Raw genomic sequence first — 135,340 nt, forward strand, 5'->3', positions numbered from 1 at the left:
ACCTGGTCTTGAAGCACAGCCTAAACCCTTTCCTGAGGGAATAGCCAATTGGGAGCCACAGAGTGCTGTGACGTCACTTGGTGCTAAGCAGAATTCGATTCCACCCAACAGCTGGGTACCTACAGGCCAGAGGGATGGGGTTAAAAAGGCAGGAAGCTTCAGTACTACGGAATGGAAGGCCATCAGGGCCTATGATCTTCCTTGTCACCCTGGCCTCTGCCCCCACAATCAACAAAAAAATTTCAAATTTGGGTGACCTTGGTAGGAGAGAAAGTGAGCTAGTACTTTGAAGGAGTCTCAGATAAAGTGATATGACTTAAGGTCCACTGGGGCCTAGACAGCAACCTATTCTTTCCCTGAGAGAAAAGCAGGCCTCTTAGCCAGTGGGGGGTCAGGCTGGGCCATGATGTCATTGGGTGCTGGGCAGAGAGAACAGACCCTCCCGCCAATGTTCTGGGTATGCTCCTGAGGAGACTAAGAAAGGCAGGAAATAGCCTTCAGGAGGTGACTGTTTGACCCCCAAGCTACCAATACTATCCTATATATGGGGAGGCTTGCCTTTGGCTTCCAACTGGGTCCTGGGTTCAGGCATATCTGAAGCAGGAGTTAGGAGTCTTTAAGGGGTTTTCTAAGAAGAGTTCTGGGTTTCAGAAAAGTTCTAGATTCCTTATCTTGCTCTTTCCATCCTTTCTCAAAATTAGTTCAATCGGGCACTTACCCCACTACTTCACCCTCACATCTACTTACAACTTTAATAATATATTGGCCAGGGACTTCCCTGGTGGTGCAGTGGTTGAGAATCTGCCTGCAGATGCAGGGGACACGGGTTCGAGCCCTGGTCCGGGAAGATCCCACATGCCGCAGAGCCCGTGTGCCACAACTACTGAGCCCTCGTGCCACAACTACTGAAGCCCACGCGTGCCTAGAGCCTGTGCTCTGCAACAAGAGAAGCCACCGCAATGAGAAGCACATGCACCGCAACGAAGGCTCCCTCTCGCTGCAACTAGAGAAAGCCTGCACACAATGAAGACCCAACGCTGCCAAAAATAAATAATTAAAATAAATAAATTTATTTAAAAAACTATATTGGCCAGCTATTTTACCAACAAAACTGAGCTTATTAGGGACTAGCAGAGAAATCACAATCAGCGATATGCAAAGATGGGTGACCGTAAGCAAATACAGAGAACAAGCAAGGGGAACATGCTTTTATAGGGAAAAGAGGAGATTCGGGTGGGGCTGTAATAACCAGAGAGTCCATTGGAGGAAACTGGGAGTCCCAAGTATGGAGGCTTCGCATTGGTTGGCCTGCTACAGTCTGACTGGCCGAGCTGCCCTGGATGGAGAGAAGTTTTCTTCTTTCTTCTGATAGTAACCTAGAGGGACCTTCCTATCACAGATGTAGGTTTACTTCTCTTCTGTTAATTGAGGTCTCCTGGCGGGATCTGAGGGCTCCCCCTACAGGCCTGTCCCAACTCCGACTCTACCTGAGGTTTCTTCAGTTACACATACTAAATATGTTCATAATTCAGCCATTTTTATTTATTTATTTATTTTACCATTTCCACTGCTACCACCTTGACCCAAGCCATCACCACTCTTTGCCTGGACTACAGGTGGTCTGCATACTGGTCTCCCCACTACCCTCTTAGAGTCTTCTTGACACAGAAGCGAGGATAATGATTTAAAACCTAAGTCAGACCGTGCTGTTACTATGCTCAGACCTCTTGATTGTCTTCCCATCTTTCTCAGAATAAGATCCAAAGTCCTTGCCCTGCCCTACAAAGCCTTACTTGATCCACTCCCACCCCATACCTGACCTCACCTCTTACAACTCTCCCTCGTTCACCCCTCTGCAGCTACCCTGGTCTCCTTCCTGTTCCTTTCAAAACCAAGAACACTCTGCTTCAGGGCCTTTGCACTTGCCCTTCTCTCTTCCTGGGACGCCCCGCCTTGTACAGCAGCAAGCTAGTTCCCGTACTTCATTAAGGACTTCCATTAGTCAGGTTAGGCTAGCCCTGCTGGCTTGACACAATGAGAGTTGATTTCTTTCTCATGTACCTGTCCCATGCAAGTCAGCAAGGGGCGATTTTCCACACAATCACTGAAGCACCCAGGCGGAGAGGCATTCACCGTCTCGTCACTGCACCAGCTGCAACCCATGGTATCCTTGATCACGGGGGAGCGGAGAGAGAGAGACAGACAGACAGACAGACAGAGGGTATTGAATGGTCCCAAACAAGAAACAGATGCTTTTGGGCTTCCCTGGTAGCGCAGCGGTTGAGAGTCCGCCTGCCAATGCAGGGGACACGGGTTCGAGCCCTGGTCTGGGAAGATCCCACATGCCGCGGAGCAACTGGGCCCGTGAGCCACAATTACTGAGCCTGCGCGTCTGGAGCCTGTGCTCCGCAACAAGACAGGATGCGACAGTGAGAGGCCCGCGCACCGCGATGAAGAGTGGCCCCCGCTCGCCGCAGCTAGAGAAAGCCCTCGCACGGAAACGAAGACCCAACACAGCCATAAATTAAGTAAGTAATTAATTAATTAATTTAAAAAAAAAAGAAATAGATGCTTTGGCCCAGGAACGACTCTAGCCCTCCCACTCACAGCTCATTAGTCAGGATTACAGTTGCACAAAGGCAGGAAAGCAGAATTCTCCTATGTACCCAGAAAGAGAGAAGAACAAGTGTATTAGTTTTCTATTGCTGCCATAACAAAGTAACACAAATTCAGCTGCTAAAACAACACAGATTTATTCTCTGACAATTCTAGAGGTCCAAAGCCCAACATGGATTTTACTGGGCTGAAATCAAGGTGTCAGCAAAGCTGCATTCCTTCTGGAACCTCTAGGGAAGAATGTTTCCTTTCCACTCCCTGCTCCTAGAGGCCATTTGCATTCCTTGGCTCATGGCCCCTTCCTCTATCTTCAAAGCCAATAATGGTAAGTCGAGTCCCTTTCACACTTCAAATTTCTCCTGCCTCTTCTTCTGTCCTCACATCTTTTTCTCCTCACAGCCTGGAAAGTTTCTCTGCTTTTAAAGGCCAATGTGATTAGATGGAGCCCACCCAGATAATCTAGAATGATCTCTCCATCTCAGGGACCTTAACCTTAATCATATCTGTGAAGTACATTTTGGCATTTTGGTAAAAGAGTCACTGGTTCCAAGGATTAGAGTGTGGATATCTTTGGAGGCCATTATTCCGCCTACTACAACTAGATATGGGTGAGTACTAGAACTTTCCACCACAAGGCTCTGCTCAAATTTCAGAGCATCAGAGAAAACTTCCCTGACGACCCAAACTAAATAGAAGCTTCCTCCTATCATTCTCATTCTTTTGTCCTGCTTTATTTCTCTTTTTAGCATGTATCTTTTTAGCATCTGATATATTAAATGTTCATCTATTGTTTACTACCTCTCTATTTCTTCCACTAGAACGTGAGCTCCATGGGAGCAGGGATTTTGTATCCCCTGCATCTAGAAAGGTGTATGACATGTAGTATATGCTCAATAAATACTTGTTGAAAGACTGGTCAATGAACGGTCTAACTTGCAGCCCAACTGAACCTGATCAAGCATCTGTATTATTAGGAGCCATAGTAAACCCCAAATAACAGTGGCTTAAACAGAATAGAAATTTATTTCTCTCTTGCACAAAAGAGGTCTGAAAATGGTCACACCACTAGGAACCCTGTTGCTTTCCTCTCCACCATCCTTAGAAGGGTCCTTGTCTTCATGATCCAAAGTGGCAGCTAGTGCTACAGCCAGCACATCTAGATCCACGCAGCAAGATGGAGGCAGGCAAAGAGAAAAGACCAAAAGCTCCATGCAGCTGACTTACCATGTTTTCCAAAAGCTGCTACACAATCCCTCTGTTCTCGTCTCATTGGCCAGAATTTAGTCACATGACCACACATAGCTGCAAGAGAGTGTGGAAATATAGCCTTTAATGCTGGGCTGTCTCAGACACAACTAAATAGGATGTTTTGATGTCATGGAAAGAGAAGAGAAAGGATATTTCGGGAAATTAATGGGCCTGGCTTAATGCCAGGCCCTCAGCCAACCAGAACACAGAGTATAAAATGATGTCATGAGGTGTTAGGCTGAGCAGTATTTTGACATTTCTAGAAAAAGAGAAGCTGAGATTGGAAGTAGATGATGTATGGCCATGACCTTTCATCCTATGTCCTGCTGCCCTCACCTTGGATTTGTGGCTGTTTCGTTTGATGCTCTAACCCAAGCCCCTAGGACACAGTAAGTACTCAACAAATATTTGTTGAATAAATGGGCAGGTCCTATTATTATACCCATTATACAGATGAAGCAATTGAGGCTCCCAGGGGGACTTCACTTTGAGATGGGAGCAGGGATTAAAACACACATGTGTTTGGGTTTGGCTAGAATCCTTAACCACCTCTTCGATAGAGAAACTGAACGAGAGGGACTTCCCTGGTGGTCCAGTGATTAAGAATCCGCCTTCCAATGCAGGGGACATGGGTTTGATCCCTGGTCAGGGAACTAAGATCCCACTTGCTGTGGGGCAAGTGAGCCTAGCACGCCGCAACTACTGAGCCCGTGCACCGCAATGAAAGACCCCACGTGCTGCAACAAAAGATCCCACATGCTGCAACTAAGACCTGACTCGGCCAAATAAATAAATAAATACAAATCTAAATCTTAAAAAAAAAAAAAAAAGAAAGAAAGAAGCAATAATAGAGGCAAGGAGACTTAGCATCCATCACACAAGTAGCTGGCAAGTAGCCGGCATTCAAACTTAGTTCTCCAGAGCTGAGCTATCCAATCAGTAGGCACTGCCACATCGGTGGTGGGTGGATAACATATCCGACAGAGCAGATAAAGAACATTTCCATCATCACAGAGACTTCTATTGGACGGCACTGCTCTAGAGACGATTTTCATGAAGTGCATGGATTCTGGAGCCAGACTGCCTGGGTTCAAATCCCTCTCCGTCCCTCAGTTTTCTCATTTGTGAAACGGGGGTGGTGATGATAATAGGTAGTAACCCACAGGGCATATTATAAGGATTCAATGAATTAACATGTGTAGGTAATGGGCTTAGAACAGTGTCTGGCACAGAGTAAGAGCCATTGGAGTTTGTTTTTATTATTTAAACACTGGTGGCCACACATCCCCCAGGAGAGGCGAACCCAGAAGGTGAGAACACAGATCGGGAGGATTTTTCCCAGGCTCCCCCAGGGAGTTAAGAGCAGGGAAGGAGGGGCGAGGAGGCCAAGAGGGGCTGTGGGAACCACCTGGGCCTGGAGAGTCCTGGCCCTGCTGCCTCCTACGCAGGGGTTGGGGACGTAGGAGACAAAAGCGAGGAGTGGGGGCGAGCCGCATATGTTCTTTTTGACCTAAACTTTGTTCCCAGTGCCTGAGACAAATAGGCGTGAAATTCACATCTGGGACCCACCTCCGGCCTGGCCATTCCCTCCCGCCTCTGGGCATTGAGCCCAGTCTGTCTTGCTGCTATAATGGAAGTAGCACAGGTGGCTTCCAGAACTCAGAAGAGGCCCCTGCCCTCCACAGCATCACTGATGGCTTCCTGGAAGAGCAGACTCCTGAAATGCATATGAGCTGAGCACGAATTTGCCCAGCAGAGGAGGTAGAAAGAAAGGCCAAGTTAGAAGTTACAGTTTGTGCAAAGGTCCGGAGGCCAGAGGGCCCGGTGTGGTAAGAGAGGAGAAATGAGGCTAGGGATAGGGAGTAGCCGGGGCATGTGGGGACTCTCTCTATTTTTTTTTTTTTTCCTGTGGTACGCGGGCCTCTCACTGTTGTGGCCTCTCCCATTGTGGAGCACAGGCTCCGGACGCGCAGGCGCAGCGGCCATGGCTCACGGGCCCAGCCGCTTCGCGGCATGTGGGATCTTCCCGGACCGGGGCACGAACCCGCGACCCCTGCATTGGCAGGCGGACCCTCAACCACTGCGCCACCAGGGAAGCCCTCTCCATCCTTCTTTGCTTCCTTCTTGTATAACTCTGGGCAAGCCCTTTGAGACTTGGCTTGCTCATCTGTAAAATGGGATAATAACATCTTCTCTTTCAGAGAGGCTGTGATGATTACATGAGTCAGTTCACAGAAAGTGCTCAGAACTTTGCCTGGTATGTAGTAGGTGCTTTATGTGCTGGCTGCTATTACTGTAATTATTATTATTACTACTACTGTTTTGGTTTCCTTTGTCTTGACTCTTTTCCCTGTCTCCGCAGCTCCCTCTGTCTTCAAGAGTCTCTCTTGACACATTCCTGCCTTTGTGAATAAGTGTCTCACCAACCTCTAAGCCTCACGGGGCCTTTAAGAGTCTGTCTCTCTCCATTCCTCTCTCTCTTCCTCTCCCCACCTGTGATGGTTTTAAAATAAGCCCACACAGGCTTCCCTGGTGGCACAGTGGTTAAGAATCCGCCTAGCAATGCAGGGGACATGGGTTCGAGCCCTGATCAGGAAGATCCCACATGCCATGGAGCAATGAAGCCCGTGCACCATAACTACTGAGCCCATGCTCTAGAGCCCATGAGCCACAACTACTGAAGCCCGTGTGCCTAGAGCCCGTGATCCCCAACAAGAGAAGCCACAGCAATGAGGAGCCCACGCACCACAACAAAGAGTAGCCCCCGCTCGCCTCAACTAGAGAAAGCCCGTGCACAACAATGAAGACCCAACGCAGCCAAAAATAAATAAATAGGGCTTCTCTGGTGGCGCAGTGGTTGAGAGTCCGCCTGCCAATGCAGGGAACACGGGTTCGTGCCCCGGTCTGGGAAGATCCCACATGCCGCGGAGCGGCTGGAGCCGGTGCTCCGCAACAGGAGAGGCCACAACAGTGAGAGGCCCGCGTATCACCAAAAAAATAAATAAATAAAATAAATGTATTTTTAAAATAATAATAAAATAAAATAAGCCCACATTCTTTGATACCCCTCTGTTCAAGAGGAGGAGCTTAATCTCTTTCCCTTTGAATGTGGGCTAGACTTAGTGATTCACCTCCAATGAATAGAATAAAGAAGTGATGGTGTCAGGAATTCCCTGGCGGTTCAGTGGTTAGGACTCGGCGCTTTCTGCTGGGGCCTGGGTTCAAGCCCTGGTCAGGGAACTGGGATCCTGCAGGCTAGGCAATGCAGCCAAAAAAAAAAAAAAAAAAAAAGGGATGGTGTGTGACTTTTGACACATAGGTCATATAAGACACTGCTCTCGCGCGCTCTCTCTCTCTCTCTCTTTCCCTCTCTCTCTCTCTCCAATCACTCGCTCTGAGGGGGAAGCCAGCGGCCATGTTGTGAGGACACTCAAGCAGCCTTATGGAGGGGCTCACCTGGTCAGCAGCTGAGGCCTCTTGCCAAGCACCATGTAGGTGAGCTTGGAAGTAATCTTCCAGCCCCAGTCAAGCCTTCAGATGACTGCAGCCCTGGCCAATAGCTTACTGCACCTTCATGAGAGACTCTGAGTTCTCTGTTGTTATCTGAGCCAGAGCCACCCAACTAAACTGCTCCAAAATTCCTACCCCTCAGAAACCACGAGATAATAAACATTTGTAGCTTTAAGCCACTGAGTTTTAAGATAATTTGTTATGTGACAAAGGATAATGAATATACCTTTCTTTCTCGTGTTTTCTCTGTCTCTCTCCATTTCTGACTCTCCTGCGTGTCTCCACCTCCCTCCGTCACAGGTCCTTGAATGTTCATCTCCAATTCTCTATCCCTGAATGCCTTGGTGTTTCTGAATCCTCTTTAGTCTCATCCTTCATGTCAGCTGACCTGTTTCTGGGACTCTCTCCCCCTATCTGGGCCTCTCTGTCTTTGTCCATCTGTTGGTCTCTGTACCTCTTCCTCTGCATGAGTGCCTCTCTTTATAGATGTGCACGTGTGTCTGCCTCGTTCTCTGTCTCCTCCTCTCTCTGCCCCTTGCTCTGGGTGTGTGTTTCTCTATCGCTCTGTCTTTAGATCTCTTTCTCTGTTTCTGTCTCTCCCCACACACCTCCTGCCTGGCATCTTGCTCTTCCATCTTTAACCTGATATGTGGGACTCTCTGTCTCTCTCTCTCTCTCTCTCTAGGTCTCTCTGCTTCTGTCTCCAAGTTTGTGTGTCTACATCTGTCTCTCTGTGGGTCTCTGTATCTCTTTCTCTGCCTCCATCTGCATCTGTCTCCTTTTGTACTTTTTCCCTGTCATTCTGGGGGGGTCTCCCTCCCTCTGTATCTCTCGCTCTTCTCGGTGTGTATTTGTTTCTGTATCTCTTTCATTCAATGTATGGAAGTCTCTCTGCCTCTCTCTCTCCTGCCGCCGCCACCTCCCCCAGCAAACCCCCAACCACCCCAGCCTGCCCTCTCATCTCTACCCTGCATCTCCCTCCACCACGGCTCTCCGTACCCATCTCAGCTCCCCTTCCCTTCTCAAGCCTCCACTGTTCCCTGACCTCACCTCTGCTCTCTCTTCTCTGCCTTCCCGGCTCCTCCAGCCTCCCTCTCTCTCCCTCTCCAAGTCTCTGCCTCCCCCTCCTGGTCAGCCGCCCACATCGCGAGCCAGTCTCCCAGGGGATCCCCCAGGCGGGTTAAGGGAGCCCCTGGCAGAGGCCCGAGTGATGCATTGGGCGGGGGGCTGCAGGCACTGACGCAGGTTCCAACCTGGGTCCCCGCGAGCTGGGAGAAGCCGGATCCTCCGGGGCCAGCGGCCCGGAGCGGGAAGACATCGGAAGACTCTCCCAGCTCCACCTTAAGCGCCCCCCTTCCCCCTTCTGCGGAGGATGGGAACTGCCAGCTCTTGGGCCCCAGGTGTCCGGGCCACCCCCGCCCCCATGGACCCAGAGCGGCTGGGAGCTGGGGACCATCCCCCCAACGACCCCTCCATCCTGCCCCTGGGGCACCCCCCACACACACACCCACGCCAGCCCGAGGAGGAGGGTTCTCTGCTGTGAGAGCTCCCCCCACCCCCAAACAACGAGAGAAAAATTAAATAACAGCAAGAGAGAGAAGAGGTGGGGGGGAGGGAGGAAGGGAGGAGAGAGAAGAGAGAGACGGAGAAACTGAAGAGGCAGGAGAGGAGGAGGAGGGGAGAGGGAGAGGGAGAGTGGGGGAGGAGGAGAAGGGGAGAAGCGAGAAGCGAGAAGCGAGAGGCAGGAGCAGAGAAGGGAGAGAGGCGGGAGGAGGAGGAGGTGAGAGAAGCAGGATGGAGGTATGGAGTTAGGTGGCTTGGGAGAGCGTAATGAAAAGAGAACGAACAGGGGGGTGTGGATAAGAAACCCAGAGGGAACCCGAGGGAGAAACAGAAGGCAGAGAGAGGAGTAGGAAGATCGCGAGGTAGAGGGAGAAGGAGGGCTCGGGAAAAGAGGAGAGGAAGCGGAGGCATAGACAGGGAGGAGAGGAGAGCGGAGTAGGGGCGTGGGGGCGTCTCAGTCCCCGGCTGCCTCAGTAACTGGGGAACTGGGACTCCCTGTGGGTAGGAGAGGAAGGCTGGAAGTCCGGGGGGGTCGGGGTTCCACAAAGAGAGGAAGAAGCTGAGAGAGGGCGGACCAGGGCATTGGGAAGGGGTCGCCCCGAGGCCTCCCGGGGATGGGGGGTGCAGCTCGTCTGAACGCCCCTCGAGCGCTGCTACTCTGGGCCGCACTGGGGGCGGCAGGTAAGGCCTGGGAGTTGGGGCAGGAGCCCCTGACTGGGGTGGGGGAGGGGTGCCAAGGAGAGGGGTTCAGGCTGCTCTCTCTCCAGCTCACATCGGACCCGCACCTGACCCCGAGGACTGGTGGAGCTACAAGGATAATCTCCAGGGAAACTTCGTGCCAGGTGCAGCCAGGGCGGGGACCCAGGAGTCTGGGCTGCCGGGCGCTTTCTTCCTGAGACCCAGGAGTTCTCTCCTTCCCGCCCCCGCACCCCCCAGGACGCAGGAGTTCCATCCCCTTCCTCCCTCCCTCAGGAGGCCCAGCTTCTGAACCTGAGGAGCTCAGCATGGGACATTATACATGCGCATTTCAAGTAGTGAGTGGGAGGGAGTGGAAGGTAAGGGAGTGTGGGGCTGGAAAAGTGTGTGTGTGTTTCCTGGGAAAGAGGCAGGTAGGTCCTGGCTCCTTCTGAGAACCAGAGGATCAGTGGATCCGTTGCCCACCTCGTCCAGCCCTCTCTTGCAATTCCTTCTCCCCACTACATTCATTATCCGGCTGTGGGACAAGGGAGACCAAAAGAACTACAATTCCCATGGGCTCTGGGGCAGGCAGGCCCTGGATGGGTAGGCTGGCAGTCTCAGGGCCTGCTGGGAGTTGTAGTTCCTTCCCCAATGACAATTTAAGATAGGTTTGATCAAAGAGACTTGGAGGTGTTGGGGGGGGGGCGGGGCGGTCCTTAGGAAACTCCTCCAAGATTCTTCTAGGACCCAGGATTCTGGATCCCAGCCCCCTCCTCCCTCAAAGCCAGGAGTCTAGATACCCAGCCCTTTGTCTCCTGGGATCCAAGGAGTCCAGACCACAGCCTTCCCAGCAGATCCCAGCCTAGGGATCCAGTCCATATTTCTGACTCCCTTTCCTCCCTGCCCCACCCCTGCTCCCAGGGCCTCCCTTCTGGGGCCTGGTGAACGCAGCCTGGAGTCTGTGTGCTGTGGGGAAGCGACAGAGCCCCGTGGATGTGGAGCTGAAGAGGGTCCTTTATGACCCCTTTCTGCCCCCGCTGAGACTCAGCACAGGGGGAGAGAAGGTAAGGGGTCTGGGGGGCGGGGTTACCGAATCCACTGGGGCTGGGCCTGAGTGGAGGTGGGGGGTAGGGCTTTGAGTTGGGAGGCTAGCCTTGGGGAAGGAGGCCTACCACACTGTGGGTGGAGAGGAGGCTACTTACACTCCACAGTGGATCACCAATTGTTCCCTCCTCAAACATGGCTCCTAGTCTTCCCATCTCTTAGAATCAGTGCTAAAACAGACTCAGTGTGCCAGGCACTGTTTTCAAACTTGATAAATCCTCTAATGTTCACAACAACCCCATGAAATAGGTACAATTATTATCCTTATTTTATGGATGCAGAAACTGAGGCACAGAGAGGTTAAGTTAATTACCTGAGGTCAAACAGCTAGAGAGTGCCATGGCTGGGAATCAAACCTAGGCAGAATCCATGCTCTTGCCCGCTTTGCAATACCATTTCTTTTTTTTTTTTTTTTGGCTGCACCCCGTGGCATATGGGTTCTTGCTTCCCCGACCAGGGATCGAACCTGCACCCCCTGCACTGGAAGTGCAGGGTCTTAACCACTGGACCACCAGGGAAGTCCCGCGATACCATTTCTTATAAGAGGTGGCACTACCTTTCACTCAGCCAAAAGTCTCAGAGCTATTCCCCATCCCATTTCCTCCCTCAATGTCCTTTCTAGTCTCCTTGCTAAACAGCATTTCACTTCTTGTCCCTCCACTGCTCCCACCATCATCTTGCACCTGGACTGGTGCCATAGCTTCCTTGCTGGCCTGCTTCTCTGCCTCCTGCAATCCATTCTCCATCCCACAGCTAGAGAGATGTTTAAAAACACAAACCAGATCATACCATTCTCTCCTACTCAAAATCCTTCTATTAGGACAAGTCATAACAGCACACGCTTACACAGTACTTAGCATGGGCCTGGCACTGTGCCAAGTGTGTTATATACATTCAGTTATTTAAATAAAAATACAAAATACCCCATCATTGCCCACAAGGCTGCGCACCATCTGGCTCCCATCACCACTCTCTCCTTTGCTCACTGGGCTCTGGTCCCACTGGCTTCTTCACTGTCACTAAAATAGGCCATCTCAGGGCTTTGCACTGACTGTTCTCCCTTCTGGAATGCCCTTCTCCCTGCTCCTTGCAACGAACCCCTCCTCATCCTTCAGGTCTCCATTCAAATGTCACTTCCTCATGGAAGCCTTTCTTGACACCCCACCCCCATCCCAATCTATGGGTGCCCCCCGTGTTTTGTGGCTGTGCTGCTTGCAGGATCTCAGTTCCCTGAGCAGGGATTGAACCCAAACCCTGACAGTGAAAGCGCAGAGTCCTAACCACTAGACTGCCAAGGAATTCCCTGGGTTTCCTATTATACTTTATCAGAACTCCCAGTTCTCCCCAGCGTGAGCACAGGATGTAATTAACTAAGCATTTACTTATATGATTCAGAATTTATTGTCTGTCTCTCCTCCACTGGAGCAGAAGCTCCATGAGGCCCAGAATTTTTGTCTACTTGCTGATTGCTCTCTTCTCGGCATCCATGGCACATAGTAGCAGCTCAATAAATATTTGTTAATTAAATTCACCACTATTGAGCACCTACCATGGACCAGCCCAGAGTCTGGAAAGACATTAGTGTTCAGACTATGCTGAATGATTAAATGTTTGTTGGCAGAGGGAAATGTACGAATGGAAAACAGTAGGGAAAAAGGTCTTCTCTCTGCATCCCTATGAAGGCCTCCACCTTTCCCACAGCTCCGGGGAACCCTGTACAACACCGGTCGCCATGTCTCCTTCCTGCCTGCGCCCCGGCCTGTGGTCAATGTGTCTGGGGGGCCCCTCCTTTATAGCCACCGACTCAGTGAACTGCGGCTGCTATTTGGAGCACGTGATGGAGCTGGCTCTGAACACCAGATCAACCACCAGGGTTTCTCTGCTGAGGTGATGCCTGCTACCCTCTGACCCTCGACCTTCACCCTGAGTCGACCCAATTCCTCCCACCTCACCCTCCTCTTAATGCCTCATCCCATCCTCCTCCACAGAACTAGCCCCCCAACCCTGAACGCTAATCCTTAACCTGACTTGGGACCCCAAAGGCCCAGAGCTGCACCCATTGCCCATTCTGTCCCCCCTGTCTGCCAGGGGACCCCACTCTCTGTGCTCCCCTCGCAGGTGCAGCTCATCCACTTCAACCAAGAACTCTACGGGAACCTCAGCACCGCCTCCCGGGGCCCCAATGGCCTGGCCATTCTCAGCCTCTTTGTCAATGTGAGCCCAGACAAGATTCCGAGGGAGGGAGGGGTTGGAACCTGGGGTCTGAGAAGAGGGATGATGCTGGAAGGCCCAGACTCCAGGGTCCTAGGGGAGGAAGGGGTTGGGGGCTTGGACTTCTGGGTTCCTATCTCCTCACCTCATACCTCCACACAGGTGGCTGGTAGCTCAAACCCATTCCTTAGCCGCCTCCTTAACCGTGACACCATCACCCGCATCTCCTACAAGAGTAAGTCCCTGGGCATTGGAGGGTGGAGAGGGTGGAGGTGGGGTGTGCACATAGGGGAGTTCAGCAGGGGCACCCCTCTTCACTCTGACCTGACATTCCCACAGATGATGCCTACTTTCTTCAAGACCTGAGCCTGGAGCTCCTGTTCCCTGAATCCTTTGGCTTCATCACCTATCAGGGCTCTCTCAGCACCCCACCCTGCTCGGAGACTGTCACCTGGATCCTCATTGACCGGGCCCTAAATATCACCTCCCTCCAGGTGACCCTGGCAGCCCACTGCCCCCTCGCTGCCACCCCCAACCCGTTCCTTGGCCTGGGTGTCCCCTTGCCTCACCTACCCTCCTACCCCCGGTTGACAGGGAACTGGAGGGGATTCGAGAGTCTGACAACCCTGGAGCGTCTGGTGGGGGCTGAGCAAGACCTCGCCCACCCGCCCCAGGGGGCGGGGCTTCCTGCGTGACGTCACGAGAGCCATTCATTATTCACTCCCAGTTTCCCACCCCCCTTCCACGGCAGATGCACTCCCTGAGACTCCTGAGCCAGAATCCTCCGTCCCAGATCTTCCAGAGCCTCAGCGGTAACGGCCGGCCCCTGCAGCCCTTGGCCCACAGGGCCTTGAGGGGCAACAGGGACCCCCGGCACCCCGAGAGGCGCTGCCGCGGCCCCAACTACCGCCTGCATGGTATGATCCAGTCTGCACCCCCTCCACGTCTTGGTCTAACCCGCCTATGTGTCTCCCCTTGGTGTCTCAATATGATACAGTCCTACCCCCCTCTGCTACTCCGTATGATCCAGCCTCTTGAGCTCTCGCTCGCTCTTTCTCCCTTCCCCCTTTGTGTCAAAGTGGTACAGCCCTCCTCCCGGTCAGAGACCATTGCTGGTCCATGATTTGTCTTCTTCGCTGCTTGCAACTTGGTGTATAACCCGAGCCCCCTGGTTTCCTTATGGTACGATCAAGTACTGGTCCGTGGTGCCTATCACTATGGCTTTCCGAAATGGTACAGCCCGAATCCTTTTCCCTGTTTTCATGTGGTACAACCCACCTCCCTTACTGAGAAACAGCATGGTACAGTCCCCTTCCCCCCCACTGCCTCCTCGTGGTTCAGCCCAGTGATCTAACGTCTACCTCTCTGGCTTCTCAACATGGTACAGCCCATACCCGCCCCCCCCCATGAATACCTTCACGTAGTTCCACCTAATGCTGAAACCGGATGTCCCTATTCCACCCTCCTGCTGCCTCCCTATGGTTCAGCCCAGTGCAGTATAACTGACCATTTTCCCCAGCTTCTCAACCTGGTACATTCCGGTTCCCCCTTCGCAGCCCTCCCTGTGGTAGAGCCCCCGGCGGCCCACCCCCCCATCCCGCCCTCTGCATGCTCCCTTCAGGGTCCATCCTATCGTGCCTTAAACTAACGTCCCCCACCCGTGTCATCTTACAGTGGATGGTACCCCCCATGGTCGCTGAGACTCCCCGTCGAGGATTGCGCCTGCCTTTCCCAAGCCTCCCCGCAAGGGGAGGGGAGTCACCCCCAAAACAAAGCTATTAAAGGGACAGAATTCTTCCTGTATCTCAGTGGTCTGATTCTAGGGGCGGCGGGGAAATATTTGGGTATTAAAGAATAGCAGCCTTCTTCTAGAAACCAATCTCCCTCTTCCTAAACCCCAATACTCGGTTTTTTGGCTTCCTGTTTCCCCAGTCATTTGGATTCGCGGCTCCTTTAAGCGGCTCTTCTCCCCTCCCACCCCTTTACCCACCCTCCCCGTCAGGCAGCACGCGCAAAGCCATGTGCTTCCCCCTCCCGTCTGCCTCATTGGCCCAAACTGGGTCACGGTCCCGCCCCCAGTGCCGTCTCCCATTGGGTGAATGTAGGTCAGGGTCCCGCCTCCCTCCAAAAGGCAAGGTAACTTCACGCACTGAGACCCTCTCTCGCACTCCCAGCACTTGGCGGATCGAGGGGTCCCATTGGCTGTGCGTCTCGAGGGGTCAAGACGCCATTGGCCCGCGCTTTCAGCCGGAGGGAGGCACGCGGCTGGGGTGCAAGGCCGGAGTCGGGCGGGGGACGAGAGGAGGGGTGCGCTCTGTGGCGTCGGGTGTTTTGGTTTGGCTTTTTTTTTTTTTTTCCGCGAAAGAAGTTTGCTTTGGCCACGCCTCAAGGCAGCCGCCTCCTCCTGCCCTCTCCCCGGCCCTCAGCGCACACCTCTTGGTGCAGATTGCAAAGCTCCTTCCTTGGAGAGGGCTGCAGATTTTGCAAGAGCCAGGCTCGCCCACCTTGTAGAAGGAGCGCCGTGTGTCCCCTTGAACCCTCGGTTGCAAAGAGCCGGCCGCCTGATTTGATCAGCCCCTCACGCAGACTGTATGGTCTCCTGGGACCCTCTTGAGTTGCACGTTTCTGCACCGAGGACTGCAAATCCCCGTCGCTCCTAGGATTTGCAGTGTTCTGGATACTGGAGGCTTGCAAGCTACGCTCGCCCGCCCCTGGGCAGACACTCGCCCGAACCACAGGAGTGTGCTGCTGACTGGCAAGCCAGCTGTTCGCCTCTCCATGAACCCGTGAGCCTGCGGGCAGGTGCCGGGCGATGGCGCGGCCCGTGAGCGACAGGACTCCGGCCCCCCTGCTGCTGGGCAGCCCGACCGGGGCCCCCCCTGGCGGGGGAGCGCTGCTTGGGCTGCGGAGCCTTCTGCAGGGGACCAGCAAGCCCAAAGAGCCAGCCAGCTGTGAGTTCTAGCCCCCATCTCGCCCAACTCAGACACCCTACTCCCTTAGTGCCGGGAGGGTCCACAGCTACCTCCTACGTTCCAAGAGTCCATCCTCCCAACCTTTATCTACCCAAATATTGTACTTAGGTGTTTAGGCCCCTAGATCCCTCAGCACCCAGGACCCAAAAGTACCGGTTCTCATTGCCTGTCCACTCCCAGGACTCAAGACTCTAGGCCCCAGCCCCCTCTTCCTTTTGGTTCCGAGAGTCTGGACCCCTGGGGTCCAGGGAGAAGGGAGGGGGGTGTGTCGGATGCTCACACGGTTGTTACACGGGCTTGGGCGGGGCCTCCTGGGGTCACATGGAGTCTAGGGATGAGGAATGTGCCCCAGGAATAGAGGCCCTTCCTGCCCCTTAGAGTGTGGGGGCAGGGAGGAGGGGGTACAGTGCGCAGAGAGTAGGGGGGGGGTTGTAGATTACAGAGGAATTAACAGAGCTGTCATTTTTTAAATCTCTCTTGCCCAACCCTCCACCTACCTCTGTCTGAACTTCCATCCCCCTTCTGTGTCTCTATCCCTTCCTGGGTCTCTGTCCTCATCTCTCTTTTTGCGTTCCTGTCCTCCCCTCTTTCTGAGTCTCTCTTCCTCTCTTTATCCCTTTCTCGGTCCGCCGCCCCCGTCTCTGTCTTTTCTCTCTGGGTCTCTCTCCCTCTCTGAGCCTCTGTCCCCATCTCTCTCTGGGTCTTTGCCCTCCCTCCCGGGTCTCTCCCCCACTTCCCTTCTGTCCCCCCTCTCTCTGGATCTCTGCGGTGTGGGGCTCCATCCCCTCGTTCCTCGTGTCTCTCTCCTCTCGGAGTCACTTCTTCATCTCCGTCTTCCTCCTCCTCCCCACCCTGCCCGCTCTTTCCCTGGCCCGCAGGTCTGCTGAAGGAAAAGGAACGCAAGGCGGCCCCGCCGGCAGCCACGGTCCCCGGGCCGGGCCTGGAGCCAGCGGGACCGGCGGATGCCTCAGCTGGGGCGGTAGTGGGCGGCGGGTCCCCACGGGGACGCCCGGGGGCTGCGCCCGGCCCGGGTCTCTTGGCGCCGCTACTGTGGGAGCGGACGCTGCCGTTCGGCGACGTGGAGTACGTGGACCTGGACGCCTTCCTGCTGGAGCATGGGCTCCCTCCCAGCCCGCCGCCCCCCGGTGGCCCGTCGCCAGCGCCCTCGCCCGTGCGCACACCTGCACCCTCCCCAGGGCCCGGCTCCTGTGGCTCGGCTTCCCCTCGCTCCTCGCCCGGGCACGCCCCCGCCCGGGCTGCCCTCGGGGCCGCCGGCGGCCACCGCGCAGGTGCGACGGCTGGGGCGGGGCAGGGCCCTGGCTGGGCGGGGCTTGGACTCAGAGGGCGGGGCTGTGAAAACCTGGGGGTCAGGACGGTGGGACTGGGGCTGCATGCCCGAATTCCGGGTCCCCTAATCGGGAGATGTCGGGAGAGAAGTCCGGATTCTGTGTCCCCTAATGGATCAGGGACTGCGTATCGTGGATCTATAGATGAGGGACTTGGGACCCCAAGTTGCAGGAAGCCTGCCCAGTGGTGAGGTCGTGTGAATTTTTACGTGGGACGTGAGGACAAAGGCTCTGGATACTCGAGGAGTAGGGATTGGGATCCCAGAACACTGGAGTTATTTACTGGGGAGTGGACTGCCCCCAGAATCTGGACCCGGAAGCGGTGGAACTGGGGTAGGACCGGAAATCCTAGGCCCTCAACGAGGGAGGAAGACGAGGGCCGGGCACAGACTTCTGTTTTCCCAGGACAAAAGGGACTGGCAGCCCTGCCTCCTCGGCACCCCCCCACCCCCAGTGGAGAGGGGCTGGCACCCCGGGTCCTGGAGTCCTTCAGAAGGGACCTTCATCCTGGATCTTCCACTGGGGCAAGGACCGAGCTTTCTATATTCCTGGGGGAGGGGCCTGGGGTCCCAGAATCGTGTATATCCTAGTGGCGAGGACGTTTGGGGCCTGAGAATATCAAGGGGGTCGGTTCTCGAGTGTTCCCTAGAGAGCAGAGGGGTCTGGATCCTTGGCGGTTGAGAGGTTCAAGCTGGGAGACCCCAGGGAGCAAGAAGAAAGGTGTGCTCCCTCGGGTACCTTGGGGTAGCCAGGGGCGGACTGCAGGTCTGGGATTCCTGGACACACCTGCTCCTGGTCCGACCTCCGGGCAGGACCAGGGCCCTCCCCTTCCCAGTCGCACATTCCCGCGCCACGTGAGTCCTCTCCTCCCTCCTCAGTGCTTCGTGCTTCGCGCACGCGCGGTCACGCGGGAGGGGGCGGGACTGGGGAACATGAGGGTGCCCGTGGCGGCAGGGGGGCGGGGCGGGAAAGCAGGCGCCAGCACGTGACTCGGCCCTGAACCTGTGTCCTCAGTTGGCCCCAGCTGGCTCTCTCTTAAAGGTACAGGCCGCTCTTACTCTTGAACCAACCTGGAACCTCAGAGCCCTTTATGCTTCTCGTCCCTAACTCTATGGACTTAGTAGCTCTTAAGGAGCTAACGAGGTCTTTTAGGTGCATTAAATAGCCGGGGGTCTAGGCTTTGGTTGGGGATTCAGTTAAGAAGGGTAGGGCTATAGGGAAGGAAGCTAACACTGTAACTCTGAAGTCCTGAGGTTTTAGAAGCAATAATTCAGGTTCCTGTGCTACTTAGAGCAAGTCACGTATGATTGGGCCTCAGTTTTCCTGTGTGTAAAAGTGGAGCTGGTTTCATGATTTCTAAGCATCTTTGTGGCTTAAGGAACCTTCATAATTTATATTAGGGAGGTTGATCCCTGGCGGGCTTTATGTTAAACCCCATAAGGCCCTTCCTTGTGCTGGATATGATACCTGAGCAGGGGGTAGCCTCTGGGAACCCCCTCCCCAAAATAAATACACACTCAGGCGGCACATTCTATTTCCCCAAGGCCTGACCTCTCGCGACACACCCAGCCCAGTGGACCCAGACACGGTGGAGGTGCTGATGACCTTTGAACCTGACCCAGCTGATTTAGCCCTGTCAAGCATTCCCGGCCATGAGACCTTTGACCCTCGGAGACATCGCTTCTCAGAGGAGGAACTTAAGCCCCAGCCAATCATGAAGAAGGCGCGGAAGATCCAGGTGCCAGAGGAGCAGAAGGTGAGCATTGCTGGGTGTAGGACACAGGCTTCGTGGGTGCTGGCTCCACAGCCAGGGATGGCCCTCTCTTTAGTCAGACCTGGGTTTCTCACTTGGGATTAGCTCTCACATTCTCCTAACCTACAGCCAAGGACCAGTCCTTCTTGGCCAGGGGCTGCACAGGGACAGAGGTTTGGGCTTGAGATTTGTGAAAACCGTATCATTGTGGGATTCAGACTCAGCCAGCACTGCTGGGAGCAGTTTTACAGGCTTGGAGCGTCTATCGGTTGGACCCAACACCCTCCTTGGGGCAGGCTTCAGGCTCTACCAGGCCCAGATGCTAAGGGTAGCATCCTTTAGGAATGTGATATCAGCTTGTTTCTTCTGAGCAGCCAACTAGGCAGGGGTTGGTCCTTTAATCTCTGATCTGGGGCATCCTTCAGGGCAACTGCATCTGCCTAGGATGAAGATTTTGCCAGCCCCTCTAGGCCTTGTTTTCTGGACTCACTGTTAAGAGGCCTCAGGTTCTCATTAGCGGCCAGGGCCACATTCTGATTTGGGGTGCTTTGGGTAGTGACTGCATCTCTCTAGCATTCTGTCTTTGTCAGTCCTGGGTTCTTCCTAACAAGAAGTACCTGGGCTTGTCTCACAAGTCTCCGGCATGTTCTTGTGTAAGACACAACTACTTGAAGCAGTGAGTACTGGCCTGTAAACCAAATCTAGACCAGTGGTTTCTCTTGCCGTGAGGCCCTGTTGCTAGGGAGTGGGTTTACCGTAGCAAGCAGGGACTAGGCTTTAATGACATGGGGGTGGAGGGGCATCTTTCAGAGCTCTGGGTGGTCCTTGTACTAAGGAGTGGTCCTCCTCCACAGCCAAATTCCAGGACTGGAGAACTCTAAACATGATGGTGTGGGGAGGTCCCAGGCTAGACCCCTTTGCAACCAGGGACTGTTGGGGAGGAGGCAGCTCCCTGGCCTCTATTCAAAGCCAGTGGGTCAGAGACTGGCTGTGGTCATTGGGACCACTTACACCTCACTTTTGTTTGCTGAGGAGGGGCCTTGGCAGCAAGGTCAAAAGGGCCCAGCTCTGAGAGGATTTTATGGGACACCAAACCCCATCACTAGGGAACCTAGGCTTTCCTTAGCAACCAGGATCTGGAAAGGTGATGTATAGGGCAGTGCTTTTTAATGGGAGAAGTCTTCAGACCCTGAAGGTCTTGTTGCTAGGGAACAAGAATCCTTAGCAAACCAGGAGCTAACTGCAGGCCTTTTGGCAAGTGAGAAGAGCTTGGGCCTGCTCTGCACAGTGGAGACTTGAAGCTCAGTTGCTTGGGGTGGGAGGCTATCTCATGCCTTAGCTGTTGCTAGGGGCCTGCTGTCCATAGCAACCGGGGCCCTAGAAGTCCAGACCCTTGGGTGCCCTTTCAGGGGAGATCGGCTATCCTTTAGGCCCCACTCCTGGGTGAGAAGCAGCCCACCCCCGGGGGGGGCGGTTTCTTAGGTGCACTCTGGTCCTTGAAGTCAGAAGCAAAGCTGTTCCTCCCTTCTCTCGCTGGGCCGGGGCCCCTCTGGACCTCAGTGCTTTCCCACCCATCCAGGACGAGAAGTATTGGAGCCGGCGGTACAAGAATAACGAGGCAGCCAAGCGGTCCCGCGACGCCCGGAGGCTCAAGGAGAACCAGATATCGGTGCGGGCGGCCTTCCTGGAGAAGGAGAACGCCCTGCTACGGCAGGAGGTGGTGGCCGTGCGCCAGGAGCTGTCCCACTACCGCGCCGTGCTGTCCCGCTACCAGGCCCAGCACGGAGCCCTGTGAGGCCGCCCCCTCCCCAACAGGCGGAGCTCTCCTCCGCCTCGCTCAGACTTGCGCCCTGACGCCCTCTTCCCTCCCCGCCCTGTGGCCCACGGGCGGCCAGCTGGGTGCCCCAGGGATGTGATGATGCAGATAAATACATTTATATTTTTAAGAAAAAGTGAGCCTCCCCGCTCCCTCGCGGGGGCGGGGAAGGTCCTCAGTGTGTGCCCCCCGGCACGTCGGGGACCCCATCCTCCCACCGCCTCCGTTAACACGATCCTGAATAAATCTTGAGAACCCCAGAGCCAGCTGTCGTGGGGGAGGAGGCAGCTCCCTGGCCCCAGTTCAAGGCCAGCGGGTCACGCTGGCCGCAGTCCATGGGCAGGTCTGGGCTTCGGTCCATAAAAGGCAGGAGCTGCTGGAAGTGCCTAGAGTCTGTTCCCTCCCACGGGCTGCTGGATGGAGGAAGGGGCGAGGCCCTGAGAGGAATGAAGCCACTACCTTTATTGCATAGACCTTTTAAATTGCTTTGAAGATTGGGGCTGGGGGACGCACAGAAGACAGAGGAAACGAACTTCCCCGTCCCCACCCACGGGGGGAGGGACATTAGTGCAAATCGGAGCGCCGCCCGGGGAACTTGCCCCTCCTGGGCTGATTGGCCAGCTTGGTGGAGGCACCGGAGTAGACGGGGCCGGTTATCTAAGGCCTCCCCAGCCCATACGTTCCAGGTCACGTCACTGGACTACACGTTAAGACAGGCTCCGCCCTCAGCCGACCTGGCTTTCTGCGAGCCGTTCTCGAGGGTCTGGAGTGAACCCGTCCTCGTTGATCAGGCACTACCCTTGGGGCGAGCCCATTTCTCCATGACGGTCAAGACCCCAACCCCCGGAATTCGGGACATCGTCCGGCATCACCTCTGGTCCCCTAGGGTAGGGCGCAATCCTGAGACCGGGCGGGACCACTGTAGCCTCCGCCCTGACTCTAGCAGCCACCACGCCCCCTAGCTCAGGCTCCGCCCCCTCAGGAATGTAAGCCCCGCTCCGGGCGAGCTCCAAGCTTGGTTGGAGTTAAGGCTCCCGCCCAGGGCAGCCGGAAGGACCCGTGAGCAGAGTTCCGAGGCCGGGATGCACCTGCGCCTGCAACGGCCCATACTCCACCTGCTCCCCGTCCACCGTGAGCACGCCGCGGGGCGTGAGCGGCTCAAGGCGGAAGGCACGGGCCGCAGCGTAGCCCAGCTGCGGACAGCCCAGGCTGAAGTGGCTCCCGCGCTCCATGGCCAGAAACAGGCGCAGGAGTGCCGCCCGTGAGATGCCACCGCGCACCCAGCACAGGTGCACGAGGCCGTCGTCAAAGCGCGCGTGGGGCGCTGCCACTAGGTCAGCCCCCAGGTGACTGGGTGAGATGGCCAAAATAAGCACAAAGTCCCCCTCCATTGTCACCCAGCCTGGGGGTAGTGGAGTGCCCAGAGGAGGGAGCAGGTGGTCAGGTGGGCCCCCAGCAGAGATGGTTACCCGGGTATCAGGGGTGGGAGCCGGGAGCCCAGAGGATGCTGGCATTTCTGAGGCCCCCTCGGTGATGGGTGAGAGTTGAGCTGCCTTGGGGGAGCCAGGGGGCGAGGGCAGCAGTGGGTCTGGGGACAGTGGAGCATCCCCGGCCCCACCCCAGTCCCCGGCCAGCTCTGGGCCCCCACCGTTGAGAGACAGTATGGGCAGGGGTTCAGGTGAGCCAGGGGAGGTCAGGGCAGGCTGAGGCAGGGGCAGGGGCAGGTCAGACACCGAGCGGTGCAGGGGTGAGTGGGCCACGGGTGGGGCCGGGCCGGGGGCTAGGGTCAGCTCTGACTTGGCCCGTGGCAGGCCACGGGCAGGGGCGGGTGAGGCGGGCTCCACCGTGGCAGGGAGGTAGGAGAGGCGGCCGCGGTAGGTGTGCAGTGTGGCGAGGCCCAGGACCGTGCCCAGCGTGAAGCGAGCACTGCCCAGGGCCCTGAAGCGCTCGCTCTGGATGTCCACATCTGACACAAAGCCCCAGGCCACAGAGAGGAAGGAGAAACAGCGGGAGCCGGAGGCCAGAGTGACGGAGAGCAGGTCCAGCGGGTGGCTGCCACCCCGGCAGAGCAGCAAGGAGCAGTTGAGCAGCAGGTCAATGCCCAGGGCCGGCTCAAACCTTCACAGCCAGACAGGGACGGATACAGTGGGAAAGAGCAAAGAGGCCGGGTGAGATACACAGTGCCAGGCGGGCAGGAGAAACACACGGACGGGTGGCGCAGCAGACAATGGGGAGAGGAGGCCGGGCATGTCCTGGGGCCCGCCCGCAGCCATTTGGCCACCTCCAGACAGACTCTTCTGACTGAGCCAGGTTCCCTGTCAGTTCTTTCATTCCAGAAGCATTCACTGAGTGCCTCCTGTGTGCCAGGCACCGTTCTAGGCACTAGGGAGACAGCTAGGAACAAGACAGGCAAAAATGTCTAGGGGGGTGTGGGGAGCATCTGATCTGGCTGAGGGCAAGATGTGGCGCAGATGTGCCAGTTCCCTGTTATCCCAGGAGAGCTCCTCCCACCTACCCCCCATGCTGGTTCACGGCTCCTGCCAGCGCGTTGCCCGAGCCACAGGGGAGGATGCCCACGGGGGTCTTCACGGCCTCTTCCCAGTCGGGGCGTTCTAGGAGTCCATTCAGCACCTGGAGGGTAGGAGACCAGACACCCGCGTGTTGGTCCTGTCCTCCGCAGTCCCCCAGGGCTCAGGCTTGGGGAAGGGTGGTCCTGCCCTACCTCATACAGCAGCCCATCTCCGGAGACGGTGACGATGCCATCCCACTCGCTCAGGCTCAACCCCTGGACCAGCTCCCGGGCGTGGTTATGTCGTTCTAAGGTGGGGAACCAGGAAGCGAGGCAGGCTGTTCCACCCCTGACTCACCACCACTCCCCAGGACTCAGAAGTCCTAGCCCCCAGCTTCCGCCTCCATCCCGGCACTGCCCTTACCTGTCTGGATGAGGTTGAAGGACAGCCCCGCTTCAGAGATCATGGGCAGCACGTGGTTCTTACACCACTGCCAGGCCAGGCCCCGCCCCCCAAAGGGATTGACCAATAGGAGCAATCGGGGAGGCCTTGGCAGAAGGTCGGGGGTGATTTCTGCAGAGAGAGGAGAAGGAGTCTACAGAGGTCAGGGCACCAAGCCCCTCACCTCAGAAACAGTAACTGCAAAGAGCCTCCAGTGGAGGTGGTGGAGGGCTGGCATCAAGACCTGCTGGGAGTTGAAAGTTTTTTTCTCCGCGGCCTCACCAGCTCAGGCCAGGTGTACAGCCCGTCCCCCCCCCCCCCAGGTGCTGAGACAAAGGCAGGGATTCGGTGTCTAATCCCAGTGCCCTTTGGACTCACGGGTGGGAGGAGAGCTGTGGTTTCCACCTTCCACACCCCCAAACAACTGGAACCCAGCAACAGATCACTCCACTGTGTGGGCCTCAGCCCCAGCCAGCCAGGACCAAGGAAGGCCCACCAGCTGGGGACCCTGGAACCTCTACCTTCCTGCGCCAACTGAGTGCCCTAGGTGGGGGCCTCTGCCTGAAAGCCTCCTCTGAATCCCCGCAGCTCGATTCGATGCTATCTCTGGGCTCCTGAGACGCCCCAGGGGACCTCTGCGAGTGCCTGCCATCCAGGGTGGTGACTGAGCATGTCTCACTTGGCTGCTCTCAACAGCCCGGGAGCCTCTGACTCATCTGTGGTCAGGACCCATGGAATGGGGGAGGGGACAGAGACAGAAACCTCATGAGAGCAGCAGACACAAATCCTTCTCTGCCTGGGACTTTGCCTTCTGTGCCCATCCCTGTCTGCGTATCACTCTTTCAGTATGAACCCAGAGAGACACATCACACAGACAGACACACAGAAAAGTAGAGACAGCGATGCCCACAGAGGGAGGTCTGAGGAGACACCAAGGTGGCCTTAGGACAGAGAGGCCGCCCGGTGCCTCACCCCCGTCCCCGGGCAGTGGCAGTCCGCGGAGCAGACACGTGAGGGCAGTGGCCCAGCGCTGGGCCTCAGCACGGTTCTCCTCGTAGGCGGCCGCCCCGTCGGCCCGGAAGGTGCGTGCAGCTCTGCGCCGGCCCCCACGCCGGCCCCTCGGGTAGGTGTAGATGCAGAAGTAGGCTGCAGAGTCCGAGGGGCTTCGGCTCCGCAGGGTGCAGCAGCCTGAGACCTCAGCCAGCAGGACCAGGCCACCCCGGGGCCGGGCTTCAGGCTTTGGCCGCAGCCGTTGTATGTGCAGGGCTTGTGGTGTGAGAGTGAGGGCGAAGCGTGGGCCTCGGGCTGGGTAGGAGCCAAACTCGCCATGCAGGAGTGGGGTGCTGGGGGTCAGTGGCGGTGGCGGTGGGGGGGCCATGGCCTTGACCCTGTCCAGGGCGCTCCTAGGCCTGCGGCCCCAGCTCCAGGTCAGCTCCTGTTCTGGCCTCTGTGGGGAGGAAGGAGGGTAGGAGTCAGAGTCCGGGGCCCCCACGGTGGGCAGAGAGAAGCTGCGGCAGGGCCTGTGGGTAAGAGGAGGCGATGAGGGGTGCTGACAGGCAAGATGGGAGCGCCAGAGACAGGCCCGCAGAAAGTATGGGAAGACTGAGGACACAGGACAGAGGTCAGCTGGACAGGAAGGCCAGCATCCTGGAGGGTCCACACCCAGGCATGCAAATATTCATTCCTTTATTCCCCAAATAATTATTCAGTACTATGTGCCAATCATGGTGCCAGGCCCAGCAAACACAGCAGGGAGTAAAACAGACAAAAATCCCTGCCTTCGTGGAGTTTATATTCTAATCGGAAGACAGGAAAACAAGATAGACATAAAATACATATCGTGTTGGATGACGATTAAGGACTCTGTAGAAAAATAATGCAAAGGAGAGAGATCAGGATGGTGGAGACATATAAATAGACATGCAAAGATAGAGAAAAACACAACACACACACACACACACACACACACACACACAGAGTCAACTCCAGATGGAGAAAGTAACAAGGGAGAGGCACTCAGACACAAAAAGGTCTGAAAGCCAGAGAAACACTGAGAGGAGACAAACAGCTTCAGTGAGATGAAACCTAGTATAATGAAAGATACTTAGAGAACAGAGTGAGAGTTTAGGGGCTCCAAAGGCCCTCTGAGAGTCAGACAACAGAGTTAGGAGAGAAAGAGCAGACAGGAGAGGCAAGAGGTAGGGGATGTAGTAGCTGGAGAAACTGAGAAAGGGGTGTGACATGGAGCAACTAAGGGGTCAGAGAGGTAGAGGAGCCACATGCAGGCACCTGCAAGGGACAGGAGCCAAGAGCTGGACCTCAAGCACTGACCTGGTGTCTGGCCGCCTGCTCTCCCGGGAGAGAGTGGGAGCTGGGCCTGAGGTCCCCTCCCCCTGCCCTCTGCCCAGTTTTTGCCTCCTCCTTCCAGCTCACCTTTGTTCCCCACTGCCCCGCCCACCCAGTCACCTATCAGTCCTGCCCCTCACCTTCCCCAGGTGCAGAACTGCCCCAGACACACCCCCATCTGTGGACTCACTCTCAGGAGCCACCTCTGCCCCCTACCCTGGGCAGCTCTTCAAGCCCCACCCCTAAACTTGCATTGACTCCCCCACCCGCCCACTTAGAGCCCTAGATCTCCCCCAGTCCTGGAGCCTGCGCCTCGGTCCCTAGGTCTCCATTCTCTCCACCCTCCATGTGCCCCAGACCAGGCCTTGGGTCTCCATCCATAGGTCCCCCCAATCCATAAGCCTGAGTCTCTGTCTCCGGTTCCCCGGGTCCCGGCCCTCCATCCCCACCCCATTTCCAGAACCCAGTTCCAGACCTGGATTTTCATTCCTGGATCCCTCAGTCCTGGTTCTGGTTCTCCACCTCCATCCCACACCCCTAGTACCCAAGTCCCGGGCCTGCGTATCTGTTCCTCTTGCTCCCTCAGTCGTCCTGACTCGGGTCTCTGTCCCGACACCCCAGACCCTCCTCACACGCCGGATCCTCCTCCAGGCGGCCACTCAAGTCAGCATCAACTGCCCCCATCAGACCCAGGGGTGGGGGGAGGGTGTGCATCCGCTCAGCCAATGGCCGCGCGGCCGGCCTAAGTTGCACCAATAAGAGCGTGAGGGGGCGGGGCCAGCAGACTCGCGAGCTTGGCGCAGGGGCCTGCCGCGGGAGAGCGGGAGAACTGGGCGGGGTATCGCGCTTCGCGAGATCAGCCGCCATTGTCGGTGAGGGCACACGCGCAGCAGAAACGGCTTCACGGAAACAAGGCCAGAGCCCCTGTCGCCATCTTTGTTGAGGGCAAGTGGGCCTCCCCCATCCTTTGACTTTATAAAAGAGAAGGGGCAAGGGGGAGAAGGTCTTTAACTGCAGATAGAGAATGACCCTAACACAGATAACAAAGACCCAGAGATATGCAAAAACAGTAAAAGGGAACAGTGAACCAGAGTCAGAGGCAATAAGAGACTTGAAGAGAGAGTGTTGTCTCTTTTTCAGACAGTTACAGAGATTCAGAGAGATATGCATAAAGAAAAGCAGAGATATAAACAAAGACAATGGAATTAAGAATGTTTAAGGTGGGCTTCCCTGGTGGCGCAGTGGTTAAGAATCCCCCTGCCAATGCAGGGGACATGGGTTCGAGCCCCAGTCCGGGAAGATTCCACATGCCTCTCGGCAACTAGAGAAAGCCCATGCAACGAAGACCCAACGCAGCCAAAAGTAATAAATAAATAAAATAAATAATAGATTTTTAAAATATGTGCAAGGTAAGGACATAAGAAAACCCAGAAAATTATGGACACAGTGAGACTTGGGGACAGACACTTTCAGAATGAAAACCAGGGAGGAGAGGCTCATTAATTCACAAACGATTTACCTTGGGCACAAGCTAGCGTGCGGGCAGCATGACATAAATATCTGCCCAGTGAATGACCCAGTTACATGGTAAGACAGAGACTCAGGAGAGAGACTGGGAGTATCTGAGAGAGACCTCTAGGTCAGGGGTGAGGGATAGAGAGAATGTTAGAGGCTGAGAGGAACTGAGGCCAAGAGACAGAAAGCAAAGATGTTGACAGAGAGATACAGAGAGGCAAAGACACGATGAAACTGAAAGAAATCAAGGCAAGAATAATATCAGGTGACCTAGAAACAGAATTATTGAGACAAAGACACATGCTGAAGGAGATAGGGACTGAGCTCGCTAGAAAAAGATAAATGGAGAGTGAAGTTCATTTATTGCCAATCAATGTACCTACCTAGTGTTCAACTGAGAACAGCAACAGCACCAGATAACATGTGCCAGAAAATAACCCAGAGAGAGAGAGAGGGACAGAAACCCAGAAAGATGGAGAGACAGGAAAACACAGTGCATGTGCTTAGGGCTCCAGGGGAAAGAAAGACAGATACAGTAATCAAAGAGGCTGGGACTCAAAGACCAAGGAACAGGGACAAGGAGGAGAGAAGGAAACTGTGTTCCATCGTATGGTGAGCTGGTGATCTGGACTTTCAGATGGACACTTACCTGGTCCTGCTGCTCCTCTGCTTCAAGGTGTCCATTCATCTGCAGGCCCTCTGTTGTGTTATCACATCAGTAAGACCCTGGCCCTGGGTCGGAGGCCATGGGAAGGTGGTATGGGCAAGGAGTCAGGCCTCATTGTGCAGGCCTGGCCTGTGGCTCTGTGGAGGAGAGGTAAGTAGGAGCGTGAAGGGCAGAGGAAAGGAGGCCAAGCTGGAAGTGCTGCAGGGCTTCCACGAAAACAAGTGGACAAGTCAGCTTCATCGCTGCCCCAACCAGTCCATCTGGTTCCATCCAGCAAAGGCTAATAACAGCAAGAGATGCCCCTTTTTGCAGATAAGGAAAGTAAGGAACAGAGAAGTTACACGACTTGCCCCAAATCACGGACAGCTTGCCCAAGGTCACACCATTAGTAAGTAGCAAAGCCAAGAATTGAATTCGGTTACAGATGGTAACACCATCTTTCTGTCTCTTCTCCTCCTTAGATCTCCACCTTCCCTCTCTTTCTAGGTCTTCTAACTCCCCGGGTCACCATTTCGCCACCCTTGGTCTCTCTCCACTCCCCTTCTGGGTCTCCATTCCTCCTCCTCTTGGAATCTCTGTCTCCCTCTCTCTGAGTCTCTCCTCCCCTCTCTTTCAGGAGTTTTTTACTCATCCCTCTCTCCACCCCATCCCCCAAGCCCCGGGGGCCTCAGCTTGCCTCCTCCGTGCTCCAGTACCTTGCACATCCCTCAAACCGAACCCGCTGGGCCACTTGAATCCCTAGGCTGGGAAAAGCAGCCTCCAGGTGGCAGGGGCTGAGTAGGGTTCAGGGAAGGGCCATCTGGGGACAGAGGGAGAAGCTGAACCTAAAAGGTGGAAATACAGGATGCCATAGACTGGGCTGCAGCAAGAAGATCTCGGGTTAGACCTCAAGTAAGACTTCCCGAGCTGCGGCCGCACCTCGGAAGCGCAGCACGGGATAAGGCAGATGTGAGCCTGATAAGGAAACGCCCAAAGCCTGAGGTCAGAGGTTTCCCCGAGGTCCCGACTAACCCCGCCAGCCCCGCCTCCTCACCTCCAATACTCGGCCCTCTAGGTCCTCCGGGAGCCACAGAGAGGGCTTCGGCGTCGGGCCAGAGCGTCACCGCACGACGCGTCTTCCTAGCTCTGCGCGACATCTCTCTGGCTCCGAGATCCCCTTCTGCCGGAAGACTATCAAGAACAGGGACTGGATAGGGCCAGAGAGGCCTCCGACGTGCTGGCCCTTCCCTCCTTGGCGTAGCGCTTGTTCCCCTTAGATGTTCCTCCACCCAGTCCCGGAATCACACATCTAGCTGGTCCTCCGACTCACCATAGAGAGACACGAGTCAAGGTAGAGCGCCGCGTCGCGCCCGTGTGACGTCACGTAGGCGCCACTCGCTGAAGGCTTTCCCCGCCCATCCTGGTTCTGGTCTCTCTTTCCGGACCTGGCTAAGGAGGAGGCGCCATCATGGTGAGTGCGTTTTGCGGCGATCGGGGCTTGATCATCCGCTGCCATCCGCCGTGGTCTCGCGCTGGGGACGTTCCAGAGTGAGGCAGGGGTTCCTGGGTGTTCGAAGGAGGCGACTCCCGCTGTGGGGAGCTATTTTGGGAGCCCGAAGACCAGGGATGGGCGTCCTCAACCTCCCGCCCCTCCCATAATCCTGTATTATAAGGTCCCATCGAATAGATGAGCAAGTCGAGGGGCAAGGAGGTTAAGTAATATGACCGGGGTCACAGTGCCAGTAAGTGGCGGAGCCAGGATTCGGACACAGGCGCTGGTCCCACAGCCACTCTTGCCTGTGCTGTCCCTGGATCCGTCACTCCCCAGCCTGAAAACCTGGGTTCTGGGGCGGGGTGGGGGGGTGTCAAGCGTCCGGTGCCCGGGTTTGGGGGCCAGGCAGGCTTCCGTTCGAGTCTCAGTTCCCTACCCACCGTATCATCATTCCTGTGCCCAGAAAGCATCTGTTAATTGGAGACTCATTAATTATGTCTCAAAGATGTGAGTTCGAGAAGAAATAAGTCAGAGGAAGTGCTCACCACGGGTCCCTGCATACTTTAAGTGCTGGATAAATGAGAACTATTAATAATTAGGTAGCTGTTTATAACTCATGACACAGCCTGGAAAACTTGCAGGAAAGCAGGCAGGGGGTGTAGTGGAAATCGTGGGCTCCCTTCGGTTTTAGCACTACTGTGGGAAACCATACTTCATAAGGAGGTCGTTCTAGGGTTGGTCTGTGCAGAGTAAGTTCTAGAAAAAAGGGTCGTTGCCTTTATAAGAACTTGAAGTCTGCCCTTGGTTTAAATGTTTTTGATACCGCTCCACGCATGGGAGCAAGGTTTGGGAGCTTAAATAATACTTATATTGTTGAAAAACACAGTTCCTAAAGAAGTAAAAACTTGACTTAATGCGGCTGCTGTGTTAAAGTCTTTCACGGTGCTGTGTGCCATGTGTTGAAGGCTTTTTGTGTAGAATTAGGCTTCCCCCTCCTTTTTTTTTTAAACAAAGTCACTTGAGGCCCAGGGATTTTTAAGTATTTTCCCAGAGGGCTCCCAGTGGTGGTCTGGGATTTGTTGTCTCCAGAGACTGGGGCTTTAGCTGTTTCTTAGAGGTGAGGAATAACAATGTTTATGGGGTGAGGAATCTGCCAGATAAGAGTTGGGTTCATGGTCTTCCCTTCACCCCTGCAGGGAGTTGACATCCGCCACAACAAGGACCGAAAGGTTCGACGCAAGGAGCCCAAGAGCCAGGACATCTACTTAAGGCTGTTGGTTAAGGTGAGGTTGGGGCCTAAGATCCCTAGGCAAGGCCACCCTGGAAATGTCAATACAAGTTCTAGAGCCTCCGTGCTGGTATTGGTCCCGGGCTCCTTTCAGGGGCCTGCAGGGCAGGCTCGGAGATCTCAGTGTTTTCAGCCTCTGGGCTGCTTTACCGCTGGGGAGTGGGGAGGGGGATTTTCTGGGTCCCTGGCCAGGAGGGACCTAGGCTAGCTCTCTCCCGTGGGCTTAACAGGATGGGAGAAAGCCCTAAGTCATGTGTTTGCCCCTTTGTTAGAAAGCTGGGAGGGAGGGGGACGGGTGGGCTGCCCCGGCTTTCATCTTTGTTTTCCTTCCCCTCCAGCTGTACAGGTTTCTGGCCAGGCGAACCAACTCCACCTTCAATCAAGTTGTGCTGAAGAGGTTGTTCATGAGTCGCAGCAACCGGCCACCTCTGTCCCTTTCCCGGATGGTGAGGGGCTGAGGCGGAGAGCGTAGCTGGCCTGGGGAGTGACTGGATTGCGTCTGGAGCTGGACTTCGGGTGGGAGGGCGGGCTTGGAGCTCTCTGGTAGCAGCCTGGCTGTCAGCTGGCTTAATCTCATCCAGTGGTGGCTGCAGAGCTCTGACCCTCTGATTGTAGCTGAATGGTGGGGGCATTGGACTGGCTTGGCCTCTTGGTCTCATTTTCCTTCTCATTGTGTGTGTCTGGGGGCGGGTTACAGTGGCTTTATGGGATCTTCCTGAGGTTTCAAGTTATAGAGCGTCTTCTGTGTCAGAAGCTTTCTGTAGGAGAGATCCGTGGAAGAATCTGTATTTTCTTTGGAGATTTTCCCAGCCTGGACCTGAGATTAGGCTTGTGCTGCTAGCTTGAGAGGTGTGGCATGGGAGGTTTAGCCCAAACGGGATGCAACTGTTGGTCCTTGGGATGCCTGAATGGGTGGGATTGGATTTAACCACCAGAAGGGACCTGTTTAATGTGCATTTCATCCTCACCCGCCCAGATTCGGAAGATGAAGCTTCCTGGCCGGGAAGGCAAAACAGCTGTGGTGGTGGGGACTATAACCGATGACGTGCGTGTCCAGGAGGTGCCCAAGCTGAAGGTGAGTGGGCGGGGGCTCGGGAGCGTGTTGGGAGGGTCAAGGTGAGGGCCTACGGGCCTCGCTCAATTTCTTGTGGTGCCGGCAGGCTCATCTCACCTCTGGGTGAGGCAGGCGTCGTGCCTGGGTTGAAGGGGGGGTTGTTCCTCACGTGGTTGATGGCGGGTGTCCCTGGACGAGCCCCTTCTGGGGCCGATGGTGCGCGCTCTGGATCCAGACAGCCAGAGTTCAGACCTGGATTTCTCTGCCACTTTCTTATCTCTGGACAAAGTCTCGGATCTCTTTGTGCCTCAGTTTCCTTACACGTAATAGCTTCAGGTTGCAGTGTTAAAGGGGTTTCTAGAAGTAAAGTGCTAAGAATGGCTGTCATGAACTCAGGAAGCCGCCTCCAGTAGTTGGTGATGTGGTGATGAGGCCGAGTAAGCAGCGGGGACTCCTCTGCTGGGCCTGGGCAGTGGACAGGAAGTCCCAGCAGCCCCGGGGTCGCCATCCAGGGGGCCCTGACCACACCTGTCCTCTGCGTCCCCCAGGTGTGCGCCCTCCGAGTGAGCAGCCGCGCCCGGAGCCGCATCCTCAAGGCCGGGGGCAAGATCCTCACCTTCGACCAGTTGGCCCTGGACTCCCCCAAGGGCTGTGGCACTGTCCTCCTGTCCGGTGAGTGGTGCTTGGTGGCTTGGGGTGGGGTGGGGGGCTAGGGACGTGTGAGGGGTCTGTCGTGAGCTGTGGGACTGGTAGCAGCCTTTACCTTCCCAGGCCTGGGAGGTCAGTGATACTCCCACCCCACCTCAGATCAGCCTGAGCCACCTCTTCCTTCCCTTCCCCAGGTCCTCGCAAGGGCCGAGAGGTGTACAGGCATTTCGGCAAGGCCCCAGGAACCCCACATAGCCACACCAAGTGAGTATGCCTAGCCCTGGGCCCCAGCCTGCAGGTGTAGGCCTTGCCACGCTTCCAGCTGCTGCTTTTTCAGCCACTAGTCCAGCCTCAGGTCTCTCTAGAATTCCCCCACCCTCTTAGCCGCTTTTCCTTCAAGACTGCCTGAAGTTCTGTTCCTCAGGTGTTGAGCTCTCTGCACAGCCAGCATCACAGATGCAGGCTTCCCAGGGCCTGTCCCCGTTTCGGGTGGGCCTGCATTCTGTCCAGCGCTGGGGCGCCCAGGTGGGTGGCCCCAGGGCCCAGCGCAGGCGCTTCAGCAGCCAATCCTGCCAGTTTTGCTTCCTGTGCCGCTAGGCTTTTCCAGCAGGGGACTCGGTGTCACCACTGATGCTGCTTGGGTTGATTGAGGCCCCCCTCTGGTGTCCCTGTGCTGCTCTGTTAGAGCAAGCAGCTCTCTTCTGAGCTCCTAGCCAGCGAGCGGGCCCCTCACTTGTCTGTAACATGTGCCTCTTCTCACCCTTCCTTCTCCCTGCAGACCCTATGTACGCTCCAAGGGCCGGAAATTCGAGCGCGCCAGAGGCCGACGGGCCAGCCGTGGCTACAAGAACTAACCCCAGATCCTACCTTGTTATTAAAAAGATTTTGGATGCTAATGGCCTTTTGTGTATTATTGGGGAACGGGGTGGGGAGAGGGAGAGGGTCGTAACGGGGGGTGAGACCGCCTTTGTTTGGGGGAATGGTTGCCACGCCCCTTTCTGGGGAGACCAGCCTTTGGGATGAGCCCCTTACGCTGTGCTGGGGGACGGAGCCTGCGGTCCCAGGTGTGCGTGGTGACTGCCCTAAGCCTGTCAGTGGCCTTGGACCTCGCTGCACCGTTGCGACGTGGCGGCCACCTAAGGCCGAAGCCCCACCTCTTTCCCAGGTGTGTAGTGTTGACCCACCTGCTTCCTTTTCGAGTTAGCCACGCCTACTCTTAAAGGAACCGCGCTCCCCCCCCGGATCTGTCTGCTCGGGATGGCTGGCGGGGGTTGGACCGGGAAGTATAAGTGGGCAGGGCAGCCGTGGGGGAGGGGGTGCGCCGTGAGGGAATAGGTGAGGCGCTCCCCCTCCCCCGAAGCCTGAGTCAGGCCGGCCACCAGTCCCTGGGCGAAGCCCGCTGAGTGTGTTCCTGGAGCTCGGACCTTACTGTCCTCTGCTTCCAGGGGCCTGTGTCAGCCCTCTGTGTTTGCACAAGGGGCTGGGTTCCCCGGATCCTAGGAAGAAACCCGGTGAATAAGGCGAGGCGGCCGGAAGAGCCGCAGAAATCAAAGGTCTCCAGGCCCTTGATCTGACTGTTCTTTGAAAAGGCAAGAGAAGGAGGGGTAGAGGTTGGAGACCTGGACGCAATGCGGGGCTCTGGGGAGGGCAGGAGGGAGAGGGAGTGGCCTGGCTTTATTCCCTTTCCTTCTCTTTGCAGGGCTGGTCGCTGTGGTCTGGAGGAACGGAGCAGACTGGGTGCTGGGATTGGACGGACGGCTGCTTGGTGGCAGGGATCAGGGGTCCACCCACCAGAGGCAGGGTCAGGATCCTCAAAGGGGCAGCTTGGGAGGGAGAGACGCAGGGTGTTCTCGGTCCAGGAATAAGTGGATGGCCCGATAGCAGGAGATCGTGGGATTAAGGCGGAAGTCCAGGCTGCAGTCAACATTGACTAGAGGACAGCCAGAAACAAGCCGGTGGCCCAGGAGACAGGCGCGGGCAGCAGCCGGAGTGGGTGTGAGTCCTCCGCCCGCAGAGGAGACTGTCAGAGTTCCCCAGCCGCGGAAGCTGATGCTGAGGTTTAGGGCTGCAGCGCGTTCTCCCAAGGCCGAGAGGGGAGATTCAAAGAGAAGCCTTCCGGGATGGTGAGCCAGTGAGAGCTGGTGAGCCAGCCAGCCGGCCGGTCGGGAGAAACCGATTCTAACGGAGCCAGCTGGGTGCCCCACTGGGCGGTCAGATACTGAGAGTGTCGGTCGGAAGCAGAGAGTGTCTTCCAGGCAAAGAGACAGCCAGACAGGGTCAGTGCGATGTGCTGTCTGCCAGGGACAAACAGGCACCTCGCTCGGCCTTTAGTCAGGGACATTTGGGTGCTCAGAGACGGGCAGACAGCCTGTTGCCTGAAGATGGGGAAGTCAGCCTGAGCCGGCCAAAGGGTCAGCTGGGGCATCACGTAGCCAGCGGGCTGGAGGTGCCTGGTGTGTCGGGGAGCAGAGATGGGCAGCTCAGTAGGAGACAGCGTCAGGGGGTCCGCCCGGCCAACACGCAGGGCCAGTCGTAGGCTCCGCCGGACCATCAGAGGCTGGCGGGAGGCTCAGATGGCCGGCGGGCCGTTGGTCTGAGCGGTGCCACGCACCCACCCGGTGGTTAGTCACGTGGGCCGTCTGATCATCAGGACAGCAAGCCAGGCACGGTGCCGGGAGCCATCGGGGCTTGGGGCTGTCCTGCCTCGCTCTGCCACATAGACTCTGTCAGGAGACCCGCAGACGCTCAGTGCCCGGAGACGGCCAAGCCCTTGGACATCCAGCCTTCTCCATCCTCCCCCCTGAACGGCCCGATGGCAGCCTCCCAGCTGGCAGCACTGGAAGGGGTGGAGTCAGGGGCCGGGCAGCTGCCCGTGACCGAGGCCACTCCCAGCTTCCTGTATTCCGAGGGCCAGAGGCTGGCGCTGGAGGCTCTGCTGAGCCAGGGCGCAGAGGCGTTTGAGGCCTGCGTGCAGCGCGAGGGGCTGCGGCCCTTCCTGAGTGGAGATGAGCTCCGGGGCCTGGTGGCAGCGGCTGAGGACCGGACAGCAGAGAAGCAGGAGCCTAGCGGGGCAGCAGAAGGAACCACCGCCACCGCTGGGGACTTGGGCCGCCTGACCTACTGGCCCGGACGGTCAGAGGAGCCGGGGCCCGTGCTGCGGCTGGGCTGGCTGGAGGACTCGGCCTGGAAGGCTATCACCCGGGCACAGCTGTGCACCCAGCCACCTGGCGAGGGCCAACTGTCCCTCAAGGAGCTGGTGCACCAGGAAATCCAGGCTGCCCACAAGGTGGGGGCCTCAGGGGCCTAGTGTCCCTTCCCCAGGCCAGGGCATCCTCACATGCCAGCCCCCAGATGTGGGAGTGAGTACACCTCCCTTGGGAGCCAGGCGTTCTGAGCTGTGCCCTCCTGGAGCTTGTGTGTCCACATCCCTGGAACCCAGGAATCCACACCTCCCAGCCCCCAGGACCTGGGCATCCACACCCCCCAGATCTCATCCTCTCCCTCTTACATATGGGGGGGGGTCCCACCTTCTCCCCAGGACCCGGGTGCCTTAGGCATCCATGGCCCTTGGACCTACTTATGACCCCCCTGGTCTCAGTCTCCTCTACCACCTCCGCCACCATGGTGGAGGTCTCCATCCTCCTTTCGGGGAGGGCCCAGATGTCTCCCCTGCAGCATCCCCTGGACAGCACTTTTCTTTTTTTTTTTAACAGTTTACTTAGTTACATAATTAATTAATTAATTAATTAATTAAATTGTATTTTCGGCTGCGTTGTGTCTTCGTTGCTGCACGCGGGCTTTCTCTAGTTGCGGCGAGCGGGGGCTACTCTTCGTTGGGGTGCGCGGGCTTCTCATTGCGGTGGCTTCTCTTGTTGCAGAGCACGGGCTCTAGGCGCGCGGGCTTCAGTAGTTGCGGCACGCGGACTCAGTAGTTGTGGCGCACGGGCTTCGTTGCTCCGCGGCACGTGGGAATCTTCCCGGACCAGGGCTCGAACCCGTGTCCCCTGCATTGACAAGCGATTCTTAACCACTGCGCCACCAGGGAAGTCTCCCCAATCTTCAACAATTTTTCTGTTACTGCTCCCATGCTAAGTGCTTTATATGTGTTCACCTGCCTAATCCTCAGGAGGACCCTGTGAGGTTGAGACTTAATGTACCCATTGAGGAGATAGAGAAACTGAGGCACGGCAGGTCGTCTCTTGCCTGGACGTGGCCGAGTGGGGAACTGAACCAAGGCTGTCTGGCCAGTGAGTCAGGGTTCATCACCGCTACCTTTCTCTGCCTGCAAGATCCAGGCCTTCAGCAACCCCCCCGTCCCCAGAGCTCGCCCTGGTGGCCCGGCAGGTCATCCCTCCCGAGGACCCAGGGGGGCAGCTGCCCACACTGTCCTGCAAGGGCCTCCAGCCCACTGACCCCCGGAGCAGGGCAGCCATGTAGTATTGTCACGGCTCGAGGGATACCGCTGCAGACATGTGATTTATGATAACAGTTTTCAAGCAGTTAGAGGTGTGGGTCTCGAGGAAGGGCTGTTTTCTTCCCATTCACACATAGGCGCTGCATGAACAGTACTGTATGTCTGGGGAGGGGTGTCCCCCTCAGGCTCCCTGAACATGCCAAGGAGACTGGGCCCTGAAACTCTCCAGAGCACCTCACCCTCTGAACGTTCCCCTGAGTCCTAGGTTCCACCCACAGCCCCTCTCCCCACCCTCAGCTGGTGGCCGTGGTCATGGATATCTTCACTGACCCAGACCTGCAACGTGCGGGAAAAGTTTGTGCTGCTGGACGACGAGAGGGTCATCTCAGGATCCTACAGGTGCAGCTACCCCCCGCCCCCACCACACTGCCCGGTCTCCTGTCCCCAACTCTCCCTCAGTGGCTTCAGACAGCCGTTGGCATCCCCTTTCCCAGACTCTCTTTCCTCATCTGTAAAATGGGTCTAAGCCCCCTGCTCGGGAGAGGAGGTGTCCTGTGTCAGAACAGGCTGGCACTGGCCCTGCTGCTGGGCTGTTTAGTGGCCTGGGGGTAAGTCTTCATATCTGTGACCCCTGTGTTTCCTCATCTGGAAAACTGGGCTCTCACTTGGTGTGTGGGAGTTTCCAAACCAGGGCGACCTGGACTGAAGTCTGAACTCTGCCTTGGGTGAGTAACTCCACCTCTCTGAACATCTGTACAAAAATCAGAGCTGGGGGCTTCCCTGGTGGCGCAGTGGTTGAGAGTCCGCCTGCCGATGCAGGGGACACGGGTTCGTGCCCCGGTCCGGGAAGATCCCACATGCCGCGGAGCGGCTGGGCCCGTGAGCCATGGCCGCTGAGCCTGCGCGTCCGGAGCCTGTGCTCCGCAACGGGAGAGGCCACAACAGTGAGAGGCCCGCGTACCGCAAAAAAAAAAAAAAAAAAAAAAAAAAAATCAGAGCTGGTATGCAAATGGCCCAGCCCTCAGACAATCTCTTGTCCCTCCTCTGCTCTCTTTGGGGTCTGATTGACCCTGGAACCTGGCTCCGTGACTTCTTAGTTCTGTGACATTGGGCTGATGCCTTCCCCGCTCTGAACCTCAGTTTTCCCATCTGGACAGTGTGAAAATAGCAGCATTTACTTCCTGGGAACAGCATGTCAGGGGGCACGTGAACTCTGGGTAAGATGGCCTGGGGTCAAATCCTAGCTCGGACAGTTACTGGCCGTGCGACTTTGCATAACTGACCTCCTCCCCTCTTCGTGCCCCAGTTTCTCCCTCTAGACAACGGGATGGTTCAGTTAGTGTGTCTACAGCAAGGTTTCTCAACAGAGGTGTTACTCGCATTTGGGGCCGAATGATTCTGTGCTGGGGAGGGGGGCTTTCCTGGGCGGAGCTGCCCTCTACCCAGGAGATGCTGCGTTCCCCTTTCCCCAAGTACGACTACGCAAACCGTCTCCAGACTTTGCCCGGTGCCCCACGAGGGGTAGAAGTCCCCGCTTGATCACCTTTGCTCTAGGCCGGTGGCTTTGAACCTCGAGCAGGCATCAGAATCACCTGGGCGACTTGTTAAAAAAAAAGCAAACAGATTTCTGAGCCCCGCTCCTTTTCAGCCGGGCTGGGCTGGGGCCCGAGAATTGGCATTTCTAGCAAGTTCCCGGTTGATGATACTAATGCTAGTACAGGGACCACACTTTGAGAACCGCTAGCATCGAGACTGGGGAGGTTGGGTGTTGTTTTTTTTTTCTCTTTTCGCCTGAAACGCGCAGCTTGCGGGATCTTAGTTCCCCAACCAGGGATTGAACCCCGGGCCCGGGGCAATGAAAGCGCAGAGTCCTAACCACTGGACCGCCAGGGAATTCCCGAGACTGGGAGGTTTTGAAGAGAATCCACATTCCCAGCTTCCCTTGGGGAGTCAATGAGATAATAATGCCTGGCACGGAATATAAGAAGTGCTCCATGAACGCCAGCTGTCGTTTATTATTATTTGTTTTTTTTTTTTTTTTTTTAACCATATTTCATAGACTCTACGGTGCCACCAAAGCAAAGAAGCATCCCGATCAAAATGTGAAAAGATACGCGTCTTAGAACCAAGCAGTACAGTCAAACCCATCGGGCGTGGTTCCCCACCTCCAAATCAGGCCCGAGGATGCTTCTCCGAGCGCTGGGCTCTGGTGACAGCCCTAGGATGGAGGAGGCCAGGGCCCCAGGGGGGTGTCCGGGGCTTCTGGCCATTTGATAGGGGAAGGGGATGGAGGCAGGGGGCACGGGGGGTGGGGCAGTGAAGACGGGAGACCAGTCCTGGGCCCCGCCCTCCAGGTTGGTCACAGCAAATGTGGGAGCAATGGTAGCAGCGCCAGGCCGGTGGTGGCCCCTGCCATCTGGCCGCCTGTGGGGTGGGGGGCCCCATTACACAGGTGGCCAGTGCAGCAGTGGGTGGTGAGGCTGTAGGTGACACCCATGTAGCGGACGGGCTCCTCGCGGCCACACGAGGCGGTCCGCACGCAGCCTTTGTTGATGATGGGGCTGATGCCGGGGGCCACCCCGCGGCCCGTGAAGCAGTCCTCGTCATCGCCACAGCGCATGTGCGTGCCGGGACAGCTCGTGGAGTCGGTCAGCTCACAGAAGACGCAGTCCTTGATGCCCCTCGTGCCTGGGGCCAGAGCCGCCGCCAGAAGCAGCAGCCAGCCGAGGACCATGGTGGCCTGGCGGCGGCGACGGTGCCCCAGCCAGGCCGTAGGCTTCCTGGGCCTCCCGGAACAGCTGAATGACACGTCCGCAAGCCTCGTACCCCCGGCTCTGGTCTCCCAGGATCAGCGACTGGGGTGTCCTCGGTTCCCAGCGCCCCGCGTCCCCCTTGGAAGCTCCGTTGTGACCACGGCTCTCCGGTCCTTGGGTCTCAGAAACTCCCCCGGGACGGCGAGGAGCCAGTGGCTGCCGCCCGACAAGACACTTTGTGGGGCGGAATGGGGTGACCTCACAGACCCCACCCAGGGTTCCCGCTGGCTGCTCCGGGGGTGAGGTCATAGGTGGGGGAGGGGTGTCACAATCTGAAGGGCTCGGCTGGCCGGCCCACCTTCCCCGGGAGCAGGGACCCTGCCACTCCGCCTAGGTGAGGGAGCTCAGACCCACTTGCACGATCCGCTCTGCTGGGCGCCGGGTGCTGTCCCGCCGAGCGCAAGATACACAGCCCAGGGCGAGCCTGTTTTTCCGATGGGCAAACCCAATGGAGCTCGGGAAGGAAAATTGATGTGTCCGAGGTCCCCTGAGCCAGGACGAGAGTGCAGGTTCATTTAATTGCAAAGAGAGCCTTTACGGTGCACCCAGACCTGCGCTCCATGCTTTCAATCACAGCCACCGTGATGACAGCGATAGTAAGGGCACAGCTCACCGCGGCTCACAGGCTTTTAATGCTGGGCACCTACCAGGCCCTGGGCAGGAGGCCTGACCCATGTTCTCTGACTCTAATCTTCCTACGTTTTAGCTCCATATTACAGATGAGCAAACTGAGGCAGGGAGCAGGTGCACCTAGAGCCTGGCACACAGGAAGCACTGAATAAAGGGCAGTCATTGTGGGAACAGCTGACTCTTCAGTCCCTGAGGGTGTCAGAATCCCATCTCCCTCCAGAGGGGGAAACTGCGGCATCCCTCCACGGGGACAGGGCAGAGGCCAGGTTTAAACTCGAGTTTGATTCCAGACGATCACTTAAGTATGTTAACGGATGTTGTCTTCACATCAGCCCTCTGGGCTAGGTGCTCCATTGTTCCCATTCTACAGAGGTGCATGTTGAGGCCAGAGGAACGGCGGGACTTGGCGGAGGTCACAGAGCCCGCCCTGGGGCCAGGTTGGGGCCTGGTGATGGGGGCCAGAGCAGGCTTCTGGGGCTGCTTGGAGATCCTGACCCCCACCTCTGTGCCCCCCAGCTTCACATGGAGTGACTCACGCCTGCACCGCGGGCTGGTGACCCTGCTGACCGGTGAGATCGCCGACGCCTTCAGCCGAGAGTTCCGGACACTCTATGGGGCCTCCTGGCCGCTTCCGCCCGCACCCACCCCGGGTCCCTTTGTCAGAGCCCTGGGGGGGCTGCAGCTGGCCTACAGCCCGCATCGCGTGGCCCGCCGCTGCTCCGCGGCCCCCCTGTCGCCGCCACCGCTGCCTGATGGCTCGCTGGCCCAACGCCTGGCCGCCTGCCGAGTGTTCGAGGGGGACAGGCAGGCGACCCTGGCCAAGCCAGGGCCAGCTCTCAGCGACATCCTGAGGAGTGTACAGCGTGCCCAGACCCCCAGCGGCCCCCTGGCCCAGCCCAGCCACTCCCTATGGGACCTGAGCCACCTGTCCCAGCTGTCAGGCTCTAGTGACGGTGACAACGAGGTGAGACCTGGTGGCTGGCCTGAGGGAGAATAGCTGGAAGGGGATAGAGGCATGTGAGGGCCTGCGATGTGTACCTGGCCCCCCGGGGGGGGGGCGGGGAAAAGCGAAACTGCTCCCCTGCGTTCACAATTGCATTGTCCACTTCCTGTATCCCTACTGTGTGCTGGGCAGGGGAGCGCCGGCTAGCACTGGGCAGAGACCCCGAGAGTCCTGGGTGTGAAACCTGGCAAGATACACCAACTGTGAGAGCCCGGGGGTGGGAGGGGGAGAAATGCCTTCTCTGAACCTCAGTGTTCTCTTCAAGGAAATGGGCTGAGCTAGCGTCCGCATCCTCAGTTTGCTTGGGAGGAGGAGTCAATGACATCGAAAGAAATAGAATAATCACCATCATTACAATAAATTCCCAAACTGGAATTTATTTTGATCCCCTGATATCCTCCCAGGGCAATGAAGCGATACTCTTATTATGCTCACTTTTACGGATGGGAAAGCTGAGGCTCAGAGATGTTGTGTTTAACTTGCCCAAGTCGAAGCAACGATCTTTTGCGGGCACCTTGCCACGTGCCAGGCCCCGTGCCAAGCGCTTTCACAGAGGTGGTTAGATGTAACCCTATGAGGTGGATGTGATTACAGCTCTCCACCCACCCATTTCACAGATGGGGAAACTGAGGCACCAGGGAGGAATTGGACCTTAGCCCTGGCTGCCTCCCAGGCAAGACTTTTAAATGCTCTGCCCGCTGGCTTCCTAGATTCGAGTGTGCTAGGGGTATTGGGGAGGGGATTAGGGAAGGTCAGGGGTGTCCCCCCTCCCTTCCCCCAGCTGCTTAGACACTGGGGTTCCAGCAGAGCCTGCCCCAGTTCTCTGGGGAACCCTGGGCAGGGCCTCAGTGTCCTCAGCTGTGAAGTGGGCTATGGAGAGGGTAAGAGCAGAGCCACGTGGGAGAAACCGGTGGATTCTCCCTGGATCCAGACAGACCTGGGGTCAGTTCCTCTGTGAGCTGTGCCCCCTCTGAGCCTCAGTTTCCCCATCTGCTAAGTGGGAGCTCAAGGACTCTCTGGAGGGTGAGGGAGAAAGTCCCAGGAATCACCTCCCTCCACCCGGGTCAAGGGGAGAAGAGGGATGGACGAGGGCCAGGTCTTCATTTCTCCCCAATCCTGAGCCACTCTCACCCAGCATCAACTCCCTTGGCAAATATGTGCTCCCCCTATGAAGCTGCTGGCTGCTTCCTGTTCCTCCCCCACTGCAAAGCTGCACATGGGAATGCAGCTCCTTGCCCCTTCTGTAGGTCTGGGCGTCCCCGGCCTCCCCACTCACTTCCCTCCTGGTTCTCGAGACCCCCCTCGGAGTTTCACACCCTCCCCTCCATCATCACCTCCCTCCGGCCTCACCTCCTTCCTCCTCTGGGCCCCCAAGAGCCTCCTCTCACTTCCTTCTCTTTCCCTCCACAGCTCAAGAAGTCCTGGGGCTCCAAGGACACCCCAGCCAAGGTCCTGATGAGGCAGCGGGGCGCTGGAGGGGCCCCTGGTGGTGAGGCGGACTCCGGTCCGCTGGTCCGGTCCCAGCCCTGGGGCGGCCCCTTGCCCGGCATCCCTGCCCGCCGCCTCCACCATCCGTCCCCGACCCGAAGGCGGTTCGGTGAAGATGCTGCCTCCAAACTCCCAGAACCCAGAGGCATCCGGCAGCCAGACCGGGCCGCCCAGCCAGGACTCAGGGGGCGGCGCTGACAGAAGCCAACGCCAAATGGGGCTGGCCCCGTCCCAAGACGGTCGGGTCGGACAACTGTTGCTCAGAGCCCCCTGCCTCACTGTTGTACCTTGAACAAGGCTTCTGGCCTCAGTGTCTGGGAAGTGGAAGGGATTTTTTTTTTTTTCTTTTCACTTGTTCTAGAACTTGGGCAAGCGCAGTGCTCACTCTAGACCTCATTGTCACAGCCTAGAAAATGGGCATAAGGTCTCCACTAGCTGGGATCCTAGAACAGCACACATCCTGTTCCGGCCGGGTCAGAACTTCTCTGAGGAGAGGCCTGGCTGAGTGGCCCCCATGCTGGAATTGCGTGGGGTGAAGACGGGGCGTCCCCGGGGGTGAGGGGAGGCTTCCTGCACCCGCCATGCTCAGGAGCTGTGGGTCAGCTGAGCTTGGCCGAGGAGAGGAGAGAACCCGACCGGGGCAGCCGAGCTGAAATCACGAGGGACTAGAAATTGGTGAGAACACACGTGTCGGGGAACAGGTCGGAGCCATGGAGAGGGACCCAGCAGGTGCTGGAACGGTTTTGTGGGCGCTAAGGGGTGAGCTGTTAGGGCTGCCGTTTTACCTCTGCTCAGAATAAAGCTGCTTCGTGCCAGAAACGTGCATTTCCACAGTCTCATGGGAGACCCAGGAGTCCAGACCTGGCCCCCTACTCCCCCAGACCCAGGAGTCCGGGGCCCCAGCCCCCTCCTCCCCAAGGATCCAGGGGTCTGGGCCGCAGCACCCTGACCCTGGGGGAGTCAGGTGCACAGTGCTGGCCTCCCTGCCCTCACCTTTGCCTCTGGGAGAGGCTTCTGAGTCACCGACCCCACTGGCGTGCCAGGTGCGTTAGAGGACCTCGCCCTCCCCAGGCCTTGGCTGCCCCCTGCCACCCCGGCCTCGGTGGCCGGAAGCGGCGCCCCCGTCCGCCCTCGCGCGCCCCCTGCCGCCCGCCCGCGGCACGGCACCTCCGCGGCGCATCGAGGAGCCCGGGCAGCAGCGATGCGTTTATTCTCAGGGTCACGGGTGGGGTGGCTCGGAGGCCTTGTCTGGGCTGGGACTCGGGTCGGGACGGGGGTCCGGGTCCGGACCGGCGTCCTCGGGGTCCACGTCCCAGGGGAAGGTCGGCAGCCCCCGCATCCGCTCGCGGTAGACTCGGTCGAAGGCTTCGCTCTGCGCCACAGTGAAGTGGTTCTTCCAGTCTCCGCAGATCCCTGGAGGGAAGGGAGGGTCGGCCGAGGTGAGGAGTATTCAGAGCATCGTCCCCCGCCCCCCAACATCCCAGCACCTTCCTTCCCACCTCCTGGCCTTTGCCTATGGCGTTTCCTTTGCAAGAAGCGCTGTCCTTCCCCCGCCCCCCTCCGCCTCCATTTTTGCCCCTTTCCCTCCTGTGATGATGGCTGACACTTACTTACACTGGCCACCAGTCGCCCGGCCAGACCCCTGGGCGCCATTCTTGCCCCCTCCCTCCCTCAGCTTCCTCCTGCCCGACTCCTCCCTCCAGCAGACCTCCTACCTTCCTCCACCGACCTCTTCAATCTCTACCCAGAACATCCGCCTCCGCACCTAGCATTCCTGCACATCCTTCCCAGCCCCTGTATCACCTCCCCTGTGCCCTGGCCCTCACCTCCCTTGCTAGATCAGGGCTTCCTTGCTCCACTGATCCTACAGCGCCCTCCACTACCTTCAGTATTGCTCTGACACTGGGAACCAGTGCTTTCCCTGCACTTAGTGGGTACGAGTCATCATGCTGACGGTTTGCCAGGATTCACTCCTTAGCCCCTCACAGCAACCGAGCAGGTAAGGACCGTGACTTTGCTAGTTATCTGTGCCCCGAGGTGAGCATTCAGATCCCTCAAGTTTCTTATCGCGTGGGATAACCAGGGCCACCAGCCTTGCCCTGGGATCCTGGGGCCAAAGTCATTTGGATCACAGTGGGGTTTTTTTTAACACCTTTTATTGGAGTATAAATGCTTTACAATGTTGTGTTGGTTTCTGCTGTATAACAGAGTGAATCCGCTGTATGTATACATAGATCCCCATATCCCCTCCCTCCCACCCTCCCTATCCCACCCCTCTAGGTGGTCACAAAGCACCGAGCTGATCTCCCTGTGCGAAGCAGCTGCTTCCCACTAGCTCTCTATTTTACGTTTGGTAGTGTATATATGTCAATGCTACTCTCTCACTTCGTCCCAGCTTCCCCTCCCCGCTCCCTGTGGATCACAGTATTTTGAATTTTAGCAAATATACCACGTTACATGACACCCCTAGTGAGGTCTGGGGGGCTCCCTGTGGTGGGCTGAATAGTGAGCTCCCACCAAGATGTCCAGGACCTAACCCTTAGAACCTATGAACATGTGACCTGACATGGCGAAAGGGACTTTGCAGATGTGATTAAGTTAAAGATCTTGACGCTTAAAGGCAAACATCCCTGTAAGAGGATGCAGGAGGGTCAGGGTTAGAGAGGAGAAGGTGGAGGAAGGGGCCACGGACCAAGGGGTGCAGGCGGGTCTGGAAACTGGAAAGGCAGGGAACCGATTCTCCCCTAGAGTGTCCAGAAAGAACACGGTGCTGACACTTTAATTTTAGCCCAGTGAGGCTGATTTTGGACTTCTGACATCCAAAATGGTAAGGGAGTGAATGTGTGTGTGTGTGGTTTTTATTAAAAATCTTTTCTTTTTTTTTTCTGTTTTTGGCTGTGCCGTGCGAGATCTTAGTTCCCCAACCCGTGGGCCACGGCAGTGAGTCCTAACCACTGGACCGCCAGGAAATGCTTTAAGGCTCAAAGTTTGTGGTACTTGGTTCCAGCAGGAATAGAAAACTAACACACTCCCACCCTCAGCCTGTAATCCAACACTTGAATATTTCTGGGGTGAACATCCATGCTAAGGAGGATTCGCAAGGACTCCAAATAGCCTCATAGCGTTCAGAGCTGGCCATGGCAACGCCTTGATGCGTTTTCTTCCCATGGGGAGCTCTCTGGGAGTGGTGGATCTGAGACGGAAGGCACAACCGCAGCACCAGCTGTGGGCCAGGCCCCGTGCTAAGCGCTGTGTCCGCAGTGACCCCATGAAGGCAGTTCTGTTGGAGCACCCCCACGTGACAGCTAGGGAAACAGGCCCAGAGAGGTTAAATAACTTGCCCGAGACACACAGCCAGGCAGCGGCCTCATGGGACTTGGAAGCCCCGAGCCCCCTCACCTTTCCGGAGGAAGGCACCATGGCTCTGGTCCAGCAGGCTGGGGGGCAGCAGGGAGAAGTTGGACATGGTGTTGGCCTTCATGGCTTTGAAGGCCGAGTGCGCCACGACGGACTCCAGCGCCTCCTCGTCCAGCAGCCGGCCCAGGAACCGGCAGATGCGTTGCACGGAACTGTGGAGATCCTGGGGGCAGGGGACAGGGGTCAGGGGATGAGTGAGCGGAGGGAGGGGACCCCAGACCAAGAGGGAACACCCGTCTGCGTTTGGCTGCCAACCCAGACCTGGCATCTGGGTGATTCCGCCTCTTTGCCTCTGTTTCCTCACCTCCAAGCCGGAGGGTTGGGCTATGGCCTCTGAAGGTTTTTGACAGTTTGGGGTTCGGGAGGGTTCTGTGGGTGGGAGGGAAGGGGTGGGCCTGTGTCAGAGGTCACAGCAGGGGACAGAGGTCAGTCCAGCATCTTATGGAGAGTCACCCTGTTTCAGGTTTGAAACAGGTGTCAACTGGTCTGTGCCCCAAACCTGCGCCCCACCCCCCCCCTCCGCGGCCACAGGTCCCCATCCCAGAACAGCTCCATCATTCACCCAGAGCCAGACTCCTGGCCCGGCCTAACCTCCCCTTGCCCCTTTCCCCTCTTGCCCCTGTCAGTCAGCAGCCCCGTCCCTCCTGTTTCAACTCTCTGCCACATGCCCTCCTCTGTGTCCCCACAGCCCCTAAGCACTGGCCAGGCCTTGTCCTCTCCCTCTGGACCCTCGCCTCACCCTCCTGCCCGGCCTCCCTGCCTCCAGCCCCTCACACCCAGAGCTGACCCTACTCCTCCCCTGCTCCCAGTCCTCCTATGGCTTCCCAGGGCCCCAGTCCCCAGGCCTGGCTTTTAAGGACAGGCATGGCCTGGTCTTTCCTCTCCTTCCCTGCCCTTTCCTCCCTACAGGCCTCGGCACGGGGCCGCCAGGAATGCCCTGCACCTCCCTTCCCCGCCTGGCAAACTTACCCATCCAGATGTAGCTCAAGTATCACCTCCCTCATGACTGACGGTTCAAGTCACTGTGTATTAAGCACCTACTGTGTACCGATCTCTAGTCCAAGCCCCTCGTGTATTTTGTCAATCCTCCCAATAGCCTGGCAGAGAGGTGTCATTACCGTCGTCAGTAAATGGAGGCCCAGAGAGGGGAAGACACTTTCCAGGGTCACACAGCCAAGGAGGAGCTCAGATTTGAGTCCCCAAAGCCCACCATCCTCTCTTCTATCTCCCTGACTTCCCTGATATGCAGCACCCGGCACAGTCAGCCTTCCGGTCAGTTCCACCAACCCCACGGCCCTGATTTTCCAGGTCATTCTTGGTTTCATAAGCCTTCATCCCTTTATCCTCTTGAACCACTGACGTGTCCCAGAAATTCTAACATGTTGGCAGTTCCTCACAGGGGCAGCCCAGAAGCTCGGTCAGGCTGCGTGGCCCAGTTTTTGGTTCAGAGAACAAAGCTTGATGGAAAACAGAGGGGAGGGGGTGATGCCGAAATCTTTTCTAGATCTTTCCATCAAAAGAGATTTACCAGGGTGGAAAAAAAAAAAACCAAACCCATGGGGTCTGCAGGGAAGAGCTATGCGCCCCAGGCAGTTTCTCGACTCTCGAGGTTATAAGCCCCCACTTTCCTCCTCTATAAAATGGAGGCGATAATAATATTGCGGCGAACCATTTAAAAATTACCAAGTTTTGCTACTTGAGAGGCAGAAACATTGGCTATTATGGTTATTATTAATCAGATAGGCCCTTGCTCAGAACCTAATTACTCTTACTTTGGCACACTATACAAGGTACTTTGCTGTACCTTGTCAGACGGTTACAATACACCAAAGCCAGGTACTGTGGCCCTCACAACAATCCTCTGAGCCAGCATTTTCCACCCATTCTAAGGATGAGACCGCTGAGGCTCTGAGATTTTAAAGAGGATTTTCAATAGGGTTTCTTTTGTTTGTTTGTTTGTTTTTTGCGGTACGCGGGCCTCTCACTGCTGTGGCCTCTCCCGCTGCGGAGCACAGGCTCCGGACGCGCAGGCTCAGCGGCCATGGCTCACGGGCCCAGACGCTCCGCGGCACGTGGGATCCTCCCGGACCGGGGCACGAACCCGTGTCCCCTGCATCGGCAGGCGGACTGTCAACCACTGCGCCACCAGGGAAGCCCTTTAACGGCATTTTGAACACCCAAATCCAGGCTCTTTCTGCTACACAAAGTACCAACAAAAAGGAGGATACGAAAAATACATGAAATGCACACATTGGCAGAGAATGTGTCTGGGGCGGTTGGTGAAGGAACATGTATTGGGAACTGCTTAGATTCCCAGCCTCTCAGAACAGATCTTTGTTAAGAACACAGAAGAGTTGGACACGTTCACTGTGGATTGGTCCGTCTGGAAGCCCAGCGTCCTCCTTACGGCCTGGCAAAGTCATAATCATTCTGCATGGTCCCTTCTTCCAGGCAGCCCTTCCTGATTACCCCAGCCAGAAGGCCTCTCTCTCCCAGGTGCCTGCCCCAGGGATGTTTGACGGGGTCCAGACAGGCTCCCCGTCTGCCTCCAAAGGCTGCCTCCTTCCACCGCTTCCCTCTACCTTTCAGGTCACAACCACAGTGAAACCATCATCACTTCCCATGGGTCACAGTTTTGTATCGTCTCATTTAACCTATCACCTCCCCTGCTCAGAGGCCACCTGTAGCTCCCACCTACTCAGAGAAAAGCCAAAATCCTCACTGTGGGTCCCGTCCCCTCTGTGCCTTCATTTCCCACCCCACCCCCTCTCGGCTCTGGCCACTCCAGCCTCTTTGCTCTCCTTGGAACACATCAATCACACTCTCACCTCAGGGCCTTTGCACTGGCTATTCCCTCTGCCCGAGACACTTTTCCCCAGATAGCTCCATGGCTCTCCCCTGACCACCGTTCTGAAAATCGTTCCCACACACATTCCGGATCCTCCTTCCCCACTTGCCTTCTCTCCTTAGCTCTCTGCCGTCTGGGAAGGGGAGCTGGAGGACGTGAGGAAGGGAGCAGGGAGGGGGTGCTGGGTCGAGGTGCGGGAGGGGGAATCACCTGCTGCAGCTCCTCATAGGTGATAAACAAGAAGTTCTCTTTGCCTTGCATCCGAATCCAGCCCTTAATGTGGTCGAACCAGGAGCCGAACTGCACTGAGGGCAGAGAGGCAGGCAGGGTGAGGGATAGGCAGCTGGGCCACCACCCGCTGGGGCTCAGAGGGGCCCAACTAGCCCCACATGGGCCCCAGGCTTTGGCCCCTTAGAGCTGGAGGCCTCCCTCCAAGCCCCCCATCCCTGCCTCTCCCCAGCTCCTTCTTATCCCTCCTCTGTCCACTAGGGGCTCCCCCCACCTCACTCTGCCCCAGTCCTCACCTTCGCCTTTGAGGAAGTTCTTCAGGAACTGGTCAGGCGTCCCAGGGTCCTTCAACTGCCTGGCGATCTTGGAGTAGTGATAGAGCGAGACCACCACGTCCCGGGGGTTCCGGCCCATGTAGATCACCTGTGTGTGGGTGTTGGGAAGAGGGGAGAAGATGTCAGACCCCGAGTCAGGCCCCCGTGTGCCTCGCCACACGGCTTGTGGGAGATTTTAGTTCCCTGACTGGGGATTGAACCCGGGCCCTCGGCAGTGTGCGTGCAAAGTCCTAACCACTGGACCGCCAGGCAGTTCCCGCCTCTTCCTTTCATTGACCTTCATCTCTATCCTTCCTCTGTAATAAGCTGTAACCGTGAGTATAACAGCTTTGCTGATTTCTGGAGTCCTTCTAGTGAATCACTGAGCCTGAAGGTGGTCTTGAGGACCCCTAGATGGCAATCTGATCTCTTCTCTGTCTATACTCACTTCATTCCTTGATGATCCCACCTCCTGGCTTTAATTTCTCTGTCTCTGTCTCTCTGCCTGTCTTTGTCTCTCTCCCTATATCTATACATACATATACACATCTCACTAGGTTGCAAATAGATGTGTCCAGCTCTCCCGTCTAATCCAGATTTGTCTGTCTCACTGCCCACTGGCACCCTCCACCTGGCTGTCGATGGGTCACAGCAGAGTCATCTTCCCCCTAAACCTCTCCTCCCCAACCTCCCCATCTCAGTTCATGGCAGCCCCAGCCTCCCAGTCGCTTAAACCAAACCCCCTGCAGTCAGCCTTGACTCATCTGTTTCTCTCACACCCACATCCAACCTGCCAGCCACTCTTCCTGGTTCCATCTTCCAAATACACTCCAAACCCAGCCCTTTTCCTTCACCTCCCTGTGGCCACCACCCTGTTTGCCTCTGTTGTCCCCTCCCTGGCACCTGGCTTCTGCCCTCACCCTGATGGTCTGTTCCCTGACTTGCAGCCAGAGGGCGCCTGTGAAAACCTAAGTTGGATCCTGTTTCTCCTTGGCTCTGAGCCCTCCCCTGGCTCCTGTCTCACTTAGCGGCAGGCAAACTCCCCACCAAGGTCCACACAGCCCTGCACATTTTGGTCCCTGTTACCTCTCTGACCTCATCTCTCTTCCTCTCCCCCTTGCTCGCTTAGACGCAACCACACAGTCCTCCTTGCTGGACCTCAGGGGTGCCACATCGACCCCAGGGCCTTTGCACCTGTTCGTGACTCTGCCGGGAATGTTCTTCCCACAGACCACCCCCTTTGGCTTCCTTCCCTCACCTCCCAGGTCTTTACTCAAACCACGCCTTCTTACTGAGGCCTCCTTTGACCACCCTATTTATAATTGCAACCCCTACCCCTAACTCTAACCCCCACCTTCCCCTCCTTCTCGATGTGAACTGATCACCTTGGATGTATTCAATCTTTTCCTTATTTACTTCATCTATTCTTTGTCCCCTTTAGAATGTGGGCTCATAAGGCAGGTGTTCCTTGTGTGTGTATTTGCTGCTGTTCTAGATCAGGGCCAGGCACACAGTAGGTCCTCAATAAATACGTGCTGAGTTCATCAGTTAGTTATACTTTGCCCCACCAACACACACTCCCCTCCATCCTCCCACACCTTGGCCTTGGAGTTGAAGAAGGCCTTGGTGAAGAGCTGGATGGGGAGGTGAGAACTCATGAGGCGAGGGCTGGGCTGGTCGGGGAGGCTGAAGGCACTCATGATGGCCTCACACCAGGGCGACCGCTTCCAAATGGGCACTGAGCGGATCCAGGAGGGGTCCCCGTCCTTTAGGATTAAGCTGAGGATCTCGATCATCCAGTTTGTGCCTGTTGGAAGAATTGGGCAAATTAATCAGAGGTGGGGAGGGGTGAAGGGGGGATACAATCAAATTCATAATGGCTGCATTTATTGCACAATTTGCTACGTATGTTTATTGCATGGATTCCTCACACAGCACAGAAGTTAGGATTGGTTTTTGTGTATCTGTTCATCCCAAACTCCTAATTTATCCCCCCCTTTTCCCACTTAGGGTTGGTTATCTTTATATTCAAAGCAGGAAACTGAAGCTCAAAGAAACAAAGTTGCTAACGAAGGCGGCAAAGCTAGGAAGTGGCACGTGGCCTGGCTAGCTGTCCACCCAACCCCGTTTCGTTTCTCTACCGGGAATATAACAGGATGACATTATTTTTCCGGCCTCCCCTGAAGCTACATGTGGGACCGTGTGACTGAGTTCTGGCCAAGGAAGTGCAGGCAGCCTTTTCCAGACTTGGCCCATAAACACCGGCCACGTGACACCTCCTCCCCACCCCCCACCCCCACCCCACCCCCTGCTGGCTGAGTGCAGAGATGCCAGTGGAAACTGGGGCTCCTGGGGGTGGCGGAGCCGTAAGGTGGAAGGAGCCAGGATGCTGGAGAATGCATGGATTTCCCGCCCCCCCCCCCAACTTCCCTCCATCTATCCTGCACTACGTGGCATTTACAGGAATGAGAAATAATTTTTTTTTTTTTTTTTTTTTTTGGCGGCGCCACGCAGCTTGTGGGATCTTAGTTCCCCGACCAGGGATTGAGCCCGGGCCCTCGGCAGGGAGAGCATGCGCAGCCCTAACCACTGGACCGCCGGGGAATTCCCAAGAGATAAGCTGCTGTCGGGTCCAGCTTCTGAGATTCTGAAGCACTCCATTAGTACACAGAGGAAGCTGGAACTGAATGCAGGTGGCTGGACTTAAAATCTCAGCTCTTTTCCACTGCCCTTTCACGGGAGTAAGCCCTTGATTTCTTGAGGGAGCCCCAAACATCACATAGTAGGAAGGGATCTCATCCATGACCCAGTTCACAGGTCTGGATTCCGGGAGATTACAGGTAGGTCAGATGAGACATAATAGTAACGTGAACAATCACCTGGCATTAGGATTATAGTGTCCTGGATTCTAACAACTGCCCTGTGCCGGTTCCCAGTATATTACCTCTCAGCTCCAAATCCACTCTAGGTTGCCCTGTTTTGTGCCACTGGAGCTGTGTAAACGGATCTCCTTTGCCACCAGGCGCAATGTGAAGCTTTGTCAGTAGAGGGCGCAGAGGAACCCTGCAGAAGGATGGGGTTTCTCTTCCTGGTTCTCCCGGGCTTCTCCCAGCCAGCTCTTGTGATGCATAGCGGCCAGCGGGGCAGGGGACCCCAGTGACACTTACTGCTCCTCACCACGCCCCTCATCCCAAAGCAAATCTCCTTGGGGCCTGTCTGCTTCAGTCCTAGAGGGAGGGGCTTCTCTCCGCATCGGCTCCACCTGTATTGTTTAGGGATCTCTTTACCTCTTGGTGTTTTAATCGCCTGTTACCACGTAATAATTCTTTTTTTGTGGGTATGTGGCGAAAGATACCTAACATGAAATTTACCAATTTAACCATTTTTAAGAGTACGGTTCTGGGCTTCCCTGGTGGCGCAGTGGTTGAGAATCGGACTGCCGATGCAGGGGACGCGGGTTCGTGCCCCGGTCCGGGAAGATCCCACAATGCCGCGGAGCGTCTGGGCCCGTGAGCCATGGCCGCTGCGCCTGCGCGTCCGGAGCCTGTGCTCTGCAGCGGGAGAGGCCACAACGGTGGGAGGCCCACGTACCGCAAAAAAAAAAAAAGAGTACGGTTCTGAGGCATTAAGTACATTGTTGCCGTCTATCACCAAAGCTGTTTCAAACAAAGCCTGCTGTTTGGGGAACAGATTTCCACAACTTCTGTGGAGGGAAATTTGGCTATATTCATCAAAATTGCAAACGCACAGAGGCTCTGACCAACCAATTCCGTATCTAGGAGTTTGTTCTACAGATAAACGCATATGTGTGCAAGTGACACTTGCACGAGATGTGGCATTGTGTGTAAAGTTTATATTGTGTATGAATGCAAAAGACTGGGGGCTTCCCTGGTGGCGGAGGGGTTAAGAATCCGCCTGCCAATGCACGGAACATGAGTTCGAGCCCTGGTCCGGGAGGATCCCACATGCCGCGGAGCAACTAAGCCCGCTACAACTACTGAAGCCCGTGTGCCTAGAGCCCCTGCTCTGCAACAAGAGAAGCCACCCCAATGAGAAGCACGTGCACTGCAGTGAAGAGTAGCCGCTGCTCGCGGCAACTAGAGAAAGCCCAGCCCGCGCGCAGCAAGGAAGACCCCAACGCAGCTAAAAATAAATAAATAAACTTTAAAAAATAAATAAATGCAAAAGATTGGAAACCAGGAAAAGCTAATTAGTAAGGAACTAGTTAAACAAGAATTCTTGTACATCTAATGTTATGCAGTACTATGGAAGTGTAAGAAAAACCAGGAAGCTCTTTGTTTACAGTTCTAAGATGGGATGATATCAAAATACAAGGAAAAAGAAGGCACAACCATAAAACAAAACAAAACAAAACAAAAACATGAGGCAAAATGGCGTGCATCACGTGTTAACTTTTGTGGGAAAAAAGTAAAAAAAAATTATGTACATTTTTTCTTGTACATGCAAATTCTGGAAAGATACACAGAGACTACTGGTGACTGTGGGAGAAGAGAGATCTTACAGTGTAAACCTCTTTGTAACTCTTGAATTTTGAACTATGAATGCATTACTTTCTAAGAGAGAAATTAAGATATTTTAAACTTTAAAAAATAGCTAGAATAACTGGACAACCATATACAAACAAAGAACCTTGATCTATACCTCATACCACATATAAAAATTATCTTAAAATAGATCATAGACTTTAGTGTAAAAGCTAAAACTGTAAAGCTTCTAGAAGAAAACATAAAGGCTGTCTTTATGACTTTCGTTTAGGAAAAGATTTCATAGGTGTGACATCAAAAGTCTGATCCATTAAGGAAAAAATTGACAATTGGAGCTCATCAAAATTTAAACTTTTGCTCTGAGAAGACACTGAAAAGAAAATGAAAAGACAAGCCACAGAGTCAGAGAAAATATTTGCAAAAGGCATATCTGATAAAGGATGTGTACTCAGATTATAATAAAGAACTCTCAAAACTCAATAATTAGAAAACAAACAACCCAGTTAAAAAGAGCAAAAAAAAAAAAAAAAAAAAAGAAAGAAAGAAAGGAACAGACACATTACCAAGAAATATAATGATGGCTAGTAGGCCCTTGAAAAGATATTCAACATCATCAGTCGTTAGATACATGCAAATTCGAACCGCAATGAGATACTAGAACACATCTGTTAGAATGACTTTTTAAAAAACTTGACAATACCAAGTTCTGACAAGGAAGCAGAGCATCTGGAACCCACCTATGTTGCTGGAGAGGATGCAAGATGGTAAACCAGCTTGCCCAAAAGTGCAAGATGGTTTCCATTATGGGAACCGGTTTAGCAGTTTCTCATAAAGTTAAGCATACATAATTCCCATAAACTCAGCAATCCCACTTCTAAGCATTTACCCAAGATAAATGAAAACGTATTTCCATGCAGAGACTTGTACACAAAGCTTCATAGCAGCTGCATTCACACTCATCGCAAACCGGAAAAAAACCCAAGTGTCCTTCACCAGATGAATAGATAAACCGACCGTGGTCCATCCAGCTGATGGAATACTCCTCAGCAATAAAAAAATACAACTTGGGGGGCTTCCCTGGTGGCGCAGTGGTTGGGAGTCTGCCTGCCGATTCAGGGGACGCGGGTTCGTGCCCCGGTCCGGGAGGATCCCACGTGCCGCGGAGCAGCTGGGCCCGTGAGCCATGGCCGCTGAGCCTGCGCGTCCGGAGCCTGTGCTCCGCAACGGGAGAGGCCACAGCAGTGAGAGGCCCGCGTACTGCAAAAAAAAACCCCAAAATAAACCAACTTGGATGGATCTGAAATGCATTATGCTGAATGAAAGAAGTCAGTCTCAAAAGCTACATAGGGTACGATTCCATGTATATGACATTTTGGAAAAGGCAAAGCTATTGAGGCAGCAAACAGATCACTGGTTGCCTGGGGCTGGGCTGAGGAAGGAGCTGACCACAAAAGGGGTGTGAAGGGGTTTTTTGTTTGTTTTAGGTGGGTGATGGAACTGTTCTATATATTTTTTTTTTTTGGCCATGCCACACGGCTTGCAGGATCCTAGTTCCCCCACCAGGGATTGAACCCAGGCCTCCTGAAGTGGAAGTGCCAAGTCCTAACCACTGGACCACCAGGGAAGTCCCTGAACTGCTCTATATCTTGATTGTAGTGTATCTTGTATATGTCTCTCAAAACTCATAGAACTCCAAGAGAAATGAAAACATGTCCACAGACAGATTTGTATGTCAATGTTCCTACAAGCATTAGTCATGCGTCAAAGAGTGAAAAACAACCCAAGGGATTGTTTATCAACTGATGAATGAATAAGCAGAACATAGTATAACCATATCATGGAATATTATTTGGCCATGAAAAGGAATGAACCACTGCCAAAAACTTGGATGAACCTCAGAAAGATGACTCTAAGTGAAAGATACCAGACACAAAAGACTGTGTGTGTTGTATCATTCCATTTATCTGAAAAGTCCAGAACAGGCAAATCCATGCAGTGAGAAAGCAGATACCTAAGGCTTAGGGATGTAGGTGTGAGGATTGGGAGGTGATGCCTAATGGGTACAGAGTTTCTTGTTAAGGGTGATGAAAATGTTCTACAGTTGATGAAACGTCCAGAACGGGCAAATCCATGCAGTGAGAAAGCAGATACCTAAGGCTCAGGGATGTGGATGTGGGGATTGGGAGGTGATGGCTAATGGGTACAGAGTTTCTTGTTAGGGGTGATGAAATGTTCTACAGTTGACAGTGGTGATGGTTGTACAACTTGGTGAATATACTACAGCCGTAGATTTCTACACTTTCAAATGGGTGAATTGTATGGTACGTGAATTATTTTTTTTAATGTTACCAAAAAACAAAAAAACCCTCCCTGAACTCTATGCTGGAAAAGGTGGATATAATATTTTGAAAATTTTCAAAATTATTTTGAAAAAAATTAAGAAGGCAGCTCCAACATTTTAGAGAAGAACCCCCTGATCCCCTGCCACTGGGCCTCTCCTGACACTCCCTCCACCGCAGTCCCACTGACCTTCTCTTGCTTCCTCAAACTCACCGAGCCACCTCAGGGCCTTTGCACATGCTGTCCCTCTGTCTAGGACACCCTTTCCCACTCAAACCGCTCTGCAGATTCCAGCTCTCTGCATGAACATATTCTCCCCGGGAAGCCTGCCCTTATCCCACAGACTTTCTTATTACCTACACTTAATGCTCTCTTCACCTTTCCTTGGGCGGGGGTGGGGGAGGGGAGGGGGACCCACCCTAACCCTAATTAGATAGTAATATAGGCGACTGCATGTTTAAATGAAGCCTGTATCTCCCAACAAATGTCTCCTTTGTTCAGAGCTGTGTCTATGCACGTGGTAGACAATCAGTAAGTAGCATTTCAGTAACCGAATGGAGAAAATTAAGATCTTTCTTCCCTTCCTTCCTTCCCTCCTTCCTTCCTTCCTTCCTGGAATATTTATTGAATAAGTTCCAGGCACTGTTTTAGGTTCAAAGAACACAGCCGCGATCAAGACAAACCACAATCTCTGCACTCACTGAGCCATGTTCTAGTGAGGAAACCAGAGAGTAAATCAACAAATGAAAATATGATATAGTGGCCGGCAGTGAAGAAAAATATGAGGGGCGTTAAGGGATAGAGGGGGACAGGATGGGGACGCTATTTTAGCCAGGGAGGTCCGGGAAGGCCTCCCAGTGGGTGTGAGAGCCAGCCTGGTGGAAGGGAGGGAGCGAGGCACACAGGGATCTGGGGGAAGGGCGCCCCCTGGCGGACGGACCGGCCAGTGCAAAGGCCAAGCTCACCTCGGTTCTGAACGGACCTAGGCGTCCCCCGTCCGCCCCACCCCCTCCCGCTTTCCTCTTCCATTCTCCTTAGTGCACTCTTCTCATCGCCCACAGCACTCTCCGTAGCAGCCCTGCCCCGGCCCAGCGGGTACCTGACTTGGGGTAGGTGATGATGAAGATGTCGTCGTCCTGCACCGCCGAGTTCTCTGCGATGCTGATACTCTCAGGTGAGTAGATGCCGACGGGGAAGAGGATGTCTTTATACCTGAAGTATTCGCCTGACAAATTCTGGCTGTAGGAGCGTGGGGGAGAGACACCGTAAGGACCGGGGAGGAGGCGAGGACAGAGGTCACCCCTGGGAGAGTGGGGGGCCAGGGGCCTGCTTTTTTTTTTTTTTTTTTTTTTTAGGTCGGCTGCAGGCGGGATCTTAGTTCTCCGACCAGGGAGATCGATCCCGTGCCCCCTGCAGTGGAAGCACAGAGTCTTAACCACTGGACCGCTAGGCAAGTCCCACGGGGCCTGCATCTGCGTGTCCTTCGAGGTCCCAGGAGCCTGCACAGGGGTCCAGCTTTACAGCTGAGGCCTCCGGGACAGACGGCGACAGAAAGTGGCGGAGGGATCTCGGGGCAGGTGACGGAGGGCGAGCAAGGAGATGGGCGAGGTGCACCCCGCTCGCCGGTGGAACTCTGGCGAGGAATTTTCTCTGCGCCCATTTCCTCATCTGCAAAGTGAGGATGATTTACTAACACCCCACAACAATCCTATGAGGTGACAATGATTATTATCCCCATTTTCTGGATGAAGGAAGCGAGGCACAGAGAGGGTGAGTGACTTGCCCAAAGCCACACAGCTGGTGGGACAAGCAGCGCTTCACCTCTGCAAAGTGGGACTAAGCGCTTTCCACATGTTTACTCTTCACCCCAACCCTCCAGAAAGGCATCACCCCCATTTTACAAACATAGGCCAAAGAGTCAGGTGCCCTGCCCATTCCTACGTGGCCACAGTGCGGCAGGGCCACCTGTGAAAACCAGATGTGGAGTCCCTGGGAAGCTGGGGGCAGTCTTCAGCTTCAAGCCCCTCACTCAAGCTGCTTTTCCCAATACGCTGCAACGTGTTCACATAACCATACAAGGAAGTACGGTTTTCCAAAGTGAGATGTATTGAGAGCAACCCGTTTGATTTGATCACTCTTGCCTTGGCAGCCTCCCTTGAGATCTCCCGACCCTGGCGTGGGAGAGCGATAGGTGTTTGGGGGACCTGGCTGAGGTAAAGCTGAGTCGGGGATACATTTCACTGGACTTCCCTGGGATATTTACAAGGTTTGAGGTCATGTCTGTGTATCGTTTGGGGATGGCGAACTGGCTGGGTGCAGGATTTGCTTCTGGGAGCGCTTGTTGGGCACAAGTAATGACAGGAGGGCTGGAGACACGGTCGGATCACGCTATCACACGCCCAGGGGCACTTGGCACCGAAAGTATGAGGTGGAGGAGGAGACTCAGGTTTGAAGCCAGAAGCTGCTGTGTTATTTTTCTGGAACGTTTGGAGTGTTTGCCAGCTTTCAGAATGAAACAAGTCACCGTAATTTCTTTTCTCGTTCTAAAGAAACATTCCTTCTTTCTAATGTTGCAGTCACACGTAGTGATTCTTTCTTTCTTTTTTTAAAAACTTTATTTATTTATTTTTTTGGCCGTTCCAGGTGGCTTGTGGGGTCCTAGTTCCCAGACGAGGGATTGAACACGGGCCCCCTGCAGTGGAAGCGCAGAGAGTCCTATCCCCTGGACCCCCAAGGAATGCCCCTGATTCTTCTTCTCAAGGCGAATCCCCTCAAAACGGTATAAGCTTCAGGCCCCATGAAACACGGATTTGCCCATTCTTAGCCGTTACTCGGCGCTAATTTCCATTTGTGGTCCTTTCTGGTACAGTTAGGACAATACATCGAACTGTGCGGAAACTTATGCGTGTAAGGGGGTTATACTGTCTGTGGATTTCATTTCAGGATAGTGAAGAGGGCTTATAAAGAGGGCTAGGGTCCGACCACACAGGTAAAACTCAGAAACAAAATGTTGAAAGGAGGAGGAAGGACACAAGAGCGTCTAGATGATATGATTCGAATTAGGGGAAGTTCAAACACAGGGACAAATAACCCATGATGGTTACCCCTGGGAAGTCGGAGCAGCTGGGGGCGGAGCCGGTTACGAGGCGTGCCCTCTGCGAAATTCCTTGGGCAATTGACTGAAGCTGTGTTCACAGCACTTGTGTTTTACTTTAATAAAACTTGCAATCACATATGGTCACCTTATCTTTGATAAAGGAGGCAAGCATATACAATGGAGAAAAGACAGCCTCTTCAATAAGTCGTGCTGGGAAAACTGGACAGCTAGCTACATGTAAAAGCATGAAATTAGAACACTCCCTAACACCATACACAAAAATAAACTCTAAATGGATTAGAGACCTACATGTAAGTCCAGACACTATCAAACTCTTAGAGGAAAACATAGGCAGAACACTCTATGACATAAATCACAGCAAGATCCTTTTTGACCCACCTCCTAGAGAAATGGAAATAAAAACAAAAATAAACAAACGGGACCTAATGAGACTTAAAAGCTTTTGCACAGCAAAGGAGACCATAAACAAGATGAAAAGACAGCCCTCAAAACGGGAGAAAATATTTGCAAATGAAGCAACTGATGAAGGATTAATCTCCAAAATTTACAAGCAGCCCATGCAGCTCAATATCAAAAAAAAAAAACCAACCCAATCCAAAAATGTGCAGAAGACCTAAATAGATATTTCTCCAAAGAAGATATACAGATTGCCAACAAACACATGAAAGAATGCTCAGCATCACTAATCATTAGAGAAATGCAAATCAAAACTACAATGAGAGATCATCTCACACCAGTCAGAATGGCCGTCATCAAAAAATCTACAAACAGGGCTTCCCTGGTGGCGCAGTGGTTGAGAATCCGCCTGCCAATGCAGGGGACACGGGTTCGTGCCCCGGTCCGGGAAGATCCCACATGCCGCGGAGCGGCTGGACCCGTGAGCCATGGTCGCTGAGCCTGCGCGTCCGGAGCCTGTGCTCCGCAACGGGAGAGGCCACAACAGTGAGAGGCCCGCGTACCACAAAAAAAAAAAAAAAAAAAAAAAATCTACAAACAATAAATGCTGGAGAGGGTGTGGAGAAAAAAGGAACCCTCTTGCACTGTTGGTGGGAATGTAAACTGATACAGCCACTATGGAGAACAGTATGGAGGTTCCTTAAAAAACTAAAAATAGGGCTTCCCTGGTGGCGCAGTGGTTGAGAGTCCGCCTGCCGATGCAGGGGACGCTGGTTTGTGCCCCGGTCCGGGAAGATCCCACATGCCGCGGAGCGGCTGGGCCCGTGAGCTGTGGCCGCTGAGCCTGCGCGTCCGGAGCCTGTGCTCCGCAACGGGAGAGGCCACAACAGTGAGAGGCCCGCGTACCGCAAAAAAAAAAAAAAAAAAAAAAAATAGGGATAGGAGAAGTAGCATGGTGTCTCGGTTAACGGCATAAACCCTGGAGCCAGAATACATGAGTCTGAATCCTACCTCTCTCCAGTCATGTGGCTGTGGGCAAGTCATTCATCCTCTCTGTGCTTCAGTCCTTTCATCCATAAAACGGGGATAATAAGTAAACATTACCTCATAGGATGGTCGTGAGCATGTAAAAAGTGCTTAGAACTGGGCCTGACATAGGAATATGCACTATATAAATGTTTCTTAATTTTTAAAAACTAGAGATAGTGGGAGGGTTTAATGCACCCATAGAAATAAAAATGATTAAAATAGAGCCTGGCTTGTGGTCTGCATTCGATAAATCCAGGCTAAAATTATTGTTATTATTATACTTAGTAATAGAGGCAACCCCGGGCATCGTGTGAGCCCAGAGGAGGGGCTGCTTGGCACCGCCTTTGGCACACAGTAGGCCCTCAGCTTATTGTAATTACTTTATTGTTCAGTGATGTCATAGGTTGAGCGCAAGCAGCAGAATTAGTGATGTCACTAGTTGCCAGGCAGATTTAGGCCAGTGGGCGGGGCTGTGAGGCCATCAGTCACTAGGCAGATTAGCTGCTAAGTGCCTGGGTCTTGGCTCTGGTGGGTCACATGTGCTCTCTCTGTGCCCTGGGCAGCAGATCTCACCTCTTTGAGCCTCAGTTTCCTCTTCTGACACATGAAGATAACAGTAATCTCAACCTCAAGGTTTTAATCCTACCTAAAGATTAAAAGGGATAATATACATTAAGGGCCCCCCCACTCCCCCACCCCTCACCCCCTCCCCCCCACTCCTAATAAATGCTCAGGACACTGGAGCTCCCTTTAGCCTACAGCGCTATTTTTGTCTTTGATCTCACCAACAGCTCCTTTTTTTTTTTTTTTTTTTTTTTTTTTTTTTTTTTTTTTGCGGTATGCGGGCCTCTCACTGTTGTGGCCTCTCCCGTTGCGGAGCACAGGCTCCGGACGCGCAGGCCTAGCGGCCATGGCTCACGGGCTTAGTCGCTCTGCGGCACGTGGGATCTTCCCGGACCAGGGCACGAACCCGTGTCTCCTGCATCGGCAGGCGGACCCTCAACCACTGCGCCACCAGGGAAGCCCACCAACAGCTCCTTGAACGAGAAATGCCCTCCCCAGCTTACCAGAGAGGAAAACGGAGTTGCCAACCAGGAAAAGATACTGTGCCCTTCAGGAGTCCCTGAAATAGTCACTGAATGCATACATGAATAAATATGAGGGTGTACCACCATCCCCCTCAGCACTTACAATCTCCAAATTGGGGGTCCAGGGTGGAGGCCAGGGTGGAATCCACATTGTTGGTGCCCAACCAGTATTTGACTGAATGAATGAACGTGTGAATGAATGAATGTGTGGTTGAACGAATGTGTGAATAAATGAATGTGTGATGAATGAACGTTTGAGTGAATAAATGGGCGAATGAATGAAGGGGGTTACCAGGAAAAAAGTTAAGGAAACCCAAAGAGCGCTTGTTACCTCCTTTCACCTGCCTTCGTGGTTCTCAGCCCCTGGGCATTTTAGAATCCCCTCTGGGGACTTTAGAAACTTCCAAAGTCTCATTTCAGGTCAACAGTGTCCAGACCTTACCATGCGCCATCTGGGCCCAGAACAACTATTTGCTCAGTAAATGACTGAGCATCAATGTTTAATAAATAATCGAGACATGACTGGGGGAGAGCTGGGATCTCCCTGCATGTTATGAGGCGACAGGTGAGAAAATGGAGGTTGCGGGAGGGCAAGCGATTTGGCCAAGGTCATGCGGCAAGTACCGAGCGGAGCCGAGATTTGAACCTCAGCCCCGTAGACAGTTCTGTTCCAGGCCCTCCTACCCCACACCCCCCCCCACTCCAGTCAAAGCCCCCCAGCGCTCCGAGCACTATTCCAGCCTCTGGCCTTGTATCAGCTGGAGAGGGGGGACCCCACCCAGCTTCCTGCTTGGCTGAATCTCACTGTGTGTCCCCAAACATGTGCTGTGCATCTTCTCTCCCCACCTTGTAAATTAAATCTGGCCCTGGGGTGACCTTTCCTCTCCCTGGGCTCCGAGCCCATCCTTTTCCTATGCCAGGCCCTGGACCTGGCGTGCAGCTATTGCTTGGTTGGGGCAGACGAACGAAGATGGCGTTTGCGCTGGCGCAGAGACCGACAGCCGGAGAAAGAGCGGACACAGCTACAGCCCACATGTTGGGCGATATGGGCCAAGGACGTACTTAGGCTCCTCGAAGGGGCCTGGCCTGCCCTGCTCGGGAGACCCCAGGACATGCAACTCTAAGAATGGCCCAACCTGGCGACCCTCCTCCCTCCCTCCCTCCCATCCCCCGCCCCCCAGCCCACCAGGCCTTAGCTCTTCTTCTCTGTCCTCACTACCTTTGTCCAGCTCAGGTCTCCTCCTCCCCGCCCTGGACCCTCAACACAGCCTCCTCCCCAGTCTCTTGGCCTCCAGTTTCTCCTTCCTGTTCATCCCCCCACGTGGCCCAGAGCTCAAGGCCCTCCGTAGCCTGGGGTGGGGGGGGGGTTCTGTCTGGATTGCCAACGTATCAAAACACGGAGGGCCTCCATCAATATTTATGAAGAAATACAAGTAACACTCACAGCGCCCCCTGGCCCGACACGCCTCACTGCATTATGTGCCTTAGTTCGTTTATTTCCTCAACAAGCCTAGGAGGCCACCCGCTATAGTATTTCTATCCCTGCGTTACAAACGAGGAAGTAGAGGCACAGAGAGGCAAAGTCACTTGGCTGATATCACACAGCGGCAGACGGCAGAGCTGGAGTTTGAACCCAGGCAGTGTAGCCCCACAATTTGCCCCCCTAGCCACCCTGTGCCATGGGGTAGCGCCTCGCCAATCGCCATACCGCTGTCCTCAGGTGTGCTCATCCTGGCAGGGGCTCTGGGGTCTTGGGGGTGGGAGCCGGTCAGGAAGACATAGGTTTGACCTCAGGCAGCTTACATGACCTCTCTAAGTCTTAGTGTCCACCTCCTTCCCCTTGGTCCCAGGAATATTTAGCTCCTAGGTGTATATTGTAATGATTATCCTTATATTGTATGATAGTCTATATTGTATATCAACAGACCTCAATGAAATACCTTAAGATAAGCACAGATTTTAAAGCAGAGTTCCTCCTTCTCCTGGGAGTTCACCCAAGAGAAACAAAAACTCTTTTTCACACCAACATCTGTACTCGCATGTTCATAGCTGCCCTGTGCATAATCGCCCAAAACCGGGAACAACGCAAACGTCCGTCAGCAGGTTAGTGGATAAACAGTGGTACCTGTACCCCACACGGTACTACTCAGCAAGGACAAGAAGCAAACCTTTGATACTCACCACCGCACAGAGGGGTCCCAGAGGCACTGGGCGGAGTGAAGGAAGACAGACTCAGGAGATCACCATCTGTACAATTCCATTTAATGACTGTGGTGTCTGGAATGGTACCCCCCCCCCCCCCCCCCCCGCCAAAGACGTCCGCGTCTCAGTCTCCAGAAACTGCGAATACGATCCATTGCACCAGAAAAGGGATTTTGCTGCTGTGGTTATGTTCAGGATTTTGAGACGGGGAGAGAATTCAGTGGGCCCTGCATGTAATCCCAAGGGTCCTTGTAAAAGGGAGACAGGAAGGTTCGAATCAGAGAGAGAAGATGTAATCATGGAAGCAGAGGTCAGAGAGGAGAGAGGTCAGAAGCGGCTACACAGCTGGCTTTGAAGAGATGGAGGAAGGGGCCACGGGCCAAAGGATGCAGGGCCTCTAGGAGCTGGAAAAGGCACAGAAGGGAACCGGAGGGGTGCCACCCTGAGGACACTTTGATTTGAGCCCAGCAACACTGATTTCAGACTTCTGACCTCCAGAACTGCATGAGCACAAATGTGTATTGCATTAAGCCACTCAGTTTGTGGTCAGCTGCTGCAGCAGCAATAGGCAACGGATATGTCATTTTTGACAAAAAAACAAAAGTATATGGATGGGGAATAGATCAGCTGAGGGGTGGGAGGGGAGGGGGCAGCTAGGGGTGGGGGAGGGTGTGCCTACAAAGGGCTGATGGTGCAGTTTTGTATTCTGATTGTGGTGACGGTTACACAAATCTATACATGTGTTAGAATTCATAAAGCTCTACACACACACCCCCACAAATCGATTTTACTGATTGATTTTTTTTTTAAAAAAAAAAAACCTCATTCGTATAAATGTCAAAACTTAACGCCCATTAACCATTATTATAACAAGACACCCCGTTAGCCGGCGTCCCTCTTGGCTACCCAGGGTGATGCAGAGAAGCAACACCTGCCTGTATTACAAGCCTGCCTTCGATTTGCCTGCCGTGTAATCCGAGGTCACTCTCAAAACCTCTCCGGGCTCATTTGATGAACGAGCAGTGATGGGTGGGCAGGGACCAGGGACCTCTTTTCCAGGGACCTCCCAGTCTGAGGTTCAAAGAGAGCTCCCCATTCGAGGAGCTTTAGGCCATCCTGCCTGAGATGGGGCAAATTCATTCGTTTGGCCCACAGATATTTATCGAGCCCCTACTATGTGCCAGGCCCCGCAGGATAGGAAAGTGAGTGCAACTGACAAAAGAAACAACACAACAAAACAAAAAACCCTGTTGCAGTTTATGTTTGAATGAACAGTAAAATTAACACAGGATGTTTAAAATGTAGTGTATCGGATGGTGACGGGGAAAAATGAAGCTGGTGGGGGACAGGAAGCGTCTGGGGTGGGGAGGGTTTGCAATTTGAGATCGATGGGATCAGGGGAGGGCCCTCCGAGGAGGTGACTTTTGAGCAGACCTGAAGGAGGTGAGGGAAGAGCTGCGTGTGTGTGTGTGTGTGTGTGTGTGTGTGTGTGTACCAGAGGGAATAGTGTATACAAAGGAGGGGGAGAGGGCAGGCTGCTGGCATTCAGGGGTCTTATGGGACTGAAACTGACCCCCACTCCTCTGAGAGGGCCCCGCCCGTCCGTGCGCGCGCTCCGGCTGCACGAGGAGTTTTTCCGCAGCGCCGCTGTCCTGCTGACTCACAGCGGGTGCCTGTGGTCAACTCGCCTGCCTTTCTCGGGAGAGCGTTTTCAAGCTCCTCAAGCCTGAGCTGGGTTCAGTGCGCCTTATTCCCAGGACACCTTGTGCGGTGGCAGCCGCTCTCCTTTGCCTGAGCTGCTCTCGCCTGCGGGAGTGCCTTCCCTCACCTCCCGAAATTCCTCCGCCTGGAGCCCATCTGGGCGAGCGCCCCCATCTCCTCAAGCGTCCCCATCTCCTCCGGCCACCTCCACCTAAGTGGAATGACTCACTCCTTGGCCAGAGCGCAGGGAACAGGGCTCTTTCACTCTCCTGCTCTCATCTGCAGCGGCTGAGGAGACCGATTAGAATAACCTCTTTGAGAGATCACTTGGCAACATTTTAAGTTATACAGGCCACCTCCACTCAAGCAGAGGACACCCGGTCCGTGCGCATTTTTACCCCTCTCAGCATTCTGTTCTTTTCTTTCATAGCCCTTTTAATACTTAGTAACTATTTTCTTTGGCTATCGACTTCCTGAAATCAATCTTCCCCACTAGTTAGTAGTAGCTACAAGGGAACAGAAATTCTGCTTCTCCCATGTCCCGCCTCCAAGAACCAGCATCAGACAGGCAGGCAGCACTCCATTATATCTGCTGGATGCACAAATGAATGTGACCTCCAGACATTTATGGGATGGGTGCCCCCGAGGAAGTGCCCGGTGATATATGTACCACCATGCTAATTGCAACATTGTAAGAGGGACCTGAACAACAGAGAACTGGTTAAAGAAATCAGGACTGGATGAATACATCACCGCCTGCAAACCTTGGAATCCAGCCATTCAAAAGGAGGCGTTTATGTTTTGATAGGGATTGGGGTTACCCATGTATTTCTCAAAATGGCACACTTAATAATTTTGTGCAGTGCCCTGTACATAAACATCATCTATTAAAAAAAAAAAGCCCATAAACAAGTGTTGAAGTCTATTTTGTAATATGCAGCTTGGAATGTTTAAGGTGAAATGTTCTGATGGCTGCAAATCACTCCTTTGAAATGCATCACCAATACAGATTGCTGGATGGGTAGAAAGATGTACAGATATATGATAAAACAAGTATAGTAAAATTTTAGGAGTAGTGGGTATAGAGGGGGTGCGTGCTGAATAATTCCTCCAACGTTTTTCTATGTCTTGGAATTTTCATTATGAAAATTCCAAAAGATCGGAGGGGTAAGGAGGTAGCATTTATTTGGGAAGATGTCTGAGATATTACAGAGAGTGAAAAGACAAGGGGCAGAGCCAGATATAAAGTAATATCTTACTTATGTTTAAAAAATAAGTAAGTGAAAACAAGATACACACATAGAGAAGAGTTTTCTGGCAGGCAAACATTAGAAGTGGTTACTCTGGTTCTGGGTCTGGGGTGTTTGTGAGAACCAGAATTTTCCATTCTATGCCCTTCCGCACCTCTCGAATTCTGAATTGTGAACACAGTGTCAGTGACTGCCATATGCTCGCCCTTTGCCCCCGCCGCTGGTGGGACCAGAGAGGTTTCTCCAGGGACTTGGGAGTCACGGGTGGAGGATGGCAGAGCCGGGCCTGGCATCCCATCACCAGGAGAGCCCACATGGGGCTAGGATGTGAGTTTGAAATGAACTTCTACCGTGTTAAGATCCAGAAGTGGGGGCATGTGTTTTACACCTGCTAGACTGCCTTAATACGGCACATGTGTACCTTTCCTTCTGTTTAGAACATCTAATTAGGAAAATAACAGGAAGTCCCTGGAGGTCCAGTGGTTAGGACTCAGGGCTTTCACTGCCGGGGGCCCGGGTTCAATCCCTGGTTGGGGAACTAAGATCCCACAAGCTGCACGGCAGGACCAAAAAAAAAGTTGTTTTTTTTTTTAAAAAGGGAAAATAACAAATTATTGGATTGTATCTCTGTATCTATTGATCATCTGGGTTTATTAATAAGTTATATGTGTTTCTTATCATCTGGGCTTGTTAACAAGTTAATGGTCTCCCCCAGCACGGCCATGCCAGCCTCCGGGGGTCCCCGTACCACCAGCTTGGTGCGTAACTTAACCGCACTTATAGAAGTACACGCGAGCACGGTGTGGGCACTCAGCTTCCTTCTTTGCTCCTCCTCGTCCTGCTTTTTTAAAAAAATTATCATTTATTTCGGCTGCTCCAGGTTAGTTGTGACATGCCTGTGGGATCTAGTTCCCCGACCAGGGATGGAGCCCGGGCCCCCTCCATTGGGAGCGGGGAGTCTTACCCACTGGACTGCCAGGGAAGTCCCCTACCTCCTTCTAAGCAATACTGATATCAGACGTTACTCTGCATCTTGCTTATCTTTTAGTTACTCTACTATGGCAGTCTTTTCAAATCTTCAGCTATCTCCTTGTTTTTATCTTATTTTATTTATTTTTAAAATTAAGTTTTATTGGAGTATAGTTGATTTACAAATCCTTGTTTTTAAAAATAGCTGCCAGAGCATTATTTACAATTGCCATGGTATGGAAGAAACCTAAGTGTCCGTTAACAGATGAATGGCTAAAGAAGATGTGATCAGGACTTCCGTGGGGGTCCAGCAGGTAAGGCTCTGCGCTCCCAATGCAGGGGCCTGGGGCTCGATCCCTGCTCAGGGAACTAGATCCCGCCTGCACGCCGCAACTAAGAAGTCCGCATGCTGCAACTAAAAGATCCCGCGTGCTGCAACTTAAAAAAAAAAAAAGATGTTTTATATATATATATATATATAGAATAGAATATTAGTCATAAAAAGGAAGGAAATTTTTCCATTGGCAGCAACATGGATGGACTTGGAGGGCATTATGCTAAGTGAAATAAGTCAGACAGAGAAAGACAAATACTGCCTGATATCTCGCATATGTGTAATCCCCCAAACACAACAAGCTAGTGAATAAAACAAAAAAGCAGCAGACTCACAGATACAGAGAACAAAGTAGTGGTTATTGTTGGGGAGAGGGAAGCGGGGAGGGGCAACATAGGGCTAGGGGCCTTTTTTTTTTTTTTTTTTTTTTGCGGTACGCGGGCCTCTCACTGCTGTGGCCTCTCCTGTCGCGGAGCACAGGCTCCGGACGCGCAGGCGCAGCGGCCATGACTCACGGGCCCAGCCGCTCCGCGGCACGTGGGATCCTCCCGGACCGGGGCACGAACCCGCGTCCCCTGCATCGGCAGGCGGTCTCTCAACCACTGCGCCACCAGGGAAGCCCTCAATTATTTTAATAACAGATGGAAATTATTTTCACCTAATGTTTTAGAATCATTATTTTTCTGCTTATGAAAAATTACAGATAGAACATTTGGAAGATACAAAAAATAACAGAGAAGAAAATAAATATTACCTGCAATTCCCCCCCACAGAAATGCCCATGATATAGAGATAGGTGGATAGCCGGCAAGAACTTTGTCTCTCAAAGCCTCCTAATTTTAAGTGAATTTTGACAAACGCACAATACCTCCATGCAATCCAAACCCCTACCGTAATATAAAATAGTCGATCACCCCAGAACATTTCCTGGTGCTTCTTCCCAATCAGCCTCCACCTCCACCCTGAGGCTACCACTGTTCTGAGTTTTTCCATCATAAATTGACTTGGCTGGTCTTGGGCCTTCTAGAGCTTTCAACTTATAGAAAGTACTCTTTGGCATCTGGCTTCGTTTGCTTAGCCTAATACTCTTGACATGCAGCCATGTTTGTGTTTGCATTATAGAGTTTGTTCCTTTTTATGGCTGAGTAGAATTCGACTGTATGAATAGATTATGGTGTGTTGACCCATTCTCCTGTTCATGGCTGTTTCCAGGTGCCGCTAATATGCATAAACCTACTGTGACCGTACTTGTCTTCGTGTGGAAACTACATGATCATTTCTCTTGGGCAAATAAGTAGCATTGGAATTGCAGGGTCATGGGGTGGGATGTCATACTGTTTGGATTATAGTAACTTTATAGATTTTAAGTTCTGATAGGGTAAATTCTCCCTCCCCATTCTTTTTTTCCCCTTCCCTGGCTATTCTTGCACATTTAAAATCTATACACATTTTTAAATGATTTTTTGATTTATTACTTTGATGATGATGATGGTGGTGATAGAAGACAATCTAGCTAAAGAAATGAATCACTATCTTCAAATTCTCAGGGTGCTTCGTACTGCATCCCTGGCTCTGTCCCTCAAAGCCCAGCAGATTCTTTGTGGGCCCGTTGGCCTGCACTGCCCCACCTCCCCTCGATCCGCACGCCAGCACAGCCAGTGTTGTTCCGTTCCCACTGTCAAGTTCAACTTGTTCCCTGCATACGCCATGCTCCACCACACCGTTGGAACTCTGCATGTGCTGTGCCTTTAGCCTGAAGGCTCTTCTCGACATTTCTCTCTTCCTTTACCCTCTCTCTCTCTCCCTTCCAACATATATTTATTAAGCCCCTACTACGTACTTCTCCCCACCCTTGAGGCCTCTGCAGCCTGGAGCCATGCCATCCAATAGAACTTCCTCTGATGATGGAAACGTACCATTCTGTACCATGGCGGCCGCTGGCCTCATCTCATGTAGCTACCGAGCCCTTGAAATGTGGCCCATGCAACGCGGAGGGGGGCACAACTTTTAATTTTATTGAATTATTATTGATTTCAACTGAGACACTCAATTCAATGATTGGAATACTTTTTTATGCAGGCTTGGAAAAGCTCAGGCCTGAGAATCGACTTTTGTCAGCTGTAACGGTGATGAGAACTGAATGCAAATCAGGTCTTTCTGATGTAAGGTTAGCACCTGATTTGAGGAACTGCACGCTGTATTCAGATGCTTAGTATGAAAAGACTAAAATATCTTATTAATAATCTTTTTCTATCGATTATAGGTTGAAAGACTATTTCAGATATAACAGGTTAAATAAAACATCTAATTAAAATGAATTTCAACTGTTTCTTTTACTTTTGTTTAATGGGACTAAGAAAATGTTTACCCAGGGGGCTCGGGTTATGTATCTATGGGGCAGTGTTGGTCTGGAGGGCGGACAGACCACAGACTCATTGGTCCCGTTTGGGGTGACCAGCTCCCGCCCCCACCCCGTGAAGGTGACGGGGCCACAGAGGGGCAGCCCCTCTCTGTAGTTCCAGGCCCCTGTCTGATCCCTTTCTCTAGCATGCAGGTAAAGAGAGGGGTCTCTGGAGCAAATCCCAGATGTACGAGTCCTCTCTGGGCCTCAGCTTTCCCATCTGTAAAATGGGAATCCTAACATCATCACCCTCCCGGGACTGTTGCGAAAATGGAAGGGGTTCAGCCACACAAAGCTCCGAGCACAAGCCTGGTGCGTGGCCAACGCTCAGGAAAGTCGTAATTATTACCATCTTTCACCCCGTCCCCACCCTTCCTGGCACCTGAGTTCCTGGCTCAGGAGCGGTCACGGGAATTAAAGAAGGAGGAAGGAAATCTGTGTGATCCCTGACTCAGCAGAGAACTGCAAGTCGGACATGTCCTGGGGCATCACCCACCGCACCCATTTCACTGATGCACAGCTATCTGCCAGACCGCGTCTGCCTGGCGGGTCCCAGCTGGCGGCTGACACGGGCGGGATTTGAACACAGGGTTGACTTCCTGCGGGCTGCTCGACTCATGATGCGGACATTCTTGTCTGCAGTGGCAGAGACCTCGGGGTCCCTGGTCCGGGTCCCCCTGCGAGTAGCCGGCCACGCCACTCTTGGGGTCTCGGATTCAGGCCTCCCAGCGAGACCAAGGTCTCCCTTCTTGCCTCAGCATTCGATGCTGAGTCCCGCTCTGCATTCCCCAGAGCCTGCCTTCGGCAAACTGGGCTGCTCTGGTTCTTTCCAAGTGTGTCCCGGATGTTCCCACTTCCTGATCCCTATGCAGGACCGCAGGCATAAGTGAGATGCGGGCACACATCCTACCGCCCACTCTCCCTGGCCTCTAGAGACCAAGGGAACCGAAACACATCCTTCCCTTCACTCTCCAAGCCTGTGTCCCTTGCATGGAGACCAGTGGTGGGGGAGAAGGGAAGGTGGGGCTGTGAGCATCTTTTTCTAATCCTCACCAGGGCGCCTGATTTATTAGTGGAGGTCCAGAACCCCACCTCCTCTCTGCCTGCCCAAATTCCACCCAGGCAAGAGGTCCAAGGTCTAATTATTTGTTTATTGCCTTTTTATTAGCGGCCCCCTTCCCCTTGGGAAAAGCAGCTCTGTGACTGGCGGGACTATAGCCATAAAATCATCCAAGTAGCTTGGCCTCCCCAAGGAAGGAGGAGGCCAGGGCTGTAAAACCAGGGTTGGTGACTTCAGCCATAAAAGTGATGAGATCTGAAAAGACCTTGTTTGGGGTTCTCCGAGATCAGAGGTAGGGGAGGAACAGCAACCACACGTCCAAACGCTGGCTAGGCTTCTCCTGGCCTTGACCTTCTTCAGAAAGGGCTGGTCAAGGTGCAGCCCAGTGCACAGGGTATGCCAGGAAGTGCGGCAGAGCAGAACGTACCTACTAAGCCTCCTGTCTGGGCAGGGTTACCTCCTGATCCTCCTGTTCCCTCATCTTGCTTATCCTCCAATTCCTTCCATATCTGCCCACCCTTTCCAGGGTGTGATAGAGTCAGGCTGTCCTGGTTCACATCCTGACTACAGCTCACTTGACAGCTGTGTGACTTTGGACAAGTCACTCAACCTCTCTGGGCCTCAGTGGCTTTCGTCATAAATAGAATGATAATCGTTAATCATTCTCGTGGCTTAATCTCAAACACTTGTTGTGAGGATTAAATGAGGTAATAGGTGGAAAACATTAAGCAAGGTGAGCGTTAAAAAGAGTCTCTAGGGATTAACATCTTCTGGGCTTGTCTCTGTGTCATCTCTGCCTCCTGAAACTTAGTATAACTGCCTGGGTCCCGCTTGCCTCCTGCTTCTAACCTTTTCCTCTTAAAATTTTGGTTTGGCCCTTAAGATCCCTTTTTAGTCCTCTGGATACATACAAGTCTCCATGGAACACATTTAACTTTTCTAAACCATGATTTGTAACAAATTATGAACTAATGAACTAGAACGTTCCAAGCGATATGTCTCTCGGGCGCCTCTGGGCTCCTCCTTGTTCCATTGGCCTCTCCCCCTCTCCACCATCCGAATGAAATCCCTGTCAGTCACTTGTTTTTTTCAAGACAGTTTGTTTTTTTAAAAGATTTTTTTTTTTTTGATGTGGACCATTTTTAAAGTCTTTATTGAACTTGTTACAATATTGCTTTCTTCTGGTGTTTTGGCCCTGAGGCGTGTGGGATCTTAGCTCACCTGCACCCCCTGCATTGGAAGGTGAAGTCTTAACCACTGGACTGCCAGGGAGGTCCCTATGCTTCTATTTTAAAAATGATATATTGCTTAGCTTTTCTTGTTCTGGGAGAGGCGGGGAGCTTAAAAATGGAATCGGGCTGCAGTTAGTGTCCTGGGAATCGCTTCTTGCCCTTGACATTAGGGCTCGTTCATGTCTCATCCTTTGCCTCTACTGTCTCCTCCCCTGCCTGCCCTGCCCCTCCTCACTTGTCCAGCCCTGACTCATCCTGCAAGTTCCAGCTCAAAGCTTGCCTAATCTCTCCTCCATTCATTCCTTGACATCATTCTCAGAGCCTTCACAGGGTCCCCGAGCCGAGAACTGCCGAAATGGTACTGACTCCGTCCCTGTCTGTGAACGGTTCCACCTTTCGGTACCACGGCACAGGTTTGAAGCCAGAAGGGTGATCAGGGACCTACCTGTGGTGGCCAAGAATCTTAAATTGTGTGACAAGGAGTTTGCCAGGTGGAGGAGAGAGGTCGTTCCGGGTGCAAAGGCTTCAAGGTGTGAGATCTGGGCTGGAGGGGGTGCGGAAGCAGCCAGGTGGGGCCCACGGAGCAAGGAAGGTGGGGAGGCGGCTTGGGGGGCAGAGAGGTGCTCCCACAGAGGGATCAGGGCCAGCAGCAGGACCCTAGCCCCACTCCCCCATTTTAAACCAGAGCAGCTCTGTTTTGATCTCTATTATGTATTTCTGTTTGGATGTAAGATTTCTCCTGGACAAAGGAATCTGTGTCTTAAAAAGGTTTTGGAAACCATCGCTGTGGGTGCCGGGGAGCCATGGAAGGGACTTGAGCAGGGGGGTGGCCAGGGATAGATTTAAAGATTTAGAAAAGACTTCTCTGGGAATCCCTGCAGAGGAAACCATGTATGCAAAGGCACTGGGGCAGGGAATCATGAGGTATAACCAGGGAATTTGAACTGCTGGGGTAGATGGAATGCAGATGAGGGAGGGGATTGACCTGGAGAAGCCAGGGTGCCAGGGCCTGGAGGGCCTCTGGACTGGGAGGAGGGGAAGGGAAGCTCTGGGAAAGACTGGAGGCGTGGAGGCCAGGGAGCGGCTCCAAGGGCAAAGATGAAGCCTGAGCTGAGACCATGAGAATGGAGAGAGTCAGGACTCAGGTGAGTGGGGTTGGGGAGTGACAGGCCGTGGGAGGGAGAGGAAGGAAGGGACAAAGACAACTGCAGGGGGGTTCTGACCTGGTGACCGATGGGGCCATCCCTGAGATGGCAACCTGGGAGGAGGAATAATTCTGGGGAGCCACCGAGTTCCCACACAACGCTGGGAACATTATGTGTCTGAGGGGCTTGCAGCAGAGAATCCAAAAGGGATGTTAAGGGCCCTCATGAGAGGCATCCTTCTGGGTCCAGGGGATTCCAGAAGCTCATGGAAAAGAAGATTTTTAAGCCACTCCCCAGGGGGCTGCAGAATTTGGGTCCAGATGTGTCTTATAGGTGAGGGTTATTTACTCCCATTTTGCAGGTGAGGAAACTGAGGCTGGGAGAGGACAAATGACCGAATCAAGGTCACGCACTGAGCAAGGGCTGGGGATTTTATGGCCAACTGGCTGTGCGGGAGCAAAGAAGAGGGAGTCTCCCAGGGCCTGGTGGGAAGAAAAGGCTTCCTAGATGTGGGAACCCAGGAAGGGAACCAGCTTATCTCAGGAGGGCGAAATAGCAGAACCCAGAGGCCCAGAGAAAAGAATGCTGAAGAGAGAATGCTGGGAGTTTCTTCAAACAGAGCTGGGACCGGCCTGGTAGCCACTCTCATCCTGAGAGGCCCAGAGACCCAGGAGGCTTGTCTATGTCACACAGCACTCAGAATTCAACTGCTCGTCTCTGGAGTCTGGGGCATGCGGGTGAGGGAGTGGAGGGGCGAGCCTGAAACAGTACAGTCAGGGGTGGCTGGAGGAGCTCAGGAGGCCAGGAGAGACCTGCCTGGCAGAATGCAAGATATAGAGGGTTGGCATCATCTAAACAGCTCGCTGTGTGATCTTGGGCAGGCTGCCTGCCCTCTCTGAGCCTCCACTTTCTCCTCGGAGAAATGGAGCCGTGGGGAGGGGGTATCACTGAGGCTGTTGAAGAGAGGGGGAGACACAGACTCTGGGGTCAGGTGGACAGGGTTCCGATGTGCTTCAGGCTGTGTAATCATGGTCCCATCACTTTCCCTCTCAGCCTCAGTTTCCTCATCTGGAAAGTGGGTACCATAAAAGTGTCTGACTCATTCCTGGGAGCAAAGGAGTCACACCTCTGAGGTGGGGAAAGCTCTGTCTTGGGGACCCATCCTTTGGGTCCCCAAGTCCTCCAGGGCCACAGACTCTGACTGAGACTCAGCTGTATCCCAAACCCAGTCCACCTCTGCTCTCCCATCCTCGCCACCCCCCCCAAACAGAACAAGCCCCCTGAGGGCAAGCACCCCCGTTTGAAGGGCTTTTGGTCGTGTCTGGGAGGAAGGTGGGTACAAAAGGCCCTCCTGTTTCCCGGGCAACTACCATGCACAAAGCCCCTGCCCTCATCCAGTCCTACATCAGGCAGACAAACTGCTTCTGGACCCCTTTGACAGACAGAGAGACTAAGGCCCCGAGACGGACCAGACACCCCAAGCATCCCAACTGGTGACTCAGCACAGCCCGGGTCCTCGAACCCCTTCGCAGGAAGGATCTGCCCTCCAGGGTGGACGAGCCAGCCCAGCCCAGCCACTTCTGAGGCTCCAGGAGGCCAGGGGCCACCTTTGCAGAGGCCTCCGGCTCTTCCCCCAGGCCACGTCCTCCAGGGCCGCTGCCGGCATGTGCCCGGGTCTGAGCCTCACCTGATCTCCGAGATGTTTTTCTCATTGGGGTCCCACGCAGCCTGGTTCCCGGGCTCGGCAGGCTCACCCATGGCAGGAGGGCGAGGGCGGGGAGAGGAGGACACGCTGGGAGCAGATGTTGGTCCAAGGAGCAGGTGTGTGTGGTGGTGGCGTCTGCCACGCAGGGAGCCCGCCAGGTGCCTACTCCACGCCCAAGGGGAGGGACGGCATCCAGCCGGTTCTCCCAGCTGCTACCCACGCCTCCGACAGCGGGGAGAGGCCAGGAGGGAGCCACCCTTCTCTGAGGGTGCAGAGGAGGGGTGACGGACGCCTCCCGGGCACCTTGCCAGTGGCTGGGGACAGAGTCCAGGGGGGTCAGAGACAGTCCCACGCCGGAACGTTCCGTGCCGGTGGCTGTGGGCATGTCTGTGCCCCTCTGGAGCCTCAGTTTGCTCATCTGATCAAGGAGCGAGTCCCATCTCAGAGAGTTCATTCATTCATTCATTCATTCATTCATTCATTCATTCATGCCTTTATCCATTCAAGAAATATTGATTGAGTGCCTCCTGTCTGCCAGGAGCTGTTCTGAGGGTTGGAGCACTGCTGGGAACCAGCCAGACAGACACGGCCCTGGCGGGCTGACACCTGTAAGGGGCACACGTCGCAACAGGTTGAGAGACGGGGACAGACGCAGCCAGGGTCACAGGGGCACAAACAGGAGAGAGGGGGGCCACTGAGAGAGGGTCAGAGACAGCAAGAGACGCAGAGAGAACGAGGAAGAGACAGAGCGACAGAGACGGGGAGAAGCTGAGGGTCAGAGATAGTGAGAGACATTGAGAGACACAAAGAGATACAGAGATGCAACAGATACGGGCCAGAGCTGGTTGGTGTGGGAGTTTGAAGCTCACGGCGCCTGGTCGGAGTCCCGGCCCCAGCACCTCCCAGCTGTGCGGCCTGAAGCTGGTGCCATCAGCCCCCGGGCCTCAGCTCCTCCCGTAAATGGTACCCACGTCATTGGGCTCTTGTGAGGACCGGATGCGACGTTTCTCAGGTGCTGTGCGGAGTATCTGGCACACAGGAGGCTCCGCAAGGTCCACGTCCCCTTCTGCTCTGTCCCCGACGCGAGCCCAGCTCCTCCCCACCTGCCGGCCTCCTGACCCTTCAGACACTTGGCATCTGGTCCCCAAACCCAATCTCCTCACCAGAAATGACTGCCTCTCTCTCTTTTTTTTTTTTTTTTTTTTTTTTTTTTTGCGGTACGCGGGCCTCTCACTGCTGTGGCCTCTCCCGCTGCGGAGCACAGGCTCCGGACGCGCAGGCCCAGCCGCTCCGTGGCACGTGGGATCCTCCCAGACTGGGACACGAACCCGCGTCCCCTGCACCGGCAGGCGGACTCTCAACCACTGCGCCACCAGGGAAGCCCGATGACTGCATTTTATAGAACAAAGCATGTGTGTACCTTGTTTAAAAAAAAAATTGTCTGAGCCGATAAGTCCAGAAAGAAAATAAGCATCCCTGGGATCCGCCTTCTACCCACAGAGATAAACACCATTAATGTTTTGGCAGACTCTTTCTAGAAACTTCTCATCTTCCTACTATGTGCCAGAGAAATTTTGGTTGGATAAATAAATACAAAAATATCATCATTTAAAACTCTATTTAGGGGCTTCCCTGGTGGCGCAGTGGTTGAGAGTCCGCCTGCCGATGCAGGGAACACGGGTTCGATCCCTGGTCCGGGAAGATCCCACATGCCGCGGAGCAACTAAGCCCGTGCGCCACAGCTACTGAGCCTGCGCTCTAGAGCCCGTGAGCCACAACTACTGAGCCTGAGTGCCACAACTACTGAAGCCCGCGCGCCTAGAGCCCGTGCTCTGCAACAAGAGAAACCACCGCAGTGAGAAGCCCGCGCACCGCAAGGAAGAGTAGCCCCCGCTCGCCGCAACTAGAGAAAAGCCCGAGAGCAGCAGCGAAGACCCAACCCAGCCAAAAATAAATAAATTTTAAAATTTTTAAAAAACAAAAAACTACTCTAAAATTAAAAGTTTGTTTAAAAAGAAAAAAAAAAAAACCCAAATCTTATTTACTGACCAATTAACAGTTGGCCGTGTTGTGTAGGTGAGGGGGGTGGGGCATGTCAGGCTCACGGAATCGATGCAGAAGGGGGCTCAGAGACGTACAGTGACTTGCCCAAGGTCACACAGCATTGCCCACCCTCACTCCAAAAACAGGCAGAAGACAAATGTCCTGGAGCGTGACACCCCCTCAGTTCATCTGCCCAAAGGCCCATCTCTAGGATGTGGTGATTTGAAGAGCCTCCCCCTACCTCACACCACCACGACTGAGTTCGAATTCTGCCTCGGCCACTCTTTTTGGCGGGGTTGGGGGCAGGCCACGCTGCATGACTTGTGCGATCTTAGTTCTCCGCCAGGTACGGAACCCACGCCCTGGGCAGTGAAAGCGCAGAGTCCTAACCGCTGGACCGCCAGGGAGTTCCCATGCCTCAGACACTTTCAGTATCAGCCTCGATGTTCCCATCTGTGAAAAGGGCTCCCTCACAGGGAGGGGGAAAATCAAGAGGGCCAGCTGTCTCTGTCTGGGGCTGAGTGGACTTCCCACGTTGGGGTTGTGGGAGGTTGAGTGAGACATCCCGCCTGGCCTTCCGTCCTGGACTGCCTGGCCTTTGTTCTGCCTTCAGTGACCCTTTGTTCCAAGCTCTGAGGAGGTGACAACGTTGCCCTGTCCCTCCTGTGGGAACCTCTCCTGAACCCCGTCCCCAGGGGTCCCACAGAACCAGAGGGGAAGAACACGTGTGCCAGCCAGAAGCCTCAAGTTCCAGAGGAGAGGGGGAGTCTAGGGCGAAGAGAATGCCTAGATCCTTGAGGGAGACTGGTGGCGGGGGGGAACTTGGGGGCACAGCCCTGGGGAACAAGGAGGTCCAGGGAGACCCAATGAGAATTTCAAGGAAGATGTTTAAGGGAGAAGGCAGGCCTGGAGGCTGTGCCAGAGTGGGCAAGGGACCAGAAAACAAGGGGGTCCAGATACACAATGCTCCCACCCCAGGGCCTTTGCACTTGCCGTTCGCCTTTCTGACATGCTCTTCCCCAGACACCTGTGAGCTTCACTGTCTCCCTTTATCCAAGTCTGCCCTGTCTCACCTCCTCCGAGCTTGCCCCCCAACCTCTCCTCCCACCTTTTCTGTTTTGTTTTTTTCCGGTAGCGCTCATCGCCATCTGACATTCTCAATGTTTTAATCTTTGGTCTTGTTGACTGTCTCCTCATCAGACTGTCAACCCCATGAAGACAGGGCTTGTTATCTGTTTGTCTCGCGGCGTGGTATCTCAAGGGAAGTGCCTGGCGGAGCTCCTGGGATGTGGTAGATGTTCCATAAACACTGCTGACGGAATGCGTGAATCGTCACAGGTGATGGGGAATGAGTGACGGGTTGCAGCGGTGATGGAGGAGTTGGCTGAGTCTCTTCAGAACATGGGGATGGGGGTGGGGAGATGCAAAGCCTGATTATAGATGGAGAGCGGCCCAGACCTCCTAAGGAGGTGGCAAGGGGAACCAGAAGGCACCAGAGTAGCATCTTACCCAGAGACAGGAGGGGAGGGACAGTAATGGAGGCCACTGACCCCACAGAAATGGATCTGGCGGGGAGAGCCTAGGCATCTGGGGACAGGGAAGAGACTTGGAAGGGTTGGGAAGGAGAGAGTGGGAAACCCAGTGCCAGACGCCACGGGGGTGGGTAGGTTCTGGGAGGAGCAGGGATGGTACAATCATCCATTCCCCTATCTATCCATCCATCTGACCATCCACCCTCTATCCAGCTGTCCTCCCTTCCATCCGTCTCTCCCTCCATTCAGTATCCATTTGTCTATATGTCCTCCAAACATACATCCATCCACCCCTCTGTCTAATATCTGGGGAAGCCTCCTCTAGGTCAGCACCTGGCACTGCACCCGCAAATGAGACAGGTATGTAGAAACAGCTTAGAGCTGTGCTGTCCGACACAGAAGCCACTGGCCACATGTGGCCATCGAGCAATAGAAATGCGACACCTGTAACCGAGGAAATGAACATTTCCAATTTCATTTCATTTTAATCAACTTAAATTTAACTTTAAAAACAGAAGCAATGTAATTCCTCTTAAACACGACATGAATGCTTTGGGAAGACTGTACCTCACTTAAGCCTTGGAAACGGAGCATCGCAATTGAGATGAAGCATGTAAGATATCTCACAGGTAATTTCCGTATTGATGACTTTGAAATGATGATATTTTGGATATATTGGATCGAATGAAACATATTTCTAAAATTAATCTCACTTTAAAAAAAAATGAGGTCACTAGAAAGTTTAAAATGACACACGTGGCTAGCATTAATAGCTGAATTGATTCTGCTGGCCTGGGGGACATTGTCTGCCTGTAGATACGGGTCTCTTGGGGAGGAAGAGGCTGGTTTCCCAGGGGAGAGTCTGTCCCAGTAGGGGACACACCAGGTGAGTGACCTGAGTGAGGAAAGCATCCAGATGGAGAGCCCGGTGCGGCAAAGGCATAGAGGCTGGGCAGACAGATGAGAGGTATTCCTTCTAGTCCAAAGAGGGGACGTCCAGGGATAGGGCGCATTCCTGGATCCATGGGTGGGAACTCACACCCATCCCTGGGGGCTTAAGGGTGCAGGGAGCAACTCCAGGTAGGGCTGGGCTGGGCTGGTCAGGACATGCCCTCCACTCCTGGGAGCCCCTAGGAAGATGAACACCTCATCCGCATGTGTCACTGAACACGTAGGCCCCCTCTGCCTCAGCCTCAGGGACTGAATGTGAAAGGGTAGCAGGAACTGGTCTCCCCCCGCTGGGGCTGAGGGCCGAGGGCAGAGATTCGGAGCTCTCAAGTGTGCCACCACCACCCCAGTCCTGGCCCCCCCCCCCATGCCAATTCCCTGGCCTCCCCCGAGGCTCCCCACTTGGGCTCCAGGAAGCCTCAAGATGTGTTGTTTTGCTCCTGGAGCTCAGACATGGGCAAAGGGAGGTCACTGGGTCACGAGGTCATGTTTCCACAGGGTCGGGGCCATTGTCACCTCCAGAGCCCAACCTTTCGTTGAAAAGCTAGTAATTGCTGGGAATTCTGGGAAAGCTGAGGACTGGCCAGCGAGGGCGCTTATAGGCTGGGTTCCCCAGAGGGCGGAGGCTGGAGGTAGGGCTCCCAAATCCTGGAGTTGGGAACAAAGACTCTGAATGGATGAGGAAGGAGGACAGTACAGGGGCTGGGGGCCTGGACTCCTGGGTCCCGGAGGAGGAAGGTATGGGGCCTGGGATTCCTGTGACAGAGATGAAACTGGGACACCTAGACATCTGGACCTGGGGAAGGGGTGGGTCATGCATGGCGGGGGGTGCCCTTGTCCCCAGGACTACCAAGGGCCCCTCTGAGAAGGAAACGAAGAATCATGCTGGGTAGGGTGGGACGAGGGCGGCTGACACCTCAAAGCAGGTACGGCTCCCTCCCCCCAGCCCTCTAATCAGTGGGTCCATCTCGGGGTGTGCAGCGTTGCAGAAACCTCCTTCTCTGCTCCCCACCCCGATTACTCCATCCTCATGGAGGAGCGGGCCCCAGGGCAGATACCGTGGACCCAGCCCCACCCCACGCACTCACACAGGCGCCCCGCCCACCATGCGCCTGGAGCCCGGACTGGCGGGGGCGGAGCCACACCTCGCCTCCTCGGGGGAATGGACAGCTGGGGACCCTGACTCTGGGATCCTGGAGGTGGACAGAGACTGGGGAGGGATGCTTGGGCGGGGGTCTGGACTCCTCGGTCTGAGGGAGGAGGGGCCGGGGGTCTGGATCCTGGGTCTGAGGGGGGAGGGGGCGGGGGTCTGGATCCTGGGTCTGAGGGAGGAGGGGCTGGGGGCGGGGACTCCTGGGTCTGAGGGGGGAGGGGCCGGGGGTCTGGGTCTGAGGGAGGCGGGGCCGGGGGTCTGGATCCTGGGTCTGAGGGGGGAGGGGCCGGGGGCGGGGACTCCTGGGTCTGAGGGGGAGGGGCCGGGGGCCTGGACTCCTGGGTCTGAGGGGGGAGGGGCCGGGGGCGGGGACTCCTGGGTCTGAGGGGGAGGGGCCGGGGGCCTGGACTCCTGGGTCTGAGGGGGGAGGGGCCGGGGGCCTGGACTCCTGGGTCTGAGGGGGGAGGGGGCGGGGGCCTGGATTCTGGGTCTGAGGGCGGGAGGGGCTGGGGGTCTGGATTCTGGGTCTGAGGGCGGGAGGGACTGGGGGTCTGGATCCTGGGTCTGAGGGAGGCGGGGCCGGGGGTCTGGATCCTGGGTCTGAGGGGGGAGGGGCTGGGGGTCTGGATCCTGGGTCTGAGGGAGGAGGGGCTGGGGGCGGGGACTCCTGGGTCTGAGGGGGGAGGGGGCGGGGGCCTGGACTCCTGGGTCTGAGGGGGGAGGGGCTGGCGGTCTGGATCCTGGGTCTGAGCGGGGAGGCGGTTAGGGATGGACAGGTTAGGTTCCTGGTCCCTGAGGCTGGGACGGACACACAGTGCCAAGTGAGCCTCCCGGGTTGGCGGTGTCAGGTATGGGAGTCTGGGGTCCACAGGGATGGATCCAAGAACAGAGGAGCGGCGCCTCCCCCGCGGCTTTTGGTGGGCGCTCCTAGCACCATCCTCCCCTGTCCCCAGGGCTCTCTTCTGCTGAGATGCCAGGACCGGCCAAACCCGCTGTGCCAGTTGGGCATGCCCGTGACCCACTCCCCACCGTCTCTCCCTTCCCTAAGATGGCCCCAGGGAGGCCCGGGCCCAGCTCCAGGGAGAGGATGCTGGGTAGGTGGATGGAAGGCAGGCGCAAGCCCTGGAGGACAGGACGCCCCTACGGCTGTTTCATTTCTCCGCCTCCTTCCCGCCCTGCCTGCCCTGCGTGTCCAGCTTATCCCTGCTCCTTCCATCATCCTGCCCTGGGCAACAGCCACTGCCCCTACTCCCTTCTGAGCTTGGCACTTCCTCCTTGACCCTCAGTCCCCACAAAACCTGCTCCACCAAACATCCATCCTGCTCTTCCTGCTCTTTCTGTCCCATTCATTCATTCAGCTGTTCCTACAGAGGGCCTGTTCTGTGCCAGGTGCTGTTCCAGGCACTGGGGATACAGTGGGAACAAAAACTGAACAGTGACCCTACCTCCTAATCCCAGAATATGTCGGGAATTCCCTGGTGGTCCCGTGGTTAGGACTCAGCGGTTTCACTGCCCGGGGCCTGGGTTCAATCCCTGGTCAGGGAACTAAGATCCCACAAGCCCACAGGAAACTGGCCTGTTTGTTCAAATTCCTCTGTAGCCCTCTGTCTTTCCATGGCATGGCAAACTTTTGTTAACCAAACATCTCCCATCTTTCTGTGAATTACCTTCCTTCCCTTTGAAGCCCCGGGCCCCTACCCTCTTCTCCTTAGCTCAGGATGGCATGTAAGCCTCAATTGCCTGTCTTTGAGCCTCTCTTGTCTATGTGAGGCTCCCGTACACACAAAATTAAATTTGTTTTTCTCCTGTTGATCTATCTTAATTCAATTTAATTATTGGACCAGCCAAAAGAACCCAGAAGGGTAGAAGAAATGTTTTTCCTTCCATGTAATTGGGGTTCACGAAGAGACAAACCTCACTGCCTGGACTCTGCTTGCTCTGAGGTTCCTATAGCTGAGAGATGCCAGGACCTTGCACAGAAAGCTGGCAGAAGGGTATTATTTACGATAGCCAAGACATGGAAGCAACTGAAGTGTCCATCAACAGGTGAATGGATAAAGAAGATGTGCTTTATGGAATACTACTCAGCCATAAAAAGGATGAAAATTTTGCCATTGGCAGCAACATGGTGGACTTGGAGGGCATTATGCTAAGTGAAGTAAGTCAGACAGAGAAAGACAAAATACTTTATGATATCTCTTGTATGTGAAATCTAAAAAACACAACAAACTAGTGAATATATATATATAAAATTAAAGAGGGACTTCCCTGGTGGTCCAGTGGGTAAGACTCCACACTTGCAATCCCTGGTCGGGTAAGTAGATCCCTCGCGCACGCCGCAACTAAGAAGCCGCGTGGCACAGCTAAAAGATGCCACATGCTACCGCTAAGACCTGGAGACCCGGAGCAGCCTAAATAAATAAATAAATATTAAAAAAGAAAGAAAGAAGGAAAGAAAGGAAGGAAGGAAGGAAGAAAGGAAGGAAGAAAGGAAGGAAGAAAGAATTAAGAAAGAACGAAAGAAATCCAGCAGAAGGTAAGAATTCTTACCATGTCAGTCTCCCAGATCTCTGCCTGAAGGTCCAGTGAGGGTCTTTTTTTCCCCTTTTTTAAAATTTCTAAATTTAGATTAGCAGGAGAAAATATTTGTGGAACTAGTTTCTTGGGTATAGAGACACCGGTGAAGATTTGTTACACTTACTCTTGGTTTTTATTTTTTATTTTTATTTATTTTATTTTTTTTGCGGTACGCGGGCCTCTCACTGTTGCGGCCTCTCCCATTGCGGAGCACAGGCTCCGGACGCGCAGGCGCAGCGGCCATGGCTCACGGGCCCAGCCGCTCCGCGGCACGTGGGATCCTCTCCAACCGGGGCACGAACCCGTGTCCCTTGCATCGGCAGGCGGATTCTCAACCACTGCGCCACCAGGGAAGCCCTTTTGGTTTTTATTGATCCTTTTCCTCCCAGAAATGGTCACTGTCATGGTCCGAACGCGGGTTGGAAAAGAATTTCCAGACACCAGGCAGAATGTAAAGAAGATAGAATTTATTAGAGGGAAGGGTCGCTGCCAGAACAGCGGGCCTACTTCCTAGTAATCTGGGAGAGTCGAGCGCAAACGTGTGCTATTGATCAGTTTTTATAGCCAGAAAACGAAAGAATGGTCGGAGGTGAAAATTTTGTTTGATTGCTTGAGGCACCTATACCTTCCTTCTACAGGTTGAGAGTGGGACGGGCCAGATGCCTTTCCGTATCTGGGATAGGGCCCGTGCCCAGATGGGTACGCCTAAGTGGGCTCAGGAATTTCATAACCATGGCAACGTGATGGGGAGGGCGATTAAGAGTCCGGTAGGGGGTGTAACGCTGAAACTTTTTCAGGCGGGGTTGTCCTTGAAGCACCACAGTCGCTGTTTTTCTTTGTCTCTGTCTGTTGTGTCATTTGTCATAAGGAGGAAAACCCTAAGGCAGAACCTGGGCATAAGCCCTATAAGCCCGCTGTTTGAGCCAGCCTCACAGACTGGTGAGGCCACAGTTCTGACCAGACCAGTGTCTCTTTAGGCAAACTTAGTTCTGGGTTAATGCACACATGAGATAAAGGCTGTTGCTAAGGGACATCTTGGAAGCCAAAGCCGTGAAATTGGTGGGTATGGGTCGAGCACTTAAAAGCTACTAGAGGGCTTCCCAGGGCTTCCCTGGTGGCACAGTGGTTAAGAATCTGCCTGCCAATGCAGGGGACATGGGTTCGAGCCCTGGTCTGGGAAGATCCCACACGCCGCGGAGAAACTAAGCCCGTGCACCGCAGCTACTGAGCCTGCGCTCTAGAGCCCGCGAGCCACAACTACTGAGCCCGTGAGCCACAACTACTGAAGCCTGTGCGCCTAGAGCCCGTGCTCCCCGACAAGAGGAGCCACTGAAATGAGAAGCCCGCAGACAGCAACAAAGAGTAGCCCCCGCTCACTGCAACTAGAGAAAGCCCGTGTGCAACAACGGAGACCCAACGCAGCCAAAAAAAAAAAAAAGCTACTAGAATACTCGCCACCTAACTCACAGACTCCTGTGTTAGGGTAAGTTGGTCACAGAATGGGTTAGATTAACACTAGGTCACCCATCAACCTCAAGAAAATTTCCATGCAGTGAGCTACACTGTAAAATGCCACACAATCCCCAGCCCAGAGGCACGTCCCTCTCAGGTATTAGTTTGGTTAGACACCCAAGGTTTAGCTAAACTTGTTCGTGTACATATAAGAAAATCAGGGACTTCCCTGGTGATGCAGTGTTAAGACTCCACGCTTCCAGTGCAGGGGGCCCAGGTTCGATCCCTGGTCAGGGAACCAGATCCCACACGCATGCCGCAACTAAGAGTTCACATGCCACAACGAAGGAGCCTGCGTACCGCAACTAAGGAGCCCATGTGCTGCAACCAAGGAGCCCACCTGCCGCATCGAAGACCCAGCACAGCCAAATAAATAAATAAATAAATTTTTAAAAAGGAAATCAGATGAAGTTTTCCTTTTGTCTCGTTCTATGTCTTGAGTACTTAGCTTTGTGACCAGTGAGAATATTCTCTCTGGTGTCCACCACCCGGAAAGTGCATGTATAGCATGCATCTTGGTGGCCAGTCAAATATACTGGGGTTCTGAGACACAAAGTCACAAGCAGCACGCTCTTTGTCTGGTTATGCCAGCTCTTAGGGGGATTTATCATAAGGGGTCCCAGTGCATAAGGGGTTTTTGTCATCTCAACCTTCGTTGCTCTGTTCGTGCGGGAGAAGTCTCACTTCATTAGCCTCATCAATCTCCGGGTTCCAACGAGTTTGAGGCCTCAATACTGACCATTCTCTACCTGGGTGGGGACCTTAGTTCCTGCAGGACCCAAAGATATGTATCAGATTGTCATGTATATCCCTTGAGGAGGAACTAGGGCTCTGTTTTATCACTGAACTATTGTTTCTTGACTGCTTTTCCTTTGTTTCTGCATTCAGTCACTTCCCTAATTAGTAACTGCTGGTCTGCTCTTTGGAACAAAGGGAAGGCCTAGGAGTCTGAAGCCTGTTTTTTTTTTTTTTTTATTTTTTTTTACAAACAAGGACTGGGGGATACAGAGGGGCTTTTGCACCCAGGAGGGCCCCTCAGAGCTCTGCTCGGTTTCAGTTCTACTAATCCTCTGTCTGAACTGTCTGTCCACTCTAAAGAGACTACAAGACCCTAAACAAAAGTCTGTCAAGCTCGTTGTCTTACAGATGCTCCTATATCTACCCTCAGAAGAGGGTCCCCATATGGGCGCCTCCCAGTGTTGATGGGACGCTGAGGGATTTTCTGTAAGCTACTCTGCTATTCCCTTAAACAGCCAAGGGGAGACTAAAATTAAAATGAATGGGAAACTGTTGCAGGAAGGGGGACCCCCCCCTCCAGGGCCTGAGAGAGGGCTCTGGTCTAACACTCAGAAATGAATTGTCCAAGGACACACACGTGCTGACAAAGAAAGAGACTTTATTGGAAAGGGGCGTCCGTGCATAGAGCAGCAGAGTAAGGGAACCCAGGAGAACTGCTCTGTCACGTGGCTCACAGTCTCAGGTTTTATGGTAATGAAACAGGAGGGACAGGGGGCAGGACACAACCTTTGAAAGAACGACACAGCCTGAGAGGACATGACACAAAGTGATCAGAACCAAATGGGTCCGACCTGGCAGACAAGTCGACTTCCGCTAGACCTTGAGCCTCAGTACATGCTCGCTGTAACACATCAGCAAGCTAAATGACACACCCTCAGGTGCCAGGACAGTTCCAAGACCCACCATAAGGATCAAAGAGTGGGCGGTGGCCCAATTGCTGGAAATCCCCGCCCCTTCCGGAAATAGCTGGAATACCCCGCCCACTCATTAGCCTATAAAACAACGCCCATACCCTGGTGCCTTTCTCCCCTTCTGAGATGGCCCGCGCTCTGTCTGTAGAGTGTGTTCCTCTCTAAATAAATCCACTTCTTGCCTATCACTTTGTCTCTCACTGAATTCTTTCTGCGATGAGAGGTTGAGAACCTGAGCTTCATTAAGTCCTGAAACCAGCTGTGTGATCTCAGTTGGAAGACCGTGGGTTTGGGCCAGATCCTGGCCACGTGGGTTCAAGTCCCAACCTGAGTTTTTGTCCGGGTTCGAGTCCTGGCCTTGTGGGTCTGAGTCCCAGTCAGGGTTTTGGCCGGGTTTGAGTCCCAGCCATGTGGGTTCAAGTCTCAATCTGAGGTGCACAGTTTCAGCAATGGGGTTAGTTTTCCGGTTGTCTCTGGCCAATCATTCCGACTCAGGGCCCTTCCTGGTGGCGCGTGCATGGCGCTCAGCCAAGATGGATTCCAGCGAAAAGGATTCTGGGAGGCTGGTAGGAAATATGGACTGGCGTCTCCTCTCTCATTCTGACCTTTCCTAAATTCTTCCAGTTGGTGGTAGCTTGTTAGTTCCACGTTCCTTACCAGGACCTCCTGTTTTAAGATAACCCACGCAAGTGATTATTATCATGGCTGGCCAGGGCAGGCAGTTTCTGTCAGTGGTTCTCCTAACAAAACCTTGCCAATTTCTGGTAGATTACTGGAGCCTGCAGATGGGATTCTGGGAAAACTAGCAGAAGACAGCTAAGGTTTAGAATTCTTACCAGAGTTAGCTCTCCTTACTTGCTGCTTATTTATTTTATTTTATTTTTTTATTATTATTATTATTGGCTGCACCACATGGCTTGTGGGATCTTAGTTTCCCAACCAGGGATAGAAACCTGGTCCAGGGCAGTGAAAGCCTGAGTCTTTAAGACCTCTGGACCACCAGGGAATTCCCAGAGTTAGTTCTCCTTGAGGCAGGAGACACATGGGACCCAGGCTGAGCCGCTGGAGTCGTGAGTCCTGCCCAGGTAAGAGATAAAGAGACCACATATTTCTCATTCTCGAGGTTGAGGAGAACTTCCCAACTACACATGCACAGAAAGGCTCTTTGAGGGCCGCAAAGGGAGGGAGCGCCACCCCATAGTAAGTGATGTCAACCTACCCATAGGCCTCTTGGATAGAATCCATCTTGGCTGAGATGTACACGCACACATGGGAGGACCCTGAGATACACCAAATACAGACTCAGAGCCAGACAAAGCAAGATGATTGACCAAAGGAAACCCAGAAGAAATGCCCCATATAAGTGATTCAAACTACCATGAGGGCTTGACTCTCTCTCTGAGCCCACTGGTGTGTGGCTATTCACACATACTGTACTCTTTTTCCTCCTAATAAACACTTTATTTGTTTCACTAACTTCCATCTCTTTGTGGAAATTCATTTCTACAAAGCTGATGGGCCAGAGCCTTGTCACGGGCTACTGGCCCTTGTGGTCTAGTGGCTAGGATTCAGCACTCTCACTGCCGGGGCCTGACTTCAGTCTCTGGCCAGGGAACTAAAATCCTGCTTCCAACCACTGCCGGCCGAGGCCACCCAAGATCATCCTGAATCTCTGCTTGCAGTGGGCAGTCAAGAGGAAAATAAAATTTCACATTGCCACTTTCTTTCCAAATCCAGACCCATTGGTTATTGCTCTTTTCTCTCCCAGGGGTATTTACTGCCTTCTTGTTTGTCTTGTTTTGTGTCCTAGGAAATTAGCTTGGCTTTCTGCCTGCCTGGAACAGACACATTGTCAGTTCTTCCTTTTGGCTATCTTTGGGATCGACTCTAGGACTTGTGAAGGTATTATCTTTTACGTACTCTTTGAGGATGCCTCTTGAGTCCATGGGTTGTTTAATACTGAAACAGGGGACTTCCCTGGTGGTACAGTGGCTGGGACTCCCTGCTCCCAACGCAGGGTGCCTGGGTTTGATCCCTGGTCAGGGAACTAGATTCCACAGGCCACAGCTAAGAGTCACATACCGCAACTAAAAGACCCTGCATGCTGCAACTAAAAGAGCCCTGATGCTGCAACTAAGACCCTGTGCAACTAAATAAGGAAAAAAAAAAAAAACTGAAACAGGAGGGAAGCGGGCAGGGCACAACCTTTAAATGAATGACAGAGCCATAGGACGTGACTGTAAACTGGTTAGAACCAACTAGGTCCAAGATGGAGGAAGATTCAACTTCCAGTAGACCTTGAGCCTCATTATACGCTCATTGTAATACATTAGCATATGCTAAAGGCCACACCCACCAGCAGCATGACAGTTCAGAGGTTAATCATAAAAGGCCAAAAAATGGGTGGTGACCCACCCCTCCCCTGAAATAGCTGAAATAATCCCCCCACTCATTGGCCTATGAAATTACCCAGCACGTAAAAACTAACCACCCCATAATTCGGGGCCTCTCGCCTTTTGAGATGGACCACATTCTGTCTATGGAATGTGCATCTCTCTAAAGAAATCCACTTCTTACCTATCTCTTTGTCTCTCACTGAATTCTTTCTGCAAGGAGACATCAAGAACCTGAGCTTCATTTTAAGTCTTGAGACCAGGTGTGTGATTTCAATTAAGAAAACCACGGGTTCAAGTCCCAATCTGGGTTTTGGCTGGGTTCGAGTCCCGGCCTGTGGGTTCAAGTCCCACCTGAGTTGCACGGTTTCAATACTGTCACAAAGGGGCTTCCCTGGTGCCACAGTGGTTAAGAATCCGCCTGCCAGTGCAGGGGACACGGGTTGGAGCCCTGGTCCGGGAAGATCCCACAGGCCGCAGAGCACCTAGCCCCGTGAACCACAACTCCTGAGCCAGAGCCTAGAGCCCGTGCTCTGCCACAAGAGAATCCACTGCAATGAGAAGCCCACGCACCGCAGCGAAGAGTAGCACCCCCCCTCACCGCAACTAGAGAAAGCCCGCGCACAGCAACGAAGACCCAGTGCAGACAAAAATAAATAAATTAAATAAATAAATAAAAAAAAATACTGCCACAAATATTTACTGTTTGTCCCAGATGAAACCTGACGAGGATGTAATAACTCTGTGATCAGAAATTTGGCCAAATTGGAAGCTGACATTCAGAACCTGATAGAATTATTTTAGGCCATTTCCCCTAAGCGAAATGTTTCCAGAGAGAAAGAAAAACATTCCAACGGAGGTGAATGGGTTTATCAGTTCTTTGATGTCATTTTGGCAGCAACAGGATTCTTCAAGGGATTTAAAGAAACTGTCCATGTTTTAGAAATCTAGTCTTTACGGTATAAGAGACAGTTGGCAGACACAACTCAAAGACCACTTACCCATTTGATCACTCCCCAAGTCTCCCCATTTACCTCAATAGGCTTATAAATATTGTAAAAATTCTGGCCTTAAGGGAACAAGAGCCTTTCTAGAAAGCGCCTGCATTCTTCCTCCGTGCCTTTGAGATGTAAATGTTTTACCTAGTCTTCTCCAGGAATTCTTATCTAGAATTCAAAACAAAAACAAGCAAACAAAACACCAAGCTAAACCCATGCCTCATAGAGTTAAATAATCCATCCTGAACGTGTGCGCTAACACAGTTAGGTGTCAGCAGACATTCTTGAGATTTTCTTACAGCTTGCTAAAAACCCCTTTGCTTGTAGCCCACCTTCGCTGAGCAAGCTTGCCTTAATTATTTTGTTACAAATTACATGCCCTCTAAGCTTCACGTAGCTTAAACGATAAGATGTTTTTGGGAGTTGTTTTCCAGCAACCTGGAGTCAGCTGTGTCTAGTTCCGCCTGGAGTCAGCTGGTTGGGACCGTTGACCCTGAAACTGGGCCTATGCAGGTGTCTGATGAATGACTTTTTGACATCAGAGAGCCCAAAACTCCACCCTCAGATCATGCTAAGCACTTCCATTTTTTAACATACATCCCATGAAGAAGCATGTGACTCAGATATGCCTGCACAGAACACCAGTTATCTCACCTTTTCTCCATCTCCAGTAAACTTCCCCACTCCCAAGACCACCCTGCTCCTTTATTCCATAAATATCTCAAGCCCCTCACCTTTGGGGAGGTGGGTCTGAGACTTGCTCTCCTGTCTCCTCGCTTGGCTGCCTCGTGAATAAATTCTTTCTCTGATGGAAATCTCAGCCTCTCAGCATTTTGTCTTGCTCTGCGTCAGGCAAACAAACCTGGTTTGGTAACAAAACCTTAAATATCTTTGCCACAAATACCCATCTCATGATTAAAACTTTAAAATAGAAGCTATGAGGTCTCTGCATCTGTCTGCATGGTCATGTGTGTCTATATATATGTGTAGTAGAAGTGTGGTATTTTCTACCTCTAGTTGGTACTGCCTTGAGTAAGGAAGGTCAGTTCCTGGCAAGGGCAGGAACCTCAGGATATTCTGGGGACCCTGAGAAGAGAGGAATTGACCCAAATCTATAAGTTTGGCAGGCTAAGTCTGATGGTAAGTCTTTGGCTTGACTTCCTAGGCTTGAGAGGCTTTTAAAAGTCCAATATGAGATTCCTTATAACAAGTTCAGGGCTTCCCTGGTGGTGCAGTGGTTGAGAGTCCGCCTGCCGATGCAGGGGACACAGGTTCGTGCCCCGGTCCGGGAAGATCCCACGTGCCGCGGAGCGGCTGGGCCCGTGAGCCATGGCCGCTGCGCCTGCGCGTCCGGAGCCTGTGCTCCGCAACGGGAGAGGCCACAGCAGTGAGAGGCCGGCGTATCGCAAAAAAAAAAAAAAAAGAATAAATAAATAAGTAAAGAAAGAAAATAAAGTTCAAGTAAAGCAGATTAAAAGATTCTATACGGTCAATCGCTGTTCTTGCTGCACTTATGTAAATAATCCAAGTCTTTTAAAGCTAGACTTAATTTGTCTCACTGTGGTTACCTTTTTTGGTAAATATTTATTTATTTGTTTATTTGTTGATTGATTGATTGTTTTGGCTGCACTGGGTCTTAGTTGCGGCACGCGGGATCTTTAGTTTCTGCATGAGGGATCATTTACTTGTGGCGTGCAAACTCTTAGTTGCGGCGTGTGGGATCTAATTCCCAAACCAGGGATTGAATCTGGGTCCCCTGCATTGGGAGCATGGAGTCTTAGCCATTGGACCACCAGAGAAGCCCTCACTACGGTTATCTTTGATAGAAATGAGAGTGATTGTAGAGAGAAAAATTATATTTCAGTAGACACTATAACACACAAGTGTGGATATTAGATTCTAGTTCTGTTAATTGTCTTTGATATTTTGTTTTCTACCTGTACACTGAACTAGAGCCTGAACTCATCTAGTTTCCTCCAATATTTGACTACTCTCCACACTAACATTTCCAATTTTCTTCCCGCCCTTCTGACTTGGAATCACTGAAGACTAAAACTGTCCTCTTCCCAAAGCCATGCAAACTAAAGTTGGACAACTTGATATAAAAACCACAACAGCTCATGTATGAACACTCTTCAGGCCTGTTGCAAGGTGACCGCACAGAAAGATCACCAGAGACGTTCAAACCACAAACCAGAAAACCTGTCTGATTGCCACGGCCCGTCCCCCCTCCATCTGAAGATGCTTTGAGCCCAACATGGAGAAATCTTCTCAACTGTCTGACTTCAGAACTCATAAACAGGGATTATAATCTTCTCCAATCATTAACCATGGTTTTTCTTTTGTTTCCATAGAAACGCCTTATTAAATACCCAATTTCTCACGCAGTAGAGGCCTAACTTTGGGAGCCCAGCTGTAGCACCACCTCCTAAAAATGAGATACAGCTGTTTAACTGAACTGACCTATTTTCAAGACTAAAAGATTAATTCAATGAAATACTGGGATGATCTACCAGTTCAACTTTTTGTATGTGAAATTTCCAAGGACGTTGCAGAGGAGGGGACTGATGGGTTTCAGGGCAGGCTGCTCCAGAATGTGCCACTTTGGTATGTAGATTATTTTAAGCTGAAGAAAATCAAGGCCCAACAGACCCAAGAAATGCTTTTTACCTGTTCCTTAACTGTCTAAAAGAATTCAGATAGGGAGCCTGGTCCAGGAAGAAAACTATCACCAGAGATTACTACCAAGAGTAAGTGTGGGGCTTCCCTGGTGGCGCGGTGGTTGAGAGTCCGCCTGCCGATGCAGGGGACGCGGGTTCGTGCCCCGGTCCGGGAGGATCCCACGTGCCGCGGAGCGGCTGGGCCCGTGAGCCGTGGCCGCTGAGCCTGCGTGTCCGGAGCCTGCGCTCCGCAACGGGAGAGGCCACAGCAGTGAGAGGCCCGCGTACCGCAAAAAAAAAAAAAAAAAAAAGAAAGAGTAAGTGTGGAAGCTGAGGGGAGCTGGCCAGGGCCTGTTTGTTCAAATTCCTCTCTGTATCGCATTGTCTTTCCAAACATGTCAGCCAAACATCTCCCATCTTCCTGTGAACTGTCCTCCTTCCCTTTGAAGCCTCAGGCCCCTACCCCCTTCTCCTTAGCTCAGGATGGCACGTAAGCCTCAATTGCCTGACTGCCTTTGAGCCTGTCATGTCTATGTGAGGCTCCCGTACACACAGAATTAAATTTGTTTTCCCCCTGCTGATCTGTGTTAATTGAATTTAATTATTGGACCAGCCAAAAGAACCTAGGATAGAGGAAATTTTATTTCCTCCCTCTTAAGTGAAATTTACATGTATCATATGACCCAGCAATTGCACTCCTAGGTCTTTACCCAAGACAAATAAAAGCACATGTCCACAGGCAGACCCAGACATGAATGGTCATAGCAGCTTTAGTTCTTATAAACAAATACGAGAAGCAATCCAAGTGTTCATCCCCAGGCAAAGGAACAAGCAAAGTGTAGCACAGCCAGACCACGGAACACTGCTCGCCGGTGGAAAGGAATGAACTTCTGACGCACACCAAAATGTGGACAAACCTCAAAATAATTCTGCTGAGTGAAAAAAGCCGGACAAAAAATAGAACATTCTGTATGATTCCATTTATACAGAAGTCTAGAAAATGCAGACTAATCTCAGTGACAGGAAGCGGGTCAATGGGTGGCCGGGGATGGGGGGGAGGAAGGAGGAATTACAAAGGGGCACAGGAAACGTTTGGGGTGATGACAGGTGGCCCCAAGCAATCTCTTGCTTGTGGTGATGGCTTCACAGGGGTACACATATGCCAAAACTTACCTAATTGTGCACTTTCAAATATGCGCAGCGTATGGTATGTTAATTATACATCAATTAAGCTGTAAGTAAATAAATGGAAACGAACTCACTCAACCCTATACTTTAAAAGTTTAACCATGTAATTTAAGAGGGTGTGTTTTATTGTATGGAATTGTATGATTATTATTATGTAAATTACACCTCAATAAATCTGCCTTGAAACATGATTACAACTAGTAGATAAATAAGTCCCGGAGCTCTAATGTAGCGCATAGTGACTACAGACAACTATACTGGATTTTCAACTTCAAAGCTGCTAAGAGACTGGATTTTAATTGTTCCCACCACAAAAAAGAAATGATAATCAAGTGACATGATAGAGATGGTAGCTAGCACTACCGTGGTAAGCATATTGCAACATATACATGTATCAAATCATCCTATTGTACACCTTAACTTACGCGATGTTATATGTCAATTATATCTCAGTTTCAAAAGTGGATGGAGGGGGCTTCCCTGGGGGTGCAGTGGTTAAGAATCCGCCTGCTAATGCAGGGGACACGGGTTGGAGCCCCGGTCTGGGAAGATCCCACGTGCCGTGGAGCAACTAAGCCCGTGCGCCACAGCTACTGAGCCTGCGCTCTAGAGCCCGCGAGCCACAACTAGTGAGCCCACGTGCCACAACTACAGAAGCCTGCACGCCTAGAGCCCGTGTTCCGCAGCAAGAGAAGACACGACAATGAGAAGCCCGCGCACCGCAACCAAGAGCAGCCCCCGCTCGCCGCAACTAGAGAAAGCCCATGCGCAGCAATGAAGACCCAACACAGCCAAAAATAAATAAATAAATAAATAAATAAACTAATTAATTTTTTAAAAAGTGGATGGAGGGACTTTCCTGATGGTGTCGTGGTTAAGAATCCGCCTGCCAATGCAGGAGACACAGGTTCGATTCCTGGTCTGGGAAGGTCCCACATGCCGCGGAGCAGCTGAGCCCGTGCGCCACAACTACTGAGCCTGCGCCCTAGAGCCCGCGAGCCACAACTACTGAAGCCCACGTGCCTAGAGCCCATGCTTCACAACCAGAGAAGCCACCGCGATGAGAAGCCCATGCACTGCAGCAAAGAGTAGCCCCCGCTCACTGCAACTAGAGAAAACCCGCGCACAGCAGTGAAGAACCCAATGCAGCCAAAAATAAACTAAAAAAAAAAAAAAGGTGGGTGGAAAGATAAGCCAGAAAGCAAATGGAGTGAAAATTCTACAATGAATATAAAGGGTGGGTATGGGATATTCAGTGTATAATCCTTTTGATTTTTCTGAGTTTGAAATATTTTATATTAATGTGAGTAAAAAAAGGGGTAAAGGAAAACGTTCTCTACTCATACTTCTGACACCAAATATATATTCCTACCCCACCCCCACACCAATCAATTCTACAGACACCAACTGGGTGTTCAACAATTCAATGAAATTCTGACACCAACTACCCAGAGTCAGCACAGACCCCAGAGGTTAAGGGCTCAGTCCCACAAGACTGGCCTGACTTCAGACACCAATCACAAGTCCCAGGTTGTCACCTGTACTTCCAACCAGCCAGCTATAAATCCGGGGTTCCCATGACCCTCTCCTCGGGTTCTGGCCTCAAGAACTCTTAAGAGAATAGATGTGTGTTGTTTTAAGTCACTTAGTGTGAGATGATTTCTTCCAGCAGGAATAGGAAATTAATACAGCTGGTCTTTTTCAGGATTGAGTGAGAAGCAGGGAACCAGTGATGGGTGGAGGAGACCAAGCTAAATTATGATATTCCCAGACTCTGGAATCAAGAGTCCTGCCCCCTCACCTACTGCCCCCCTACAATGTGGTTGAGGGACTCCAGTCCTGGATCCTAAGGAGAGACACAGCCCCAGCCGCATCTCAGTTTTCTGAGACTCTGCCCTGAGCCTCTCTGTGGGTAGAGTAGGCGCAGCGTGTCTGGGACCTGAATCCCCCTCCCCAGACCTGAGACAGGACCAGATCACACTCAACACACTGGGATAGAGGAGCTTTGTCCATCAGTCTAGGGATGTCCTCGGCTGGTTCCCAGACAATGGAGTGCAAATTGCTTTCTTCCAAATCACACCTTATTTTTGTTTTCATGAAAACACAGGCTCGAAATGGAAAACTGGACAATTACAAAAACAGAGGAAGAGGAAAGGGCGGTGTTCCTGGAGGGCCGCTGGTATGGCCCCTGAACCTTTTCATGTGTCCTCTCCAACCTGCATTTTCATTTCTTGGCATCTCCCTAGAGATGTACGTGAATATTAACCCACAGCAGGATGTGCAAATATGTTCACTGCACCGTTGTCGGTCACAGCAAAAGCATTTGAAACCACCTGGGTGCTGCCAATAAGGGAATAATCAAAGAAAATGAGACTCGCCCTTCTATGAAATGCAATGCAGCAGGTCAGAATCGCAAGATGGTGCTGGTGATAGATTAAATTCTCTGAGGCTTATTAAGTAATAAAAGTAAGTTGCAGGACAGTTCATCCAGGATGCTATACAATGTTGAGGTGAAAAAGACCCTACAAAAATGTATATTTATGAAGATTTAAATATGTGGGAAATACCTAGGGGAAAAAAAAACCGTGAGGAGACGGGTGATCCTACAGACAAGAATTTGTCCCCCTGGAGGGGCTTCCCTGGTGGCGCAGGGGTTAAGAATCCGCCTGCCAATGCAGGGGACACGGGTTCTAGCCCTGGTTCGGGAAGATCCCATGCGCCGCCAAGCAACCAAGCCCTTGATCCACAACTCCTGAGCCCACAAGCCACAACTACTGAAGCTTGTGCGCCTAGAGCCCATGCTCCACAACAAGAGAAGCCGGCGCAACGGGGGCCTCTCCGCAACTAGAGAAAGCCCGGGGGCAGCAACGAAGACCCAACGCAGCCAAAAATAAATAAATTTATTATTTTTTTAAAAAGAGTTGGTCCCCCAGGAAAGACAGGAAAGACGTGGAGTGGCCAAGGGACTTTCTCTATAAAGTTGAAGAGGCAAGATTAACCCCCAGGAGTCGTCCACCAAGAAATAACCAGGAGTCATTTTCTGACATATTTATTTGTAAAGCTTTTATCTTTGTAAAATTATATTGTTAACATCATGTTTTTGTCTGCTAATTTCATATATACATATGAATATTTTATATAAATATAAAATTTATAATATAAATTTACAAATATTTAATATAAATTTATAATATAAATTTGTATGATAATAATATAATATAAATTTATAATATAAATGTATATACATTTATGTTTACATTATATATACATTATATATATATGTTCATTCCCGTCTGTATGCATGTATATAAAATCCCCTCTGTGCCTCTATGTTATGTATGTGTGTATATATATATATAATACTCTCTATGTATATGTGTGTGTGGGTATGTGTGTATATATATATATGTGTGTGTGTGTGTGTACACACATAAGTGTATATACAAACATACACAGAGGGGATGATACTACATATGTCATTTTTTTCTTTTTTCTTTTTTGTATGTGTCATTTTATATCTTGCTATTTTACACATGATTTTCAACACGAATATTTGCCATGGTGCTTCAGGCTCTTCATAAACATAACTTTTCATGGCTGCCTAGGTTTCTCTGGGGTGGATTATGATTTACTTCCTCAATTCCCTCTTGTTGGACATTTGGTTCCTTGCCAAGTTTTCTCTGGGATAATTATATTTGTGCCCAGCGCTGTTTCTGCATTTTGGATTCCTTCCACCATCACCAGAACTGAATCCCCGACTGCTCAGAAGAAGTAAAGACTTCTCTCTGAAAATGATTTTCTTTCTTTGTGGTTACCAAAAAAATTGCATCCATGTTTGTGTAGGAAATTTGGAAACTACAGATAAGCAAAAGATGGAAAAGCAAAACCACTGGTGATTCTGACGCCATTATTGGCTATGGGGACTTCCAATAATTTAAAATTGAAACGTTTTCTTCCGTTTTTTGTTGAGTATACATTACACAGCACTTCCACTTTCTGCTTATTTTTACTTAATATATCACAAAAACATGTTTCCCTTTCATTTAAAATGATTGCATAATATTCCATAACATTGCTATTCCATGATTTACAGAGCCTTTCCTCTAAAGCTTATTTTATCATAAATATATAAACTTATTATAAATATCTTTTGTACCTGATTTTTTTTTTTACTGATACAAATAATGCAACAGAGAAAATCTTTGTGCACAAACTCTAGTGCAGATCTTACATTATTTCCTTCCCACAGAGTCCCAGAAATGGAATTACTGGATACGAGTGCCAACTCAGTTTCTAGAAAGATTAAAATAATTTCCACTTGTTTACAATAAGCACAGTAAGGCAGAGTTTGTGTCACCACATCCTCCCTATTGAATGTTATAATTTTATTAGAGCTTGACTATTGGTCAGAGAAAGTTAAATCTTGCTTTCATTTTTATATTCATTCATTGAGTCAGTAAATATTTATTGACCACTTGCTACAAGGCTGGCACAGTTCTGGGCATTGGAGAGGCAGCAATGAACAAAACACACTCGTTCTAGTGGATGAAGGGAGGGGAGATGGATGAACAGTAAATAAGTAAATAGCTAAGTGGATAGGGCATTTCAGAAAGCAATACGTACCATTAAGACAATTAATGCTGAGGGCAAAGGCTTTTCCACAGGCTTGTAATCCACTGTATTTCTGCCTTGTGACTTTGCCGTTCATGTCCTTGGACCATTTTTTATTGACATAGTGGTTCTGCATTTTCCATCTCTTTACCCGTTTATCACAACTATGACAAACACAACAGTGGTATCGTGTATTCAACATCTGCTCTGTGACTGCTATTCTACTAAATGCTTTCCTCTCTTTATCTCAGGCAATTTTGCCCAAAAGGCATTATCTTCATTTTACAGATGTACAAATTAAGGGTCAGAGAGGTTAAGTAACTTGCCCAAAGCCACACAGCCTGGGTGGCACAGCAGGGATTCAAAGGCAGACAGCCCAGGCTCTTAACCACCAGGCACTTTTTTTTTTTTTTTGGAAACATCTTTATTGGAGTATAATTGCTTCACATAACCACCAGGCACTTGTGTTTCTAAAAAGGTTGAGACACTAATGCGTTCTCTTATTCGATCATTTGCTTCCCTGGCAATAAAATCTTTTATAAAGTTTGGACTACCAAGTACATATGTAAGAGAACACATTTCAGAAGTGAACAGTTTCATGAATTAATTCTAAGTACACACACCAATTAGCTAGCACCCGATTTAAACAGAACAAAACAAAACCGGGACCCTGTGTGGCCCGGCAGCCGCAACCAACAATGTAATCATGCCTATGAATTCTCCTATCTGCTGCTAATCAAGTTTTAACAGCCAGCTCTGAATTCCTGAAAGGCATACTTGATGAGATGCCTTTGTCAGACCAATGGGGCATTGTAGGCAGGCACTCTTTTTTCCCTTTTATACTCAAGGTAAGATAAAACCCACAACTTTCCATTCTCTGCATTCTGAGGGTAGACTCTGCCTCATTTAAATTAATAGCAGGTGTGAAAACACACAAGCTCAAAGCCAGATGACATAGCACAGGGAGATCACCTCTGTGCTTTGTGACAACCTAGAGGGGTGGGATAGGGAGGGTGGGAGGGAGGGTGATGCAAGAGGGAAGAGATATGGGAACATATGTATATGTATAACTGATTCAGTTTGTTGTAAAGGAAAAACTAACACACTATTGTAAAACAATTATACTCCAATAAAGATGTTAAAAAAATAAAAAAATAAAAAAAAGCCAGATGACATGGGGACAGCCAGAGGGATGTAGAAAGGGCATCAAGGTCACGGGAAAAGAGCAAGTCCCCCGGGGCTTATCAGGAGGGTCCCTGGCCATCGGTCTGAAAGCTGAGTGTCACAGACAAACAGGGCTGGATAGTATTCAGTGTTTTGCACCGCATGTGACATGTCCCAGATTGCAGCAGGCAGCCTCCCGGACGGCCCCCAAGAATCCCGGTGCCTCGTGTCCCTGCACAGCTACATTACATTTAAATGACTATGACTGGGGGGCTTCCCTGGTGGCTGCTTGATTGCAGCCCTTAGTAATGGCTCACTGTTCTTAGTTTGAAAAACTCTAGAGGACTTTCTACAAGTCCCTGTGACCTGCACCTTGACCTGCACCTACCCACACACAAAGTCAACGCAGGGACTTGTTCCGTGCTGCACCCCCAAATTCTGGCATAGGGCCTGGCTGAGCACAGTGGGTTTAATGAACGTCTGTTGAGTGAATAAATGAACTAACAGCAAACCAGGGACAGAGTTAGGACAGCAACCCCACCTGTGCCGCTCCCTAGGACTCAAGAGTTCTGCCCACGTCATTTCCAAAGACTTAGGCAGCTGTGCCCCGCCTCCTGCTACCTTCACCCACCCGCCCCTTCCTCGGGATGGGGGCGCGGGCGGAGGAAGGTGACGATTAACCAGAGCCTCCCTTCTGGATGAACCAGAACTCCATTTCCCACAAGTCTCAGGGCTGGGACTACATTTCCCATGAGCCTCTGCTTTATCCAGGGTCTGTGCCCTTCAGCCACCCTGGCAGATAATTGCATCTTTCCTCATCCCCCAGCCCCCAATTCCGTACTCTCTTCCTGCATATGGTCAGTCCACCCTGCAGCCCTGGTCCCGGCACCCCCTCCCTACCAGCCCTCCTGGATTGATGAACCTGCCTCAGTTTCTCCAATGAGCCTCGCTGAACCTCTCTCCCTCCCCCTCCCCTCGGGTTGCCTGTTCTGAGCGCGCCGGCTGCGCGTTTAGGACCTGATGGGTCCTCGACCCCTACTGGGGGGCGGGGGGCGGGGGTGAGCCTTCTGGGGAGGGGGTGTCTGGGTCGCCTCCGCTGTCTGTAGTGAGACTGCGCCTGAGATGCGCAGCTCCCGCCCAGCCTCAGCCGGGAGCGACGCATCGCAGGGGCTCACTGACTACAGAGACGTCCGCGCGCAGGGTGGGCGTCCGTGCTTCCGGTGTGTCTGCAGCTCGGGGTGCTGTGCGGGGGCGGGGGTGGGGGAGGGTGACCCCGAGACGGCGGCGGCCTGGCACGTGATGTGTGCGTCCTTGTCTGTTTTGTCTGTGTCCCTGACGGACCGAGTTCCAGTCCGCAACCTGCCACTTCCCGGCTGTGTGCCTTGGGGCAGATGTCTGCTCCTCGCTGTGCCTGTTTGCTCATCTGTACGGTGGGAATGATAAAAGAACCTGTCTCGGAGGCAGATGTCAGGATTTAAAAGTAATATGTGTAAAGCGCTGAGAACAATGCCTGGCGCGCAGTAAATGCTCATAAAATAAACAAATAAACTATGATATGTATCTTTTGTATGAGGCAAGTGCCTATGTTGTGTAATGGCTATGTAACCTCATAGGAAGTGTGGGTATTTGTGATGCGTGTGTCTGTGTGTATCTTTGTATGTGTTCTGTATGCCTGTGTGTATTTGTGTATGTGATATGTGACTACGGTGGGGTACTGTGTCTTTGTAACCTTGTGTGAAATGTGTGTACATCTGTGATCTGTGTGCCCAGGTATGTTTAGGTATGCAGTGTGTGTGTGTATCTGTGTGTGCTTGTGTTGTGCGTGTCTGCGTGTTTCTTGTATGTAAAATGTGTGTGACTGTGTATATGTGTATGTAATATGTATGTATCAGTGTAATATATTTATGTGTATTTTTGCAGGTGACTTTTGTAGCTTTGTATAGTCTTTGAATGTGTCATGCCTCTATATCCATGTGTGAGTTGTGCTCGTACATGTGTATCTGGGTGTGTGACATGTGTCCCTGTGTATTCATGTGAGTGAAATGGGTCTGTGTGAGACATGTGTGTATCTTTGATGGATCTGTATCTATATATATGTGTGTGTTGTGTGTATGTAGTTGCATATGTGATGTGCGGGTCTCTCCATGTATCTGCTGTGTGTCTGTGTATATTCGTGCATGGTATACTTGTGTCTGTGTTAGTGTCTGTCATGTGTATGTCTCCGTGCAAGTGATGTCTGCGTATTTGTATGATGTGCATGTCTGTGTTTATCTGTGTATGTGATGCGTGTGTCTATGGGTCTTCTTTGTTGCCCATTTGTCTGTGGAATTGTCTGTGTTCGTGACTCTGTGCCTTGACACGTCACCGTGGTGTCTGTGTGGATCTTTGTCTGTGGCGTGTGTGTCTGTGGATTTGGGGCTTTACTTTGTCTGTGGCATGTGTGGGTCTTTGTGATGCATTTGACGTTCCTGCGTGGCCGGGTGCATCTGTGCAGGGGGCCGGCCTGCCTGTGCGTTCTTAGTGCAGCCTATCATCCCTGCGTCTTTGTGTGTGACGTGTACGTGTCCCCGTCTGCCGATAGCTGTCCACCTTTGTATGTGATGTGCTTGTCTATGAGGGTCTCTGCGACGTGTGTCAGCCATGTGTGGGCTGCGTGTGCCTGCCTGACATCTGCATCGTGGCGCGGAGCACACGTGTCCCTGCTGGTAGCATGTCACAGCAGTGTCCGGGCCAGGCACTGTGGGCCCTGTGTCCCCCCCACACAAGGGTCTGCTGGTCCCTGTCTGTCCCTCCCCCTCCCCTCCCTCCTGGCAGCCAATGCTACTGGGGAGCCAGTTGCCATGACGACGCTCCATCCTCCCTCCATCCTCCCTCCTCCCACCCTTCCTCTGACAGGCTCTCTGCTCCCCCAATCCCGGCTGCCCTCGGGGGCGGGGCCCTCAGTCTCCCCCCCCCATCCTACCCTCTCCCCCCCAGCAACCCCGGCTCCCCAGCTCCTCTCCTCTGTCCGCCTCTCCATCCCTTCATCTGTCTGTCCCTTCAAAGAGGGGGAGGGGGGTACCTGAGCCAGTAAGCAGCCCCTCCCTCCCCCTGTCCTGAGTCTCCTGCCCCTCTCCTGGGCTGGGGGGAGGCCAGGGTCGCGCGGGTCCCCATGGCTGGGGGCTGAGGGCCCGCCCCCCCCTCCTCCCCAGCCGCCACCACCTCCACCTCCCTTCCATCCTCGACAAGATGCCTGCCCCCGGCGCCCTCATCCTCCTCGCGGCCGTCTCCACCTCCGGCTGCCTGGCGTCCCCGGCCCACCCAGGTAAGTCTGTCCGGCCATCCGGCTGTCCAGCGGCCCCCACCCCCACCCTGGCCTGCCCTGGAGGTCTGTCTGCGGGGCTCTGGCTCCATCACCTGTGTGGCGTCTTCCCGCAGCGAGCCCAGGGCCTGGGGAGCCGCGGGGACGGTGCCTATGTTAGCAGGGCCTGTGGGAGGAAGGCTGGGGGCTGGGTGGGGAGGGGGTCCGTTCGGGCAACATGTGTGTGTGCACACGCATGTGTGTGTGCAGGTGTGTGCAGGGAGCCGGGGAAGGACAGGGCCTCTGGGAGAATTGGGGACAGAGGGGAGGAATACTGTTTCTAAGGGGGACACAGCATTGGAGGCTCTCTAGCTTTGGGGGAGACCCAAGGCTTGCGGAGCTCCCTTCTCAGGGGCTTGGGCTGGGAACAGAGGACATGTGTGTGCTCCAAGCGTCCCTAAAAGAAACAAGCCTCAACCCCCGTAACTAGGAGGTTCCAGCATGGGGCAAGAATCTTCTCCCAGCCTGCAGTTGGGGGCTCATCCTCTTCCCCAAACAGGGGGTAAGAAGGCTGTCGTGAGAGCGTATTTTAAATTCTGAGAGCTCCAGGCTCCACTATTACTCCTCCTTCCCTCAATCCTCACTGAAATTCATCCAAGCCTGGGGGTGAGGTGATGGGGCGGGGGGAGGGGGGGGTCCCAGCTTGGGGCGAGAGGAGGGACCCCACCCCCAACCCAACCACTTGAGAAGGCCCCAAACTACAACTCCCACAATGCCCCGGGCCATCCGGCTCCTCTGCCAAGGGGCCCCTGGTTGCAGAGCATCATGGGAGTTGTAGTGAAGACTCGCTGGACGAGGAGGGGCAAGGAATCCGGGAGCCAGGGCCTTGAAGCCGGGACCCCAGCCCAGTCCTGTGCCCACAGATGGATTCGCCCTGGGCCGGGCCCCTCTGGCTCCTCCCTATGCCGTGGTCCTCATTTCCTGCTCTGGCCTGCTGGCCTTCATCTTCCTCCTCCTGACCTGTCTGTGCTGCAAACGGGGCGATGTCGGCTTCAAGGTGAGGTGCATGAGGGGATTCAAGGTCGGGAGGAAGGCGCCAGCAAGTCCTTTTCCCCCCAGTCCAGGTGGTAGGAGGGGGAGCAGCGTAGTGAGTCTGAGAGCCCTTCAGGCCTGAAGTTATGGCAAGGTCCAGAGCCTTGGGATGGGAATTGGACTGGGATTGGGGGACAGTTATGAGAAAGATGGGGATAGTATTGGTGAGAAGGACCATGGCTTGTCTGAGCCCTGTGTTCTCCCACCCCTCACCCCTCCCGGCCCCAGGAGTTTGAGAACCCGGAAGGGGAGGATTGCTCCGGGGAGTACACTCCCCCCGCCGAAGAGACCTCCTCTTCACAGTCACTGCCTGACGTCTACATTCTCCCTCTGGCCGAGGTCTCCCTGCCGATGCCTGCCCCGCAGCCATCACACTCAGGTACTGCCCCGCACCCTGACTAGGGCCTCATGGCCCCACGGGACAGGGTGGAGGGCCCTGAGGGTTTTCCCTCAGGGAACAGGGAGCCGAGGCCCAAGGCAGCCAAGGGGAAAGGCAGAGGTGGGAGCCCCGGAATCTTGGAAGCAGCCTGAAGGAAGTCAGAGAACATCTCGGTAGAAGCCATTGCTTCATCCACAGCCAGATTTGGGGATTCTGGTGGGGCAACCCATGGTGAGGTCAGCCTAGATCTTAATGTCAGAGGTAGCCAATGGCAGGCTGAAGTCATGTCATAGGATCTTGGGACGCCAAAGGGAAGGACAGATTGGACGTTGGAACCTTGTGGGCAGCCAATGAGGAGGCAGAGATCCCATTGTGGAATGTTGGGGCAGCCAATGAAAACAGAGCTGCTGTGTCTGCTTTGGCCCCAGTCCCCACTGGATCGAGGGGTGTTGATGGCACTTGGGAGGGGAGAGAGGCTCAGGTGCCTCTCACTTTTGCCCACCGCCAGACATGACCACCCCCCTGGGCCTTAGCCGCCAGCACCTCAGCTACCTGCAGGAGATTGGGAGCGGCTGGTTCGGGAAGGTAAGTGGGGCTGGGGGTGGGCGGTGGAGGGTGCGTACCATCCAGGGCGATGCGCCTGTTCTGTGTCCATCCCCCCTGCTCCCACCACTTCTCATCTGCCCCCTGCCTCGTCCCCCCTGCCCCCCTCAGCCCCCCCACTGCCCGCCCCTCTGTTCACCTCTCACCCCCTCCCGTCCACTCCATCCCCCCGCCACCTGTCGGTCAGCGCCTCCCTCCTCACTCCATTGACCACTCCGTCTCGCCATCCGGCTCTCCACGCGTCCGTCTGTCCATCCTTCCACCCGTCCCTGCGTCCATCGGACTCTGGGCCTGTGAGTCTCTATCCCCGCGTCTGGTGGGGGTACGAGGGTGGTGGGATTTGAAGGAAGAGGCTGGAAAGCGGGGAAGATGGGAGCCATACGGTGGGGTGGAGGGTGGTCCCCGGGATGGGGCCGGGGAAACCACAGGCGCTGCCTCCTGGGTCCCCCTTGATCAGGTGATCCTGGGAGAGATTTTCTCGGACTACACCCCAGCCCAGGTGGTGGTAAAGGAGCTCCGAGCCAGCGCAGGGCCCTTGGAGCAGCGCAAGTTCATCTCAGAAGCACAGCCGTACAGGTATGGGGACTTCTCGGTGGACGTGGGGCTTGCAAGGCCCAAACATCTGAGTTTGTGCCTCAGGGAGGTAACATTTGGAAGTAGGAGGAGCGCAGTGTGGGGTGAGATCTGGGTTCGAATCCTCCATCTACCTTTTCCTGGCTGTGTCACTCAGTCCAGAGAATTTCCCTCCCTGAGCCTCAGGTTCTCGCTTGGGACAGAGCCAGGGAAATGAAGGCAGTGTGATGAAGGCGAGGGGACAGCACAGAAGCTGAGCTGGAGACCCGCCCCTCTCCACTCCGAACCTCAGTATTTTCGTCTGGAAAGTGGGTCCAGGAAGTCTGAGCAGCCTCATGTAGAGGGCAGCTGAGAGGATGCCAGATGAAACTGTGTTAGGCACTGGGTACCTCATGGTGGCTCGGTTCCTCAGGCCCCTGCTTGTGCGTGAGGAAGGACAGAATCAGAGTCACAGACCAGGGTCCTCCCATCCCCTGCCCCCAATGGACTGGGAGGTCTGGGAGGGCGGGACCCTGTCCCTCCCCTGCCTGGTCTCCCCTCCACTCTAAGGGCTTCCAGACGAGAATTAAATAAACATTTGTTACATGAATGTCCTGTGGGGTAGTGAGTGCCCTGTCATGGAAAGGGTGCCTACACGGGGACCTCTTATCGGAGGGTTGTAAAAGTGAGCTTTGCCCAGAGATTTTATTAGCCTCTTCCTCTGAACCCTCCCGTGGTTTTCTGTGGCCCGCAGGACAAAGTCCCTCTGGTCCCTACGGGCCACAAGCCCTGTTCCCTTCCTGCCACCAGCCCTCTCGCCCCCTGCCACCCCGTCTCCCCACTGACTCTCCCACACGCCAGCTTCTTTCCTGCCGCAGGACCGCTCTCCTTGCTGTTCCCTCTGTCTAGAATGTCACCCCTGCCTCACCCAGCCCCAGTTTCGGATGGTGGGAACCTTGCTCTTCCTGGGTCTCAGATCAGAAAGGCCTTCCCTTACACATACACACACACACACTCTCTCTCTCTCTCTCTCTCTCCCTCCCCCACCTAAGGAGGGCCCTGGGATGCTCCATCCCATCAACTTGTGTATTTTCTGCATAACACATATCCTAGTTTGTCATTATTTCATCCTTTTACTTGCTTCCTTGCCTGTCTCTCTCGAGGCCCACATATGGCTATTTAAATTTGTCTTAAATAAAATGCAGTCAAGTTCAAAATGTCTTTCCTCAGCTACCTCTGCCACATTTCGAGAGCTCAGCTGTCACCTATGGCCGGTGGCTCCCGTGTTAGATCAGATCCAGAGGTGAAATGACTTCTGTGAGGTTACACACTTGGGAAAGATGGAGACAGGATTCAGACCCCCAAGCCTGACTCTTACCCACGATGTGAGGGTAAAAGAGGGGCATCCCCCAGTGTTGGAGGGGACCGTGACATTTCTTGAGGAAACGATGTTGAAACTAAGGGATGAGGAGGACTTTGATGAGAGGAGAGTGTTCTCCACAGAGAGAAGTGCACGTGCACAAGGCCCGGAGCCTAAGCGGGCACGTGTGAGTTTGGAGAGAGGCGCACGGGCGATAAGCATGGTGCTGGAGAAGGCAGGGGGGCGGGAGAGACCGAGGAGTGAGCCGGGCTCAGCCCCAGGGAGCCGGGGAGCCACGGAGGGTCGTGAGCAGGTGGGCATCCGGTCAGGGACAGACTGGAAGGGAGGGACTGCAGGCAGGGAGGCCGGCAGGAGGCTGAGAAGAGAGTCCAGGAGGTGAGGAGGAGGCTTGGGCCGGGGCTGTAGGGAGGGCAGGGGAGGGGGAAGAGGCAGGGGGCGGGAAGAAAGGCTGAGGGGCTGGTGAGCCAGAAGGAGGGGCAGGGAGGTGCCTGGGGGTCTGGGAGACAGTGGGGTGGTCCTGAGGTGGGGATGTGGGGAAGGAGTAAGGAAACTGAGGCCAAAGAGGTTGAAACAACAGTCTGGTTTTGCTGGGAGGTTGGGGTGGGACAGAGGGCTGGGGTGGGATGGAAGGGGCCGTTTCCTGAGGCAGGCAACCCCCTTCCCCTCGCAGGAGCCTGCAGCACCCCAACGTCCTCCAGTGCCTGGGCGTCTGCGTGGAGACACTGCCCTTCCTGCTGATTATGGAGTTCTGTCAGCTGGTGAGGGGCTGGGGCGGGGGAGGCAGGGCCGGGAGCTGGGCGGTGTGAGGGCCCAGGGCAGCTCCTAGGGATCTGCAGCGACGACACCACCATCATCATCACAGCTAACACCTGTGACAAGCACTGCCATCTCTGTAGATGAGCACTGGCTCCCAGGTGGTGCGCCCTGAGCTAGCGCGTGAGGTGGGTGGGTGCTGTTCCCGAGCGCTTCTAAGCCGCAGGGGAAACTGAGGCCCAGAGGGGGCTGCCCACTGAGGGCAGAGGTCGTCCCATCCTTGCCCCGGATGGCCTGGTGTGGGTGCCTGGGAGGGGGCGGTGGTGCTGACCCCCCCCTGCCCTCTCTCCCAGGGGGACCTGAAGCGTTACCTCCGGGCCCAGCGGCCCCCCGAGGGCCTGTCCCCTGAGCTGCCCCCTCGAGACCTGCGGACACTGCAGAGGATGGGCCTGGAGATCGCCCGCGGGCTGGCACATCTCCACTCCCACAACTATGTGCACAGGTGGCAGCCTGGGAGCCACCGGGAGGAATTGGGAGGGGAGGGGACTACTTAGGGGAAAGAGGCCAGGCTACGGGGGTGGGAGGTGAGGCCGCAGGGGAGGGGGTTAAGGATGGAAGGAGGCCTGAGTGGGAGACACAAAAAAGGGGGAAAGCCCAGGAGGGTCAGGGGGAAGAGGCGGAGTCAGGAGAGTAGGGGAGGAGTCAGGAAGGGAGGAGGGGTCACAGAAGAGAGGGAGGAGTCAGGGGAGGGGGAGGAGTCAAGGTAGGAGAGGAGGAGGGAGGAAAAGAGGGGAGGGGAGCAGTGCGGGAAAGTGGGCGGGGTCTAGGAAGAGGGGGCGGGCTTCCCCAAGCTACCCCCCTTCTTACCTCGCTCCCCTCGCCCACCCCCAGCGACCTGGCCCTGCGCAACTGCCTGCTGACCTCCGACCTCACCGTGCGCATTGGAGACTACGGGCTGGCACACAGCAACTACAAGGTGAGGGCTGGCCTCCGTCAGAGCTGGGAGGGGGTGGGGGGGCGCCCCGGCCTGCTTGACCGCACCCCGTGCCGCCCACACCCAGGAGGACTACTACCTGACCCCCGAGCGCCTGTGGATCCCGCTGCGCTGGGCAGCGCCCGAGCTCCTCGGGGAGCTGCACGGGACCTTCATGGTGGTGGACCAGAGCCGCGAGAGCAACATCTGGTGAGGGGCCCGGGCCGGGGGGGCGGCCGAGGAGGGCAAGGAAGGCGGAAGCGTCACAGGTTCTACGGCTGGGGAAACTGAGGCCGGGGGGGGGGCGCCCCCTGGCCCGTCAGGGCAGGGCTCTGACCTTCCTCTGTCCTCTGCTGCCCGCAGGTCCCTAGGGGTGACCCTATGGGAGCTGTTTGAGTTTGGGGCACAGCCCTACCGCCACCTATCCGACGAGGAGGTCCTCGCCTTCGTCGTCCGTCAGCAGCACGTCAAGCTGGCCAGGCCGAGGCTCAAGCTGCCCTACGGGGACTACTGGTGAGAGCGGGGCCTGACCCCGGACCCCTGACCTTCCACCTCCCACCCCAGGATGATCCCAGAATCCCCCGCCTCATTTCACACTCTCCCCGCTCCACAACTGCACCACTTGCTGCCAGCCCTAGAATGGAGTGGGGACGTCCCCACCCCTTCCGCCAGCATCTGCTACTTGGAGCAGGGAAACTGAGGCATGGAGTGACAGCTGGTGTTTGAACCTTGTTTCTCCAGCCCTAGAAGACCCCTGCTGCTCGCTTGTCTGATTCCAAAACTTGTAACCCAAACGGGAAGGCCACCTTAACCGTCATTTCCGCACATGTGCCCTGCTGTCCTCTCTTCTTCTAGGTCTCTGTCTCCCTCTCTCTGGTTTCTGTGCCCCCTCTCTCTCCGGGTCTTGGTCCTCTTCTCCCTGGGTCTCTGCCCCCCACTTTCTCCTGGTCTCTGCCCCCCCCCAGTGACCCCCCCCCTCCCCCCAGGACTCTGCCTTACTCACGCTTGCCTCCTCCCCCTCCCCCAGGTACGACATCCTGCAGTCCTGCTGGCGGCCGCCTGCCCAGCGCCCCTCGGCCTCTGATCTGCAACTGCAGCTCACCTACCTGCTCTCCGAGCGGCCCCCAAGGCCTCCGCCGCCGCCGCCGCCCCCCCGAGATGGCCCCTTCCCCTGGCCCTGGCCCCCGCAGCACAGCGTGCCCCGCCCGGGGACCCTGTCCTCTCCGTTCCCCCTTCTGGATGGCTTCCCTGGGGCCGACCCGGACGACGTGCTCACGGTCACCGAGAGTAGCCGCGGCCTCAACCTTGAGTGCCTGTGGGAGAAGGCGCGGCGGGGGGCCGGTCGGGGCGGGGGCGCACCCACCTGGCAGCCGGCGTCCGCGCCCCCCGCCCCGCACGCCAACCCCTCCAACCCCTTCTACGAGGCGCTGTCCACGCCCAGCGTGCTTCCGGTCATCAGCGCCCGCAGCCCCTCCGTGAGCAGCGAATACTACATCCGCCTCGAGGAGCACGGCTCCCCGCCTGAGCCCCTCTTCCCCAATGACTGGGACCCCCTGGACCCAGGAGTGCCTGCCCCCCAGGCCCCCCAGGCCCCCCCCGAGGTCCCCCAGCTGGTGTCCGAGACCTGGGCCTCCCCACTCTTCCCGGCGGCCCGGCCCTTCCCGGCCCAGTCCTCAGCCTCCGGCAGCTTCCTCCTGAGCGGCTGGGACCCCGAGGGCCGGGGCGCCGGGGAGACCCTGGCAGGAGACCCCGCCGAGGTGCTGGGGGAGCGGGGGGCCACCCCGTGGGCCGAAGAGGAAGAGGAGGAGGAGGAGGGCAGCTCCCCGGGGGAAGACAGCAGCAGCCTTGGAGGGGGCCCCAGCCGCCGGGGCCCCCTCCCGTGTCCCCTGTGCAGCCGCGAGGGGGCCTGCTCCTGCCTGCCCCTGGAGCGAGGGGACGCCGTCGCCGGCTGGGGCGGCCACCCTGCTCTTGGCTGCCCCCATCCCCCCGAGGACGACTCGTCCCTGCGGGCCGAGCGGGGCTCCCTGGCCGACCTGCCCCTGAACCCCCCCGCCTCGGCCCCCCCCGAGTTTCTGGACCCCCTCATGGGGGCGGCGGCGCCCCAGTACCCCGGGCGGGGGCCACCTCCCGCTCCCCCCCCGCCGCCGCCACCTCCTCGGGCCCCCGCGGACCCGGCCGTGTCCCCCGACCCGCCCTCGGCCGTGGCCAGTCCCGGCTCAGGCCTGTCGTCTCCGGGCCCCAAGCCGGGCGACAGCGGCTACGAGACCGAGACCCCTTTTTCCCCCGAGGGAGCCTTCCCCGGTGGGGGGGCAGCAGAGGAGGAAGGGGTCCCTCGACCACGGGCTCCCCCCGAGCCCCCCGACCCGGGAGCGCCCCGGCCACCCCCAGACCCGGGTCCCCTCCCGCTCCCGGGGGCCCGGGAGAAGCCGACCTTCGTGGTTCAAGTGAGCACCGAGCAGTTGCTGATGTCCCTGCGGGAGGACGTGACAAGGAAGCTCCTGGGGGAGAAGGGGGCAGCCGCCCGCGAGACAGGGCCCAGGAGGGCGGCGAGAGGCCCCGGGAGCCGAGAGAAAGCCCCGGGCCCAAGCAGGGGCCCCACAGTCCTGGGCAGCGGGAAGCAAGCCCCAAGCCCACACGAGGGCCCGAGCCTCCCCGTGAACGGGGTGACAGTGCTGGAGAACGGGGAACAGAGAGCCCTGGGCGTCGAGGAGAAGGTGGCGGAGAACGGGAGCCCGGGGTCCCCAGAGAGAGAAGAGCAAGTGCTGGCGAATGGGGAGCTGCCACCCCCAAGGAGGGAGGAGAAAGTGCTGGAGAATGGGGGCCTGGGGTCCCCGGCGAGAGAAGAGCAAGTGCTGGTGAATGGGGGACTGACACCGTCAAAGATCGAGGAGGTGTCAGAGAATGGGGGCCTGAGATTCCCCAGGAACCCGGAGAGGCTGCCAGAGACTGGGCTTTGGAGAGCCCCAGGGCCCTGGGAGAAGATGCCCGAGAGTGGGGCTCCAGCCCCCATGAACGGGGAGCCAGCCCCAGAGACCTCGCTGGAGAGAGCCCTGGCACCTGGCGCAGTGGTCTTGGCCCTGAACGGCGGGGAGACAGCCCCTGGCCCCACTGGCCCAGCCCCCAGGAGCGGGGTGCCGGAACCCGGGACCGAGAGGAGAGCCCCCGAGACTGGGGGGGCACCGAGAGCCCCCGGGGCTGGGAGGCTGGACCTCGGGAGTGGGGTCCGAGCCCCAGTGGGCATGGGGATGGCCCCCGGCGGCGGCCTCGGAAGCGGCGTGGACGCAAAGGCCGGATGGGTCGACAGCACGAGGCCACAGCCGCCTCCACCGCCGCTGGAGGCACAGCCGACGAGGCCGGAGCCGGCGCCCCAGAGAGCCAGGCCGGAGGCAGCCTCCGAGGGAGAGCCCGGGGTCCCAGACAGCAGAGCCGGCGGAGACACAGCACCCAACGAAGACGGGGACCCCCCCAAGCCCGAGAGGAAGGGCCCCGAGATGCCACGACTGTTCTTGGACTTGGGACCCCCTCAGGGGAACAGCGAGCAGATCAAAGGTGAGCAGGCTGCCGGGAGCACGGGAGCGCGGTTGGGGGCCGAGGCCCAGCTCCTTCCAAGATGTAGGGTGCAGTTGAGAAGCTCAGGCCCCCAGGTACCAGACAGGTCAGCCTGATGGTGACAAGGGCAGACCCTAGAGCCACACTCCCTGGGCTCAAATCCTGGCTTTGCCCCTTCCTAGCTGTGATCTTGGACAGATGACCTTCTCTGTGCCTCAGTTTCCCCATCTGCCAAAAACGGATGACAAGGATAGCGCCTACCGAATAGGACTGTGAGGGTTAAATGAGTTAAGACTTCCAAAGCCTTTGGTCCAATGCCTGGCACTTGTAAGCACCTGCTGTTATATCACAATTCACATCAACTAGGGGTTGCAAACTCAGATGCCCACAGGGGGTCAGACAATATAAGGGAATGAATGACAGGTGGGAATGAATGAATGAATGAGAGCTGGGAGACGGGGGGTAGGAGTTGGGGAGGAAATGCAGCCACTTCTCAGCTCCATTCAGGAATGCCCACCTGGTGTTGCCAAATCTGCTGCTTTCCCCCTTTAAGCCAGAGTTCTGGGTGTTTTAATGGTTGAAACCAATTCAAAAGAAGCCTTTCTGCGGGCTGGGCTGCCAGTGCGTGATCTCTGGTTTAAACTTTCCAACAAGCTGAGGCATGTTCATCGTGCCAGGCCTCCTGTGCGCCAGGCCCCTGAGCCGTCCAGGGCTGAGACCCAGGGAGCCTCAGACCCTGCCCTGCCCACCGCAGTACTGGTGGCTTGAAAGCCTAGTAGAAAGGCCTTTTCTGGAAACTGAGTTTTGACGGGAACACAGGAAATAGTTTGTCATAGAGAGGGGACAATTTAAGAGAAGATAAATGGAGAGTAAAATAAACAGCCCCTGTTTAGATGTGGACATAGGGACAGGGACTGTGGTTCCACTGGAATCATCCAGAGGCCCGATCTCCTTAAATACTGGTATGAAAGTTATAAATGACTGGGCCTGTTTTATATTGGCAACCTCACAGCCACACTTGAGGGAAGGGTTATTATCTCTGTTTGCCAGAGGAGCCTGAGGCTCAAGAGGGAAAGGTCAGGAAGGGCACTGAGCACAGAACCTTCCTTCCTCAAACCCACAGCATTAGAACACTACCACTTCCTCAAGGTTGTTGTGGGGAGTTTGCAACAAGCTGTGTCAGGAAAGACCCTGGGCAGCATGAAAATGACAGGGGATGAGCAACTAAGATGCCTCAGAGGATCTGAGGCAGCGGGGGGCGGTGGGGCGGTGGTCGGTGTTGTTGGGTGCGAAGAGACTGGGAATAGCATGCTTTTCTTTTTTTTTTAAATCCAGTGAACTCCTACTCATCCTTCATGACCCCACTCAAATTCCCCCTTCCCTGGGAAACCTTCCTGATTTTGAAAGACTGTCACCCTGTCTTTCCTCTGGGTATCCACAGCCCTTGATAGCTTCCTCTATAAAGCCCCACTCCACCCCATCACCTTGAGATGGGTGGGCAGGGAAGGCCTCAATGAGGAGGTGACTTCTGAGCAGACATGAAGGAAGTGAGCCAGGTGGACATCTGGGAGAAGGATGTTTCAGGTAGAGGACACTGAGATGGGCATTAACTTGGCATGTTCAGGGAATAGCAAAAGGCTGGTGAAGCTGGAGTTGAGTGAATGAGGGGTGGAGAGTGACTCGGTCCACATCCATCTTTCTCCTTGCCCTGCCCTGAACCTCTTCTCATCCCCACCATCGCCCCCCACAGGGCCTGGCACACAGCTCACTTATGCAGTAATGGAGGAATGAGTGGCCCCTCCATTTACCAGTGAGAAAACAGAGGCTCAGAGAGGTGGATCTGCTTGCCCAGGGACACACAGCAAGAGAGCAGGGTAGGCTTGGGATTTGAAGTGAGGTTTCCTCCTCCAGGGACCTGAAGTCCTTCCCTCCCAGCAGGCTGAGATCAAGGAGTCTTAGGGCAGGGAAAGGACCTGGAGATGGCTAGACACCCCAATTTTCTGGCGATTGAGGGCCAAAAGGGGAAAGAAAGTACCTTGGTCAACATTGTGTAGCAGAGAACATTTATTCACTAATCCCACAAATATTGACTGAGTACTTCTATGTGCTTGGGGTTTGGGGAACGCAGCCAGAATTAGCCCGACTCAGTCTCTGTTCTGTGGCAAGGCAAACATTAATCACACTGCCACAGAATTACAGTTCTATACTGAGATCAACTGCTAGGAAGGCGAGGTGCTTGGTACTATGGGGTGCAGAGCGGGTTGCACCTGGCCAGACCTCTTGGGAGATCTCCAAAGGCTTTGAAAGTCCAGACAGAGCTGGACGATGAATAGGACTCGAGTTAGATAAGGAAGTTCCAGGCAGAGGGAACAGCCTATGCAAAGGCTCAGAGGTGGGAGGAATGGGGATATGGCCCATGTGGTTGGATGGAGGTCAAGCCAGAATGAGGTGGGGACAGAACCAGGAGAGGTCAGCAGAGCCAGGGCACTCGGGCCTGGTGGCCCCGGGAGAAACTGGGGCTTTGTGCTGTGGGCACTGGGGAGCCACGGAGAGGGTTAAGCACTGGAGTAGGGGGAAGACCGCTACCCTTCTGCTTGGAGACCCCCAGTGCAGCCTTTTGGTTCACAAGGGTGGAAACAGGCCCAGACTGTGGCTGAGATTGCCTGAGGACACAGAGTTAGGCGGGAGGGCATGCCTCAGTTTCCCCAGGAACAGGGGCTCACCGGGTGTCTCCCCTCGCAGCCAAGCTCTCGCGGCTCTCGCTGGCGCTGCCGCCGCTCACGCTCACGCCGTTCCCGGGGCCGGGCCCGCGGCGACCCCCGTGGGAGGGCGTGGACGCCGGGGCGGCTGGCGGGGAGGCCGGCGGGGCGGGGGCGTCGGGGCCGTCGGAGGAGGACGGGGAGGACGAGGACGAGGACGAGGAGGAGGACGAGGAGGTGGCGGCGGCGGGCGCGCTGGTGGGGCCGCGGGGCCCCGGGAGAGCGCGGGCAGCCCCGGTGCCCGTCGTGGTGAGCAGCGCCGACGCGGACGCGGCCCGCCCGTTGCGGGGGCTGCTCAAGTCTCCACGCGGGGCCGACGAACCCGAGGACAGCGAGCTGGAGAGGAAGCGCAAGATGGTCTCCTTCCACGGGGACGTGACCGTCTACCTCTTCGACCAGGTGGGCTGCCCCTGCGCAGGACCCCGGGGCTGGGTCTAGGGAGGGGCGGGGCCTGGATGAAGACCGCGCCTAGATTGGGGGCGGGGTCTGCAGGGTGCGGGCGGGGCGTGGGAGAGCGGGCCAGGGAATGGGGCGGAACTTGAAGGACCAGATGAGGCCTTGAGTGTAAGGGCGGGGCCTGGGAATGGGGCTGGGCCTGGAGGAAGGCCGCGCCTCAAGTGGGGGCAGGGCCTGCAGGGTGAGGGCGGAGCCTGGGGAGAGACTGGCTAGGGAGATAGGGCCGGATGAGTCCCTGAGTGTGAGGGAGGGGCCTGGGAATGGGGCGGGGCCCGGGGAAGGGCCGAGTCCAGAGCAGAGGTGGGGCCTGGGGTGGGGAAGGGTGCTGGAGGGCTAGGGAGAGGCCTGGAGATGAGAACGGATCCGGAAGGAAAGCGCGGTACCTGGTAGTCAGAGGCTAAGGAGAAAGTGAGAGGATTAGGGCGTGGTCTGTAAGGTGGGGGCGGAGCCTAGTGAAGTTGGGGATAGGGTTTCTGCACCAGCGCTCTAATGTTGTGGAGGCCGAGGGGCCGGCTCAGGATGGAGGGGATTTTATCCACTAGGGGTGGGCCATGGAGAAGCTGCAGGTAGGGCTTAAAGAGATGCTGCTTGTAGTGTTAAGATACTAAGTGCAGTAGTGGGTTCAGGGATGGGACAGAGCTAATGAACTGGGGCGGGGCTAAGAGAGATGGGTTGAGGAATGAGTTAAAAGTAGCCTGGGAGGTTAGTGTTGAAGAGAAAAACAGGGCGGTGTGGTGCTTGTGGTCTGGGGCCGTGTCTAGATGAACACGGGGCGGGGCGTACTAAGGTCCTGAGATGATTGAGAACAGGGTCAAGAGCTGAGGCCTAGGGCACTGAAACAAACTGGAGCGGGGCCTCTTCAGAGGGCGGGGCTTAGGGGCTCGCGGGAGGCTCCGGAGATGCTCAAAATGGGTTAGGAGTTTGGAGGACCATAGGAGCAGGACCATAGGCCCCATAGTTGTGGGGCCCGCACTTGGACGCCTGTGGCCGAGATCTAGGACGTGAGTAAGGGTCATGGAGACGGGACGGGACTCACGGAGATAGTCCTGGGTTAGGGACTTCCGTGGAGGCAGCGCGTTAAGGAGCCGGAAGAGAATTCCTGCAGTGGACTGCTTAGCTGTGGGCGGGAGTCCGTGGTCGGGGGAGGAGCTTCAGGCCGAGGGAGGTTAAAGCTGGCCTGAGGCTTCGAAGGCAGATTAGGGGATCTCCAGAGAGAGCGTTTGTAAGTTGGGATGCCTGAAGCCCCAGAAATGTTAGCGGGGTTTGTTGCTTGTTGGGATGTAGTGAGTGGGATGTGACGGTTCGCCCCCTCTTGCCTCCCCTAATATGCCTTCACAGGAGACTCCAACCAACGAGCTGAGTGTCCAGGGCCCCCCCGAGGGGGACACGGACCCGTCAACGCCCCCAGCGCCCCCGACGCTTCCCCACCCCGCCACCCCCGGAGATGGGTTTCCCAGCAACGACAGCGGCTTTGGTGAGGGGCGGGGCGGGGCAGAGTTGGGGGCGGGGTCTATGGGAAGGGCAGCGGCGGGGCGGGGCCTGCTGAGGGGCGGGGTTGGAGGGCTGAAGAAGTGACTGAGGATCTGACCGCGTCCTCTCCTCTCCCTCCTCACCCCACCCCGCCCCCGACGCTAGGAGGCAGTTTCGAGTGGGCGGAGGATTTCCCCCTCCTCCCCCCTCCAGGCCCCCCCCTGTGCTTCTCCCGCTTCTCCGTCTCGCCTGCGCTGGAGACCCCGGGGCCCCCCGCCCGGGCCCCCGACGCCCGGCCCGCAGGTATCGTGCTCCAGACCCCTGCCCCACGTCTGCCAATCTCTGTCCCCATCTGTCTCTCCCACTTTCTTGTCCCCATCTCTCTGAATATCTTTGCCTCTCTCCCAGTTTTTTCCTTCCCCTCTCTCAGTCTGGCTGCTCACCAGTGAAACCCCACCCACCTCTGAGACCCGCTCAGACCAAGAGGTGTCCATCATATGGGCTTGGGCAATCACGCCCTTCCCGGAGCCTCAGTTTCCCTTCTGTAAGGATCCCCTCTGAGCCTTGCCCATCGTTTTTTTTTTTTTTTTTGGCCGCACCCCTTGGCATGTAGGATCTTAGTTCGCCGACCAGGGATGGAACCCGCGGCCCCTTAACCACTGGACCGCCAGGGAAGCCCGAAATTAATTTTTCTTTCTTTCTTTTCTTTCTTTCTTCCTTCCTTCCTTCGCTTCTTTCTCTCTCTCTCTCCCTCCTTCCCTCCCTCTCTTTCTTTCTTTCTTATTCTTTTTCTTTCCCATCTTTGCCCCATCTTTGTGCTAAGATCCTGTCTGGTACTTGGTGGACATTGATCCCATCTCCTTCAGGGGGCATAGGTTGATCAGAGGCAGACAAGAAGCCAGAGGAAACCAGGGGGCTCAAAGCCGGTTAGTATGAACCAGAGCAGAGAGGACACGGCCAGGGAGCCCCGTAGCAATAACAGCAAGCACTCCCATAGACCCCAGAATGTGCTTGCAACATCTTACCCCATTTAATCCTCCCTATGAGCCCACGGGGTGTATTCTAGTCTCATCCCCATTTTACAGAAGAGAAAACTGAGGCACAGAGAGGCATGAGGTGCTGGGGCACAAACCCCGGCTGCCTGGCCTCTGAGTCTGTGTCCACTCCAGTAGTCAGCATTTGTCAGGTACCTTTCTTGCGTCTCACTTACGCCATAATGCTAGTCCTCGCCACCACCTTGGGAGAACATCCCTGCACACAGGGCTTGCACTGGGCCAGGCAGGTGGAGGTGTTCCCAGAGGACAGAACTAAGTAGGGGGAAGGTGCAACTGGCTCTTTTCCGGGGGGACTCCATGCCTGCTCCCCTACACTGCGCCTGAGTTCAGGTGTTGGCCCTGCCACTTCTTGGCTGGGTGACCTAGGGCAAGTCGCTTTCCCTCTCTGTCCCTCAGTTTCTGTAGAACGAGGAGGATAACAGGATCTAACTCCTAAGTTTGTTAAGGGGATTAAATGGCTTAATCCTCCCCTTGCACGCAGCAGTGGTCTCTAACTGGTAGCTGTTCCTGCGTTTAATGAAGTAGATGCTTATTGAGAATCCGCTGAACTGGGCTCGGGGGATTCGGTGCTGGGCGAGATCAGTGAGCCCCCCTCCGCCCTGCCCACAGCACTGCCTCACAGTCCCACAGTAAGTGATAAGTGCCAACCCAGGGTTGCTGAGAAAGCACATGACAAGAGGAAAGGGCTTTGTGTCCTCGGTGATGGAAGGGTCCTTTAACCAGGGACTTGAAGGGCTGGCTGTCATTAACTAGGTGAAGGGGAAGGGGACAGCGTGCTAGCAGACGGGACAGCTTGCCGAGGGCCTGAGGCAGGAGAGAGCTTGGCTGATTCATGGAACAGAAGGGAAGCGGGTGTGTCTGGAGGTTACCTGCAGAGTTGGGTGGAGGGGGGTGGGTGTGGGAAGTGAGAGAGAGCAGGACAGACCCCGCAGGGCTTGAGGGTAAGCTGAGGGGCGGGGACTTTGTCCTGGGGGCACTAGAGAGCCACGAGGACTGTGAGCTGGGGAGGGCCAGCATCAGGCCCGGGTGTAGGAAGACTTCTCCCGGGCCTTGTGGGGGCCAGTGGAGGCAGGGAGGCTGGGGAGGAGGCCAGACAAGACTCCAGGGGGGGAGAGGAGAGGACATACAGAGTCAAGGGCAGGAGGGATGGGCTGAGGGTTGACCCTTCACTTGGCAACATCCTCAGATATCACCCCCAAATGTCACTCCTCCCAGAGATCTTCTTGGAGGCCCCCAAGAGGACAGGATGAGGTGGGTTCCAGGGCGTGGGGACACCAGCCAAGTGTTGAGTCAGGGCTGAGGCCCATAGGGCCAGCAATCCAGGATGACTTCACCTTTATTCACCTGGAGAGGAGAGGGAGGGCCCGATCACACAAAACCCCAAATCCCTTTACTCAATCCTTAGCTATTCCGCAGCTGGGCTGGGAAGCTGCTGAGCCGGTTTCGAGACCACGGCTGGGGGGTGGGGGGGGTGAGTCAGGCGGAGCCCCCTTCTTCCTCAGACCCCTGTGCTTGGCGTGGCTCTGCCCACTTCACACACGTTCCCTGGGGGCTGAGTGCCGCCAGGAATCTCAGAGTTTCCCTACTTCCCTGAAAAGGACACGAGGGTCATGCTCCCCATTTTTTTTTTTTTATTTATTTATTTTTTTTTTGTGGTACGCGGGCCTCTCACTGTTGTGGCCTCTCCCGTTGTGGAGCACAGGCTCCGGACGCACAGGCTCAGCGGCCATGGCTCACGGGCTTAGTTGCTCCGCGGCATGTGGGATCTTCCCGGACCAGGGCACGAACCCGTGTCTCCTGCATCGGCAGGCGGATTCTCAACCACTGCGCCACCAGGGAAGCCCTATGCTCCCCATTTAAAGAGAGGGAAACTGAGGCTCAGGGACTGGAAGTGAGGGCAATGACTTGACCCAGGCCACTCAGGTGAGAAGTGCGAGGTGGAGGGGGGGGTGCCCGGTGGGTAGCCCTGATTGGGAGTCTCCACCCCACAGACCCTGGTTTCCTGGATCTGTTGTATGGGTGGGAGGCTCTCCTTCCACTGGAAGAGAACGGATCATGGTGGGAAAGTCTGGTGGGACGGCACTTTGTGCAGGGCCCCTGCTGGATGCTGGGGATGCAGCGGTGACGAAATGCAGTCGCATCCTCTCTGATCTTCCAGTCTAGAGGGGCAAGCAGACAGGAAGCTGGCTCTTTGACAATGACTGAGATTATCCCAGAGGAGAAATGTGAAAGAAAATAAGTATAGTGGAAGGGAATTCCCTGGCGGTCCAGTGGTTAGGACTCAGTGCTTTTACGGCCGAGGTGAAATCCCTGGTCGGGGAACTAAGATCCCACAAGCCATGCGGCGCCACCAAAAAAAAACCCGAAAAACAAACAAACCCCCACCCCCCACTATAGTGCAGTGAGATAGAATGACCTTGGGGGGTGAGGGGGACGACTGCTTGACTGAGAATGGCCCGGAGAAGACCCCTGAAGAGGGGGCATGGTGACGGAGGCCTGAGTTCTATGGGAAGGGCTAAGGGCATGCCGGGCAGTTGGAACAGCCAGTGCAAAGGCCCTGGGGTAGGACTGTGCTTGGAGGAACAGCAAGGAAGCAGACCACTGTGGCTGGAGCAGAGTGAGTTGGGGGCAGGAGTAAATGAGGACAGAAAAAGGACAGAGCAGATCAGGTGGGGCCCTCCCCACGGTGAGGACTTGGTTTTCACTCCGATCGGCAAGCCAGAAGCCATGAGCCTTTCTGCCCAGTAATTCCATTTCTCTCTCCTCTCCCTCCATCCTCAGGCCCCGTGGAGAACTGACTCCCCGAAGACCTGACCCCCCTCCACCCCCAGAAGAGGGGTTGAGAGTAGAATCCTCTGTGGATGATGGAGCCACTGCCACCACCACAGACGTCACATCCAGGGAGGCCCCCGAGACCGGGCCCTCCCCCTCCCCCACCATGTGCCAAACGGGAGGCCCTGGCCCTCCGCCCCCCAGCCCCCCGGACGGCTCCCCTGAGCCCCCTGACCCCCTCGGTGCCAAATGAGGCAGGAAGCCCTTCACCCCTCCCTGGAGAGCCGCCTTTCTCAGAACTGAACTGAACTCTTTAGGGCCTGGAGCCCCTCTGCACAGCGGAGGCCCCTCCTCACCCACTCCCAGCCCCAGACAGGGGCCGAAGGCTTCAGGGACCTGGACCCGCCCCCCCCATCTCGCGTCTCCCCTTTCCCAGCCCAGCCTGGCCCCTGGAGGGGCCTCTGGTTGAGACCTTCGCGTGGCATTTTCACATTATTTAAAAAAGACAAAAAACAACTTTTTGGAGGAACGTGGGGCGTGTGTGTGTTTCGGGCGATGAAGAGGGGAGGCTGCAGGGAGCAGGTGCTGTCCAGGAGATATGGCCGTCCTCACAGCCCCATCTGACAGGAACATCAAGGCTCAGAAAGGCAGAAATGCCTGTGTGGCAGCAAGACCCCCGGCTTCTCCACTTCTCTGGATCTCAGTCTGGTGTCGGCATCACCGACTTCTGCTGCAGCCTCAACTTACAGGTCAGGAGGAGACGAGGAGCCGGTGAGCGTTCGGGAAGGTGGCAGGTTATGGTCAGAGCTGGGTTTCTGCAAGGTGGCCAGAAGCTGTCCCGGGGCCAGGGCTGGTGAGGAAAATGCTCAGCAATGACCTGCCGGCACCCACAGTGGATCACGGCCACATCCCACACATCTCAGAATGGCACTGCCTGTGCCTCGAGGGTCAGAATCTATCTCCCTGCCCATGGTAACTGCCTCAGTTTACCTGTTTCTCCATGTGACCACCCACCTCTCTGACATTCTCTTGCCTTCCCCCTAATTGAAGCTCTCCATTCAAATTTCTCGTTTTCCCATCCCATGTCTTCAGCCTCTTTCTTCTCATCTATTTCTTCGTCTGAGTATCACCCCATCGCTACTTCTTTCTCCTTGTCTGTGTGTCCCCGTCACCTTCCTGTCTCTATTATGTCTTTCTGCCACGGGTTTTTGTCTCGATTTCTTTTTCTCAGTTTGTCCTGGTCTCTTGACTGATTCTGTCTCCATCTTTGTCTTTTTTTTTCTTCTGACTGGGTCTGTCTTTGCATCTCTGACCTCCTGGCTTCAACCTGTCTTCCCCCCACCCCCACCCGCCGTCACCTTGGTACCAGATTCATTTGTGTATATGAAGGAAGCAGTTTGCATGAGGGAGGAAGGAAGGGGTCAGCAGTGGGGACCCAGCCGGGATGCTGTGTGGACTCCTGGCTTAGGAATTAAGATGATGAGAGCATTAGGGTCACATGTAAGTTGTGGGCGATGGAGAAAGAGCGAATGAGAGGATTAGGTTTTGCCTCTGTCCCCTACTGCCACTTCTCATAGATCTGGTGGTTCTTTTTTTTTTTTTTTTTTTTTGCGGTACGCGGGCCTCTCACTGCTGTGGCCTCTCCCGTTGTGGAGCACAGGCTCCAGACGCGCAGGCTCAGCGGCCATGGCTCACGGGCCCAGCCGCTCCGCGGCACGTGGGATCTTCCCAGACCGGGGCACGAACCCGTGTCCCCTGCATCGGCAGGTGGGCTCTCAACCACTGCGCCACCAGGGAAGCCCGATCTGGCGGTTCTTGAACTGATCTTGTAACATGTCTGCCCAGGGTGGGTGCTGCATGGAACCCAGCCAGGTTAGGCAGTGAGAGCCTAGGCTCCTGGGTCTGAGGGAGGAGGGGGGCTGGGGGCCTGGACTCCCGGGTCTGAGGGTGAAGGGGTGTATTAGCTCACTAGGGCTGCTGTAACAAAGTTCCACAAATTGAGTGGCTTAAACCAGACATTTATTGTCTCAGTTCTGGAGGCTAGATGTCCAAGATCAAGGTGTCTCGGCAGAGTTGGTTCCTCTAAGGGAGAATCTGTTCCAGGCCTGTCTCCTAGCTTCCAGTGGCTGTCTGGCAATCTTTGGTGTTCCTTGGCTTGCAGAAGCATCACCCCGATCTCCGCCTTCATCATCACATGGCCTTCTCTCCTTGCATGTGTGTCTCTGTGTCCAAAATGTCCCTTTGTACAAGGACACCAGTCAGATTGGATTAGGGCGCACGTTAATGACCTCATCTTAACTAATTGTATCTGCAATGATCCTATTTTGGAATAAGATCACATTTTGAGGTTTTGGGAGTTAGGACTTCAATATATGGATTTGTGGGGGACACGGTTCAACCCGTAACAAGGGGGTTGGGAGTATGGGGTCCTGGGAGAGGAGGGAGCTGAAAGCCAGAATTCTCCATCCTTGGGGAGAAGACGGATTGGGATTGGGGGGCAAAACTGAAGGCCAATTCTGAGGTGACTGGAGTCTGATTTTAACGTTCCACAGGCATCTCCAGCTTAATTTTGCTAAAACAGAGCCACTGATTTCTCCCCCCATAAATCCCCTCTTTAGCCATCTCAGTAAGTGACATTGCCATTCACCAGCTGCTCAAGCTAGAATCCCAGAGTTGACCCAGCCCTCAGCAAGTCCTGCTGGCTCCTCTTCCCAAAGGACTCATGTGGGCCGGGTCTCTCCAAGTGTGTGGCCACGCCCTCTTACACCAGAATGGCAGCACAGCCTCCTAATTACTGCTCACCTCCAAATTACTCGCCTGCGACAGCCAAAGTCCCCCTCCTGCAACATCAATGCAAACAGCTCACTCTCCTGTGTCATGACCTTGGATGGCCTCCCATCAGCGAAGAGTACATTCAAAGTCCTAACATGGCTGTCCAGGCCCCAGATGACTGGGCCCAGGCATTTCCTCCATTTCCCATCGCCCCATCCCCACTCCACCAACACCGTACCGGCACAGCAACATGCTGTCAGTTACTCCAACACAATGTGCCTTTTCCCGCCTTGGCACACGCTGTTCCCTTTGCCTGGAATGCTCTTCTGGGGCGTCTCCACTGAGCCAACTACTTACCCACAAGAGGCACTCGGTACCTATAGGTTCATTCCATGGAGGAGAGCAACACAGGGGGAGACAGTGGTGGGACCCTCCATCGACCCAGGGACCTCATTTCCCATGACTTTCTTGGATCAATGACTCCATTTCCGTGGAATTTTTGAGAGGAGTTGGGAACTCCATTCCCCATCAGCCCCTGGGGTGGAAGCGGTCAGGCAGAGCCTTGTTTCCCAACCGGAGGAAGTCAGGGGCGGGGGATCAGCCTAAGGGAAACCCAACAGCGGAGTCTTAAGAAACTACATTTCCCAGGAGACCTCCAGAATGGCTCTCCCGACAGTGGGGCGGCCAGCGCCGCATAGCTTGCTGGGAGTTGTAGTCCGGCAGTCTCCCGGGAGGGATGGGTGCACCACCTTGGAGTTGTTACAGTGATGAGGAGCCTTCACACCCGCGGATGTCTGTGGCCAAGGGCGGGGCCGGGTCAAGGCCCGAGACCCGGGATCTTCCACACCCCACTGGCAGCACTCAACAATTAGGAGTTAGATCCCTTGGGGACACGGAGGACAGCTGAAGTTCAGGCACGCCCTGGCACGACAGGCTTCCCTTCCAGCAGGGGCTTGGTCCTGGGCCTGTCTGGGGTTGTGGTTTCTCGTACTAAATCCTCCTCAGCTGCAGATCTGGACGTAGGAGAGAGACGGGGTCTCCCGAAACCCCTCTCGGGATCCACGTGCTTTTGTTCCTTGGGGACACCACGCACACCCCAAGCTGGAAGGCAAAGGGGAACAAGCCTGGACCTGGGGCTCAGGAGTGCCCCACCCCCCAAGGTTTCACCCTCAAAGAATGCGGTCCTTACACTTCTGTAAGCTGTCGGATTCCCGGGAAAGGAGATGTTATGAAAATGCCGGTTCTCAGCACTACCCCTGCTTGGTGTAGAATGTCTTCCAAAGGATGATCCTCTAGTGGCTGAGAAAACCGGTTCAACTGGCCCACAGCCCCACCCTATTGGCCCCAAAGCCGCCCCACCTACACTGGCCCCAACCTATTCCCGACACCACTGACCTCTAGCCCAGCCCATCAGATATCATCTGTTGCCCCTCAAAGACCACAAGCCCATGAGAGCAAAGGTGGGATAAGTGTCTGCCTGGCGCCTGGCTGTCAAGTAATGTCTAGAATGAATAGTAGAACTCGTCCCAGAAGGCTCTGCATACCTGCATTCTAAGCACCCTTCAGTTTTAATGCACCGCTAACTCCAACCCAGTTAAACTTCTTCCTTTACTCCACCCCCGCGGGCTACGGGTGAAACCAGAACTGAGCCATCCAGGAGATAGATGCCCGGTTCGTTCAGCTGCACGGACAGCACCCTTTCTTCACGCGTTACCAGGCCAGCTCCACCAACCCCAAGGGATGAGGGGGTCCACAGGCCGCGAATGGTTCAATAATTCATAAGATTACCAACAGCGTGTTAATTACAAATAATGAGGGAGGAGCTAGAGGAGATGAGTTTTCCAAATGGGGAACCAGGATCCACAGCCCCAGGGCCCGGGGGTCCGGCCACCCGGGCAGGGCAGCTCCGTAATAAATAATGGAGTTGGGGGCAGGGGGTCAGGGCTGCTCCTGCTTCTTCTTGACAGAAATCCGCTTCTTCCTCGCGGCCAACATCTCATAGAAGGGGTCCACGCTCACGGCGGCCCTGCAGGAGGGGCGGGATCCCAGGGTGAGGGCCGAGGGGCCTGGGCCCCCGGCCACCCCCTCCCGAAGGACTCCGGGGCGCAGGCTCACTGGATGGACTTGATCCACTCGTCCTTCTCCTCCTGCGTGGGGGCCGAGATCCGGTACACCATGTGGTTCCCCTCAACCACCCGGCCATCCGCCTCTGTCTTGCAGGCTTTGATGAGCTGCCCCTTGTTGTTGCGGATGTAGAGCTCGAAGCAGTTCTGGGTAGACACGAGACGACGGGCAGATGGGAAGAGCCAGCCCTGGGCCCAGGGGAGACCCCCCCCGCCCCGCGACGCGGCAGGACGGGGCACAGGGAGGGTCTTACTGGTTTCCGGGGGTCGTCCACCTCGCGGATGCTCAGATTCTCCAGGGGGATGATTCCTCGGGGCTCCTTGTCCTGAGAGAACGAGTTTGACCGGACTCAGACTTCCAGTCTCCCCCCCGCCCCCCAGCCCCCGCCTCCCGCAGCAGACTCAGGAGTCCGGCCCCCTGCCCCTCGGCCCCGCCCTCACCGTCGTGTACTCAAAATAGTAGAGGCAGTTGTCCGTGAGGATAAACCAGCGTCGCTTCCACGTCTTCACCCGGCCCCCTGGAAGGGAAGGGGGGTAGGGGGCCTGGGCTCAACGGGGGGACGGGGCCTCTGGGAGGGCGGGGGCGGGGACGGGGGGGCGGGGGCGCGGTGAGAGACAGAGCGAGCGCAGGGAACGGGGCGCTGTCAGGGCCTCGGACAGAGCGATGCGTGGGGAGACAGACGAGCAGGACCAGGTGTGGTGTCTGGGCCCCGGGAACCAGTCCACCCGCAGAGTGCGGCTCTACACTCTCTAAGCCTGTCTGTCGACTCGGGTCAGGGCCCTAAGTCCCCCTGCTATGGGCCCGAGGCCGGGGCAGCCCCCTCCCCTTGTGTCACGTCGGGGAGCAAGGACGGGGCCGGCCTTGTACCTACCTCCTGGGGCAGACAGCGAGAAAGCAGGCAGGACCAGGCGAGAAGGGAAGGCGCAAGAATGGGGTGCCCCCGAGAGCCGCAGGGTTGGGGAGGGAAGGGGTGCGCAGGGGGTGGCGCGGAGATCGACAGAAACAGCAGAGAGAAACACGCAGAGAAGGAGGGAGGGAGGGAGAGAGAGGGAAGAAAACCAGTTACATCCACACGAGGGAGGAATGGCCTGACCCTCTCCCACCCCGGGAGGCTGGGGATCCTGGGCCGCGCTGAGGTGGCCGAGAGCACCTCCCGACGCCGGGGCCCGGCTCCAGCCCGACCCCTAGGACGCAGCCCAGGCCAGGAGGGCCTTCCCCGGCCGTGGCAAAGATGCCTCTATAGGGGAGTCATCCCCACAGGGCAGGAGACAAAAGCCCCAGTCGCTGGCCCAAGGTGGGCACGGGAGTCACGTCAGAACCAGTACAAACTGGCTGTGTGACCTTAGGACAACCGCTGGCCCTCTGTGGACTCCAGTCTGGAGACCCACTCCAGCCCACACCTTCCTGCTTCTCAGTGACCTGCCTCTGGGCTCCCTGTGATCCCACAAGGCTTAAATTGCAGTAATACTGACTTTGATTAACCATCTTTGTGAATATAACCACCACCACAGATTCCCTTTCCTGTACTCCAGTGTTTAAGAGGTGCCTTTTTCTAACGACCTTGTGATGTGCTCTGGCCAGAGATCTGGGTCCAAGGCCACCTCTGCCCAGTGGCTGCTGGACAGTGACCGAGCCTCAATCTCCTCATCCAAGAAATGGGAAGGATTCCTACTGCCGGGCGCGGTTTGGAAGAGAACCAGTTCCTCAGGAAGCCGCCCCTCCTGCTTTTCTTTCACACCCACTCACTGCCAGGGGCACCCTTGGGCCTTCCTTGAATCTCTAAATTCCTCCCAGACCCCGCAGACCTGTCAGCCTCCCTCGGAGCTGATGCAGGAATCCATCCAGCCCAGCAAGTTGTCTGGAAGGAGTGATTTGCATTTTTTATGCACCAGGGACCTGCTCCTGTGGCTGGAGAAGCGACTCCTCCATTTAGGAGAAGAATTCCATGGCGGGGGTGGGGGGGTTGCAGGGTGGATGATGAGACGTGAACGGAGCAAAGCCGTGCCTTGACCCTGTGCCAGGCTGGAAGCTTCCTCTGGGCCCTCCCACTGTCCGGGCTGCCTTCACTGTCCAAGCCGGACTGTAATTCCTCACCAGACTCTCTGTCTCCCTGGGGCAGCCACTCACTGCTCCTCCATTAAAAAGCTACCGCTGGGACTTCCCTGGTGGCGCAGTGGATGAGACTCCACGCTCCCGATGCAGGGGGCCCGGGTTCCACCCCCGGTCAGGGAACTAGATCCCACGTGCGTGCCGCAACTAAGGAGCCCGCCTGCGACACCTAAGACCTGGCGCAGCCACATAAAAAAAAAAAAAGCCACCGCTGACCCTCCCAGGGCACCTACTACCCCCAGGCCCGGCTACAGCCGACGGCTCTCAACCTGGGCCGTGCATTGGAACCACCTGGAGAGCTTTCAATATGACTGATGGCCTATCCTGCCCCCAAGTGACCAGACTTCACAAGTCTGCGGACTGGCCACTGCGGTTTTCGGGTGAATCTCTGGGCAGCCGGGGTTGAGAACCACTCCAGTCCTCAGCCAGCTGTACCTGTCGGACCTCTGCTAACTAACCCTGAACTTGCTGGTGCCGTGGGTTCTAAGGGTCACTGGCCCCTGCCCCATCCATCCCATCGTGGCCGGGGCTCCCAGGGGCTCCCGATTCACCTAAGCCAGCCAGGGTGCTTCCCCCACTCCCCACCAGGAACCAATCCAACCAGCTGAGAATTCCACCGGGGTATTCTGAGACCCGTTTCCTCATTTCTGCAGGCTCTTTTCTGCCTAAGGGAGATGTTCTGGGGAGGTACGACGCCCCTAGAACAGCCACCACGCTACTGGGCTGATGAGGAGGTAACACACCATGGGGTTAAATGCAACAGTCTCATAGTCGGTCTGCCTCGGACCGCCAAGAGTTCCCTCCAAGTGAGGGAACAGGCGCCCAGGCATCCCAATCCCTTGGGCTATTTTCTGTTCACTACGGATGAGAGCGTCCTGAGTGAACACTCTCCCTCCGAATGGGGACTGGGCCATCTGGTTCCTGGCCGTGTACTCAGTGCCCACACCAGGGCCTGGCACAAAGCAGGGGTTCCGTAAGTACGTACGCGTGAGCAGAGGGGTCAGGGAGCACCGAATACAAGCCTGGCCCTGGGCTTGGGCCTGGCACATAGGGCTGAACTCGTTTTCGGCCCATTTTTCAGATGTGGAAACTGAGGTTCAGGGAGGTGGAATCGATGGCCTAAGGTCACATAGTGGGTACGTGAGAAAGCTGAGTCCAGAGCCTGGGGCCCACGAACCTCCCCCCTGCAGAGGCAGCCGGCAGAGTCAGCAAGGGACGTACCCAGCTTAAGGAGCCAGCCCTCCCGGTCCGGGTTGAAGAAAGTGTGGGTCAGATCATTCCCGTCATCCTCAGGAATCTTGAAGGGCTCATTTCGGATGCTGTCATAGAGGTTCTGCGGGGCGAAGGCGTGGTCAGCAATTCCAGGCTCCTGGGACCCTCCCAGGGCTACTCGGCAGTGGGGAGGGGGCTCCAGCAACCAGGGAGCCAAGGAGACCATGGGTGGGACGGCAGATGGGTGCAGGGAGGGAGGGAGGGAGGAGGCCGGGAGAAAAGGGAAGCAGAAGGCAGAAGAGTGGAGAGAGCCCCAGGGAGGAGAGAGAGGAGGAAAGATTTTTAAAAATATGTGGAAACACCGACATAGGAAGAGCTGCTAGGTTCTGTGAGAGACCGACAGGCAGGTGGAGAATGGGACAGACCAAGACCCTGAAAGAGTCAGAGCCAGAGAGAGACAGAAAAGAGAGAGAGAGAGAGAGAGACAGGAAAGGCAGCCAGAGAGAGAAAGAGGAAAGAAATGGACATGCTGGGGTGACCACGCTGTCCACGGGCGAGGCGACGATCCCGGTGGGGAGCTCAGGCACTGCGAGACCCGCAGGGAGGAGGGTCTGCGGCAGGAAGAGGGACAGGGCTGAGGGGGCTGCGGGAGGGGGGGGCCTGACCCTGAGCAGCTCCTCAGGCAGGTCCCCGCCCTCATTGATGCCCCGGTTCATGGCCACGAAGCGCTCCAGGCCCGGCTTGTCCCGGACGTTGGGGTTGTGAAGGCTGGTGTTCAGCATGATCACGGCGAAGGACAGCACGTAGCACGTGTCTGCGTTGGACAGTCAGGGGCTGATGACTGGGGCATATGGGCCCCCAGGACCCGAGAGGTCCAGCCCCCAGCTCCCTCCTTCCCCAGGACCCAGGAGCCTGGGCCCCCACCTGTGGACTGGAAAACCCCGGGGTTGCATAGGCAGTAGCGCTGGGCAAAGGCTTCCATCATCCGGTCAATCTTCTGGGCTTCTCCAGGGAGGCGGAAGCTCCAGAGGAACTGCCTGCGTCGGAGAGGGGCCGGGTGTCGATGCCAGGACTGGAAGGACCCCCTCCCCACTCTCAGTCCCTGTGACGGGAACTGGACAATGAGAGCTCCACGCCTGCGGCCAATCCGACCACTGAGCATCGGCCATGAGACTTTTGGTGGATTTACATGGAAACACCCTCCTTTCTACTAAGGTTGCTGAATGGGTCTGACGGTTGCTAGGGGCTTCTGCTCTCACGCGGGAGGAGGGTCTGCAGCGAGCAATGCCCACACCATGGCGAGCACGATCAAGAGAAAGAGGAAGTTGTCCTTCTGACACCATTTGGGCACCTGGGCACAGGTATGCCGGGAGGACGCCCCCCCGTGGACTTCGGTGTCACGTGAAGGCAATCCAAGCCCTAATTGTTGTTGCTGTTTTGAGTAGGGATCTTCACTTGTAAAGAAAGCCCTGACAGGTACGTTCCTGCCCCTCCAACCTCGTCCCTCTCACCTGAGGGCCTGCACCAGATTGAGGTCGGTGAACTCATGCAGATCCACGAAGGCGTGGAGCACCGCCAGGTTCAGCTCTTCCCTGGGAGGACAGGGACAAAGTCACGCGCAGGAAGGGGCTTGGGGAGGTGGGCGTGGGAGTGGACAGGAGGCGAAGGAGTGGGGAGGCCGCGCCCCCTCTTCTGCACAGAGGCTACCCCTGGAGCCGGTGAAAGTTTTGGCCAAGCCCCCATCACAGGCCTGGCACCAGGGCAGGGGTACTCAGAAGGCTCTTGGGAGGACTGTCTGCCTCGAGAACCCTGGTGTGGCTGGATCTCTATTCAGTGGGGAGAAACGCAGCAAACACGTGCTCTGCTGGCCATCACCTCTCTCCGATGAGCTCCAGGTTCCACAGATGCCCTGTGGAGATGGTCTTCCAGCCCCCATAGGTCCATGGACAACCCCAGCGCACCCCAGATGTCCACAGAACGGTCCCCACGGTGCCAGATATCCGACCATCTCCACGCACTCCAGATGTCCAAGACAATCCCCAGAAATCTACAGATGACCCCCCACACCCCCAGACTCCCCAGACAGTCCCTATGCATCCCAGATGCCCCCGGACGGTCTCTGTACTGCAGATATCCAGAAAGTTCCAAACACCCTAGATGTCCACACAATCCCTAAGCATCCCAAACGTCCACAGATGGTCCTGTGCACCTCAGACGTTCAGACAGTCTCTACACACCCCAGACGCTCACAGATGGTCCCCAAGTTTCCCAGACTTCACAGGAGGTCCCCATGCACCCTGGATGTCTAGGCGGTCCCCGCACATTCCCAACATCCACAGATGATCTCCACGCACCCCAGACGTCCATAAATCCCCAGGTACCCCCGGACATCCACAGTTGGTCCCCATACACTCCCAACATCCAATCTCAGGCACCCTACACTCCTAGGTGGTCCCCACACACCCTGGATGTCCACAGATGGCCCTCATGCTCTCAGATGTCCATGGGCCCCCTGTGCCCCCCAGATATCCACTGATGACCCCCCACTTCCTAGCGGTCCGCATCATCCCCATGCACACCAGTTGTCTAGACACCACTCTCAGGCTCCCACGCCACCCACGGATGTTCTCCACGGTCCCCAGACCGACATGGATGGTCCCCACATTGCCCAGATGTCCACAAAGGTCCCACACCCCCCAGATGCTCACAGATGGTCCCCAGGTTCCCCAGAAGGTCCCAGGCTCCCCCAGACTCCTGTCAGCCCATTTTGTCAAAATCCAGTCATAAGGCTGATCAGGGCCTCTTCTCGGGAGGAGCTGGGTGCAAGGGGCCGAGGTGAGAGGCCAAGCAGCAGGTGGCGGGGGACAGGGGGCGGGTCTCACCTCTCCCCCAGGTAGTCCCCGATGGCCGTCTTGTTCAGGCCTTCGCCCTTGTACAGGAAGCGGGCGATCTCCTCGGGTGTGTTCTGCAGAAGTTCATTCTCCACCAGGAACTGGATCCCCTGGGGGGTGGAGCTGGGTCTCAGGGCTGGGTACTCAGAAAGCCACGCCCCTCCCCCCACATCCTCAGAAACCAGAGCCTCCTAACCCACCCCTACGCTCAACGGAGTAGGGCCGAGTTTTACTTTCAGGCTTTTCCCAGGTCCTTAAATACCATCTGTCCCACATCCTAGCCTTTGCATCTACTGTTCCCTCTGCCTTTGCCTGGTTAATTCCAGCCCCCTGGAAGCAGGGTCTGGCAAGGAACAGGAGCTCCGTGAATGTTTGTTGAATGACTGAACAAACTACCATTGCTTTGGACAAGAAGAATAAAGTGGGAAACTGTTAGTAGACAGCCGTCCATCAAGGGCTGTGAGGGCCAAGCCTCAGGCTGGACTAAGGCTTTCTCAGGCTCTCCTGATGCCACGAGGACCACCACTGTAGCTATATCTCACTCTGGATCATGGTATCCCTGTCTAGGGGCTCCCTGAGGGCAAGGCAGGGTCTAACTCTTCTCTGGGTCCTCAGCATTGCCTAGCAGAGGGGCAGGCCCGAGGGAGGCCTCAGGAAATGGGTGTAAAATGAATGACTGAATGAACAAACATCTTTACTCCACCTCGTGAACACTAACTCATCCTTCAAACCTGACCCGAACATACCCTCCTCAGGGAAGCCCTCCTTGATGCCACCAGGCTTGCTCCTCTGAGTGTCTAGAGCCCTGGTACCTCTCTCTCTCTCTCTCTGTCATGGCACTTGTCAACCCTCTTCTGTACACGTCACTGTCCATATTCCCTACCAGACTCAATCGAGCTCCACCTGGGGACTCTAGGTGACAATAGAAGTGGGCCCTAAAATATGAGCAAAAAGGGGAAGAAGACCTCCCGGGCAGAAGTTCCAGCGCAGGAACAAATGCACCCAATATCTGAATCCAGGGATCAGGACCAAGTCTGTCCACCTAAGGTAGACCTTTAACCACCATACTTCTGGAACAGAGAGATGCCAGAATCCCCCGTCTGGATGTCCGCCTGGCTGATCCCAGCCCTGTGGCCCCAAGCACCTTTTTGGGGTCCATATTGAACTTCTTCCTGCCCATTGCCATCTTGCGGTTCCGTTGCAAGGTCTTGCTGCAGGGACAGAGAACGGAGGGTGGAGGGTCAATGCCTGGGCATCCCTGGCTCTGGCCTGGCCTCATGACCCCCAGGTTCCCTGCCCCAGCCCTCACCTGCCCTCATTGGCCTCCAGACCCTCCACCTCGCTCATGGCTTCGCTGAGCTCCTCACGCAGGCGCTGGATCTCCACCAGCAGCTCCTGCTTCCGCCGCCGGATGTTCTCCAGCTCCATCCGCTCCTCCGGAGTCAGGTCTGGGGGTTCTGGGGGAGGGGATCAGGGGTGGGAGGTCAGTTCTGGGGACAGGGAGCGTGGATTTCTGAAATCTGGGGGAGGACAGGGCTCCTAGGTTCAGGGGGAGGAGGAGGATGAGAGTCCAGCCTCCTGTCTACTGGAAGAAGGGGCTAGGGCCTAGATTCCTCAGTCCAGGGGAGGAAGGGCTAGGAATCTAGACTCTTTAGTTCTGGGGGAGAAGGGGACTGGGAGCCTGAACTCTTAGGTCTGTGGGGAAAAAAGGGCTGGAAGCTTGAACTTCGGTCCATTACTTGAAAGGAGGCTGAGGCCTTGGTTTTCTGCCTCCATTCTTGGCGAGGTAGCTGTGGGTCTGGGTGCCCGGACTCCTGGGTCCATGGAAAGTAACTATGGCAGGCGAAGCTGATGACAGCTTGCAAGAGTTGAGGAAGGGGGCGGGGCATCGAAGGCCCCCGTCCTCGCCTTAGCGGAATCTGCAGCCCCCAATTTCTCTCCTCACCCCACCGTCCCCAAAAGCCCCCTCCCCTCTCCCAGCAGGCACTGGGCTCGCCCGGCCCCTCCAGAGGGAATGCTTCCTCCCCGGCCTCGCCTCCGCCGCTCCCACCCCCTCCCGCTGCCACCGGAAACAGGCTCGGCCCAAACAATGGCCTGGAACGCCCCACTCTCCTGCCCCGCCGGAAGCCCGTCCCGTGCCCCACAAAAGCGCAGCGACGACGGAGCCGAACAGCTTCGCAGGGCGCGCGCCGGGAAGAACGCTCGCGGCAGATTGCTGGGGCCGAAACGCTCCATCCGCTCCCAGACGGCCCCGCCCCTCCCCGACTTACCATAGACACCGTC

At 54.8% G+C, this 135,340-nt stretch overlaps 9 protein-coding genes and 1 long non-coding RNA gene across 32 annotated transcripts in view; 6 read left to right on the forward strand and 4 right to left on the reverse strand.

Moving 5' to 3' along the window:
- The first annotated feature begins 7,911 nt into the window (after positions 1-7,911).
- On the forward strand, positions 7,912-14,733 carry CA11 (carbonic anhydrase 11). 2 transcript variants are annotated; one of them, XM_059045776.2, is made up of 9 exons: positions 7,912-9,618; positions 9,705-9,779; positions 10,537-10,679; positions 12,421-12,606; positions 12,838-12,933; positions 13,093-13,165; positions 13,270-13,424; positions 13,682-13,847; positions 14,605-14,733. In XM_059045776.2, the coding sequence occupies exons 1-9, from the start codon at positions 9,552-9,554 to the stop codon at positions 14,628-14,630; spliced, it is 987 nt and encodes a 328-aa protein (XP_058901759.1). In that variant the 5' UTR covers positions 7,912-9,551; the 3' UTR covers positions 14,631-14,733. The 2 variants fall into 2 exon arrangements, with proteins under 2 accessions (XP_058901759.1, XP_066875821.1); XM_067019720.1 differs by lacking the exon at positions 14,605-14,733 and adding an exon at positions 14,010-14,140 and having other exon boundaries at positions 8,789-9,618.
- A 924-nt stretch (positions 14,734-15,657) lies between these two features.
- Positions 15,658-21,077, forward strand: DBP (D-box binding PAR bZIP transcription factor). Its single transcript, XM_059045778.2, has 4 exons — positions 15,658-15,881; positions 16,781-17,191; positions 18,793-19,004; positions 20,581-21,077. Exons 1-4 carry the CDS (start codon positions 15,743-15,745, stop codon positions 20,794-20,796), a joined length of 978 nt encoding a protein of 325 aa, XP_058901761.1. The 5' UTR covers positions 15,658-15,742; the 3' UTR covers positions 20,797-21,077.
- A 178-nt stretch (positions 21,078-21,255) lies between these two features.
- SPHK2 (sphingosine kinase 2) lies at positions 21,256-29,550 on the reverse strand. Of its 16 annotated transcripts, none has more exons than XM_059045744.2 (8): positions 29,330-29,443; positions 28,992-29,120; positions 28,279-28,433; positions 24,741-25,215; positions 23,751-23,900; positions 23,540-23,634; positions 23,333-23,448; positions 21,256-22,935 (listed from the first exon to the last, which is right to left on the reverse strand). In XM_059045744.2, the coding sequence occupies exons 3-8, from the start codon at positions 28,315-28,317 to the stop codon at positions 21,843-21,845; spliced, it is 1,968 nt and encodes a 655-aa protein (XP_058901727.1). In that variant the 5' UTR covers positions 28,318-28,433; positions 28,992-29,120; positions 29,330-29,443; the 3' UTR covers positions 21,256-21,842. The 16 variants fall into 16 exon arrangements, with proteins under 16 accessions (XP_058901727.1, XP_066875812.1, XP_058901730.1 ...); XM_067019711.1 differs by having other exon boundaries at positions 28,973-29,120; XM_059045747.2 differs by having other exon boundaries at positions 28,992-29,095; positions 29,330-29,438.
- On the forward strand, positions 29,418-33,653 carry RPL18 (ribosomal protein L18). The gene is made up of 7 exons (XM_059045787.2): positions 29,418-29,746; positions 30,964-31,050; positions 31,394-31,501; positions 32,032-32,130; positions 32,658-32,781; positions 32,952-33,021; positions 33,536-33,653. Exons 1-7 carry the CDS (start codon positions 29,744-29,746, stop codon positions 33,609-33,611), a joined length of 567 nt encoding a protein of 188 aa, XP_058901770.1. The 5' UTR covers positions 29,418-29,743; the 3' UTR covers positions 33,612-33,653.
- A 1,385-nt stretch (positions 33,654-35,038) lies between these two features.
- FAM83E (family with sequence similarity 83 member E) lies at positions 35,039-43,921 on the forward strand. The gene is made up of 4 exons (XM_067019642.1): positions 35,039-36,043; positions 37,437-37,570; positions 41,131-41,578; positions 43,028-43,921. The coding sequence occupies exons 1-4, from the start codon at positions 35,570-35,572 to the stop codon at positions 43,301-43,303; spliced, it is 1,332 nt and encodes a 443-aa protein (XP_066875743.1). The 5' UTR covers positions 35,039-35,569; the 3' UTR covers positions 43,304-43,921.
- SPACA4 (sperm acrosome associated 4) lies at positions 39,249-40,007 on the reverse strand. The gene has a single exon (XM_059045797.2). It carries the CDS (start codon positions 39,903-39,905, stop codon positions 39,531-39,533), a length of 375 nt encoding a protein of 124 aa, XP_058901780.1. The 5' UTR covers positions 39,906-40,007; the 3' UTR covers positions 39,249-39,530.
- Positions 43,922-44,270: 349 nt separating the features above from the next.
- LOC136793012 (uncharacterized) lies at positions 44,271-59,325 on the forward strand. Of its 2 annotated transcripts, none has more exons than XR_010837703.1 (4): positions 44,271-44,544; positions 44,995-45,104; positions 57,819-57,931; positions 58,113-59,325. It is a non-coding gene; the product is annotated as an uncharacterized lncRNA (long non-coding RNA). The 2 variants fall into 2 exon arrangements; XR_010837702.1 differs by having other exon boundaries at positions 44,292-44,544; positions 44,976-45,104.
- SULT2B1 (sulfotransferase family 2B member 1) lies at positions 44,299-92,124 on the reverse strand. 3 transcript variants are annotated; one of them, XM_067018669.1, is made up of 8 exons: positions 91,987-92,105; positions 91,289-91,420; positions 57,857-57,996; positions 51,511-51,719; positions 49,895-50,021; positions 49,581-49,675; positions 46,505-46,685; positions 44,299-44,518 (listed from the first exon to the last, which is right to left on the reverse strand). In XM_067018669.1, the coding sequence occupies exons 4-8, from the start codon at positions 51,706-51,708 to the stop codon at positions 44,325-44,327; spliced, it is 795 nt and encodes a 264-aa protein (XP_066874770.1). In that variant the 5' UTR covers positions 51,709-51,719; positions 57,857-57,996; positions 91,289-91,420; positions 91,987-92,105; the 3' UTR covers positions 44,299-44,324. The 3 variants fall into 3 exon arrangements, with proteins under 3 accessions (XP_066874770.1, XP_066874768.1, XP_066874771.1); XM_067018667.1 differs by lacking the exon at positions 91,289-91,420 and having other exon boundaries at positions 91,987-92,124; XM_067018670.1 differs by lacking the exons at positions 57,857-57,996; positions 91,289-91,420.
- A 9,898-nt stretch (positions 92,125-102,022) lies between these two features.
- LMTK3 (lemur tyrosine kinase 3) lies at positions 102,023-122,478 on the forward strand. Of its 3 annotated transcripts, none has more exons than XM_059045732.2 (16): positions 102,023-102,095; positions 104,067-104,179; positions 105,079-105,212; positions 105,476-105,626; positions 106,135-106,211; positions 106,687-106,805; positions 108,833-108,920; positions 109,269-109,417; positions 109,807-109,891; positions 109,977-110,098; positions 110,252-110,401; positions 110,916-113,437; positions 116,180-116,595; positions 117,991-118,126; positions 118,288-118,425; positions 121,959-122,478. In XM_059045732.2, the coding sequence occupies exons 2-16, from the start codon at positions 104,104-104,106 to the stop codon at positions 121,973-121,975; spliced, it is 4,380 nt and encodes a 1,459-aa protein (XP_058901715.1). In that variant the 5' UTR covers positions 102,023-102,095; positions 104,067-104,103; the 3' UTR covers positions 121,976-122,478. The 3 variants fall into 3 exon arrangements, with proteins under 3 accessions (XP_058901715.1, XP_066876372.1, XP_066876373.1); XM_067020271.1 differs by having other exon boundaries at positions 102,059-102,076; XM_067020272.1 differs by lacking the exons at positions 102,023-102,095; positions 118,288-118,425 and having other exon boundaries at positions 103,526-104,179; positions 121,959-122,062.
- Positions 122,479-126,500: 4,022 nt separating this feature from the next.
- Positions 126,501-135,340, reverse strand: part of CYTH2 (cytohesin 2) — a 9,095-nt gene continuing 255 nt past the window's right edge. The window contains exons 1-12 of one of the 2 annotated variants that reach the window (XM_059045772.2): positions 135,328-135,340; positions 134,367-134,514; positions 134,202-134,268; positions 133,049-133,167; positions 131,678-131,758; positions 131,091-131,203; positions 130,832-130,980; positions 130,176-130,287; positions 127,286-127,362; positions 127,099-127,170; positions 126,837-126,991; positions 126,501-126,747 (exon numbers count right to left, since the gene is read on the reverse strand). The exon at positions 135,328-135,340 is cut by the window's right edge and continues 255 nt beyond it. In XM_059045772.2, the coding sequence (XP_058901755.1) occupies positions 126,660-126,747; positions 126,837-126,991; positions 127,099-127,170; positions 127,286-127,362; positions 130,176-130,287; positions 130,832-130,980; positions 131,091-131,203; positions 131,678-131,758; positions 133,049-133,167; positions 134,202-134,268; positions 134,367-134,514; positions 135,328-135,340 (1,194 nt within the window). In that variant the 3' untranslated portion in view covers positions 126,501-126,659. Of the gene's footprint in view, positions 126,748-126,836; positions 126,992-127,098; positions 127,171-127,285; positions 127,363-130,175; positions 130,288-130,831; positions 130,981-131,090; positions 131,204-131,677; positions 131,759-133,048; positions 133,168-134,201; positions 134,269-134,366; positions 134,515-134,796; positions 134,954-135,327 lie in introns of those variants that run through there. The other variant, XM_067020273.1, reaches the window with a different exon arrangement.

Source organism: Kogia breviceps, chromosome 18 (genome assembly GCF_026419965.1).
Source record: "Kogia breviceps isolate mKogBre1 chromosome 18, mKogBre1 haplotype 1, whole genome shotgun sequence".
Lineage (NCBI taxonomy): Eukaryota > Metazoa > Chordata > Mammalia > Artiodactyla > Physeteridae > Kogia > Kogia breviceps.

Excerpts from the sequence above, each read along its gene's own strand:
- CA11 (XM_067019720.1), top strand. The coding sequence starts at position 9,552 with ATGGGGGGTGCAGCTCGTCTGAACGCCCCTCGAGCGCTGCTACTCTGG. Across the intron at positions 9,780-10,536 it reads CCAGGGAAACTTCGTGCCAG|GGCCTCCCTTCTGGGGCCTG; the intron begins GTGCAGCCAGGG and ends CCCTGCTCCCAG. Across the intron at positions 13,848-14,009 it reads CCCCAACTACCGCCTGCATG|TGGTACAGCCCTCCTCCCGG; the intron begins GTATGATCCAGT and ends TTTGTGTCAAAG.
- DBP (XM_059045778.2), top strand. The coding sequence starts at position 15,743 with ATGGCGCGGCCCGTGAGCGACAGGACTCCGGCCCCCCTGCTGCTGGGC. Across the intron at positions 15,882-16,780 it reads GCCCAAAGAGCCAGCCAGCT|GTCTGCTGAAGGAAAAGGAA; the intron begins GTGAGTTCTAGC and ends CCTGGCCCGCAG. Across the intron at positions 19,005-20,580 it reads AGGTGCCAGAGGAGCAGAAG|GACGAGAAGTATTGGAGCCG; the intron begins GTGAGCATTGCT and ends CCACCCATCCAG.
- SPHK2 (XM_059045748.2), bottom strand. The coding sequence starts at position 28,317 with ATGAATGGACACCTTGAAGCAGAGGAGCAGCAGGACCAG. Across the intron at positions 23,901-24,740 it reads GCCACTGCCCGGGGACGGGG|AAATCACCCCCGACCTTCTG; the intron begins GTGAGGCACCGG and ends CTCTCTCTGCAG. Across the intron at positions 23,635-23,750 it reads CTTCAACCTCATCCAGACAG|AACGACATAACCACGCCCGG; the intron begins GTAAGGGCAGTG and ends TCCCCACCTTAG.
- RPL18 (XM_059045787.2), top strand. Across the intron at positions 32,782-32,951 it reads TGGCACTGTCCTCCTGTCCG|GTCCTCGCAAGGGCCGAGAG; the intron begins GTGAGTGGTGCT and ends TCCCTTCCCCAG. Across the intron at positions 33,022-33,535 it reads ACCCCACATAGCCACACCAA|ACCCTATGTACGCTCCAAGG; the intron begins GTGAGTATGCCT and ends TTCTCCCTGCAG.
- FAM83E (XM_067019642.1), top strand. The coding sequence starts at position 35,570 with ATGGCAGCCTCCCAGCTGGCAGCACTGGAAGGGGTGGAGTCAGGGGCC. Across the intron at positions 37,571-41,130 it reads GTCATCTCAGGATCCTACAG|CTTCACATGGAGTGACTCAC; the intron begins GTGCAGCTACCC and ends TGTGCCCCCCAG. Across the intron at positions 41,579-43,027 it reads CTAGTGACGGTGACAACGAG|CTCAAGAAGTCCTGGGGCTC; the intron begins GTGAGACCTGGT and ends TTCCCTCCACAG.
- SPACA4 (XM_059045797.2), bottom strand. The coding sequence starts at position 39,905 with ATGGTCCTCGGCTGGCTGCTGCTTCTGGCGGCGGCTCTGGCCCCAGGC.
- SULT2B1 (XM_067018667.1), bottom strand. The coding sequence starts at position 51,708 with ATGATCGAGATCCTCAGCTTAATCCTAAAGGACGGGGACCCCTCCTGG. Across the intron at positions 46,686-49,580 it reads CCTATGAGGAGCTGCAGCAG|GATCTCCACAGTTCCGTGCA; the intron begins GTGATTCCCCCT and ends CCCTGCCCCCAG. Across the intron at positions 44,519-46,504 it reads TGGTGCCTTCCTCCGGAAAG|GGATCTGCGGAGACTGGAAG; the intron begins GTGAGGGGGCTC and ends CCTTCCCTCCAG.
- LMTK3 (XM_059045732.2), top strand. The coding sequence starts at position 104,104 with ATGCCTGCCCCCGGCGCCCTCATCCTCCTCGCGGCCGTCTCCACCTCC. Across the intron at positions 113,438-116,179 it reads GAACAGCGAGCAGATCAAAG|CCAAGCTCTCGCGGCTCTCG; the intron begins GTGAGCAGGCTG and ends CTCCCCTCGCAG. Across the intron at positions 118,127-118,287 it reads CAGCAACGACAGCGGCTTTG|GAGGCAGTTTCGAGTGGGCG; the intron begins GTGAGGGGCGGG and ends CCCCGACGCTAG.